The 144,179-nt window shown below is 38.3% G+C and overlaps 4 protein-coding genes and 3 long non-coding RNA genes across 9 annotated transcripts in view; 2 read left to right on the forward strand and 5 right to left on the reverse strand.

Moving 5' to 3' along the window:
• Positions 1–1,269: 1,269 nt before the first annotated feature.
• Positions 1,270–12,227, reverse strand: LOC136854439 (GATA zinc finger domain-containing protein 14-like). The gene is made up of 4 exons (XM_067130731.1): positions 12,209–12,227; positions 10,927–11,944; positions 1,970–2,443; positions 1,270–1,494 (listed from the first exon to the last, which is right to left on the reverse strand). The coding sequence occupies exons 1-4, from the start codon at positions 12,225–12,227 to the stop codon at positions 1,353–1,355; spliced, it is 1,653 nt and encodes a 550-aa protein (XP_066986832.1). The 3' UTR covers positions 1,270–1,352.
• A 10,239-nt stretch (positions 12,228–22,466) lies between these two features.
• On the reverse strand, positions 22,467–24,177 carry LOC136854440 (dr1-associated corepressor homolog). Its single transcript, XM_067130732.1, has 2 exons — positions 23,135–24,177; positions 22,467–22,663 (listed from the first exon to the last, which is right to left on the reverse strand). The coding sequence occupies exons 1-2, from the start codon at positions 24,175–24,177 to the stop codon at positions 22,522–22,524; spliced, it is 1,185 nt and encodes a 394-aa protein (XP_066986833.1). The 3' UTR covers positions 22,467–22,521.
• A 2,779-nt stretch (positions 24,178–26,956) lies between these two features.
• Positions 26,957–28,975, reverse strand: LOC136854416 (dr1-associated corepressor homolog). Its single transcript, XM_067130715.1, has 3 exons — positions 28,931–28,975; positions 27,653–28,667; positions 26,957–27,181 (listed from the first exon to the last, which is right to left on the reverse strand). The coding sequence occupies exons 1-3, from the start codon at positions 28,947–28,949 to the stop codon at positions 27,040–27,042; spliced, it is 1,176 nt and encodes a 391-aa protein (XP_066986816.1). The 5' UTR covers positions 28,950–28,975; the 3' UTR covers positions 26,957–27,039.
• A 3,848-nt stretch (positions 28,976–32,823) lies between these two features.
• On the reverse strand, positions 32,824–35,505 carry LOC136854417 (dr1-associated corepressor homolog). Its single transcript, XM_067130716.1, has 3 exons — positions 35,460–35,505; positions 33,864–34,881; positions 32,824–33,081 (listed from the first exon to the last, which is right to left on the reverse strand). Exons 1-3 carry the CDS (start codon positions 35,476–35,478, stop codon positions 32,940–32,942), a joined length of 1,179 nt encoding a protein of 392 aa, XP_066986817.1. The 5' UTR covers positions 35,479–35,505; the 3' UTR covers positions 32,824–32,939.
• Positions 35,506–37,634: 2,129 nt separating this feature from the next.
• Positions 37,635–68,033, forward strand: LOC136854682 (uncharacterized). The gene is made up of 8 exons (XR_010857766.1): positions 37,635–38,187; positions 45,069–45,190; positions 45,610–45,788; positions 46,665–46,895; positions 48,189–48,409; positions 48,730–48,966; positions 53,684–53,840; positions 67,500–68,033. It is a non-coding gene; the product is annotated as an uncharacterized lncRNA (long non-coding RNA).
• A 12,284-nt stretch (positions 68,034–80,317) lies between these two features.
• On the forward strand, positions 80,318–94,468 carry LOC136854683 (uncharacterized). 2 transcript variants are annotated; one of them, XR_010857767.1, is made up of 6 exons: positions 80,318–80,482; positions 85,756–85,860; positions 86,565–86,706; positions 86,849–88,931; positions 91,344–91,433; positions 92,070–94,468. It is a non-coding gene; the product is annotated as an uncharacterized lncRNA (long non-coding RNA). The 2 variants fall into 2 exon arrangements; XR_010857768.1 differs by lacking the exons at positions 91,344–91,433; positions 92,070–94,468 and having other exon boundaries at positions 80,332–80,482; positions 86,552–86,706; positions 86,849–87,152.
• A 19,272-nt stretch (positions 94,469–113,740) lies between these two features.
• Positions 113,741–144,179, reverse strand: part of LOC136854684 (uncharacterized) — a 36,552-nt gene continuing 6,113 nt past the window's right edge. Inside the window, exons 2-5 of one of the 2 annotated variants that reach the window (XR_010857770.1) lie at positions 143,695–143,811; positions 118,996–119,155; positions 118,316–118,382; positions 113,741–116,145 (exon numbers count right to left, since the gene is read on the reverse strand). This is a non-coding gene — a long non-coding RNA (uncharacterized lncRNA). The remainder of the gene's footprint in view (positions 116,146–118,315; positions 118,383–118,995; positions 119,156–143,694; positions 143,812–144,179) is intronic. The other variant, XR_010857769.1, reaches the window with a different exon arrangement.

Raw genomic sequence — 144,179 nt, forward strand, 5'->3', positions numbered from 1 at the left:
GTATTGACAAGAAGAATTCTCGGTCACCTGTTTTTGCCTGATTTTAAGTGTTTTGGCCTGCTCCCCTCCCTCCACCGTTTTTCGCCTTGAAAATTAGATCTGAATAAGTGGCTGTTTTGAGAACTGGCAAACAGCACCCCATAAGTCTGTTTGCTGTTCTTCTCAAGTCACACAATTTGGCAAGGAAAATTCTCGTCAGAGAAGGAAGGAAGAAAGGAAGGAAGGATTGATATTTTAGCTAAGGAATCCAGTGATTCTTTGACGTTCCAGTCCTTCCCCACCTTGCTTTTATATAGCTACTCTACTACAGGAGCAGGGAAAACTGGTAAACGCCAGCCTTGAGTAACAGGATACCTTAACAACATTGTAAAAAGTAGTGGTCAACTCTCCAAGGACGAAATTGCGTATGCTTTTGAGTTCCTTTCGTTGCAGCGTAAGCTTTCGTAAGGCTGTGGCCACAGGGGCAAATATACCCGATGCCCAACACACGGGGTTTTCTGTCTATTTCAGTGAAATATTATTTTGTTATATCCAAGAATTTTGTATATACTTCCTTTTACTTCTACAGTAATTTAATATTACTATACAGAGCAATATCGTTTAAATTTCTGATAGGATATTATATAGTACTTACAAGGTCAGGCTTTGTAAAACGCAAAGGATGCATTTATTAACAGAAAATATTTTATAACTTGTGAAATATTTGTAAGAACCCCAAAATTATTTTTTGCAAAAATTTACCCTTATGAAAAATTGACAGGATTCAACTTCACTATGATTTTAACCCTTATATAATAATAATAATAATAATAATAATAATAATAATAATAATAATAATAATAATAATAATAATAGTAATTCAAAACATCAATCTTTCTTGCAGTAATATGTACTGTGATACCCATGTTAAAATGAGCATGGTAAAGTCATGCATTATTACTTCATTGTGGAATTTGCCATACAGTCATGTTCTTTCTATATGGTCATGGTAATGAGTACAATAAGAGATTGGATTTCATCTCTCATTATTTCCATTATATTATTAAATAACATTCATCATGCCCATTACATTATCACTAATATTTTCTGTTGATTGTATATCTGTGTCAATTTCTACTCGTAAGAAATAATAAAATTCATATAACTATCTTTTCATGGGTCATTTACTAAGGACAGTAAAACAGACTGGATTTTATCTCTCATTCTTTTTATTATATTATTAAATAACATCCATCATGATTATTACATTACCACTAGCATTTTCGACTATTTGTATATTCGCGTCCAGCATCGATTCGCAGGACACAATCAAATCAAGTTAAAGTTAACATCAGGATTTACGGAAAAGACTCTTAAAAAGACTTCTCCTCAGGACGCCCAAACTGTTCGTTTCTGAAGTAGAAGTTCTGGGCCTCCTGGCAAGGGATGGCTTCGTACTCTGCCTTGCAGGTCAACTCATTCTGGTCGAAGATGGTGCCCTCGCCACACATGAAGCTTCGGAAGAAGAAGAAGAAATAATAATAATGCATTAGCTGATTGCATCTTGATCTGTGGGTCACTTGAACTTCACCCTTAAGCTTCAATATTACAATTCAGTGTTAAAAATATTATTCTGTATTTCTGAAGGTTTGTGTAAAATCAAACATAGATTAACGTAAGATTTCAATATGTTCATTAAACTGATTAAATTAATTTCGACGGATTATATTACAATCTGTTTTACTACAGGGAGTACTTAAGAACTTGCTAATAAGAACACTAATCGTCAAACAAAAGCTATACTACAGTAACAGTGTTGAGTCTTTCTTTGAACTGAACATCTGGTTTACTATAATTAAACAAAATAAACATATAATTGTTCCTATTGATTAAAAGACTCAGTATGCATATGTGACTCTGCTTGAAAAGGGAAGGAGTTTTGCACTACACTGTTAAGGGCATTTCAAATAAGAGTGTAAAGGGTTCTCACCTGTACTGATAAGTCTGGACCTGTCCTTCAGAGAAGAGATAAGGATTGCAGACGTGGAAGACACGGCAGGAGTTCTGCTCGTCAGCGTAATAGCCATAAGGTCTGTCAGCACAGCTGAAGGAAGTGGAGATGCTTCCGAGGATGGCACTGGCGCCAGAGGGAAGGTTCAGGGGTTCGAAAACACCGTCGAATTCTCCATTAAATTCACTGGAAGAGGATCCTGATCTGAAGAGAGCACTGGACTGAGACTGACTTCCACTGGAGAATTTGTTGTTGGCGTTTGAACGGAAGTTGCCTTCAGAGTTTCTTTGGTTCAGGTTAGACTGCTGGATTTGGTTAAATGTGTTCTGCTGGTTCCTGTTAGCCTGGAAAGAGATTCCAGATGTCTGCTGCTGTCCAGAGGTACTCTGGAAACGAGTAGATGGAGTTAACTGAACATTTTCCAGCAATGTGATTCTGTTCCTGGAGTTATCTCTGTCGAAAGAGGTCTGGAACTGGTTCTGAGAATTCTGTTGGTTAAATGAATCCTGAATTGGTTCTGGGGAAGTTGTTCGTTATACTAGTAGACTGGAATTTGTTATTCCTATTTTGCTGGAAATCATTAGAGGAAAATGTGTTCTGTTGATTTTGCTGGAACTGATTCTGGTTTCTGGTTTCTGGAATGAAGTGAATCTGTTTTGTTGATTCCTTGAATGATGTGGTTCCAGACTGGAACTGATTATTGTTCTGAAGGACTGAGATGAGCCGAAGTTCCTGTCACTGCCAAAAGAGGTAGACTGGAAATTCTGGAAGTTATTATTTTGATTCTGGAAAGTTCTTGTTACCAGAATTGAGAAAGATCTCTGCTGATCGAAGCTGTTGCTATTGTCAATAGAGGAACGAGAAGCGAAAGATCTTCCTTGCTGGAAGAATCCAGGACCAGCGAGTCTGACGGCTGTGTTGCTGAATTCACGTCCCTGGTTGAACTGTTGTGCTGTTGCAAGAGCAACTGCAAGTACTGTTCCAGTGTACAAGAAAGGAGAAGCATTTTAAATTCACTAAAGATCAGAAATATAATTCTACTTTTATATTATTTAATTTAGAGTAAATATACTTAAATATATATGAGTGCATTAAAGAAAAGTTATACTATTTTCCTATATACCATAATAATGGTCAGATATAAGTACATATATATGAATGCATGTTCTCATACAAAAAATAAAGTACTAGTCCCTAAAATAACTTGATACTTGATATGAAAAATACTGATTTATACTCACATAGAACAGCCACCTTCATGATTGATATTTTAGCTAGGGAATCCAGTGCTTCTTTGACGTTCCAATCCTTCCCTACCTTGCTTTTATATAGCTACTCGACTACAGGAGCAGGGAAAACTGGTAAACGCCAGCCTTGAGTAACAGGATACCTTAACAACATTGTAAAAAGCAGTGATCAACTCTTCAAGGACGAAATGGCGTATGCTTTCGAGTTCCATTCGTTGCAACGTAAGCCTTCGCAAGGCTGTGGGCACAGGGGCAAATATGCCCGATGCCCAACACTGGGGTTTTTTTATTTATTTCAGTGAAATGTTATTTTGTTATATCCAAGAATTTTGTATATACTTCCTTTTACTTCTAGAGCAATTTAATATTACTGTATTACACAGAACAATATCGTTTAAATTTCTGATAGGAAATTATATAGTACTTACAAGGGCAGCCTTTGTAAATCGCAAAGGATGCATTTATTAACAGAGAAGATTTTATAACTTGAGGTATATTTATAAAAATTCCAAAGCTATTTTTTTTTTTTTTTTTTTGCAGAAATTCAACTTCATGAAGTTTTAACCCTTAGAATGATAATAATAATGAGAATCTCTGAATAATAATAATAATAATAGTAATAATGAGAATATCTGATAATAATAATAATAATAATAACAATAAAATAATAATAAATAATAATAATAATAACAATAATAATAATAATGAAATAATAATAATAATAATAATAATAATAATAATAATAATAATAATAATAATAATGAGAATCTCTGAATAATAATAATAATAATAATAATAATAATAATAATAATAATAATAATAATAATAATAATAATAATAATAATAATCTCTGTATATCTAAATGCAATGTGTATCCATCATTCATGTTTGTGGGTGTAACAAGAATACTCTATTGGAAATAAGCTTAATGCTTGCACAACTCTACGTCCAGCCCGTGGTCAGCTGTCTTCACTGCGATGTCTTCACTGTATAGGCGTCGTACATTTGCAAATACGACTGAATGAACGCAACTTAACACGCAAAGCAATGCGTAACCCAATACGCCATTGAGGAAGAGGAGAGACCAGTCACAGAAAACGGGATTCGAATGGCGGGCGGGTTGTTCACAACCAAGTGTCATTTATCTTGTATGCATCCCCGAAGGATTGTTGACTAAACCGCTGCTACTGCAATTCGAGAAGTGCTTCGAGCCTTCCAGAGTGAAAGATGATATTCTTTAACTTGATGTTGTGACGGAATTACACCAACGAAGGGAAGTAGCAAGCATTGAAAACATCGTCTTATCATGTTACTGTCATTTACGTTCGATGGAGTAAGAACTGAGTTAACGGGAGTCATTATAGTTACAGAATGTTATTTGTGCTATTGTGAAGTTATTTGCAAATTTTAAATCGTGATAATTAAATTATTTTTCAGTTTTTTGTCCCGAAATTTTACTTTTATTCTTGTTTATAAAGCGTTGTTTACAGTCTTTCAGAAGCCTGGTCTATCACTTTTGATTTATTCCAAGCAGTCACAGATAAACCTATAAGTGGACGGTGTTTGTCTGACATATGAGGTTCTATTTTCCTTATTCTACTTCGTCAAGCTGGTTGAAAAAAAAAATGCTCCTTTCTAGCTTTTTTTTAGAACCTAACCTAAAGACTCGTATTAGATTACAGAATTATTATTATTATTATTATTAATTATTATTATTTTTTTTTTTTTTTTTTTTTTTAATTTGTTTGATGAGAACACCGTTCAGGTTTTCGAAAGTCTTTGATTTTTCAGTAATATATTTACTATATAATTGTGATTTTTATTATCAGATTGTTTTTGGGGAAATTGTGAATCCAATTATTATAATTATTATTTATTATTTCAGAAGATGAACCCTATTCATATAGAACAAGCCCACCACAGGTGCCACTGCCTTGAAATCCAAGCCTCTAAAGAATATTATGGTATTCATTCGAAAGACGTAACAGGAGGTAATGGGAAACACAAGAGATCGGTTTTTAGAAAAAAGAAAAGATAAATTAATAAATTAATAGACAAACGGATAAAAATATGAATAAATTATCAAACTAGATAGATAGAAAGATAGATGGATAGACAGACAGATAGACTTTAGCCACAAACTTCAAGACAAACCAGAACTTTGGGTACAAAGACTGATGGAGACTGCAAGTTAAGAAGGTCAAACAGTAAAAATAATTCTTTATTTTCCTGAAGTTAATATGAAACGAATATTTCAAAACATCCATCTTATCTTTCTTGCAGTAATATGTACTGTGGTACCCATTTCAAAATAAACATGGTAAAGTCATGAATTATTACTTCATTGTGGAATTTGCCTATACTTTTTTTTTGTGTGGGGGGGGAATTCTACAGTCATGTTCTTTCTATATGGTCATGGTAATGAGTACAATAAGAGTTTGGATTTCATTTATCATTATTTCCATTATATTATTAAATAACATTCATCATGCTCATTACATTATCACTAATATTTTCTGTTGATTGTATATCTGTGTCAATTTCCACTCGTAAGAAATAATAAAATTCGTGTAATTGTCTTTTCATGGGTCATTTACTAAGGACAGTAAAACAGACTGGATTTTATCTCTCATTCTTTTTATTATATTATTAAATAACATCCATAATGATTATTATATTACCACTAGCATTTTCGACTATTTGTATATTCGCGTCCAGCATCGATTCGCAAGACACAATCAAATCAAGTCAAAGTTAACATCAGGATTTACGGAAAAGACTCTTAAAAAGACTTCTCCTCAGGACGTCCAAACTGTTCGTTTCTGAAGTAGAAGTTCTGGGCCTCCTGACAAGGGGTGGCTTCGTACTCTGCCTTGCAGGTCAACTCGTTCTGGTCGAAGATGGTGCCCTCGCCACACATGAAGCTTCGGAAAAGAAGAAGAAATAATAATAATGCATTAGCTGATTGCATCTTGAGCTGTGGGTCACTTTGAACTTCACCCTTAAGCTTCAATATTACAATTCAGTGTTAAAAATATTATTCTGTATTTCTGAAGGTTTTGTAAAATCAAACATAGATTAACGTAAGATTTCAATATGTTCATTAAACTGATTAAATTAATTTTGACGGATTATATTACAATCTGTTTTCTACAGGAGTTTAAGAACATGCTAATAAGAACACTAATCGTCAAACAAAAGCTATACTACAGTAACAGTGTTGAGTCTTTCTTTGAACTGAACATCTGGTTTACTATAATTAAACAAAATAAACATATAATTGTTCCTATTGATTAAAAGACTCAGTATGCATATGTGACTCTGCTTGAAAAGGGAAGGAGTTACACTACACTGTTAAGGGCATTTCAAATAAGAGTGTAAAGGGTTCTCACCTGTACTGATAAGTCTCCACCTGTCCTTCAGAGAAGGATTTGATTGCAGACGTGGAAGACACGGCAGGAGTTCTGCTCGGTTTAAGAACCGATAAGGTCTGTCAGCACAGCTGAAGGAAGGGAGATGCTTGCTCCAGGATGGCACTGGCACCAGAAGGAAGGTTGAAGGGTTCGAAAACACCGTCAATTCTCAATAAATTCACTGGAAGAGGAACTGATCAACAAAGCACTGGACTGGACTGACTTCCACTGGAGAAAATGGTTACAACGGTGAGTTGCCTTCAAAGTTTCTTTGCCCCAAGATGATTTGGTTAAAGTTCTGCTGGTTCCTGTTAGGCCTGGAATGAGATTCCAGATGTCTGCTGCTGTCCAGAGTACTCTGTAAAGAAAAGTTCGAACATTTTCCAAAATGTGATTCTGTTCCTGAAGTTACTGTCGAAAGAGGTCTGGAACTGGTTCTTATAATTTATTGGTTAAATGAACCCTGGAATTGGTTCTGGGAAGTTGTTCGTAATCTAGTAGACTGAAATTGGTTATTCCTCCGCCAGCAAGAGAATCATTAGAGAAAATGTGTTCTGTTCATTTTCTGGAACTGACGATTCTGGAACTGATTCTGGTTTCTGGAATCCAATGAAGTGAATCTGTTTTGTTGATTCCCGATGATGTCTGTCAGACTGGATTATTGTTCTGGAAGGACTGAGATGAGGGTTCCATCACTGAAAAGAGGTAGACAGGAAATTCTAGTTATTATTTCCATTCTGCGACAGTTGTTATACAAAATATGGAGAAAGAATCTGCTGATCGAGCTGTTGCTGTTGTCAAAGAGGAACGAGAGGCGAAAGATCATTCCTTGAGAAAAACCAACCATGAGTCGACGCAGGTTGCATGAATTCACGTCCCTGGTTGAACTTTGTGATGTTGCAGAACAACTGCCAAACTGTTCCAGTGTAAATACCTGAAAACATTTTAAATTCACTAAAGATGAAATAGATTCCCTTTTATATTATTTAATTTCGAGAAATATACTTAACTACGACAGAGTGCATTAAAGAAAAGTTACACTATTCATCCGCAGCCCATAAGTCAGATATAAGTACATGTATGATGAATGCATGTTCTGACAAACGATAACGGCTAGGCCCTAAAATAACGCTTGAATGAAAAAATGATTTCCCACATAGAACGAAGATCTGTCATGATTGATATTTTAGCTAAGAAAGTGCTTCTTTGGCGTTCGCAATCCTTCCCACCTTCTTTTATATTCGCCATCCATGACAAACTGCTAAACGCCCCTTGTAGTAACAGGATACCTTAACAACATTGTAAAAATCTGCCAGTCAACTCTTCAAGGACGAAATGGAGTATGACAGAAGAGTTCCATTCGTTGAAACGTAAGCCTTCGCGGCTGTGGGCACAGGGGCAAAATTGATGCCCACCACTGTTAGAATTTATTAAAGTGAAATGTTATTTTGTTATATCCAAGAATTTTGTATATAATTTTAGGCTAGAGCAATTTAATATTACTGCATTACACAGAACAATAGTTTAAATTTCTGATAGGAAATTAAAAAGTCTTACAAGGGCAGCCTTTGTAAATGCAAAGGATGCATTTATTAACAGAGAATATTTTATAACTAGAATATTTATAAAAATTCCAAAGCTATTTTTGCAGAAATTTATTATTATTATGAAAAATTGATTAGAATTCAACTTAGTTTTAATTATTATAGAATAATAATAATAATGAGAACTCTGAATATAATAATAATAATAATAATAATAGTAACAGGTGAAATTGACTTGAAATAATAATAATAGTAACAAAAGAATATTGACAAATAATAATAATAGTAAAATGATATATAACAAATAATAATAATAATAATAATAATAAGAATCGGAATAATAAAAAAGAAAATAATAATAATAATAAATTAATAACAAATAATAAAAATAATAATCTCTGTATATCTAAATCAATGTGTATCCATTATTCATGTTTGTGGATGCAACAAGATAGATTGGAAATAAGATAATGTTAGGACAAATTCTCAAGCCCAAACCGTGGCCAGCTGTCTTCATAGCGAAGACTGTGGAGGCGTCGCAATTTACAAAAGACTGAATGAACGCAACTTAACACGCAAAATAATGCGTAATTTACGCCATTGAAGAAGAGGAGAGACCAGTCACAGAAAATTTCGAAAACATCCATCGGGTTATCGCTTTCAAGTGTCATTTATCTTGTGCATCCCCATTGTTGATAAACATGGTAAAGCAATTCGAGAATTACTTTATTGAAAGATGATATTCTTTGCTTGATGTTGTTTTTTTTTTACACCAACGGAGGGAAGTAGCAAGTCATTGAAAACATCGTCGTATATGTTCATGGTATTTACGTTCTGATGCAGTAAGAATTGAGTTAATCTAGTCATTATTTACAGAATGTTATTTGTGCTACGTTTGTGAAGTTATTGGGAATTTTTTAGATCGTGATAATTAAATTATTTTTTCATTTTTGTCCCAGAAATTTTACTTTTATTCTTGTTTATTTTGTTTTTATGTCTTTCAGAAGCCTGGTCTATCACTTTTGATTTATTCCAAGCAGTCGGATAAACCTATAAGTAGGGCATGTCTGACATATGAGGTTCTATTTCCTTATTCTACTTAGTCAGGCTGGTTGAAAAAAAAGGTGCTCCTTTCTAACTTTTTTAGAACCTAACGTTGACTCGTATTTGATTACAGATTTATTATTATTATTATTATTATTAAGTGGAGCACGATTATTATTAGGTTATTATTATTATTATTGATTCAGAAGATGAACACGAGCTATTCATATGATGACAGCCACAGGTGCCACTGCCTTCCATCGGGGTTTAAAGAATATTATGGTTTTGTTCATTTGAAAGCTAACAGGGGTGTCTTGGTGAAACAACGAGATGGTTTTTTTAGAAAAAGAAAGATAAATTAATAAATTAATAGACAAACGGATAAAAATATGAATTTTTCAAACTAGATAGATAGAAAGATTTATTTTTAGACAGACAGATTTTTTTAGCCACAAACTTCAAGACAAACCTTTTTGGGTACAAAACTTGGATTTTGTTAAGAAGGTCAAACAGTAAAAATAATTCTTTATTTTCCTGGTTAATATGAAACGAATATTTCAAAACATCCATCTTCTTTCTTGCAGTAATATGTACTGTGGTACCCATTTCAAAATAAACATTGTAAAGTCATGAATTATTACTTCATTGTGGAATTTGTTTTAGTTTTTTTTTCCTCCTTTCTACAGTCATGTTCTTTCTATATGGTCATGGTCCTGAGTACAAAAGAGTTTGGATTTCATTTCTCATTATTTCCATTATATTATTAAATAACATTCAATATGCCCATTACATTATCACTAATATTTTCTATTGATTGTATATCTGTGTCAATTTCCACTCGTAAGAAATAATAAAATTCATATAACTATCTTTTCATGGGTCATTTACTAAGGACAGTAAAACAGACTGGATTTTATCTCTCATTCTTTTTATTATATTATTAAATAACATCCATAATGATTATTATAATACCACTAGTATTTTCGACTATTTGTATATTCGCGTCCAGCATCGATTCGCAGGACATCAATCAAATCAAGTCAAAGTTAACATCAGGATTTACGGAAAAGACTCTAAAAAGACTTCTCCTCAGGACGCCCAAACTGTTCGTTTCTGAAGTAGAAGTTCTGGGCCTCCCTGGCAAGGGGTGGCTTCGTACTCTGCCTTGCAGGTCAACTCGTTCTGGTCGAAGATGGTGCCCTCGCCACACATGAAGCTTCGGAAGAAGAAGAAGAAATAATAATAATGCATTAGCTGATTGCATCTTGATCTGTGGGTCACTTGAACTTCACCCTTAAGCTTCGGTATTACAATTCAGTGTTAAAAATATTATTCTATATTTCTGAAGGTTTGTGTAAAATCAAACATAGATTAACTTACGATTTCAATATGTTCATTAAACTGATTAAAATAATTTCGACGAATTATATTACAATCTGTTTTATTGCAGGCAGTATTAAGAGCTTGCTAATAAGAACACTAAACGTCAAACAAAATCTAAACTACAGTAACACTGCTGAGTCTTTCTTTGAGCTGGACATCTGGTTTACTATATTTAAACAAAAGGTACACATAATTGCTCCTATTGATTAAAAGACTCAGTATGCATGTGACTCTGCTTGAAAAGGGAAGGAGTTTTACGCGGCACTGTTAAGGGCATTTCAAATAAGAGTGTAAAGGGTTCTCACCTGTACTGATAAGTCTGAACCTGTCCATCAGAGAAGAGATAAGGATTGCAGACGTGGAAGACACGGCAGGAGTTCTGCTTGTCAGCGTAATAGCCATAAGGTCTGTCAGCACAGCTGAAGGAAGTGGAGATGCTTCCGAGGATGGCACTGGCTCCAGAGGGAAGGTTCAGGGGTTCGAAAACACCGTCGAATTCTCCATTAAATTCACTGGAAGAGGATCCTGATCTAAAGAGAGCACTGGACTGAGACTGACTTCCACTGGAGAATCTGTTGTTGGCGTTTGAACGGAAGTTACCTTCAAAGTTTCGTTGGTTCAGGTTAGACTGCTGGATTTGGTTAAATGTGTTCTGCTGGTTCCTGTTAGCCTGGAAAGAGATTCCAGATGTCTGCTGCTGTCCAGAGTTACTCTGGAAACGAGTAGATGGAGTTAACTGAACATTTTCCAGCAATGTGATTCTGTTCCTGGAGTTATCTCTGTCGAAAGAGGTCTGGAACTGGTTCTGAGAATTCTGTTGGTTAAATGAATCCTGGAATTGGTTCTGGGGGAAGTTGTACGTAACACTAGTAGACTGGAATTGGTTATTCCTATTTTGCTGGAAATCATTGGAGGAAAATATGTTCTGTTGATTTTGCTGGAATTGACGATTCTGGAACTGATTCTGGTTTCTGGAATCCGATGAAGTGAATTTGTTTTGTTGATTCCCTTGGAATGTTGTGGTTTCAGACTGGAACTGATTATTGTTCTGGAAGGACTGTGATGAGCCGAAGTTCCTGTCACTGCCAAAAGAGGTAGACTGGAAATTCTGGAAGTTATTATTTTGATTCTGGAAATTGTTGTTGCCAGAAGTGGAGAAAGATCTTTTCTGCTGATCGAAACTGTTGCTGTTGTCAAAAGAGGAACGAGAAGCGAAAGATCCTCCTTGCTGGAAGAATCCAGGACCAGCGAGTCTGACGGCTGTGTTGCTGAATTCACGTCTTTGGTTGAACTGTTGTGCTGTTGCAAGAGCAACTGCAAGTACTGTTCCAGTGTACAAGAAAGAAGAAGCATTTTAAATTCACTAAAGTTCAGAAATATAATTCTATTTCTATATTCTTTAATTTAGAGTAAATATACTTATATACTCGTATGAGTGCATTAAAGAATAGTTATACTATTTTCTTACACCATAATATAGATCCGATATAAGTACACATATATGAATGCATGTTCTCATACAAAAAGTAAATTACCAGTCCCTAAAATAATTTGATACTAATATAAATAATACTGATTTATACTTACATAGAACAGCCACCTTCATGATTGATATTTTAGCTAAGGAATCCAGTGTTTCTTTGAATTCCAATCCTTCCCCACCTTGCTTTTATATATCTACTCTACTACAGGAGCAGGGAAAACTGGTAAACGCCAGCCTTGAGTAACAGGACACCTTAACAACATTGTAAAAAGCAGTGGGTAACTCTTCAAGGACAAAATGGCGTATGCTTTCGAGTTCCATTCGTTGCAACGTAAGCCTTTGTAAGTCTGTGGGCACAGGGGCAAATATACCCGATGCCCACCACTGGGGATTTTTTTTATTTCAGTGAAATGTTATTTTGTTATATCCAGAATTTTGTATATACTTCCTTTTACTTCTAGAGCAATTTAATATTATTATACAGAACAATATCGATTAAATTTCTGATAGGAAATTATATACTACTTACAAGGTCAGGCTTTGTAAAAATGCATTTATTAAAAGGATTTTATAATGCATTTATTAACAGAGATTTTTTTTGCAGAAATTTAACCTGTGAAAAATTTATAAAAATCACCGAAGTTTTAATATTTTTTGAATAATAAGAAATTAATAGTAACAATGAAAATAAAAATTAATAATAGATTCAAATATCTGACTAATGGTTTTAATAATAATAATAAGAATAATAATAATAATAATGAGAATCTAATAATATAATAATAATAATAATAATAATAATAATTATAATAATAATCTCTGTATATCTAAATGCGATGTGTATCCATTATTCATGTTTGTGGGTGTAACAAGAATACTCTATTGGAAATAAGCTTAATGTTTGGACAATTCTACGCCCAGCCCGTGGCCAGCTGACTTCACTGCGATGTCTTCACTGTATAGGCGTCGTTCATTGACAAATACGACTGAATGAACGTAACTTAACACGCAAAGCAATGCGTAACCCAATACGCCATTGAGGAAGAGGAGAGACCAGTCACAGAAAACGGATTTCGAAGGGCGGGCGGGTTGTTCGCAACCAAGTGTCATTTATCTTGTAAGCATCCCCGAAGGATTGTTGACTAAACCGCTGCTACTGCAGTTCGAGAAGTGCTTCGAGCCTTCCAGAGTGAAAGATGATATTCTTTAACTTGATGTTGTGACGGAATTACACCAACGGAGGGGAGTAGCAAGCAATGAAAACATCGTCGTATCATGTTACTGTCATTTACGTTCGATGGAGTAAGAACTGAGTTAATGGGAGTCATTATAGTTACATAATGTTATTTGTGCTATTGTGAAGTTATTTGCAAATTTTAGATCGTGATAATTAAATTATTTTTCAGTTTTTTGTCCGAAATTTTACTTTTATTCTTGTTTATAAAGCGTTGTTTACAGTCTTTCAGAAGCCTGGTCTATCACTTTTGATTTATTCCAAGCAGTCATAGATAAACCTATAAGTGGGCGGTGTATGTCTGACATATGAGGTTCTATTTTCCTTATTCTACTTGGTCAAGCTGGTTGAAAAAAAAAAATGCTCCTTTCTAGCTTTTTTTAGAACCTAAAGACTCGTATTAGATTACTGAATTATTATTATTATTATTATTATTATTATTATTATTATTATTATTATTATTATTATTATTATTATTATTCAGAAGACGAACCCTATTCATATGGAACAAGCCCACCACAGGTGCCACTGCCTTGAAATCCAAGCCTCTAAAGATTATTATGGTGTTCATTAGAAAGAAGTAACAGGAGGTAATGGAAATTACAGCAAGAAGAGATCAGTTATGAGAGAAAAGAAAAGATAAATTAATAAATTAATAGACAAACGGATAAAAATATGAATAAATTATCAAACTAGATAGATAGAAAGATAGATGGATAGACAGACAGATAGACTTTTAGCCACAAACTTCAAGACAACCCAGAACTTTGGGTACAAAGACTGATGGAGACTGCAAGTTAAGAAGGTCAAACAGTAAAAATAATTCTTTATTTTCCTGAAGTTAATATGAAATGAATATTTCAAAAACATCTTATCTTTCTTGTAGTAATATGTACTGTGGTACCCATTTCAAAATAAACATGGTAAAAGTCATGAATTATTACTTCATTGTGGAATTTGCCTATAGTTTTTTTTTTTTTTTTTTAGGGGGGAATTCTACAGTCATGTTCTTTCTATATGGTCATGGTAATGAGTACAATAAGAGATTGGATTTCATCTCTCATTATTTCCATTATATTATTAAATAACATTCAATATGCCCATTACATTATCACTAATATTTTCTATTGATTGTATATCTGTCAATTTCCACTCGTGAGAAATAATAAAATTCATATAATTATCTTTCCATGTGGTCATTTACTAAGGACAGTAAAACAGACTGGATTTTATCTCTCATTCTTTTTATTATATTATTAAATAACATCCATCATGATTATTACATTACCACTAGCATTTTCGACTATTTATATATTCGCGTCCAGCATCGATTCGCAAGACATCATCAAATCAAGTCAAAATTAACATCAGGATTTCACGGAAAAGACTCTTAAAAAGACTTCTCCTCAGGACGCCCAAACTGTTCGTTTCTGAAGTAGAAGTTCTGGGCCTCCTGGCAAGGGGTGGCTTCGTACTCTGCCTTGCAGGTCAACTCGTTCTGGTCGAAGATGGTGCCCTCGCCACACATGAAGCTTCGGAAGAAGAAGAAGAAATAATAATAATGCATTAGCTGATTGCATCTTAATCTGTGGGTCACTTGAACTTCACCCTTAAGCTTCAGTATTACAATTCAGTGTTAAAAATATTATTCTGTATTTCTGAAGGTTTGTGTAAAATCAAACATAAATTAACGTAAGATTTCAATATGTTCATTAAACTGATTAAATTAATTTTGACGGATTATATTACAATCTGTTTTACTACAGGAGTACTTAAGAACTTGCTAATAAGAACACTAATCGTCAAACAAAAGCTATACTACAGTAACACTGCTGAGTCTTTCTTTGAACTGAACATCTGGTTTACTATAATTAAACAAAATAAACATATAATTGTTCCTATTGATTAAAAGACTCAGTATGCATATGTGACTCTGCTTGAAAAGGGAAGGAGTTTTACACTACACTGTTAAGGGCATTTCAAATAAGAGTGTAAAGGGTTCTCACCTGTACTGATAAGTCTGAACCTGTCCTTCAGAGAAGAGATAAGGATTGCAGACGTGGAAGACACGGCAGGAGTTCTGCTCGTCAGCGTAATAGCCATAAGGTCTGTCAGCACAGCTGAAGGAAGTGGAGATGCTTCCGAGGATGGCACTGGCTCCAGAGGGAAGGTTCAGGGGTTCGAAAACACCGTCGAATTCTCCATTAAATTCACTGGAAGAGGATCCTGATCTAAAGAGAGCACTGGACTGAGACTGACTTCCACTGGAGAATCTGTTGTTGGCGTTTGAACGGAAGTTGCCTTCAAAGTTTCTTTGGTTCAGGTTAGACTGCTGGATTTGGTTAAATGTGTTCTGCTGGTTCCTGTTAGCCTGGAAAGAGATTCCAGATGTCTGTTGCTGTCCAGAGGTACTCTGAAACGAGTAGATGGAGTTAACTGAACATTTTCCAGCAATGTGATTCTGTTCCTGGAGTTATCTCTGTCGAAAGAGGTCTGAACTGGTTCTGAGAATTCTGTTGGTTAAATGAATCCTGGAATTGGTTCTGGGGAAGTTGTTCGTAATACTAGTAGACTGGAATTGGTTATTCCTATTTTGCTGGAAATCATTAGAGGAAAATGTGTTCTGTTGATTTTGCTGGAACTGACGATTCTGGAACTGATTCTGGTTTCTGGAATCCAATGAAGTGAATCTGTTTTGTTGATTCCCTTGAATGATGTGGTTCCAGACTGGAACTGATTATTGTTCTGGAAGGACTGAGATGAGCCGAAGTTCCTGTCACTGCCAAAAGAGGTAGACTGGAAATTCTGGAAGTTATTATTTTGATTCTGGAAATTGTTGTTGCCAGAATTGGAGAAAGATCTCTGCTGATCGAAGCTGTTGCTGTTGTCAAAAGAGGAACGAGAAGCGAAAGATCCTCCTTGCTGGAAGAATCCAGGACCAGCAAGTCTGACGGCTGTGTTGCTGAATTCACGTCTTTGGTTGAACTGTTGTGCTGTTGCAAGAGCAACTGCAAGTACTGTTCCAGTGTACAAGAAAGGAGAATCATTTTAAATTCACTAAAGATCAGAAATATAATTCTACTTTTATATTATTTAATTTAGAGTAAATATACTTAAATATATATGAGTGCATTAAAGAAAAGTTATACTATTTTCCTATTCCATAATAATGGTCAGATATAAGTACATGTATATGAATGCATGTTCTCATACAAAAAATAAAGTACTAGTCCCTAAAATAACTTGATACTTGATATGAAAAATACTGATTTATACTCACATAGAACAGCCACCTTCATGATTGATATTTTAGCTAAGGAATCCAGTGATTCTTTGACGTTCCAATCCTTCCCCACCTTGCTTTTATATAGCTACTCTACTACAGGAGCAGGGAAAACTGGTAAACGCCAGCCTTGAGTAACAGGATACCTTAACAACATTGTAAAAAGTAGTGATCAACTCTTCAAGGACGAAATGGCGTATGCTTTCGAGTTCCATTCGTTGCAACGTAAGCCTTCGCAAGGCTGTGGGCACAGGGGCAAATATGCCCGATGCCCACCACTGGGTTTTTTTTTTATTTATTTCAGTGAAATGTTATTTTGTTATATCCAAGAATTTTGTATATACTTCCTTTTACTTCTAGAGCAATTTAATATTACTGTATTACACAGAACAATATCGTTTAAATTTCTGATAGGAAATTATATAGTACTTACAAGGTCAGCCTTTGTAAATCGCAAAGGATGCATTTATTAACAGAGAAGATTTTATAACTTGAGGTATATTTATAAAAATTCCAAAGCTATTTTTTTTTTTGCAGAAATTTACCCTTATGAAAAATTGACATAGAATTCAACTTCACCGAAGTTTTAACCCTTAGAATAATAATAATAATGAGAATCTCTGAATAATAATAATAATAGTAACAATGAGAATATCTGACAAATAATAATAATAGTAACAATGAGAATATCTGACAAATAATAATAATAATAATAATGATAATAATAATGTTATACTAATATTAATAATGAGAATCTCTGAATAATAATAATAATAATAATAATAATAATAATAATAATAATAATAATAATAATAATCTCTGTATATCTAAATGCAATGTTTATCCATTATTCATGTTTGTGGGTGCAACAAGAATACTCTATTGGAAATAAGCTTAATGTTTGGACAATTCTACGCCCAGCCCGTGGCCAGCTGTCTTCATAGCGATGTCTTCACTGTATAGGCGTCGTACATTTACAAACACGACTGAATGAACGCAACTTAACACGCAAAGCAGTGCGTAACCCAATACGCCATTGAGGAAGAGGAGAGACCAGTCACAGAAAACGGGATTCGAAGGGCGGGCGGGTTGTTCGCAACCAAGTGTCATTTATCTTGTAAGCATCCCCGAAGGATTGTTGACTAAACCGCTGCTACTGCAATTCGAGAAGTGCTTCGAGCCTTCCAGAGTGAAAGATGATATTCTTTAACTTGATGTTGTGACGGAATTACACCAACGGAGGGAAGTAGCAAGCATTGAAAACATCGTCGTATCATGTTACTGTTATTTACGTTCGATGCAGTAAGAACTGAGTTAATGGGAGTCATTATAGTTACAGAATGTTATTTGTGCTATTGTGAAGTTATTTGCAAATTTTAGATCGTGATAATTAAATTATTTTTCAGTTTTTTGTCCCGAAATTTTACTTTTATTCTTGTTTATAAAGCGTTGTTTACAGTCTTTCAGAAGCCTGGTCTATCACTTTTGATTTATTCCAAGCAGTCACAGATAAACCTATAAGTGGACGGTGTTTGTCTGACATATGAGGTTCTATTTTCCTTATTCTACTTAGTCAGGCTGGTTGAAAAAAAAATGCCCTTTCTAACTTTTTTAGAACTAAAGACTCGAATTAGATTTAATTAAAGAATTATTATTATTAGATTATTATTATTATTATTATTATTATTATTATTATTATTTTTATTATTATTATTATTATTATTCAGAAGATGAACCCTATTCATATGGAACAAGCCCACCACAGGTGCCACTGCCTTGAAATCCAAGCCTCTAAAGATTATTATGGTGTTCATTAGAAAGAAGTAACAGGAGGTAATGGGAAACACAACAAGAGATCGGTTTTTAGAAAAAAGAAAAGATAAATTAATAAATTAATAGACAAACGGATAAAAATATGAATAAATTATCAAACTAGATAGATAGAAAGATAGATGGATAGACAGACAGATAGACTTTAGCCACAAACTTCAAGACAAACCAGAACTTTGGGTACAAAGACTGATGGAGACTGCAAGTTAAGAAGGTCAGACAGTAAAAATAATTCTTTATTTTCCTGAAGTTAATATGAAACGAATATTTCAAAACATCAGTCTTTCTTGCAGGAATGTGTAGCCTACTGTAATACCCATTTCAAAATAAACATGGTAAAGTCATGAATTATTACTTCATTGTGGAATTTGCATATAGTTTTTTTTTTTTTTTGGGGGGGAAAATTCTAGTCATGTTCTTTCTATATGGTCATGGTAGTGAGTACAATAAGGGATTGGATTTCATCTCTCATTATTTCCATTATATTATTGGGGCAGATAAGAGTAATTTTTAGAAGAATCGTGTAAATGATGATACAAGCATCAAATTTGTAAGAAATAATAAAATTCATAATTGTTCTTTTCAAGGGATGCTGATCAAGTCAGACTGGATTTGATTCATTCTTTTTATGAAATTCCAAAATGGCGGATATTTTTCAAGATGGCCTATTTGTAAAAAGCATCGATTCGCAAGACATCATCAAATCAAGTCAAAGTTGACATTTTGATTAGAAATATTTGTAGTTGTTCAGGACGTATGATCAAACTGTGTCTGATTCCTATGGTTTTAAGCCTGCTGATGCATATTTTCTAGTTTATAACAGGTTAAGGCACTGTATTAAAGGAGTGATTGTCTTCGGAAGAAGAAGAAGAAAGAATAATGGGCACTGCCAAGGCACATTAAAATATGACATCAGGTTTGCTGTGAAACTCAGCATGGGGTTCATTGTCAGCTAAACTAGGAAATTCATGTTGGCATCATACTGCAACAACCTACTAGTATCCCAAATGCTGCCTAATCAACCCAAAAATCAGTTAGGCAGCCGCACCTGAATGGACAGGTTTGCCAGCGTGGGAGAGCCAAACCAAAGATAACAGGGTTTTAGTTATCTGGATGGTGTACAGATTGCACAAGACTTATGACACTGGATGAACAATCGGACTAGGTGTATGGCACAGTGCAAGAACCTAGTTGTATCCCATACACGAAAGCGTCTATTGTATATTACAGGAGATAAGAGGCCTATTATACTATTACATGTACGGGGTGGCAAAAGGATAAACCCTCGACCCTGAACGTCATCTTAGTCATGGATGCGAACTCTGCTGGACAATCATGGAAAACAGACTGGACCAGGCGTTGCCTATGTCAGGAGGTTAAGAAAGAAGATCTAAAATCTCCCCAGGCCAATCCTGCCAGAAGAGGGGATGATGGATATACGAACCAGGCAAAGAATATTCCTGAACATTTTCACTCAATGCGCTAACAATGAAGCTAGACCCTGCAAGACTGGAACTGACGAAGGTTCTGTGATAGAGGAAACATTGAGAAAAAATAAGTTGTTCAATATCAGTGAGAGTTGCAGGCTTCTGTTCAACAACACAAAGTTACATTGAGCTGAAAAAGAGGAACTAGTGGTGAAGGCAGTAGAAGTGAAAGATGATTCCCTTGAAAGCTCCAAGAAACTAAAACAAAAGAATTATTGTTCTGGAAAACTGAAGGAGGCGAACTTAGAGAAGTAGTGACGATGCATGTGAATAGGAGAATAAATGAATGTGCCAAAACACTCAGTGATACAAAACTTTTGTTGCCAAACTAATGACTATACCAATAAAAGACATCATCCCAAAGGTGGAATCCTATGGTGCTCGGTACAATGGGTGGGCATAGTCTTTGATGTATACAAGAATTTAAGTCTGAAATCAGAGATCGAAGTCAAAAAGGGGGAAAGGAATCAGAAGAAGAGTGACAGGAACAAGCAAGACATTAAGGAAACTGGCAAATTTTCCTTCATAATGACCCCAGCAACAAGACTGAACTGTTTCACAAAAATTCCTGGCCGAAAAGATGTGTTGAAGAGAAATGACAAGCACAGTCATCATCACAAAAGGAGAGGATGCCATTTTAGCAACACAGTGAAGTTCTCCTTCCCGATGTTTTTGTGTCCTCATGTTGTCAGGAAGAAGCTGACAGTCGAATATTTGTTCAACATTGTAGGTATGCAACGACTGACGGGAGCAAGTCTATAATCATCAAGGCTAATGACACAGATGTGCTAGTCATAGCAATATCGGTACTGCCATCCTTCCAGTTTTTTTTAGGTCTTCAGGAAATGTTATTTTGGAATTTTGTATTTGGCCAAGGAGCCCATATGCAATGGATTCCAGTCCATGAGGTAGTTTCTGATAGGAAATTGGGCTTGAGAAAGCTTTGTAAAGAAGGGGTCATTTATTTTCACGCATTCACTGGATGTGACATTGTGTCTGCCTTCCGTGGAAAAAGGGAAGAAATCTGCATGGCAGACTTGGAATATTTGATGATATTACTGAAACATTCATCAGTCTCAGCCAGCATCCAACATTGATTCGTGATCTTGACATGCAGAGGCTGGAAAGATTCGTTGTCCTCATGTACAACAGATCAAGCGCAGTCACTGGTGTGGATAATAATAAGACTAGATCTGTTAATAATAATAAGCAGAGGCCTGTATACAACTCAATTCCACCAACACAGACAGCCCTCAGAGAACATGCAAAGCGTGCAGCCTACCAGGCTGGGATCATCTGGGTCCAAGAAGCCCACTGTAATCCACACATGAGCAGTCCAGCTGAATGGGGTGGACACACAAAGGAGAAGCATGGCAGATACATTGGACAACACTACCACTGATTGCAGCAAGCTGTCAAGAATTGACAAAGTGCTCCTGTAAGAAGGTTTGCAAAGGAAGATTCAAGTGCTCTCAGGCAGAGCTTCCCTGCACATCACCTCTGCAGCTGCATATGTGAACAGTAGCATAATTGAGAAACAGCAGCACTGTATGCATAACTGTCATTTTTGAAAATGTACTAGTTCGGACAAAACTTATGTAAAGAAAGACAAACATCTTGGTGGTCATCTTGAGAAATATGTCCCAGAGTTTTTTTTAAACAGGAAAATATAGTTCAGCAGGCTTCAAAACATAGGAATCACACTTAGATCATGCAAATCAGACAACTACAAATATTTCTAACAAAACATCTATTTTTCAGATGGTTATTTTGGCTGGTTAATCTTGAAAATGGCCGCCATCTTGGATTTACAATTGGCCAATTGGGCAGATTTGATTAGTATACCTTGGAGGACACTTGTGCCAGATTTGATGCTTGTATCATCATTTGCACGATTTTTCTGTTATCTGCCCCACTGTAGCAGGGACAAAACTTATGTAAAGAAAGACAAACATCTTGGTGGTCATCTTGAGAAATATGTGTCAGAGTAAATTTTTAAACAGGAAAATAAAGTTCAAACAGACTTCAAAACATAGGAATCCACGCTTTAGATCGTGCTTTGGTACAAAATCAGACAACTATAAATATTTCTAAGAAAAAACATCTACTTTGGGTGGTTATTTTGTGGCCATCTTCAAAATGGCCGCCATCTTGAATTTTCAATTGGCCAATCGGGCAGATTTGATTAGTATACCTTGAGGACACTTGTGCCAAATTTGATGCTTGTATCATCATTTGCACGATTTTTCTGTTATCTGCCTCACTAATATTATTAAAAATAACATTCATCATGCCCATTACATTATCACTAATATTTTCTGTTACTTGTATATCTGTGTCAATTTCACTCGTAAGAAATAATAAAATTCATATAACTATCTTTTCATGGGCCATTTACTAAGGCCAGTAAAACAGACTGGATTTTATCTCACATTCTTTTTATTATATTATTAAATAACATCCATCATGATTATTACATTACCACTAGCATTTTCGACTATTTATATATTCGCATCCAGCATCGATTCGCAAGACATCATCAAATCAAGTCAAAATTAACATCAGGATTTGCGGAAAAGACTCTTAAAAAGACTTCTCCTCAGGACGCCCAAACTGTTCGTTTCTGAAGTAGAAGTTCTGAGCCTCCTGGCAAGGGGTGGCTTCGTACTCTGCTTTGCAGGTCAACTCGTTCTGGTCGAAGATGGTGCCCTCGCCACACATGAAGCTTCGGAAGAAGAAGAAATAATAATAATGCATTAGCTGATTGCATCTTGATCTGTGGGTCACTTGAACTTCACCCTTAAGCTTCAGTATTACAATTCAGTGTTAAAAAATATTATTCTATATTTCTGAAGGTTTGTGTAAAATCAAACATAGATTAACTTACGATTTCAATATGTTCATTAAACTGATTAAATTAATTTCGACGAATTATATTACGATCTGTTTTACTGCAGGCAGTACTTAAGAGCTTGCTAATAAGAACACTAAACGTCAAACAAAATCTAAACTACAGTAACACTGCTGAGTCTTTCTTTGAGCTGAACATCTGGTTTACTGTATTTAAACAACCGGTACACATAATTGCTCCTATTGATTAAAAGACTCAGTATCCATGTGACTCTGCTTGAAAAGGGAAGGAGTTTTACACTGCACTGTTAAGGGCATTTCAAATAAAAGTGTAAAGGGTTCTCACCTGTACTGATAAGTCTGAACCTGTCCATCAGAGAAGAGATAAGGATTGCAGACGTGGAAGACACGGCAGGAGTTCTGCTCGTCAGCGTAATAGCCATAAGGTCTGTCAGCACAGCTGAAGGAAGTGGAGATGCTTCCGTGGATGGCACTGGCTCCAGATGGAAGGTTCAGGGGTTCGAAAACACCGTCGAATTCTCCATTAAATTCACTGGAAGAGGATCCTGATCTAAAGAGAGCACTGGACTGAGACTGACTTCCACTGGAGAATCTGTTGTTGGCGTTTGAACGGAAGTTGCTTTCAGAGTTTCTTTGGTTCAGGTTAGACTGCTGGATTTGATTAAATGTGCTCTGCTGGTTCCTGTTAACCTGGAAAGAGATTCCAGATGTCTGCTGCTGTCCAGAGGTACTCTGGAAACGAGTAGATGGAGTTAATTGAACATTTTCCAGCAATGTGATTCTATTCCTGGAGTTATCTCTGTCGAAAGAGGTCTGGAACTGGTTCTGAGAATTCTGTTGGTTAAATGAATCCTGGAATTGGTTCTGAGGGAAGTTGTTCGTAATACTAGTAGACTGGAATTGGTTATTCCTATTTTGCTGGAAATCATTGGAGGAATATGTGTTCTGTTGATTTTGCTGGAACTGACGATTCTGGAACTGATTCTGGTTTCTGGAATCCAATGAAGTGAATCTGTTTTGTTGATTCCTTGAATGATGTGGTTCCAGACTGGAACTGATTATTGTTCTGGAAGGACTGAGATGAGCCGAAGTTCCTGTCACTGCCAAAAGAGGTAGACAGGAAATTCTGGAAGTTATTATTTTGATTCTGGAAGTTGTTGTTGCCAGAAGTGGAGAAAGATCTCTGCTGATCGAAGCTGTTGCTGTTGTCAAAAGAGGAGCGAGAAGCGAAAGATCCTCCTTGCTGGAAGAATCCAGGACCAGCGAGTCTGACGGCTGTGTTACTGAATTCACGTCTTTGGTTGAACTGTTGTGCTGTTGCAAGAGTAACTGCAAGTACTGTTCCAGTGTACAAGAAAGAAGAATCATTTTAAAGTCACTAAAGATCAGAAATATAATTCTACTTTTATATTATTCAATTTAGAGTAAATATACTTAAATATATATGAGTGCATTAAAGAAAAGTTATACTATTTTCCTATACCATAATAATGGTCAGATATAAGTACATATATATGAATGCATGTTCTCATACAAAAGATAAAGTACTAGTCCCTAAAATAACTTGATACTTGATATGAAAAATACTGATTTATACTCACATAGAACAGCCACCTTCATAATTGATATTTTAGCTAAGGAACCCAGTGCTTCTTTGACGTTCCAATCCTTCCCCACCTTGCTTTTATATATCTACTCTACTACAGGAGCAGGGAAAACTGGTAAACGCCAGCCTTGAGTAACAGGATACCTTAACAACATTGTAAAAAGTAGTGGTCAACTCTCCAAGGACGAAATGGCGTATGCTTTCGAGTTCCATTCGTTGCAACGTAAGCCTTCGCAAGGCTGTGGGCACAGTGGCAAATATACCCGATGCCCACCACTGGGGTTTTTTCATTTATTTCAGTGAAATGTTATTTTGTTATATCCAAGAATTTTGTATATACTTCCTTTTACTTCTAGAGCAATTTAATATTACTGTTTTACACAGAACAATATAGTTTAAATTTCTGATAGGAAATTATATAGTACTTACAAGGGCAGCCTTTGTAAATCACAAAGGATGCATTTATTAACAGAGAAGATTTTATAACTTGAGGTATATTTATAAAAATTCCAAAGCTATTTTTTTTTTGCAGAAATTTACCCTTATGAAAAATTGACATAGAATTCAACTTCACCGAAGTTTTAACCCTTAGAATAATAATAATAATGAGAATCTCTGAATAATAATAATAATAGTAACAATGAGAATATCTGACAAATAATAATAATAGTAACAATGAGAATATCTGACAAATAATAATAATAATAATAATAATAATAATAATATTAATAATGATAATAATAATATTAATAATGAGAATCTCTGAATAATAATAATAATAATAATAATAATAATAATAATAATAATCTCTGTATATCTAAATGCAATGTGTATCCATTATTCATGTTTGTGGGTGCAACAAGAATACTCTATTGGAAATAAGCTTAATGTTTGGACAATTCTACGCCCAGCCCGTGGCCAGCTGTCTTCATAGCGATGTCTTCACTGTATAGGCGTCGTACATTTACAAACACGGCTGAATGAACGCAACTTAACACGCAAAGCAGTGCGTAACCCAATACGCCATTGGGGAAGAGGAGAGACCAGTCACAGAAAACGGGATTCGAAGGGCGGGCGGGTTGTTCGCAACCAAGTGTCATTTATCTTGTAAGCATCCCCGAAGGATTGTTGACTAAACCGCTGCTACTGCAATTCGAGAAGTGCTTCGAGCCATCCAGAGTGAAAGATGATATTCTTTAACTTGATGTTGTGGCGGAATTACACCAACGGAGGGAAGTAGCAAGCATTGAAAACATCGTCGTATCATGTACTGTTATTTACTTTCGATGGAGTAAGAACTGAGTTAATGGGAGTCATTATAGTTACAGAATGTTATTTGTGCTATTGTGAAGTTATTTGCAAATTTTAGGTCGTGATAATTAAATTATTTTTCAGTTTTTTGTCCCGAAATTTTACTTTTATTCTTGTTTATAAAGCGTTGTTTACAGTCTTTCAGAAGCCTTGTCTATCACTTTTGATTTATTCCAAGCAGTCACAGATAAACCTATAAGTGGACGGTGTTTGTCTGACATATGAGGTTCTATTTTTCTTATTCTACTTAGTCAGGCTGGTTAAAAAAAAAAATGCTCCTTTCTAACTTTTTTTTAGAACCTAACCTAAAGACTCGTATTAGATTACAGAATTATTATTATTATTATTATTATTATTATTATTATTATTATTATTATTATTATTATTATTATTATTATTATTATTATTATTATTATTCAGAAGATGAACCCTATTCATATGAAACAAGCCCACCACAGGTGCCATTGACTTGAAATCCAAGCCTCTAAAGAATATTATGGTGTTCATTAGAAAGAGGTAACAGGAGGTAATGGGAAATACAAGAGATCGGTTTTTAGAAAAAGAAAAGATAAATTAATAAATTAATAGACAAACGGATAAAAATATGAATAAATTATCAAACTAGATAGATAGAAAGATAGATGGATAGACAGACAGATAGACTTTAGCCACAAACTTCAAGACAACCCAGAACTTTGGGTACAAAGACTGATGGAGACTGCAAGTTAAGAAGGTCAAACAGTAAAAATAATTCTTTATTTTCCTGAAGTTAATATGAAATGAATATTTCAAAACATCAGTCTTTCTTGCAGTAATATGTACTGTGGCACCCATTTCAAAATAAACATGGTAAAGTCATGAATTATTACTTCATTGTGGAATTTGCCTAGAGTTTTTTTTTTTTGGGGGGGGGGAGATTCTACAGTCATGTTCTTTCTATATGGTCATGGTAATGAGTACAATAAGAGATTGGATTTCATCTCTCATTATTTCCATTATATTATTAAATAACATTCAATATGCCCATTACATTATCACTAATATTTTCTGTTGATTGTATATCTGTGTCAATTTCCACTCGTAAGAAATAATCAAATTCATATAATTATCTTTTCATGGGTCATTTACTAAGGACAGTAAAACAGACTGGGTTTTATCTCTCATTCTTTTTATTATATTATTAAATAAGATGCATCATGATTATTACATTACCACTAGCATTTTCGACTATATGTATATTCGCGTCCAGCATCGATTCGCAAGACACAATCAAATCAAGTCAAAGTTAACATCAGGATTCACGGAAAAGACTCTTAAAAAGACTTCTCCTCAGGACGCCCAAACTGTTCGTTTCTGAAGTAGAAGTTCTGGGCCTCCTGGCAAGGGGTGGCTTCGTACTCTGCCTTGCAGGTCAACTCGTTCTGGTCGAAGATGGTGCCCTCGCCACACATGAAGCTTCGGAAGAAGAAGAAGAAATAATAATAATGCATTAGCTGATTGCATCTTAATCTGTGGGTCACTTGAACTTCACCCTTAAGCTTCAGTATTACAATTCAGTGTTAAAAATATTATTCTGTATTTCTGAAGGTTTGTAAAATCAAACATAAATTAACGTAAGATTTCAATATGTTCATTAAACTGATTAAATTAATTTTGACGGATTATATTACAATCTGTTTTACTACAGGGAGTACTTAAGAACTTGCTAATAAGAACACTAATCGTCAAACAAAAGCTATACTACAGTAACACTGCTGAGTCTTTCTTTGAACTGAACATCTGGTTTACTATAATTAAACAAAATAAACATATAATTGTTCCTATTGATTAAAAGACTCAGTATGCATATGTGACTGCTTGAAAAGGGAAGGAGTTTTACACTACACTGTTAAGGGCATTTCAAATAAGAGTGTAAAGGGTTCTCACCTGTACTGATAAGTCTGAACCTGTCCTTCAGAGAAGAGATAAGGATTGCAGACGTGGAAGACACGGCAGGAGTTCTGCTCGTCAGCGTAATAGCCATAAGGTCTGTCAGCACAGCTGAAGGAAGTGGAGATGCTTCCGAGGATGGCACTGGCTCCAGAGGGAAGGTTCAGGGGTTCGAAAACACCGTCGAATTCTCCATTAAATTCACTGGAAGAGGATCCTGATCTGAAGAGAGCACTGGACTGAGACTGACTTCCACTGGAGAATCTGTTGTTGGCGTTTGAACGGAAGTTGCCTTCAAAGTTTCTTTGGTTCAGGTTAGACTGCTGGATTTGGTTAAATGTGTTCTGCTGGTTCCTGTTAGCCTGGAAAGAGATTCCAGATGTCTGCTGCTGTCCAGAGGTACTCTGGAAACGAGTAGATGGAGTTAACTGAACATTTTCCAGCAATGTGATTCTGTTCCTGGAGTTATCTCTGTCGAAAGAGGTCTGGAACTGGTTCTGAGAATTCTGTTGGTTAAATGAATCCTGGAATTGGTTCTGGGGGAAGTTGTTCGTAATACTAGTAGACTGGAATTGGTTATTCCTATTTTGCTGGAAATCATTAGAGGAAAATGTGTTCTGTTGATTTTGCTGGAACTGACGATTCTGGAACTGATTCTGGTTTCTGGAATCCAATGAAGTGAATCTGTTTTGTTGATTCCCTTGGAATGATGTGGTTCCAGACTGGAACTGATTATTGTTCTGGAAGGACTGAGATGAGCCGAAGTTCCTGTCACTGCCAAAAGAGGTAGACAGGAAATTCTGGAAGTTATTATTTTGATTCTGGAAGTTGTTGTTGCCAGAAGTGGAGAAAGATCTCTGCTGATCGAAGCTGTTGCTGTTGTCAAAAGAGGAACGAGAAGCGAAAGATCCTCCTTGCTGGAAGAATCCAGGACCAGCGAGTCTGACGGCTGTGTTGCTGAATTCACGTCCCTGGTTGAACTGTTGTGCTGTTGCAAGAGCAACTGCAAGTACTGTTCCAGTGTACAAGAAAGGAGAATCATTTTAAATTCACTAAAGATCAGAAATATAATTCTACTTTTATATTATTTAATTTAGAGTAAATATACTTAAATATAGATGAGTGCATTAAAGAAAAGTTATACTATTTTCGTATTCCATAATAATGGTCAGATATAAGTACATGTATATGAATGCTTGTTCTCATACAAAAAATAAAGTACTAGTCCCTAAAATAACTTGATACTTGATATGAAAAATACTGATTTATACTCACATAGAACAGCCACCTTCATGATTGATATTTTAGCTAAGGAATCCAGTGCTTCTTTGACGTTCCAATCCTTCCCCACCTTGCTTTTATATAGCTACTCGACTACAGGAGCAGGGAAAACTGGTAAACGCCAGCCTTGAGTAACAGGATACCTTAACAACATTGTAAAAAGTAGTGATCAACTCTTCAAGGACGAAATGGCGTATGCTTTCGAGTTCCATTCGTTGCAACGTAAGCCTTCGCAAGGCTGTGGGCACAGGGGCAAATATGCCCGATGCCCACCACTGGGGATTTTTTGGTTATTTCAGTGAAATGTTATTTTGTGATATCCAAAAATTTTGTATATACTTCCTTTTACTTCCAGAGTAATTTAATATTATTATACAGAACAATATCGATTAAATTTCTGATAGGAAATTCTATACTACTTACAAGGTCAGGCTTTGTAAAACGCAAAGAATGCATTTATTAACAGAGAATATTTCATAACCTGTGGGATTTATAAAAATCCCAAAGTTATATTTTTTTGCAGAAATTTACCCTTATGAAAAATTGACATAAGATTCAACTTCACTGTGGTTTTAACCCTTAGAATAATAATAATATTGAGAATCTCTGAATAATAATACTAATAATGAGAATCTGTATAATCTAAATGCGATGTATCCATTATTCATGTTTGTGGGTGTAAACAAGAATATTCATGTTTTTGGAAATAAGCTATTAATGTTTGGACAACTCTACGCCCAGCCCCGTGGCCAGCTGCCTTCACTGCGATGTCTTCACTGTATAGGCGTCGTTCATTTACAAATACGACTGAATGAACGCAACTTAACACGCAAAGCAATGCGTAACCCAATACGCCATTGAGGAAGAGGAGAGACCAGTCACAGAAAACGGGATTCGAAGGGCGGGCGGGTTGTTCGCAACCAAGTGTCATTTATCTTGTAAGCATCCCCGAAGGATTGTTGACTAAACCGCTGCTACTGCAATTCGAGAAATGCTTCGAGCCTTCCAGAGTGAAAGATGATGTTCTTTAACTTGATGTTGTGACGGAATTACACCAACGGAGGGAAGTAGCAAGCATTGAAAACATCGTCGTATCATGTTACTGTTATTTACGTTCGATGGAGTAAGAACTGAGTTAATGGGAGTCATTATAGTTACAGAATGGTATTTGTGCTATTGTGAAGTTATTTGCAAATTTTAGATCGTGATAATTAAATTATTTTTCAGTTTTTCGTCCAGAAATTTTACTTTTATTCTTGTTTATAAAAAGTTGTTTAGTCTTTCAGAAGCCTGGTCTATCACTTTTGATTTATTCCAAGCAATCATAGATAAACCTATAAGTGGACGGTGTTTGTCTGACATATGAGGTTCTATTTTCCTTATTCTACTTAGTCAGGCTGGTTGAAAAAAAAAGGTGCTCCTTTCTAACTTTTTTTTAGAACTTAACCTAAAGATTCGTATTAGATTACAGAATTATTATTATTATTATTATTATTATTATTATTATTATTATTATTGTTGTTGTTGTTGTTGCTGTTATTATTATTATTATTATTATTATTATTATTATTATTATTATTATTATTATTATTATTATTATTCAGAAGATGAACCCTATTCATATGGAACAAGCCCACCACAGGTGCCACTGCCTTGAAATCCAAGCCTCTAAAGAATATTATGGTGTTCATTAGAAAGAAGTCACAGGAGGTAATGGGAAATACAGCAAGAAGAGATCAGTTATGAGAGAAAAGAAAAGATAAATTAATAAATTAATAGACAAACGGATAAAAATATGAATAAATTATCAAACTAGATAGATAGAAAGATAGATGGGTAGACAGACAGATAGACTTAAGCCGCAAACTTCAAGACAAACCAGAACTTTCGGTACAAAGACTGATGGAGACTGCAAGTTAAGAAGGTCAGCCAGTAAAAATAATTCTTTATTTTCCTGAAGTTAATATGAAACGAATATTTCAAAACATCAATCTTTCTTGCAGTAATGTGTAGCCTACTGTAATACCCATTTCAAAATAAACATGGTAAAGTCATGAATTATTACTTCATTGTGGAATTTGCATATAGTTTTATTTTATTTTTTTTTTTTTTAAATTCTACAGTCATGTTCTTTCTATATGGTCATGTTCTTTCAATAAGAGATTGGATTTCATCTCTCATTATTTCCATTATATAGTGGGGCAGATAAGAGTAATTTTTTAGAAGAATCGTGTAAATGATGATACAAGCATCAAATTTGGCACAATTGTTCTCCAAGGGATGCTGATCAAGTCTGCCCGATTGGCCAATTGAAAATCCAAAATGGCGGATATTTTTCAAGATGGCCGCCAAAATAACCACCCAAAGTTGATGTTTTGCTTAGAAATATTTGTAGTTGTTCGAATTGTATGATCTAAGTGTGGATTCCTATGTTTTTAAGCCTGCTGATGCATATTTTCTAGTTTATAACAGGTTAAGGCACTGTATTAAAGGAGTGATTGTCAGGCACTACCAAGGCACATAGGTGACATCACTGCTGTGAAACTCAGCATGGGGTTCATTGTCAGCTAAGTAGGAAATTCATGTTGGCATCATACTGCAACAACCTACTAGTAGCCCAAATGCTGCCTAATCAACCCCAAATCAGTTAGGCAGCCGCACCTGAATGGACAGGACGTGCCAGCTTGGGAGAGCCAAACCAAGGATAACAGGGTTTTAGTTATCTGGATGGTGTGCAGATCGCACAAGACTTATGACACTGGAATCATCTGGGTCCAAGAAGCCCACTGTAATCCACACATGAGCAGTCCAGCTGAATGGGGGTGGACACAGAAAGGAGAAGCATGGCAGATACATTGGACAACTCTACCACTGATTGCAGCAAGCTGTCAAGAATTGACAAAGTGCTCCTTTAAGAAGGTTTGCAAAGGAAGATTCAAGTGCTCTCAGGCAGAGCTTCCCTGCACATCACTCTGCAGCTGCATATGTGAACAGTAGCATAATTGAGAAACAGCAGCACGGTATGCATAACTTTGAAAATGTACTAGCTCGGACAAAACTTATGTAAAGAAAGACAAACATCTTGGTGGTCATCTTGAGAAATATGTCCCAGAGTGCTTTTTAAACAGGAAAATATAGTTCAGCAGGCTTCAAAACATAGGAATCCACACTTAGATCATGCAAATCAGACAACTACAAATATTTCTAAGCAAAACATCTACTTCAGGTGGTTATTTTGGCGGCCGTCTTGAAAATGGCCGCCATCTTGGATTTACAATTGGCCAATTGGGCAGATTTGATTAGTATACCTTGGAGGACACTTGCGGCAAATTTGACTTGTTCATCATTTGCCAAATTTAACTAGATGCCTTGTAGCATCATCATTTGACAAACATCTTGGTGGATTTTTCTGTCAGAGTGCTTTTTAAACAGGAAAATATAGTTCAGCAGGCTTCAAAACATAGGAATCCACGCTTAGATCGTGCAAATCAGACAACTATAAATATTTCTAAGCAAAACATCTACTTTGGGTGGTTATTTTGGTGGCCATCTTGGAAATGGCCGCCATCTTGGATTTTCAATTGGCCAATTGGGCAGATTTGATTAGTATACCTTGGAGGACACTTGTGCCAAATTTGATGCTTGTATCATCATTTGCACGATTTTTCTGTTATCTGCCCCACTAATATTATTAAAAATAACATTCATCATGCCCATTACATTATCACTAATATTTTCTGTTACTTGTATATCTGTGTCAATTTCCACTCGTAAGAAATAATAAAATTCATATAACTATCTTTTCATGAGTCATTTACTAAGGACAGTAAAACAGACTGGATTTTATCTCTCATTCTTTTTATTATATTATTAAATAACATCCATCATGATTATTACATTACCACTAGTATTTTCGACTATCTATATATTCTCGTCCGGCATCGATTCGCAAGACATCATCAAATCAGGTCAAAATTAACATCAGGATTTACGGAAAAGACTCTTAAAAAGACTTTTCCTCAGGACGCCCAAACTGTTCATTTCTGAAGTAGAAGTTCTGAGCCTCCTGGCAAGGGGTGGCTTCGTACTCTGCCTTGCAGGTCAACTCGTTCTGGTCGAAGATGGTGCCCTCGCCACACATGAAGCTTCGGGGAAGAAGAAGAAATAATAATGCATTAGCTGATTGCATCTTGATCTATGGGTCATTTGAACTTCACCCTTAATAGCTTCAGTATTACAATTCAGTGTTAAAAAATATAATTCTATAGCTCTGAGGGTTTGTGTAAAATCAAACATAGATTAACTTAAGATTTCAATATGTTCATTAAACTGATTAAATTAGTTTCGATGATACATATTGCAATCTGTCTTCACTACAGGTAGTACTTAAGAGCATGCTAATAAGAAAATTAAACATAATCAAAGGCTAAACTACAGTAACATTGCTGAGTCTTTCTTTAAAATAAACATCTAGTTTACTATATTTAAACCAGTGGCGTAACTGACATTCCACCGGCTGGGGGGCCTAGGTGGGGCAAAGATATTTTTTGGGGAGGCCAAAAAAAAATACCACAAAACCAGTGTACCAGTTCTGTAATTAGTAAAATATACTATTCTCGAATGAAGGAAAATAATAGTATTAGTAATTAGTAAACCTAATTAATCAGTTTTCAATTAACTTTCAACTTTTATTGTGTGCAAATGTATCAGATATTGTAAGGGTTAAAGTTTACCCACAATGGGAATTTCAATGGGGGGGGCGGGGGCCAAGCATCTGTCTGAAGGGGCCTGGGCGGCCCCTAGCACCCCCATAGCGACGCCAGTGATTTAAACACTCAGTATGCATATGTGGCCCTGCTTCAAAAGGGAAGGTGTTCTACAATACACTGTTAAGGGCATTTCAAATAAGAGTGTAAGGGGTTCTTACCTGTACTGATAAGTCTGGACTTGTCCATCAGAGAAGAGATAAGGATTGCAGACGTGGAAGACACGGCAGGAGTTCTGCTCGTCAGCGTAGTAGCCATAGGGTCTGTCAGCACAGCTGAAGGAAGTGGAGATGCTGCCAAGAATGGCACTGGCTCCAGAGGGAAGGTTCAAGGGTTCAAAAACACCGTCGAATTCTCCATTAAATTCACTGGAAGAGGAACCGGATCGGAACTGAGCACTGGACTGGGACAGACTTCCTGTGGAGAATCTGTTATTGTTGTTAGAACGGAAGTTGCCTTCAAAGTTTCTTTGGTTAAAGTTAGACTGCTGGAATTGGTTAAATGTGTTCTGCTGGTTCCTGTTAGCCTGGACAGAGAGTCCAGAAGACTGCTGTTCAGAGGTACTCTGGAAACGAGTAGATGGAGTTAACTGAACATTTTCCAGCAATGTGATTCTGTTCCTGGAGTTATCCCTGTCAAAAGAGGTCTGGAACTGGTTCTGAGAATTTTGCTGGTTGAAAGTATCTTGGAATCGGTTCTGGGGGAAATTATTGGAGATACTGGAAGACTGGAATTGGTTATTCCTATTTTGCTGGAAATCATTGGAGGAAAATGTGTTCTGTTGATTTTGCTGGAATTGACGATTCTGGAACTGATTCTGGTTTCTGGAATCGAGTGAAGTGAACCTGTTCTGTTGATTCCTCTGGAATGATGTTGCTCCAGACTGGAACTGGTTATTGTTCTGGAATGACTGAGATGAGCCAAAGTTCCTGTCACTGCCAAAAGAGGTAGACTGGAAGTTCTGGAAGTTATTGTTCTGATTCTGGAAGTTGTTGTTGCCAGAAGTGGAGAAAGATCTTCCCTGCTGATCGAAGTTGTTGCTGTTGTCAAAAGAGGAACGAGAAGCGAAAGATCCTCCTTGCTGGAAGAATCCAGGACCAGCGAGTCTGACGGCTGTGTTGCTGAATTCACGTCTCTGGTTGTTGAACTGCTGAGCAGTTGCAAGAGCAACTGCTAACACTGTTCCAGTGTACAAGAAAAAGAGAAGCACTCTGAATTCGATGAAGATAAGTAATACTATTCTTATATACTTTTATTTTGATCAGATATAGTATATACATATGAATTCTAAATTCACAAAAGATAAGTATTATCATTCCTATATACTTTAGTTTTGATCAGATGTAACTACTTATTGTATATATAAATTCTAAATTCACAAAAGATAAGTAATATCATTTCTATATTCTTTAATTTTGATCAGATACATCTACATAAATATGAATTCTAAATTCACAAAAGATAAGTAAAATTTATTTCTATATACTTTAATTTTGATCAGATATAAGTATATATATATGAATTCCAAGTTCACAAAAGACAAGTAATACTATTATTAGATACTCTAACTTTCATCAAAGTACATATGTTATGAATTCTAAATTCACAAAAGATAAGTAATATTCTTCCTATATACTTTAATTTTGATCAGTTACACTCAAATATATATCAATGCAATGGTCTCATACAAAAATCTTCTTTATCAGTCTTTGAAAAATCACTCGATACTAAATAGAATTAAAATCATATATACTTACATAGAACAGCCACCTTCATGTTTGATGTTTAAGCTGAGGAATCAAGTTATTCTATGATGTCCCAGTCATTCCCTACCCTGCTTTTATATAGCTGGTCTACTAAAGAATCAAGAATAACTGGTAATCACCAACCTTGAGTAACTGGATATATTAACAACAATCAAAAGGGAAATTTGAATATTTCAGTACTTCAAGGACTCAGTGATATATGAACTTTTAGACGCTTGTTTTATTCCAAATTGTTCCTCCTTTGCATTTTGCCTTGCGAAACGATTCGTCCTTGAAAAAAAAGATGGTGCCTTCAGTCTCTCTCTCTCTCTCTCTCTCTCTCTCTCTCTCTCTCTCTCTCTCTCTCTCTCTCTCTCTCTCTCTCTCTCTCCCCCCGTTTCATAGTAATATTTTCCAGCTATTTCTCAACTAGATTTTCTCTCTTTTATCACATGAAGCTTCATCAGGACCTCTCTCTCTCTCTCTCTCTCTCTCTCTCTCTCTCTCTCTCTCTCTCTCTCTCTCTCTCTCTCTCTCTCGGTATTCTTAGTTATATTTTCCAGCTATTTCTTAACAACAATTTTCCATTTTATCACGTGAAGCTTGATCAGGACTTCTCTCTCTCTCTCTCTCTCTCTCTCTCTCTCTCTCTCTCTCTCTCCAGGTATTTGTAATTATATTTTCCAGAAATTTTTTAGCTACATTTTTCTCTCTTTTAGCACATAAAGCTTCATTACAACCTCTCTCTCTCTCTCTCTCTCTCTCTCTCTCTCTCTCTCTCTCTCTCTCTCTCTCTCTCTCTCTCTCTCTCTCTCTCTCTCTCTCTCTCTAGGCATTCGTAATTATATTTTCCAGCTATCTCTTAACTATATTTGCAAATATTTCAGTATTTCAAGACCCAGTGATGTACAGCTTTTCTCTCTCTCTCTCTCTCTCTCTCTCCCTCTCTAATAAAACAGTTTAAATAGAATATCTGTTTAAGCACATTCATTATTCAGCAGGGAATAATGACAACATGCACCTCTAATACTGCGTGGAAAAAGGCGTGTGAAATATAAAATGACTTTTCTAAGAGATGCTGCATAGTTATTATTCAGAAATTATATCAGTTTGAAAAATCAATTAAACATCATATTATTTCTGTACAATTCAGCTAAATAGAGTGTGTAATTTGGACTATAAATAGAAAGTATAAATGTATATTAAGAATTTCTGTGGATAAATTCTGGTTACAAAAGCGAGCTGCAGCAACTTATACATAACTGATGACAATATTTTCGTAATGAAACAGCACAGCAAGTAAGTAATTAATTTTGATGTGAAATAAGGCCTCTTCCTGCCACTAAAGGAACATGAACAATTAACTATTATCACTAAAGCCTACACTTGACAGTGGTGAAAGTAGGCTTATATAATTATATGATAGTAATAGATCAATAGGGAAATAAGATAACATATTGGATTCTGAAAAAAAAAGAGTATCTGAAAGAGTTAAACAGTAACTTAAGAATCTGAAAAAAAAGAGTATCTGAAAGAGTTAAACAGTAACTTAAGAATAAGTGAATTTGTTAAAATAAAACAGTTCAAAGGAATAAGCGTTTGGGACGAAAAAAAAGGCACGGCTAAGAGATATAAATGCCGAATTTTAATGAAAAAATAAGAGAAGAGACTTGGTATGGTAACACTGAAAAAAGCTATGCTAATCAGTAGACCTAAATTAGGTACACTGGAACTAAATATAGAATCTATATAGATGTTTTGCGTGGAGAAATGGCTGAAAACACAGAACATTTCTTACTTTATGAATAAGGTTAAGGGGAATTAGTACCTAAAATAACATCATACCACTTACAGATCTATAGAAAGAAGAGATTGAAAATAGGAAGGAATTTATAGAAAAATATACGGTATTACAGAGACAATTAAAGTGAACAACACAACCAAAGGAGAAATAGAACGAGCAAAAGAGAAATTGTAAGTAGGAAGAAATTTATAAAAAAAAAAAAAACATTTGGTACTATATAAACAATAGACTTTTTAAAAAAACACATAAGCAATGGAGAAATAGAGCGCACAAGGGAGCCGCTTCAAAGATAAATTTCTTTAACTATTACTAATAATACGACCACGATCACCTGTTGATTTAAAATTTAGTCGAGAATCAGTGTTTAACTTAGAACAGATGCATAGTGCAACTTATAGTTATTTGAGTAATTCATTTATTAAGTAATAAAATAAGACTTCGTAACAAATTGTTATATCTCACGGGAAATCGGATGCTCCGGATATATGGTGAAATGAACTCATCTTTAGTCATCTAAAAGAGATTTTTGACGTGTGATTAACATGACAACATAGAATAAATATATTTTAGTTACTGAAAAAAGGATTTTGTTTTTCAAATACGAAATTCTATTGAGAACTTGGCGAAAGAATTATGGGAAACCGAAAGAAAATCGTCTTTATAGGATTTCAACTTTTAATAATGTTTGACGTACGATTGGCATGACGACGTAGAACAAATATAATCAAATTATTGGAAAGAATTTAATTTTTTTCAATTAAGAAATTCTACTAGGAATTTAACAAAGAATTGTGGAAAATCGAATTTGTTTGGGCAAATTATTGGAACTCTGAGAAGGAAGAAGGTCTTGTTTACATTATGGTTGACCTGCTTTACGAGGACGGTAGTATGTCCGAAAACTTCCTTCTTATTTCATCATTCAGCTTCGAGATTAAGGTAAGACGCTCCCAATATGTCGCTGATTTGTTGAAGTATTATTTACAGTTATTTATTTAAGGGAAATGAAGAATAAAAGCCTTGAAACAAACATTAACAAGGTGCCCTTAAAGTGAGGTTCTGCATGGCCAGCATACAACCCCCAAAAGTCTTCAGCTTAGGCCTACAATAATTACCTTTGGTAATGAAGCCTACCGTATGTGGAAGCCCTTTACAAAGGCCTCTGCGACTTGGAGTGCCGAAATGGTGTCCGGTTGGCAGTGGTGACAGTTAAAATAGAGCAAAAGAGAGTAAAGGCCTTTGAACTAACAATTAATTTGCCCTAGGCTAGCAGGCCTATTGGCATGGGTTGTACCCTGGGCATAAATTATCACCTTAGGAGAGAACCCGCAGGGGTTAGTGCCGTCAGTGCACCTCATGTTGTGCACTGTAGGCATTACTTAAGGGTTTCTGCAGCATCAAATTTTGGAGATAGATATTCAGTAGATGTGGTTGAGGTCACATAGTCTAGGTCAAGGCTATCTCAAACTTGCGAACCTTTTCATAGCCTAAGTTATATCAAGACCGGTAGAACTATATAGTAGCTCTGTGTCGGCGATTGCCTTCAAACTTTACTTTTTCTACAATTTTTTGGTTGCTAATTGTGAATTTACCTTTAATTTTTGGCGCTCGAGTGTAATTAACCTGTAATTAACCCGTGAAGTCCATCCAACAAGGGGTTTCCTTACGCGATCTTCACAAGACAGAGCATGGGTACGTCTGTTTCGATGGTTCATATCCCGTCCGGCAAGTGCAATAACTCGTTAACATACGGGTACCCAAGCCCCCTGGGCCAGTACTAAACACGGCGAAGGGACATTCCATTTGGCTGACGGTAAACAGTTGCACCACCAGTATCTGAACCCCTAAAAGTGTAGAAAAAACCAGTCGAAAAGGTAAAAACAGGCATGGAGCTAATATATAGAATTACCTCGAGACCTATGTGAGAGTCACTTAAGCCATTGTGACGGACAGTGTTCGTTTCCAGTCCGAACATCCCAACTCGATTTTTTATTATGGAGCACCTAAAGTTTAGTTGGCCAAGGCTATCGTCTGCCAGTTTTCTAGTCGAAACCCACCACCAGTGGCAGTAGGTTCCGACTAGAAAACTGGCAGACGAATACAAACAAGATGGCGCCAGGACGGAAGCTACTTTTACCATCATTTCTATAACATAAACAGACCTAACCTTTCCTAAAGTGCCAGGTCCTGACCTAACCGGATGTTACCTACCTAACCTAACATAGGGCGGCATGCCCTAACCTGGCCGCGGGGCCCTCACCCCACCTGGACATCCCCAGAAAGCCAGTTAACTTAAATAAACCTAACCTTTCCTATTATGCCAGGTCCTGACCTAACCAGATCTGACCTACCTAACCTCTCATAGGACGACGTGCCCTGACCTGGCCGGGGGGCAAAGCCCCCCAGAAAGCCAGTAAAAAGTATAATTGTAAATTGAAAAAACCACACTTAAACTTACTCGAATTCGGAATCATTGGAGAATTCGGGCAACTCGATTCTTCTCTTTTGGGCTGGTACGGTTGATGCCGTCTTTGCACTGGCCACAGACACCACTGAAATCACCCAAAAGGCCACTTTTCATCAAAAACACAAGCAATGACCTCTCGTCATTGCATAAAACTACTAAATCCAGTATCGTCACCAGATTGGCAGCGGCAAATTGCAAATGTGCAGGATGCAACGCGGACGGCATCTTGGCAACCTGGGAAAGACTGGGTCAGGTATCGAGGCATGTGGGGTTGCAGAACTACTTGGTTGAGTGATTGTGGCCCGGGCAGAAGGTGTTACACGGCCTGGCCAACTAAACGATAAACAACCCTTTATTGTATTTCTCGAATCTTCATAAAAAATGTCACAATAAAAATAATATATATGTAAATAATTAGGGATTTTTTCAAAGTTTCAATAGTGCAAAATGCACTTTGGAGGGACATTTGATCTCCCAGGGGCTAGTACTGAACAGCAAAATACATTTGATCCCCCAGGGGCAAGTACGGAACACGGCAAAATACATTTGATCCCACAGGGGCTAGTACTGAACACAGAAAAATACATTTGACCCCCCAGGGAATAGTACTGAACATGACAAAATAAATGTGACCCCCTTAGGGCTGGTGCTAACCACTGCAAAATACATTTGATCTCCCAGGGGCTAGTACTGAATATGGCAAAATACATTTGATCCCCAGGGGCTGGTGCTAAACACAGCAAAATACATTTAACCCCCCAGGGGTTAGTACTAAACATGGCAAAATACATTTGACCCCCCAGGGGCTAGTACTGAACACAGCAAAATACGTTTGATCCCCATGGGCTAGTACTAAACATGGTGAAACTAGATGAATCACTGTTTAGTACTAGCCATCATGTGGAATTGGAGTTCGGACTGGAAACAAACCTTTGCCCTAGTGGCTGGTTAAAAAAAAAAAAAAAAAAAAAAAACTAAGGCATTAGGCTAGCTGTAGAACCCTTTACTTAGGATCAAAGTAGATGAATGGTTCAAGCCTTCCGACCTATAGGCATACATTCTTAAAGTGTTCAGTTTTGTGATCATATCTATTTCTTGCATATTTTTCTTATTTTCATGAATATTTTTTCAACTGTTGTAAATGCAGATCGCCATGAGTTGCACGTGTCGGAAGTTGACTCCCATCTGTATCTGTAAGAAACTTAGTGACTATTACAAATAATCACAGGCCTATTTCCGATGGAATGAATTTTGGTAAAAGTTCGTTCCCAGTCCGAACTCCAATTCCACATGAGGGCTAGTACTAAACACAGCGAAACAGCGATTCATCTAAACTGTTTTGCCGTGTTTAGTACTAGCCCCCGGGCGGGGGGACCAAATGTATTTCGCCAAGTTTAGTACTAGCCTCTGAGGGATCAAATGTCCCTAAGTGCATTTTGCAAAATTGAACCCTAGAAAAAATCCTCAATTATTTACATATATTTTAATTTTTATTGTGATAAATACTTGTTTGCAAGAATTATGTATACAGAATATTTTTCTGTTTTTTTTTTTTTTTTTTTTTTTTTTTTTAAGATTCAAAAGATATAAAAAATCAAGTAGGGATGTTCGGACTGGAACGGAACATTATCCTAAATTTTTTCCACATTTAATGGGACAGCTTGACTTAGGGCCTGAGTAAAACTGAAGACTACTCTCATATGGTAAATACTTGTAGACCTAGCCTATAAATTTACATGCAAAATAGGCGCCATGTTTAGTACCAGCTCCTTGGGGATGAATTTGAAACCAAACACAAAATACAGGAATTAATATTCAGAGTTGGAAGACAGGGGTAGGTAGGTAGTAGGGGGTTAGTGCCATCAGTGCACCTCATGCTGTGCACTGTAGGCATCGCTTATGGTTCCTTGCAGCATGCCTTCGGCCGCAAGCTGCAACCCCTTGCATTTCTTTTACTGTACCTCCTTTCATATTCTCTTTCTTCCATCGTACTTTCCACCCTCTCCAAACAATTGATTCATAGTGCAACTGCAGGGTTTGCCTCCTGTTACAACTTTCACCCCTTTTACTGTCAATTTCCATTTAAGCGCTGAATGGCCTCATAGGTCCCAGTGTTTGGCCTGTGGCCTAAATTCTATATTCAATTCAACTCAATTCAATTAGGCCAGGCCATGTGCTCGATGTTTAATATTAGTTGGGGGCAGTCCATCTGTGTCAAGAATACAGGATGACAGCACAACATTGCAAAATTACATTTAATGAAAGCTCATTCATATGTGTTTTGCCATTTTACTCTTGTTTTGGGGTGTCTGGCTTTTACCTTCCAATTGTACGCTAGTTGAGGCACAGTTGCAATACAATGGGTCATCACAGAAATTCAATAAATTCATCATTGTTGCAATATTTTAATTCCTGGCTACAAATAAAAAAATGGGTAGGTTTCTTTCAGTTTTGACTGCTTTTTTTTTTATTTTAAGCAATTGTTACTGTCATCATTCACTGGCCTCGACAGGAAATATAAACAAACAAAAGACAAAAATAAACAAAAGGCAGTACCTATTCCAGTTGGTGACTGGCGGGAACCAGGCCACAGTAGTAGTCCTCAGATTTACTAGGCCAAGGCCAGTAGCAGGTTTTGTGACATTCTGAGGTTAGATTAATCATCTGGTTCTTTAACATATGTTCATTTTGAGCTGAATTTAGAACTGTTTGTTTGGTAGGCTGCTTATGTTGTCATTTAAATCATGACAAATACTATGAAAGTTGAAATTAAAATCTATTGCAAGTTCACTGTTACTGAGGTATTTACTGTTAATTATTATTACCCACTCTGACTTATCCAAGGTTCTTTGTTTCTGTTTCAGTGTACATGCTCTCATTGGATATTTTGTCCCAATGCATTGTGGGTCAGATTAGCTAGCATATTTTGAATGTCTTTTGTTACTTTCATTTGGAAATGTAAGTCAAGTATACCTTAGTTTAATCAGACCACTGAGGTGATTAACAGCTCTCCTAGGGCTGGCCAGAAGGATTAGATTTATTTTATGTGACTAAGAACCAACTGGTTACCTAGCAACGGGACCTACAGCTTATTGTGGAATCCGAACCACATTATGACGAGAAATTAATTTCTATCACCAGAAATAAATTCCTCTAATTCTTCATTGGCCGATCAGAGATATAGATGGTTGGACAAAGCTGAAACGTGATTGCTTCTTTTGCTCTTTAAGTTTCACCAAAATGGGTGTTTGGATTTCAGGCTTTGCTCAGAAAATCCAGGTTCCGTCCTTAGTAACGGCTCCTTTAGTGCAGATGTAGGTAATTCTACAGAAGAGCTCTGCATGAAGATATCATTTATTATGGAGATTGTTAGACTTAATATAAGAAAGGGTGTCAGTGATCCAGTAAAGTTGAGATATATAATTTGATGAATTTTCCATCTTTCATTCATGTGTTTACATGGAAAAGCTCCGCAGGACACCATGTTTATTACCAGCCCCTCAGGGATGAACATAAACACATAAAAGACATTAAATTTCTCACATTATTTCGGTGCATTTCTCAAAATATCTCGCCTTTACGGCATCATATACACCTTTTTCTGTATTTCTAAGTAACAAATGTCATTAATAAACTATATCTCTGTGCAGAGTTCTGTAGAATTACTCGGCTTTGTAACTCATGTTCCCTGTACGGTATCATTTTTTTGTAATAACAGAATTTCATGCAAAATTTTTTATCACATTTGGAACAATTTTGTCATTCATATCAGTATCAAATTCGTAGTTTCAGAGATGCAGGACTCCCCATACGTACATTACTGCAATTATGGGGTAATACAGGGATGTATTCTAACATCCCAGTGATATTTCCACAAGTTTTGATTCTGATTCTGATGACTGGAAGGTTTATTAAATGTTTTCAAAATAATGCCATGCACTAGGTTATACTAGGTTGGGAGATCTGGGGAGGCAAAGCCCTTAACCCTACCCATTAGGTGAGGACCCAGTGTCGTAGGTTAGCTTAGGTCACCACCCTGTTCTTTATTTTATTTGCAGTGTCCTAGGTTAGGTTAATTGGGATGGTACCCAACAGGGCCAGGTAAGGGTTAGGTGCCCTAGGGTTAGGTTAGATTACTGCCCTGTTGTTTATTTTAATTCACAGTTCTTCGAGTTAGGTTAGATTAGAATAGGCTCTGGTACTTCATTTGTTTTGTGCTTTCCATCCCCTAAAATCTCGGCTTCCCCACTGGTCTCCCATGATTTTAAGGTATAAGGGGGAGCAGAATTTTTATAACAATTGTTCAAGTTTTGTCATTGATTCTTGTTAATTTCCATCGTTTATTTGGAATGTAGCACTGAATTTTATTTAGGAATTTGGTGGGGTACTTTTATGAATATTGGTCATATCTCAGTGAGCAGACTGTTATATTATAATATATAGTCAGTCCTGGTTATGTGAAGTACAGCCTTGCATGAATTACTCATACTCTTAGGCCTGTTGTCTTGCAGTGTAAACATGGCATGTCAACTGCTAGGCTGAACTTGGTTTTGTAATGTGTAAGTGAATTGTTAACTTTTTTTCTGCAGTCATTCAATCCTGGTTATTGCATCAAAACCTTCTACAGCAAAATGCAAATACTAAAATGACTCGGTGTTGCTTGAATATGCTAGTTGAGAGACCAGCATTGTGGAGAACTCATTAACACCATTCTCTGGTGGCAATCCATTCAGGTATTGGCCACACCCAACGTTAACTTCACGGATCAGTTCAGGGTTGGCGAACTTACCACGATCGTCATTTTGCGGTCTTGTCCCTTGTTGCTCACGCTAGATTTGCTTTTAAAGATTGCATGTTTCATTGTTGTGCTGGGCTTAGCACAGTAATGTTTTCTATAATGGCGATAGAATTAAAAGTATTAATGGTTAGGTGTTTTCACTGGAAGTATCGTGCCCACATAGTTAACCCTATTTGGTTGGCTGTAATCATCAGGTTGCTAAGGTTTTGAAGAATTAGAGGAAATTTATTTCTGGTGATAGAAATTCATTTCTCGTCATAATATCGTTCGGAGTCCACAATAAGCTGTAGGTCCCGTTGCTAGGTAACCAGTAGGTTCTTAGCCACATAAAATAAATCTAATCCTTCGGGCCAGCCCTAGGAGAGCTGTTAATCAGCTCAGTGGTCTGGTTAGACTAAGATATACTTACTTTGCTAATGTTTTGGAGCAATTTAGCATATCTTGTAGAACGTTTTGTTTGGTAATAATTTAGGGCTGTTAGGACATGCAATTATTATTTACTTTTAGCATTTGATATATAACTTTCTCAGAATTATCCCTCTATTCTTCTTCCAGGGGTTGAAACCTAGTGTCGCAGATGAAGCCCAAGATGTCTCCCAAAATTATCACTCACAACCTGAGATTCTTCGTTCAGGGGGTGAGTGAAGTGAATCTCCTCACTTCAAAAGGAATTTTAGGTAAGCAATTATTGCTCGTTTACCCTCCAAGACCTGCTTTTCGTTATGAAGTGAGGTAAAGAGGTCTGAATCTAAGGAACTTGAGAAATGTTGAAACAGGTACATTTTATCTATGTACAATCAAAGTGTGGTTTCAAATTGTGCATACTATTAAAGTCTTGAGAAATATTTGGCAAACACTTAAGTAATTTATTAACTCAATCAGATACTGTGCTGAAGTTGTAAGAGAAGTAATTGATTATTGTAGCATGATGTCCATATTGAGTTTGAATGGGGATGGTTGATTTGGAATAGGAGGGAACCGAGCATTAATGAAGTGATGGAGTAGTATTTTATCTGTTAGTGTGAGCTGTCACTGGGACATACTGTAGTCCTGAGAACTGATTTTGACCTGATTATAATTTTTTTTTTTTTTTTAGTTACAAGATGAAAGAATTCAAGTAGAGGTCTTTTTGACAGCTAACCAGGACTGGTGCACCTGATCTGGAAAAAAATCATCTCAGATACTGTAACTGAAAGACTCTCTTAATGGAATATGCAGGCAAGAATATTTCCAGATGCTGAGAAATTTTGAAGTACTGTACTAGGAACTGATAAGGTATGATGTGCTGGTTCTTTGTAGTGTCCCTTTGGCTCCTAGCTGCAACCCCTTTGATTCATTTTACTGTACCTCTGTTCATATTCTCTTTCTTCCATCTTACTTTCCACCCTCTCATAACGATTGTTTCAAAAGGGTAACTGCAAGGTTTTTCTCCTGTTATAGCTTTAAAACCTCATTTACCCTTTCAGCAGAGTAACCTCATAGGTCCGAGCACTTTGCCTTTGGCATGAATTTTATCCCCATTTTCATCTCTCGAGTGACATTGATTTTCAGGAAATGTCTTTTTTGGTTCATTGTAGAAACAACTTGAAAGTTTTAATTCGAGTGTGTAAATGGATTAACTTTATGAAATGCATTCATGAGTACTGTATATTTCTGTATTCCCAGTGCTGTTGGTATGAAGTCCATATCTTAAGCTTTCAAGCCTGACTCCAGAGTGAGTGTGTTTGTGTGTGTGTGTGTGTCTATCTGTGTGTGAAGATTCCTCTTTGCAATGGCTAGCGGGTAACACTGCATGCACATTGGTAGTGTAAACTATTTTACAAATCTTTTTGCTGCTGTAATATGTTGTGGCGTGTTATATTGTATATTGATATTTCTCATGCTATTTTATATTGGAGTGTAGTCACCTACTTGTGAATGAGACCTCTAGCTAAGTCTGCATAGGCATTATCATCAATTTAAACCCAGTGATATCTTAGGATTTCCAGACCATTTTAGTTTCCCCTTTTAAAAGCAAAAGTAATTTAAAGTCTGTCTTCACAGGGCTGCATTGAATTATTATTATGATTATTATTATTATTATTATGATTATTATTATTATTATTGTTATTATTATTATTATTATTATTATTATTATTATTATTTCGGTAGATGAAACCTATTTACATGGAACAAGCACACAGTGGCCATTGACTTGAAATTCAAGCTTCCAAAGAATGTTGGTTTCTCCTTCCCACCACCAACCCCACAGTGCGGCAGTAACTAATCATGATACAGAGCCAGTGATTTTTTCATTGGCCAGGGGGAGGCGTGAACTCGCGACTTCTGAGCAGCATGTCATGACACTGGCGACCATACCAGCGGACCAGCTAATGTGAACTGGTATGAATAAGTAGTAGTTTTGTATGTGCTTGTTTTTAAGGAGTTGCCTTTGTTGATTTTCAGAGTAAATTGGTTGTCTTTATTTTGTGTTTATTTGAGGAGATCTCTGAGGTTAGGGATCTCTGGTTTCATTTGTGTACTGTTGCTTGCTAATCCTCTCCATGTTCATGATGTTGTAAGGTGTTGAGGGTTTTTTTTGCATGCTACTTATGGTGCAACTGGTTTGGGATTCCAGAAAAACTGTGAGACTATTTTGAAGGGTATACAGTACTGTATAGCCTCAGTTGTTGTGTAATGACTGCTATCGGTATTACAAGTTATAAATTTTTGAAGTTTGTGGCTGTGGTAAGCGCACAAATAATGCATTCATTGACATCTATTCAGTGGTAAACTCGGTGGCTGTGTTGATCGTTTTGCTCAAAAGGATGTTGAAGATGACTTGTACTCCCCTTGGAAGTTTGGTGTTGACTGTAGGCATTCTACTGGTTCAGAAGGGTTAGGAACCTTCAAGGTACAGCATAAAAGATGTGGATTGACAAAGAATGGATGTGTTGCAAGAAGTTAGATTGAATTATCCGGTCAGTTTGTAATCTGGAAGATGTACCCAAGTGAAGAACTGAAGAGTGTGCCGGGAGGCTGCAAGTAGATTTGGTGTGAGATGGGCCTGTTCCCTGTATGTCCTTCTGAGTATGCTTGTCAAATATATATATCCTAATATGAACTGTTCTGCAAGAAAAGTTTGACTGGAGCCTTTATAAAAAATGAAGGCCTCATATCTGGCCGCCTGTGTGGTCCTTGCTTTATCCAGCATTTCTTTGGAATAGAGAAGGAGTATGTACAGGATATGTAATCACCTGGTACCCTAGTGTTGGCTTTTGGGTTTTCTGAAGGATGCATCAGGACTCCAAAAAGAGTGTTTTCCAAACATCAGGGGTTGACGAACTTACCATGATCTTCAGTTTGTGGTCTTGTGCCTTGTTGCTCACACTAGACTTATTTTTTAAAGGTTGTATGTTTCATTGTTGTGCTGGGCTTAGTACAGTAATGTTTTCTGTAATGGTGATAGAATTAAAAGTATTAATGGTTTTGTGTTTTCACTCGAAGTATTGTGCCCTCATAGTTACCCCTATTTGGTTGGCTGTAAGCATCAGGTTGCTTAGGTTTTAGAGCAATTTAGCATATCTTGTAGAACATTTTGTTTGGTAATAATCTAAGGCTGGAAGGACATGCATTCATTATTCACTTTTAGTATTTGATAAATAACTTTTTCAGAATTATCTCTTTTTCTTCCAGGGGTTGAAGCCTAGTGCTGCAGATGAAGCCAACGATGCCTCCCAAAATTACCACTTACAGCCCAAGTTACTTCATTCAGAGGGTGAATGAAGCTAATCTCCTCACTTTAAAAGGAATTTTAAGTAAGCAATTATTGCTCATTCACCCTCTAAGACCTACTTTTCGTTATGAAGTGAAGCAAAGAGGTCTGAATCTAAGAAACCAGAGACATGTTGAAACAGGTACCTTTTATCTATGTACAATCAAAGTATGGTTTCAAATTGTGCATGTTATTAAAGTCTTGAGAAATATTTAGCAAAAACTTTAGTAATTTATGAACTCGAGCAAATACTGTGCTGAAGATGTAAGAGAAGTAATTAAATGCTGTAGCATGATATCCATCTTGAGTTTGAATGGGAATGGTTGATTTGGAATAGGAGGGAACAGAGTACTAATGAAATGATGGAGTAGTATTTTACTTGTTAGTGTGAGCTGTCATTAGGACATACTTTAGTGTTGAGAACTGATTTTGACCCAATTATAATTTTTTTTTTTTTTTCAGTTACAAGATGAAAGAATTCAAGTAGATGTCTCTTTGACAGCTAACCAGGACTGGTGTACCTGATCTGGAAAAAAATCATCTCAGATATTGTGACTGAAAGGGACTCTTAATGGAATATTCAGGCAAGGGCATTTCTGTAACATGTAAAGAAAGGACCATGTGGCCAACACCTTCATTTCGCCCCAACCGCCTTCAAATGCTGAGAAATTTTGAAGTACTGCACTAGGAACTGATAAAGTATGATTTGCTGGTTCTTTGCAGTGTCCCTTTGGCTCCTAGCTGCAACCCCTTTGATTCCTTTTACTGTACCTCAGTTTATATTCTCTTTCATCCATCTTACTTTCCACCCTCTCCTAACAATGCTTCAAAAGGGCAGCTGTGAGATTTTCCTCCTGTTAAAGCTTTAAAATCTCATTTACCCTTTCAGCAGGGTAACCTCATAGGTCCCAGCACTGCCTTTGGCATGAATTTTATATTATAATTCATGACTCAGCATTATCCCCATTTTCATCTCTGGAGTAACATTGATTTTCAGGAAATGTCTTTGGTTCACCATAGAAACAACTTGAAAGTTAATTCGAGTGTGTTAATGGATTACCTGTATCAAATGCATTCATGAGTACTGTATATTTTTGTATTCCCAGTGCTGTTGGTATGAAGTCCATATCAGGTTTTCAAGCCTGACTCCAGAGTGAGTGTGTATCTGTGTGTGAAGATTCCTCTTTGCAATGGCTAGTGGGGAACACTGCATGCACATTGATAGTGTAAACTACAAATCTTTTTGTTGCTGTAATATGTTGTGACATGTGTTATATTGTATATTGATGTTGTGGTATTTTATGCTCTAAAGGTGTCTTTGTCTGCATTTTATATTGGAGCCTAGTCACCTACTTGTGAATGAGACCTCTAGCTAAGTCTGCATAGGCATGATCATCCATTTAAACCCAGTGAGATCTTAGGATTTCCAGATCATTTTAGTTTCCCCTTGTAATAGCAAAAGTAATTTAAAGTCTGTCTTCACAGGGCTGCATTGAATTATTATTATTATTATTATTATTATTATTATCATTTTGGAAGATGAAACCTATTCTTAAGGAACAAGCACACAGGGGCCATTGACTTGAAAGTCAAGCTTCCAAAGAATGTTGGTTTCTCCCTCCCACCGCAGACCCCACAGTGTGGCAGTAACTGATCATGATACAGAGCCAGTGATTTTTTCATTGGCCTGGGGGAGGCGCGAACTCGCGACATCTGAGTTGCATGTCACGACACTGGCGATCATACCAGTTAATATGAACTGGTATGAATAAGTAGTAGTTTTGTTTGTGCTTGTTTTTGAGGAGTTGCCTTTGTTGATTTTCAGAGTAAATTGGTTGTGTTTATTTGAGGAGATCTCTGAGGTTAGGGATCTCTGGTTTCATTTGTGTACTGTTGCTTGCTAATCCTCTTCGTGTTCATGATGTTGTAAGGTGTTGAGGGTTTTTCGCATGCTATTTATACTGCAATTGGTTCGGAATTCCAGAAAAAGCATGAGATATTTACTGTTGAAGGGTATACAGTACTGTATAGCCTTTGCTTGTTGTATAATGACTGCTATCAGTATTACCAGTTATAAATTTATGAAGTTCATGACTGTGGTAAGCACACAAATAATGCATTCATTGACATCTATTCAGTGGTAAACTAGGTAGCTGTGTTGATCGTTTTGCTCAAAAGATGTTGAAGATGACTTGTATTCCCCTTGGAAGTTTTGGTTTTGACTGTAGGCATTTTATTGGTTTGGAAGGGTTAGGAACCTTCCAGGTACAGCATGAAAGATGTGGATTGACAAAGAATGGATGTGTTGCAAGAAGTTAGATGGAATCATCTGGTCAGTTTGTAATTTGGAAGGTGTTCCCAAATGAAGAACTGAAGAGTGTGCTGGGAGGCTGCAAATAGATTTGGTGTGAGATGGGCCTGTTCCTGTCAAATATATATATCCTACTATGAACTGTTCTGCAAGAAAAATTTGACATGAGCCTTTGTAAAAAATGAAGGCCTCATTTCTGGCCTCCTGTGTGGTCCTTGCTTTATCCAGCATTTCTTTGGCAAAGAGAAGGAATATGGCTTTTGGGTTTTCTGAAGGATGCATCATGATTCCCAAAAGAGTGTTTTCCAAATGACCAACACCTGTGGCAAGGTAAGTTGGTCAGTATGGGAGACGGGAAGAGTATATTGTAAAGTTACTCCCGCTGATGTTTGTTAGCATGATACTGAAACCGAATCTCTGCTTAATTAATTTTATCTGTGGATGTAATGTCTGCTCTTCAGTCTGTAACTTATTCCTTGGCTTATCAGGATTGGGTATATCCAAAGTCAAGGAAGTGTTCTGTTTGTTCAAAATGTGAATTGTTGAGTTGGGGTCAAACCTGTTTTTGTTCTTCAGGGCAGAGGTTGCCTCCCAGAAGAACAAGAGAGAGAATAGCACCCAGTGTTTTTCTTTTATTACAAGTAGCTTCTGTTTTTCTTTCCCCAGGTTCTTAGACATGTTTTCTATTCTTTTGAATGCTTGTGAGGAACCAAGGTTAAAATTTGGGCCATTCAGTTTCCTTGGCCTTTTGGTGAACTCTGAATGACCTATTTATGTACAAACAAGTAAGTGGTACGGTATAAACCTGGGATGATATGATGGTTCCAAGATTTTGCTATCCCAGAACTCTGTGTTTATCACATGTGGAACCTTTGCAGGTCGCTAACTAGATGGGCAGAGATGATGGAGGCTGATGCTTATCATCAGGGCAATGTTTACATCCTGACCAAATAGTTTGGGAGGAGTAGAGTAGGTTGATACCTCTGTAGAGTTGTTCAGGAACAAAATACTTGCCTAGCAACAGAAAGTAGTAGTGCATAGAAGCCCATACTGCATATTTTTCCCCCAGTGGCAGTGTATGTTTAGAGGTAAGATGTGAATGTTAGTTTTGAAGTGTCTGCAAACATTCTTGCTTTGCTTGTTAATCCCTTGAACTGAGATGCTCTCTAATCTTTGTCCTGATAAGAGTATCTGTGAGTAAACTGGGCCGTGAAGCTGTCACATTGATGCATTCAAGCAAAGTGGTGCAGTAGTTTCCAGTGGGTGATTTTATAAGGTCATTCTTAATGAGATGGTCATGCAGGATTTGCTTTAAGAAGGCCCTCATGTCTTCATGATGTACTGTCGCTTTTACCAAATTAGAACTCATGTCAAAGTTATAAGTTTTCTCACCTGTCATTTTAAAGGTATCAACCACTCATTAAGGTATAAGCTTTTTTATACATATTCTTACGAGTGTTGGTTGCAGTTGCAATTCTTACCTTGTTGGGGATGCTTCTGACTGGGGACCAACACGTCATAATACAAAATAAGTGTCTAAATGAGATTTCAATTATGGGAAGGTCTCAGGAGAGAAATTCCGGGTCTGAATTAATTACATGTATTTACAAGAATCAAAAGAGTAAATTACAAGGAGCCGTATGCACTGGGCTCTTGGCACTTCAGGTTAACATCAGGCAATTTACAGAATAAAGAGTGCCACTCAATACAGATTTAAATTACGATTAGTTAACACTCAAGGAGGACTTGGTTGATGGACGTGAGGCACAGTGGATACAGGTGACTCTGTAGTGAATATCACACCCTTTCTGTAACGCATGAGAAAGGAGTAAAATCAATGGGTAATCCTACACACAGTCGGTTATTACAAAGGGAATTGTTGAAGGCTGAGAAGTTTTAACATCACGAAATTTCAGTTAATTTTTCTTAACATTGATGAACAGTTTCTGCCAAGTACTGGATAACTGAACAAACACTTCACTGCACAGCACAGTAAACCCTCCGTATTCGCAGGGGATGCATACACACAATCACACACAACCCCCCCCTCCCCCTGCTCGAATAGCTAAAATCCGTATACTTAAAGCCCCTCTAAAATCACTTAGAACTGCCTATTTTGATAGTTTAAACACAAAAAAAAACTAAAAATGCTTATACCTGAGTATTTTAATAGTTTTATCACAAAAAGGGCATTTAGTCATGAAGATGATTTAAAATACAGTAATTAGTGAATATTTCTCAGAGAAAAATACCACGATTGGGCAAATTTTCTGCGAATAATGGGCAGATATGTTCCATAGAGTGAGACTGCGAATACGGAGGGTTTACTATACAATCAATGGGTAATCCTACACACAGTCAATTATTACAAGGGAATTACTAAAGGCTCAAGGCGTTGACATCACGGAACTTCAGCTAATTATTCTTAACACTGATGAACGATTTCTGCCAAGATGAGAGGTCTAGTACAGTGCAAGGGGAATTGGAAAATGAAGGACTCTCAGTCGAGTGGGACATCTATACAGGGCACATTAAGGTTGTACTCAGGTTGGCAAGCGATGTATCAGACGAAGGGTGAGCCTCAGCTCGAGGGTAAGGTTAGCTTGGTGGCTTGGTGCCAACTCAGTCGCCAGTCTGCTCTCAACTCAACTGGCCTTGTTGTTCTGGGGTCGTTCTGATCAGTCCTCGGATTTCTGCCGGTGTTCATAGCCCCAAGCAATTCAGGTATCCGGAGTATCTAGGGCAAATTCCGTTAAATTCCGCTGCTGGCCATTCACGTGGCCAGCGAGAAGGAAGGTTTCTGCACGGGAAAAGTTTCTTGGCCAGTGAAAGTCCTAAAACAGATTAAGTTGAGCGCTTTGAAAGGCTTAGCGAGAGAATATACTGACCCTGACGAATTTAATGGGCAAAATTCAATTACCAGGAAGTGTCTTAAGGGCACTCCCTGTTTCTGGGTGTTATTTTCCCCTAATTTTAGCTTGACAGGTTGCCAAGAAGTGGATACTCCTAGCATTAATTATAAAATATAACTGCATCAGAAGACAACTTTAGACATGCTTTGTACTAAAAAACATTTGTTATTCTAATTCAGATTTTATTTTGCAGAATGTGTCAGTTTTTGTGCATAACAGCTGTTGAAGATTTTAGCTCCACAAGCTATGGTCTGAGAATCAAAGGGGTCTGGTTAGTGTGAATCTAAAGCCAGATCTTCATTCCAGTGCACTGAAGGGGGACAGATGAGCAAAGTCAGATGCAGGATCAGGTAGGAAAGCAATTTTTGTTCATGAAACTTACCTGTCAGATATATATATAGCTGTATTCAAGTCCGACAGAATTTTCAAAACTCACGGCACACGCAGTGGGACCAGGTGGTTAGTACCCATTCCCGCCGCTGGGAGGCGGGTATCAGGAACCATTCCCGTTTTCTATTCAGATTTTCTCTGTCGCCGGTACTGTCAACATCTGTTTTCAGTACCTCCGTCTTTGGATTTCGTTAACTTGTTATTTTTCACTGAAAAGTATTCGATTTGACTTTTGGTTTTATCACGGCTGCATCATGAATGGATTGTGAATTGGCATACGCTTTTGTGGACTGTTTTTTGGATTTGATTTTGATTGCTCATTGAATGATGTCTAGATCTAGTTCTGCTAGCTTCAGAGTATGTTGTGCGAATGAGTGTAAGGTGAGGCTACCGAAGACTTCGGTAAATCCTCACTCTGTATGCATGAGGTGAATATTAAATGATCGCTGCAAAGGAGTGTGAGACTTGCCGGATGCAAGCTGGAAGGTGTTTGTTGCCTATATCCGCCAGTTGGAGCGTGATAGGACTCTGGAGGTCTCCTCCAGGAGTGCTAGTAGAGTAAGGATATTTATTCCTCTCCTGAAAACCCGAGCTTCTCGGGGAAAGCAATTAGATCCAAATTTAAGACAACAATTTGGAGCGGAAGGTGATACGCCTAATTTATTTTTGTCAAGTACTTGACGGCAGTACTTTATACTAAAATTGAACGTTATAAATTATAAACACCATCCGTGCTCTGGAATCGAAAGTGATTTCTTTTAAAGTGCAGTCAAAGTGTTGTGATCCCCTAGTGCAGTGGAGGGGGCGTCAGATCGCCGTATAATGCCTCTAGGCCTGGACCTCTGTCGGACTCCCAGGACTTTGGGAGTGGGCAAGTGAAAGCCTCAAGAGGGTTCACGCAGGACCCCCACCGATCTGGCGTCCCTTCGGCAGTACCTGTTGACGTTTTTCCCAGGCTGCCTGGCAGGATCGAAGCGTGCACGATCCTGAAGGACTGCTTCGTCCTCTCAGATCGGCCCCATAACGCTTCTAGGCCTGGACCTCTGTCGGACTCCCAGGACTCAGGAATGGACATGTCGAAAGCCGCAAGAGGGTTTCTGGGGCTTCCACCGATCTGGCTCCCTCCAGGCAGGATCTGTTGCGTTCTCAGGCTGCTGCAAAGGATCGATCGCTCGTGCACGTATCCTGAAGGTTTGCTTCGCCCGTCCTCCAAGAGGCGTCCTCCCTGCAAGGGGTGGAATGAATCTCGGAAGGACTCTCAAAGAATTTAGAGAAGATTTTCAGAGAAGAGGACGCCCACGCCTCTTTCTCAAGCGAATTTTTCGTCTTCTTTGAGTGTTTCGACGCTTTCCATCGCTGCAGCGTGACGCCCGCAAGCAGCTATCCTGGACGCTTCTGTAGCTGCTCGTCAGAAACCCTCTCGCTGCTCGACGCACGACTCGGGAAACGCCGACAGGGCGCTCATCAGGGCGTCTCTTTGGTTGCTCGTCGTGACTCTTCAGAGCAATCAAAGACCGCCGCTGGATCGCCATCGTGGCTGATCGGTTGCAGCCTGACGCTCAGCAAGCAGCTATCCTGGACGCTTCTGTAACTGCTCGTCAGGACGCCTCTTGCTGCCGTGCAGACGCCGCTCGGCTGGACGCCGTCAGGACGCTCATCAGGACGCCTCTTTGGTTGTTCAACGTGGCGCTTCAGAGCAATCAAAGACTGCGCGGGAATCAAGCTCCCTTCTGGCGTCTTTTGCACCGCAGGTCTTCGTTCTCCCAAGGACTTGGGAGACTCTAGTTTATCTTCCTCTTCACGGTCTACCAGGTGTTAGCCGGTCTTCTCAGGACTTGTTTACGACAAGTTCAAACCCTCGGCTCCTCTCTCTCCTCCTTCGCAGTTAACAAGGCCGTCCAAGACTTTCTGAGAGCGTCCGGGTTTGTTAAGATGACTTCGTCTCTGGCGACGAAGAAGGCCTTCAAGAAGGTTAACACCTGGATTGAGGAAAGAAAGACCCAAGGCAAGACTTCTTTTACCCTGCCTCCGTCCAAGCTTTGCGACAAGGCAGGTTTGTGGTACTAGACCAGAGAGGACGTCGGCACAAGTGTTCCTTCGTCGTCCCAGGGGTCTTTGCTACCTTGGGCGACGCGCCTAGAAGGTCCTTCCTATCTGCATCCAAAGTGTCGTGGACTTTGTCGGAGACGGATCTCCATTTGAAGGGACTTTTTCGTCCCATGGAAGTCTTTTATTTCCTGGACTGGTGTTTGGGGACTCTAGACGTTAAGATTAGTTCCTTCTCTATCAGCCTGAGGAGCTGTCCAGCGTCTTGATCTGCTTGGACAGGGCCGTCAGGAGATGACTCGGAGGAACTGGCTTCCCTTTTTACGGGCCTCTTGAAGAAGAGGGCCTTGTACTGTAACTTTACTCTAAGTCAGTTTCTCCGTCTTCTGAGGGCAGAATTGCTGTTCGCCCGTTGTCAAGCCATCTCCCCCCTGTCTTTGATCAAGGATCTGCCAGCTTGAAGGAGAAAGCCACTCAAGATCTCTTGGCCCAATCGTCAAACACCGGCAGTCCCTTTTGTCGTTGTTAGGTCAGACTTCCAGGAAACAGAAGCCCTTTCATAGAGGAGCTTCTTCCTATAGATCCTCTCCCGAGGAAGAGGCCTTTCCAGAGGTATCTCAGGGCCCTGCCTAAACCTAGGGGCAAGAAGTGACCTGCAGCGCCTCCAGACGCCTGTAGGAGCCAGGCTTCTTTCGTTTATGGAGCCTGGAGAGCAAGAGCCTGGTCCCTCCTAATTATCGAGAGAGGATGCAAGATCCCTTTCTCGACACGCCACATCTGTGCACGTCGCCCAGGGATTTGTCGCCCTACTACCATCAAGAGAAGCAACAGCCCCTTTTCGAGTTATTAGTGCAAATGCTCGAGAAAAAAGCTGTGGAGCTAGTCCTGAGCTGGACTCCCCCAGGATTCTTCTGCCGACTGTTCCTAGTTCCGAAGCAGTCGGAAGGATGGAGATCAGTCCTAGATGTCAGCGGACTGAACCGCTTCATGGCGAAGGAAGTTCACGATGGAGACGTCCTAGTCTGTTCTAGGAGCATTTAGACCAGGAGATTGGTTGTCTCGCTGAACCTTGGGTCACCTTCTTTCACGCCCCCATACATCCCCAGTCGAGGAAGTTCCTGAGGTTTGTATCGGGGACTATTGTTCCAATTCAGAGCTCTTTGCTTTGGGATAAGCACAGCCCCTATAATCTTCACGATCATCATGAAGAATGTGGCGAGATGGCTTCACTTAGCGGGCATAAGAATCTCGCTTATTTACCTGAACGATTGGCTCTTTCGGCCTCTTCACAGTCAAAATGTCTGGAGGACCTGAAATCGACTTTGAAGTTGTGAAGTCCCTAGGACTTTTAGTAAACGTAGACAAGTCCCATCTGATCCCGACGCAGTCCATAGTGTTCTGGGGATTCAGATGGATTCAGTGGCTTTTCAAGCTTTTCCGTCCCAGGAAAGGCAGCGATGCTTTGGAAAAGTCCCATCCTACCTGGGGAAGGAAACATGCCCGGTGAGGGAATGGTTGAGTTTGCTGGGGACCATTTCCTCGCTGGAGAAGTTGGTTTCCCTGGGAAGACTGCATCTCAGACCCCTCCTGTTTTTCCTGGCGGAAAACTAGATAAACTAGGAGGATCTAAAGGAGTCCCTGAGGATCTCTCCCGTAGTCAAGGATCTCCTGAGGTGGTGGCTCGTCCTCATAGTTGGCAGAAGAGGTTTTCTCTACACCTTCAGAGCCCGATCTAGTGTTGTTTTCCGGCGCAGCGTCCAAGGAGGGATGAGGAGCAACACTGGGGGAAGGAAGTGTCAGGCACCTGGAGAGGGTAACAGGTGTCCTGGCACATCAATCTCAAAGAGTTTAGGGCGATTCTGCTGGCCATGCTTTTCTTGAGAGCCAAGCTTCAGGTCGAGTGGATACAGGTAAACTCAGACAACACCACAGCCCTGGCATACATCAAGAAACAGGGAGGAACTCACTCTCGGTCCCTGTTTGTACTGGCGTAGGATTTCCTGCTTTGGGCGCATGCTTGGGTATCACGATCCTTAAGAGGTTCGTGGCAGGAGTGGAGAATGTCCACGAGGACCTTCTCAGTCGGCAGCTTCATCTTCCGCCGACCGAGTGGACCCTTCATGAGGAGGTGTGTCAGGAGCTGTGGAGATTATGAGGAAGTCCCTTGGTGGATCTCTTCACGACATCCAGGACAAGGAGGCTTCCTCTATACTGCTCTCCCGTACTAGATCCAGGAGCAGTAGCGGTAGATGCCCTCTCTGGGATTGGAAGGGATTGGATCTTACGCCTTTCCTCCCTTCAAGATTCTGGGGAGGTCATCAGGGAAGTTCGCAGCGTCCGGAAGGGACGCCAATGATGTTGATCGCCCCTTTTGGCCTGCTAACGGCAGGGTGGGTTCACAGAGGTCATGACCTTCCTGGTGGACTTCCCAAGAGCGCTTCCCCTTAGAACCGATCTGCTCAGACAGCCCCACTTGAAAGGTACCACAAAACCTCCCGCTCTGAGCCTGACTGCGTTCAGACTATCACGAAACTGGCGAGCGAGGGTTTTTCATGAGCAGTGGCAAGGGCTATCGCCGGCGCCAGGAGACCCTCCTCCAATTTGGTGTACCAATCTTAGTGGGCCAATTTCAGGAAAGGGTGCAGAAGCAAGGGGATTTTCTCAACCTCGATCTCTGTGCCTTGGAATAGCAGACTTCCTTCTTCATCTTGGGGAGAAGGAAAAGCTGGCAGTCTCGACAATTAAGGGCGTTGAAATGTGCTCGGCAGTCTTCAGACAGAGTTTTAGACTTGACCGACAATAAGGATCTTCACGATCTCTTGAGGTCCTTTGAGACTTCTAAGGTACCTCATCCGTGGGACGCCTTCCTAGAACCTGGATATCGTCCTAGAATTTTTGAAGTCGGTTACATAAGAGCCTCTTCATTGATCGCCTTTGAGGAAAATGTGACAAGGAAGGCTTTTTCCTAACTGCTCTGGCGACAACGAAGAGAGTTAGTGAAGTTCAAGCCATCAACAAGCACATAGACTTTAGGGCAAAAGGCCCTTTTGCTCCCTTAGCCCTATGTTTCGTGAAGAACGAGAACCCTTCTACCCCTTGGCCCAAGAGTTTTGAGATCAAGGATATAGCAGAAATTCTTGGGCAAGAATAAGAGAGAGTCCTGTGCCCTGTCAGGGCTCTCAATTTCTTCTTAGATAGGACGAAGGAGGGCGAGACCCGCCGGACAATTTGTGGTGTTCTGTCAAAGGCCGGACTTTCCGATGTCCAAGAATGCTCTGACATTCTTTTACAAAAAGGGCAACGTTCAGGAGGCTCATTCTACCTGCCAAGACAGCGACATGAGACTCCTGAAAGTCAAGGCTCACTTAGTGAGAGCTATCGCGACCTCGGTGGCTTTCAGAAGAACATGTCCCTCAGCGATCTTCTGGGTACCACCTTCTAAGCGATTCGGTGTTATTACATTTCATTTCTTGCGGGGCGTGAAGGCGACATCACGAAAACTGCTATTCGCTAGGACCATACGTTTCCGCATGCTTGGGGGCAGAGAGCAATACTCATCCTATCCTTTAGAGGTTGGAAGTATTTTTAATCTAGATTTTGTGTTTTTATGGTTATTGGGTTACCACTGGAGGTGGTCGTCCCAGTCTTTAGCTTATACTAAGTTTTATTATTTAGATGGCTCGGTCAGGTGGTTGGTTTTGCTCCTTTGCCCTCAAGTATGGTCATATGATCTGGGGTCCCATTGTGGTCACGCCCCGTGGACAGATCATCTAGAACTCACCAGCTTATAGGTCACTACCTTGCTGGAGACTCTAGTAAAGCAGAAGCAGGCTTGGGTGACAGTATCACGAAGTCAGTTATGCTAACAGGTAAGGAACCAAGGCGTCAAGTTTCTACATATTTTGTTTCCTAAATCCTATTCTGTCTCTTCCCACCTCCATTGGTGGGATTCAGCTATATATATATCTGACAGGTAAGTTTCATGAACAAAATGATATTTTAATAATAAAATAAAGTTTGTTCATACTTACCTGGCAGATATATATAATCATAGTGCCCACCCTCCTCCCCTCAGGAGACAGTGGCACTAGAAAATCTGAATATAAAACGGAATGGTTCTGATAAGCCTCCCAGCTTTAGAATGGGTACTAACCACCTGGTTATTCTGTGCAGTTTTTTTTGAAATTCTGTCGGACTTCGGAGAATACAGCTATATATATATCTGCCAGGTAAGTATGAACAAACTTTATTTTATTATTAAAATATCATTTTTTCTGTTATTGTTCCCTACCACAGTCACTTTAGGATTGATGGTCATGGCTTTGGAAATGTTTGATGAGAAAAAAATATGTAAAATGTGACTTATGTAGTTCTGTTGGGGCTCTGTCAGGTATCAAATGGAAAACGACCACTCTTTTTCAAAAGAACCCTCTAAATAGGCTTGGTGTTTTCATATATATAATTTTAGGAATCACTTGATTGATTAATTTCCAAATGGTTATCACTTATGAAGTGTCAGTGGTGCTACATCATGTGACTTTGCAGTTCATTTAATTTTCACTCTGTAACCTGCAGTACTTTTCTTATTGTTCAAATGGCCTCTTAATGTAGTTTTTCCTCTCAGGAGGATTACCAGATATTAGGTATACTTTAATGAATTTGAAGCTAATTTGTTAAAATGGTGAAGGTTTCATAGAATAACCTTCACCATTTTAACAAATTAGCTTCAAATTCATTATACCTAATATCTGGTCATCCTCCTAAGAGGAAAAACTGCATTAAGAGGCGATTTAAACAATAAGAAAAGTACTGCAGGTTACAGAGTGAAAATTAAATGAACTGCAAAGTCACATGATGTAGCACCACTGACACTTCACAAGTGATAATAATTTAGAAATTAATCAATCAAGTGTCAGTGGCTTTGATTCCGGCAAGTTTGGATATGAGAACACCAAGCCTATTTAGAGAGTTCTTTTGAAAAAGGGTGTTCGTTTTCCATTCGATACTTGACAGAGCCCCAACAGAGCTACATAAGTTACATTTTACATATTTTTTTTCTCATCAACCATTTCCAAAGCCATGACCATCAATCCTGAAATGACTGTGTAGGGAACAATAACAGAACTTGTGGTATTAATGCTGTTTTAGTGTGCCTCTTAACAACTGTGCTTTTGTTTATTTTCAAGAAAAAATCTTGAAATGACTACAGGACTCGACAGCTTTCATTTGACTGGAGACTTGATGTTCTTGAATGTGGTCTGTATTTGTATTTTTTTTTTAAGAGTATTCACTGAATACTGCCTTTGTGGTTTTCACTAACTTAGAAGCTACTGTTCGTACAAAGCTGAACCTGTGTCCTGTTAGTTGGCAACATTTTTCATGTTACTTGTCTCATATGTTTGCATTTTTGTGCTTCCTCTCCAGATCCAGAAATGACTTTGTAAGCTGAATTTATTTTGGTCTGCTGTAGGGAACTCTTTATTGGCAAAAGTTATGCAAGACTATAGTGCCTGTGTGGTGGGTGTCCCTATGTTGTATCATTTTCCACCTTGTATTATACTCTGCCTGCAGGGATGTGGGAGGCTTGTTTTGTTTATGAATACAAAAAAATCCAGTAAGCAAATCATTCTTCCTCAGTAGCATTTTTATTTTCTTTTTATTTTTTTTCTTTTCCTTGGAAATGTAGAGTGTTTTGAATTTCCATGTTCCAAGAAAGAAAGCAGTCTATTATTTTACTCAGATTCTTCAATTGTTACATGCCTTTGCAGGCAGTGATTGCTGCCTTGCTTGTTATCAATGAGTGATTGTTTCATGGGTGACAGCCATTAGAATGTGGAGAGTAAGGTTTGGATTATGCAACAATAGAAGGATTTTGAATTTTCTCATATTATCTAAGAGTTCAGGCACTGTTTTCCAAAACTTGGTACTGAGTTGCTTTCCTGAGTACTGGTTATCTTTGAAGGAAATATATTTGACAATTTCTCTCATCACTTGGAAATACCTATGTTGAAAACTGATGTAATGTATTGAATTTGTATTAGCACTAGAAACTCAATATGTGTGCTTATTTCTCTATACTGTACATAATACCTAAATTCATGTCAAGAACTTTGTGGCCTATTCACAAATGTTTTGTAGTTGCAGGATATCAGAATAATAATCAGATGTTGAATGTGAGTTCTTGTGGTGCTGAAACTTTGGCTGTGATACATCCTTTGAAATGCCCTTTGGAGTTTCAGGGAAGAATAATGATTATGACAATTTTTTTGTGAATTATGACTGACAGTCATCACTGATCACATTGTTAGGCTGTAGATATAGTTGAAAAGCTTTTTCATAAACAACAGGTGATTAATGGATCAAGGATAAGTTTGAGAATTTGGACAGGTAGCTATGTAGGAAGAGACCCAAGAGAACATGTGAGTAAAAGCACATTTCCCCAAAAGACTGACTACAGTGTGCTACATCATGTCCACTGAAAGCATTAAATACTCCTTGTGGATTGAGTCTTGTGGAAGAATGCTTGGTAATTGTCTTGATCTCTCTGGAGGGATGGAGGATTCTGGGGAAGTGGATAGGTCCTCCAGGATTCTGTTTCCCCTTTTTCGTAGATCCTTTGTGTTCCCACCTTGTTCCAGAAGTATTCTGTGACTGTCCTCTTGCCAGTTAGGATGCTGCTGTTGGTAATGGGTTGTTCAGTCACATTATGGTTGTGCTGTTGTGTACCCAGAAGCTGCAAGAGCCATTGTGTTGATGTCTAACCGGACTTTTAACCCTTTTTATGGAATTGTACTATCCTGGCTGAGTTGGGGGTGATTCTGGTGTTGATGGTGCCATGGACATTAGTGAATGTTCAGTGACTTTTTTTCTCTCTCCCACTGCCAAGTTTTGGAACACTTCTCCTAGTAATGTGTTCCTACGTAGCAGCTGTACAGGTGCTTCAGCTGACTTGACTATGGGGCCCATAGGATTTGCTCCTTCACTTTCTCTGGAAGGGTTGGGGAGGGTCGTCTTTGGTTATAGGTTTCGTAAACCATTGTCAAGTTTCTCAACTTGTGGTTAATGGTGGGAAGTTGAAGAAAACCCACTGATTTATAAAAATACACTAGATTCACTTAAATGATGCATCCATATTAGTATATGCACAGAAATAAACAATTACTATTTTTAACGATTTAAATACTTTGGAGTAACTTTTCTAAAGTGTTCTTAATTCTCCATATCTGTTTTGTGCTCATTTTTAATTTCTTATTTTCCTCACTTTTAATTTTTTCGTTTTGAAATCTGCCACAAACAAAAGACAGTCTGTTGAAAGGTTTGCCGCTTTCACTGATACAATCAGTTAGAATTATTTTGAATTCTGCTAACCAAGCATTTTATGTTCAAGGTACTTGAGTCTATTAATTGAATTACTTTACTGCTAGTTCCAGATATTATTTATAATCGTAGGAAAGTGTTTTGAAGTTGTATTGGTCATCTATAATTTTGGTAATATGTAATTTATCCAAAGTAGATTTCTATGTCAATCTAATGCACTACTTGGTAAACATTATCTCCAGTAAGGAAATGTTGGTTCTGCCAAGTCTTCTTGTACCCAGACTACTTGGTTTACTAAGTCAAGCTTGTTATTAGTTTATTGTTTAAAGTTACTTTATACCTTTATCCTATAGATATCGAGCATTTCTGCCTTACTATAAAAGTTTGGGTTGCATACAGTATTTATGGAACTGAGTTAGTTGAGATCATTATATTATTACAGTATTAATATTGAAATATCCTCTCCATAGCTTTTATTTTAGCTTAATGAAAAATTTCCACAAACAAGGTAAATTACTTGTGATCTGTCAAAAATATTGATGTAATATAACCCCAAAAATATTTATGTAATATAAGTTGTAAGGCAAAGGTTTACGACTAAATTAGGTTATAAATCTGGAAAGTACTTTGTGAAAATTGTAAAATTACTTTGATCTTCTGTAGTCAGTAGTGAAAGACCAGATTTGATTTCAGACCAAGGTCTTATACAAATTTGAAGTTTTAAGTATGTAACTTACCCAGTAGTTACATTGCTATTGTTTCAAACCGAACGGCAGCTAGAATTAAAATTTTGCGCCAGCAAAACAAAAAACAATATGGCGGCTAGGAGATACCCCTTCTGCCCACTGGTGGAGGAGTGAGGAACTACTTTAACACAAAACTTCAGTCGTTTCTGCCGGCTTATGCTGTTCACACGTTTGCAGCAGCTGCTAGAATTCACGACATAATTCTATAAATAGAACAGAAGTAGGGGGCTGTCATTGGCTAGCAGATCTCCATGGCAACCAGCCAGCCAATCCGGTTGTAGCTGTAGTCTGTCTGAGAAAGAACTTTTGCTCAGAGAAGCTGACGACATAAGTGCGTATGTTTTGAATACAAAACGTAGTTTTTAATAGTGTATGTATTTTACTGGTTACATGAAGGATAGAATGAATTCTTCTTATTCTTCTTCTTTTTAACGAAATTTTTTCCCCATTTTGTATGGGGTAAGCACCATGCCTTCTTTTGAAGGACTTTGATTTGGCCTTGATGAGAGAATCATCAGCACCAAACATATGTTTTCTTTTGGCTTCAGAAGATATTTACCAAAGCTGCATTGACATAGCTTTAAAACAAAATTCTTCTCTTTAATCTCCCAAAAGATAGAACTACGCTGCTTATCATATCATTTGCCACGTAAACACAGATAGAATTATAGCTGCTTAGAGAAACTGACAATTCTCTCTCTCTCATGTCATTTGCCACGTAAACACAAGTATTGTTCAGCAGCTCAGATTTTGTCAAGGTCTTTTCTTTTCTAAAAAACATAGAAAACATTGTACTGTAGCTACTAGTCAGGCAGCAGATAGGTAATCCTATTAAGCTTAACGATACTTCAAATGAAGATCGCACCACATCCGAGTTAAATCGCTACAAGTTAAAAACATTTCAATTCAGTCACGGTATAAATACAGATACTGCGACAAGCAGAGGAACAGTATCTTAAATCTTGGTCGTAACATTACGTATTTTAATCTATTGACCCTCCTTGGTGAGTGTCTTATCCGATGGCTGGCTCAATGAGGGTCTACTGTACCGCTACCATTAAGGTCGACTCTCCGAGCGGCCATCGAAGAATTAGAGGAATTTATTTCTGGTGATAGAAATCCATTTCTTGTCATAATATGGTTCGGATTCCACAATAAGCTGTAGGTCCTGTTGTTAGGTAACCAGTTGGTTCTTAGCCACGTAAAATAGGTCTAATCCTTCGGACCAGCCCAAGGAGAACTGTTAACCAGCTCAGTGGTCTGGTTAAACTAAGATATACTTAATTTCTACCATTAAGGGGTACAAGGCTGTTGGGCTCGGTGTTTCGATACCATGCTATAGATTAGTCTGGTGACAAAGATTTGTCAGACTTAATTAAGTCCTTCGATAAGGAGAGGACAGAAGGACCAAGATTAATAGGCTGGAACTTGGACGTGGTTCTGAAGTGGCTTAGGAATGATAGATTCGATCCTCTCAGTACAGTGTCTTTGAGGGAGGTGACGAGAAAGATGCTAATTTTAATAGCCTTAGCTACAGCGAAAAGGATAAGTGAAGTGCGTGCCTTAATTAAAAAAGTAGGTTTTGCAAATGGAAACACTATCTGTTCCTTTAATATGAGTTTTATGGCCAAGAATGAAACCCCATCCAGGCCTTGATTACAGTAGTTCGAGATTTGTAATCTGACAGATCTAGTTGACAGAGAAGAGGAGAAACTCGGCGCTGAATAATCCCGATGGGGTTCGGCACTTGGTCTTCAAGACCTAAATTTCTTAATCAAATCAAAAGGGAGACTTTATGCCCGTTAGAGCTCTCAAGTTCTATATTCAAGACCAAGTCTATTAGAGGTAACTTGGACCATCTCTGGTGCTCTGTTAAGAATCCTTCCTGACCCCTCAAAAAAAAAAAAAAAAACGCGTTGAGCTTTCTGTATTTGGAATGTAGTAGTGGAGGCTCATGACAATTTGGATGGTGCAAGTGCAGTGTTTTGAAAGTTAAAACGCATAAAGTATGAGCGGTTGAGACCTCTCTGGCCTTCAAATGAATTTGTCTCTTTCTTCTATTGTACTTGCGACCTTTGGAGGGTAGGTTAGTGTTAAGCCTCGCATTATCTACGAGATATGGAGACAACATACGATATTGCAGTATCCAAGGTCCTTTCTTAGTGGCTGGCACGGTGATTGGAAGTGCATCTTTCCTTAGTGTCCCCTTCTTGATGCAGGATTTAGATTCTGCTGGGAGAGGAGTGCATGCTGCTGTGCATTTGGGAGTACCTCTCAGTGACTAGTTCTTTTCAGGGGTTTAATCTTGGTGATGGGTAGTGGTGATACCCATCGATTGGTTTTATATTTTTTGGTTGGTACTGCGCCCTGAGCAGGGGCATTTGTTTGGTCATCCTTGTGTCCTGAACCCTTCTAGGTCACAAGGATAATTTACTTGCTAGAGACGTCCATGGCTCCCCTCGCGCGTCTTGCAGTTAAGAAGAGCTCCATATTTAAGAGGCAGAATCAGTATGGATTGCTCACTTAACAGGCAAGGAACTTATAACACTTCTTTTACCCAATAAAGAAGATTAACACAAATTTAATATAGTTCTATCTATTCATGGTCCCACCTCCTTTAGTGTGGGAATCAGCAATGTAACTACTGGGTAAGTTACATACTTCAAAATATACATTTTCATAATAAAATAAAGTTTTAAGTATACTTATGCCAGTAGTTACATGATCAAAGCCCTCCCTCCTCCCCTCATGAATGTAGGGCATAAATGACTGAAGTTTTGTGTTAAAGTAGTTCCTCACTCCTCCACCAGTGGGCAAAAGGGGTATCTCCTAGCCGCCATATTGTTTTTTGTTTTGCTGGTGCAAAATTTGAATTCTAGCTGCTGTTCAGTTCGAAACAATAGCAATGTAACTACTGGGTAAGTATACTTAAAACTTTATTTTATTATGAAAATGTCATATTTGTGATATACACAAATTTGGTTTTTGAATTTCATGATTGGTTGGTGATGTATCATTATTATTAAAGGCAGTCCCCATTTATTGGAGGTGGTTCCATTCTAGACGGTATAATGATAACCAAAAATCACGATAACCGAAAACCGGTGTTAACAGCGCTTATCATTGCCAATAACTGGGGATCAGCACCAATAAGCGGAGATTAGTGCATATTGGCACCAAAAATCCAGTTGTCATCGCTAGACAAGCGCCGTAAAACCAGATCACCAGTAACCAAGGCCACCAGTAACTGGGGATTGCCTGCATATCATTTTGATTTTGCTCAGTTAACTTAAAGGTTAGTCTTAAGAGTTCATGTTTTATTGTCTGAACATGCTTAAAAGTAGGGAACTACTTGATCAGGTTTGCAGTTCATTCTAGTGGAAATTTAAAATAGTTGTAGAAGTAGATCATTCTAGTGGAGATTTAAAATAGTTGTAGAAGTAGATACTGCCTTTAGAACCCTAGAAAACATTATGAAGTTGGGATACTAACTTTAGTTTTTTCTTTCAGAGTTACAAAACAAGAGACAATGGCAGAATTAAAACCATCTGCCACGGTCATCCCAGTTTCAGGAAATTCCACCAAGGAATGGGCAATGCTACAACTCCCTTTTGGAAGGAAAAAGCTCCCTTTAGATATAGCTACGCAGTAGTTTGGGACCCCTATGAGAAGACTGTTAGAGGGGACGGCCTCGTGAGAATTTTATGGTAGGCTCCAACTCTGCAGTTATAACCTCTATCACCTTGCTGGAAGTTGCTACCAAAAGGCTTCCAGAAGATGCCAGGATAATAGAAACTCAAGATCTTCCACAACATATTTGACAAGTTTATCACTGGACATCCTGACAACGAAGCAGTATCACGTTAAATTTTCCTGTTTCAGAAGTTCAAGTGAAGAAGCAATGCATTACTACCTAATAATATTATTCTTGCATTTTAACACATTTTTATCTATTTATTATTTTATTAATTTTTTTTTTCTTTTTTCATAAGTGGGATCTCTTCTTTTTTATTTCCCTTTACTTCCTCTTACTACTTCCTAATGAACACGATATTCTTTGGAATATGAATTTCAACTCAATAGTTGGCTTGTTCCATAATAATCTGTTGAATGCTAATAATTCTGCTAGTTAAAGGATGATGTAGGAATTCAGGTACAGTTTTGGTTAAGCATTTGTCGGGAAAAAATGAGATACCTAGTTTATTTTTTCTGTGATGACCCATTATAGATGTGATAACTGATGAACCCCTTATTTGCATACAAAGTACTGTTCCTTGTCATACATAATTTCCAATAACTCTAAATTTTGCATGGTTTGAAGTTTAAATGTTGCACGTAGTGTTTCAACTTGTATCGTAAATTTTCCACTTATTACTGCATGGCCTCAGCTGCGGGAACTTGGATCTCTTCCTGTGTTGCTTTCTAACTTCTCTATCTTGCCTTGTTCCAATATTCACCTCGTTCAGGAACAAGCCCTTGAGTTGAGCCTTGTTCAAGGCTGAAAATCTGATTTTGAAATTTGTGGGGTGACTTTAGTTCATTGCCTCTGATTGTTGAAAGTCTTCACCCTGATTATGTATGGTGTGAAAAGGGAGATTTTTAGATGCCTAAGGATAAAATGAATAACAAGACATATAAATGCATACTTGTATCATATTGTAATTCTAAACAAGCGAAAAAGGAGTTTTGTATGTAACTGTTATTTAGCAAACTTAGACATGGTTTATGGGTATTAAACATTAGGTCTTGATTAGGAATTTTGGAAATCTGAGGCTTTACCAGCAGGGAGATACAGTATTTATAAGCTCTTGAATTTTTTTCCTAGACCGTAATGTAGAAATGGGAAGGATGACAGCAAACTCTATCCCATCTGAATTGTCTTTTCAATTTAAGGGTTGATGTAATCATTAAGATTGGTGAATGTAAAACCTGTTGAGTTCCTGATCATTTCCTTAAATGAGCCATTTGTGGTTATATATTATTTATTTGTGTTGGGATGCATGCCAGTTGATTGGAAAACTCCATTCTTATTACCCTATAAGGTATGTATTTTTGCAACAGGATTGTCCAATGTTCTCCATACTTTCAATATTATTGTAAATTCCCCTCCTCCACATCCTTTCTCTTGCCAATTCTAGGAGTGCTATAGAAGAACTTGAAAACTAATGATCACAAGCTTTGGTTGTCCCACTAGTTGGATACTTTGATTCATCTCAGCTTTTATTTTCCCTAGTGCTAAACCTTCCATCCCCAACTAAGTAGTTGGCACTTCCTTTCCTGCCCCTCTCATAGTCCTGTCCCCTCTAAAGGAACTGATGCCTCAAGCTATTTTATATAGCATAGCATTTGTAGGTCACATCTTTGTATGAAGTAAGTTTGACATTTTAGGAATGCATCCCCTCTCTCTGGCTACCCACTGCAGTTGGTTGCTTAATCATGTATGGTCTTGTAAGAAATGGCAGTAAATGTGAGAACGTGAATAAAAGCATAATATGATGAGGTTTACTTGCCAGGGAGGAACCAGTTAATGGAAAGAGGGTGCTTAAAGGTGCTAGAAAATATACTCTTATGTCACTGACTTTTCTGGTGGTTATGCAAATGAACTACTGTAGCAGCTTACCCACTTGACCCATATGTACTGGAATATGAAATTTATGTCCCTGTTTTTCACAGTATTTTATTCATTTCAGTATTTGGATGTGCTTTTTTTTTATTTTATGCTTTTATTTCATTGTATTTTGATCTTATTGTACAGTTAACTTCTCTGGCTCTACTTGGTTTAAGGTTTGTGCCTTTGGGTGGACTTTTCTCATTCTGTTTTGTTTTTCTCATTTATATTAACTCTTGTTATACTGAATATTTTGAATATAATAATCCTCATATTTTCTTTGATGGTGTTTTTCCAGTCCCTTTTGAAGTCTGTTCATTCCTTAAAGTTACTGTTTTCTGTAATGGTTACTTTTTATTTTAGCTCATTTTCATACAGACCCACACCCATTTTGCAGGTAATGTGCTTTGTATCAGTCAATTGCCTGTGGTGTTCTGTTTACAAGGCTTGACTCATAGTACTGTATTAAACATCAGTCTTGCTCAGCTTGTAAGACAGATGTATCTTGACTTTGGCAGTACGTTATTTTGTCAAATCTGTAGTTACTGTGTTTTAGCTTTTTTCGTATATTTTTTTGTGCTTAGACGTCAAATATGTAAGGTAATATCAGGCTTATTTTTCCCCTTGACGTTCAGTCTCAAAGACTTGGTACCAAATGGCCAAAACTTGAGCCAATTTGTTTCATTTAGATATTTTGTGAAGATATTTCAAAGGTTTTTTAAGATCGTTTTAATTTAGATATATTTTTCATAAGTTGGTTGTTGTCTAGAAAGAATAATTATGACAATTATTTTCAAGGCAATTTTGTAGTTTCCTATGCAGCATTAAGGTTATGTAAAATTTTTCAATTGCAAGTAATTTTGCAGTGTTATGGTTGTGTAAAATTTTTCATTTTCAAATATTTTTCAATTTTTGTATAGATATAAGCACATGCTTTTAACATTTGAGATGACAGGTATTTGATAGATAGGTGTAATTTTTGTGAACAATTTTTCAATTTTAAGTAATTTTGCAGTTTTTTTCTTTGGGAAAGAACACTTGCTGGGAATATTTGAGGTAACAGATTTTTGACAAGCAGAAGTGCCCAGGTTAGAAACACATGACATTGGCTTCTGTACTTTTAACTTTTGGTGTTTTCACAGGAATGGACTTTGTAACTGTAAAACCAGGTTGTGGATTATAATATAAATAACACTAAAAAGGGCAAAACTATGCACATATTTATCATATCTTTCAAAGAAATATATGTCCAACACAGAAATGTACCATCAACATGCCATGGAACACATAAGACGGAAGGGTAATCCTTCATAATCTACACAGATGGATCCAAAAATGAAGGTGGAGTGGGCTCATCAGCCTATTCAAGTAACAAAACTATCCAAATAGGCCTTTTCTAATATCATCAGTATTTACAGCAGAATTAGCAGCCATACATTGGCTCTCAAGATTATAACAAAAAAGGAATTCCTTCAGCACTCATATTGTAACGACTCAAGAAGTGCAATTGAAGCAATAGGATCATTTAAATCAAATAATCACCTTGTCCAAAATATACAACGGGAAATACATCAGTTAATTACAAACGGCCTTCAAATTCAAATTTGTTGGATCCCAGCCCTGTATTTTGAGGGTATGCAGATAAAGCTGCAAAATTGGCTTATACAATCCCCCAACTACTATGAAAGCACCCATATCAGACTGGCTAGCATCAGTTAAACCCTTAATTTATAGGGATTGGCAAAATGATTGGACAAATATACCCCACAAAACAAACTAAAACAAATTAAGAACAGTTAAAAAATGGCATTCTTCTACCCAAAAAGCAAAGAATCAATGAGGTTATTTTAACAAGACTCAGAATAGGACACTCCAGACTCACACATGGTCATCTGATGTCAACTCCGCACACAAACCCAATAACTTGTGAAAGATGTAACATCAGTAACAATCAAACACATCTTGATTGACTGTCCCAGATGGCATCATGAAAGAAAGACTTATTTACAAAATAAATCAATAAAGGATATTCTAGCAGAAGGTAATAACTTTTCAATTAATAATATCATTCTCTTCTTAAACAAAATTAAATTGATAAGTAAAATGTAATCTTCCCCCTTTTTTTTCTCTATTTTTTTTCTCGATTGTTTTTCTAATCCCCCTTTTTTTTTATTATTTATTTATTTAGTTAACTACTTAATTTTTTTATGTACTCTTTCCCCATTCTTTTCCCATGAGAAGAACCCTAAAAGAGTTCAGAGGTCTGGTTAAACAAATCATTTATAACTAACTAACAGTTTCAAGACATTCAGGTCTTTTCCTCTGTGTAGATAAATTTTGCACTCCGAGGATAGATGTTGTCTTGGAACTGTGAGTTGTACTATAATCCTCAGATGGGTTTTGGATGTTGTCAGTATCAGTACAGCCTAGTACATTACATCTGCGTACTTTGTAACCTGAGAAGACAAGACTTTTCTGTAAGTACAATTTTTAGGCTGTAACCATTATGTAGACTGTATTTTCTATGCTGTAATTATTTTGGCATATGCTTTCATCTTGAAATGTGGGATTCAGCGGTAATCATCATGTATTGTGATGTATGAAATATCCATTTGCAGGTAACATCTTTCTATGAAATAGGCAACCCCCTGCAGTTGGTTGCTTAATGTGAGAATGTGAGTAGGTTTGCTGTATAGTGAGGATCCAGCTAAAAAGTGCCAGAAAATGTACTCCTAATGTCATTGACATTTGTTGTTGTTTAAACCACTAATACATACACGTACTTTTGTGCTGTTTCTATAAAATTTCTGCCCTTGTTTTTCCTCACTATTTTTTCATTTTTACTTTCATTTCATTGTATGTCATTCATGTTATACAGTTACCTCTCTTTCACTACTTGGTCCAAGATTTGTACCTTTGGGTGACTTGATTTCAGTTTCCTTTGCTATTTTTATTCTACTTGTTTTTCTCATTTGCGTTAATGATGTTACATTTTTTTCATATAAAAGATAAACATTCTCATAGTTTCTAATTCCTTTGGAGGTCTTTTCATTCCTAAAAATCACTTTGTTTTCTGTAAAGATCACCTTATTTTAACTCAATTTCGTACAGACCCACATCCATTTTGTGGGTGATGTCTTATGTAGCAATCATTTGTCTAAATGTCAGTCTGTTGTTTTGCTTGTAAGATAGATGCATATTGACTTTGGCACTGTCATTTTGTGAAATTTGTTATTACTGTGTTTTAGCTTTTTTTCTTATATTCTTTTGTGCTCAGATGTCAAATGTGTAAGGTAATATCAAGCTTTTATTTTTCCCTTTAACATTTCATCACAAAGACTTGTTACCTAATGGCCAAAACTTTAACTATTTTATTTGTACTTGGATACAAATAAAATATTTCAAGGTTGTTTTAAGTTAGTGTTAATTTAGATATGTTTTTACCTAAGTTCTTGGTGTTCTCTAAGAAGATTAATTATGACAAGTTTTCTCAAGGTAATTTTCCAGTTTTGTTTATTGGCCCAAAGTTATGTCAAATAGTTCAATTGCAAATGATTTTGCATTTTTTGTTGTGTAAAATTTTTCAGTTTCAAATGTTTTTGTATAGATAAAAACACATACTTTTAATATTTGAGACAACAGATATTTGACAGATAGTCGTAAGTTTGTGTAAAAATTTTTCATTTAGTAATTTTGGAATTTTTTCTTTAAAAAGAGCAATTGCCGTTAGTATTTGAATTGATGTAGGTATAATATTTGAATTAACATAGATATTTGATGCAGTATAAGTGCCCATGTTAGAAAGACACAACACTGGCTTCCGTACTTTTAACTTTTTGGTGTTTTCACAAGGATGTACTTTTTAATTCTAAAAAAGTTTGGGGATTATAGTATAAATCACAGCTTCAAGACATACAGTCTTTTCCCTCTGAAAAATCAAAATTATTTACTCCATGTTATAATCCTCAACTGTGGTTTTAATATCATTACAGCTCTATACATTACATCATTGTACGTTGCAACCTGAGAAGACTTTTCTGTATGTACTCTTTTCAGCTTATAACCAATATGTCAACTGTATGTACTGTGCTGCCATTATTTATTGTAACATGCTGACATCATGCAGTTTTGCAAATGCTTTCATCATGAAATTTTAGATCAGCTGTAATCATCATGTATTATGTATGAAATATTCTTTATTGTACTCTGTAAGAAATGTAAATCAACAGAAAGACCAATAAAAAACAAAACGTAACAACTTGCTTGTATTTCCATCAATAGAAATCTGAAAATATTACAAAGTAAAATTTGTTTACAGTTTTTGACCAACACTTTACTGTTCCCATCCAAGATAGGGGTTGACCTTATAATGATTTTGTTGTCAACTGCAGACCAGAGTTGACAAACAGTCCCAGATTTAATGAAATATATTTTCAAAGTTCTTAAAGATTATTATCATTCTTCCTCACTGGCTCTATTTTGAACAAATTCTTTAATTCACTTTATTGACCAATGAAAGATCTATATATTCCATCACTGATGAAAAGTTCAGGGACTGTTTAAAAGGAACAAATGTCTTTGTACTTTATTATACATTTCTAACTTGGGTACATATGTAATCGGCAGTCGTTATTGAGTATAGGCAATTCTTTTAAATGATAAGGTCATAATTGCAATTAAAGTGACGTTATAAAAGACTTGATAGAGGATCTTAAAGTTATTCTTCTTAATCAGGAAGTGTTTTCTTTTTTGTTAAATAATGGTCAATCATTCGGGATCCACTGTCAGTCCTGGAGTCTTAAGCAGTTGAAATGTCTGGTGGTAAATATGAAGAAAATGGAGTATAATACATTTGTTGACCCAATTCCAAGCACTGTGCTCTCTCTCTAGCTCTCTCTCTCTCTCTCTCTCTCTCTCTCTCTCTCTCTCTCTCTCTCTCTCTTATATGGAGAGCACCTTTGCCAACCTTTGTACTGGAAGGACTTCTGAGAGCTAAACCCTGGACAGTATACAGAATAGATTTGTATATTAGGGCATCTTATATAGGGGAATATATCCTCATATATATATATATATATATATATATATATATATATATATATATATATAGAATAAATTATATATATAATATATATATATCCAGTTCTGCAGCCTAGCAGGAGACCTGCCTCCCTCCAGGGTAGCAGCCGCAGAGGAGGTACAGTACTTCCCCTTACAAGGGTGCCCTTAAGGGAAGGTTTCCCCAAGGTGTCTTTGGTCTCCTCACCAGCCTGACAGGAAGCCTGCCTACCTCCAGAGAAGCAGCCTCTGAGGAAGATCTTCCCCAGTCAAGGGTGCCTTCAAGGGAAGGCATCCTTTGGGCTCCTTGGTCTCATCCTTGTGGTTCAGGTCCCTAATATATATATATAGCCTTGTGGTTCATGGTATATGTATCCTAATATATAATATATATATATATATATATATATATATATATATATATATCGATGTACTCCACAATGAAAACGAAGGAGATAAAGTTCTTAATTTGTCCCAACAGTTTCGCCTTCCATCAGGCCTCTTCCGGGGAACTTTATTGACTAATCAGTTTAAGAAAAACATATACCGGACATATGTTTACATTTGACTTCAAGACTTACAACATAAACAAGTAAGAATGGTTAACGGTGCTTACAACTGTTACAGGATAATATAGAATATAATATGTCTAGTAAATAGTTCGTCCAACAGAAAAGATTAACAGTCTAATGAGGCAAAACAGGTAATTAAGTGAATACCTAAGTCAATATATTACATAAATTGTACTGGTTTTTCATGATATGTAGAAAGAACGGGTCTGTCTGGAATAAGAAGCCTGACATTGTAAATATCTTCAAGAATTTTGTACAAAACGAAAAATTAGTAAAATATAATTCCAACGAAAATATTTTGAGCTTAGACAAAGGCATAGTTTATGGGGCTTACATCAAGCAAACCAATTTTAATTATTTTCCTAAGAGATTCAATGTAGCTCTGAAATCTTTAAAAATGATGATAATCTACATATCACCAAAGCCGACAAAGCAAGTGTTATTGTCATTCTTGATAAAGAAATATGTTTAAATAAGATGAATGATTTGTTAAGTGATGCCAGTACATATGAACCTTTGTTATCTAACCCATTAAAGAGAGTTAATAGTGAATTTCACAGACAAATGAAAGTAATTTTTGGAAAAAATCAGGATATGATTGGCAGGTTTCGTTCATACAATGCAAGTCTACCCTATTTGTACGGTAACGTAAAGACCCATAAACCCAATTATCCTATGAGACCTATAATCAGTACAGTAGGTAGTGTCACATTATGCTTTGTCTAAATTCCTTGTCTCATTGTTACAGCCGTTAGTTGGCACAATTTCCAAGTCCCATATCATAAATTCTGTGGATTTTGTTAATAAACTGCAAAAATGTAAGCTTACGGACGATGAAATTATGGTTAGTTTCGATGTAACTAGCTTGTTCACTTGTGTACCCGTTAATGATGTTCTGGATTTTTGAAATGTGAGCTAGATAAATGTTTTTATTTTACCAGTTAGTGTTATTTTACAGTTAATTAGACTTTGCGTAGTCGATACTTGCTCTGAGATTGGACAGACAAAACCGGCACAATAGTTTTCTTTTCAGAAAAATAAAAAGGAATATAATGTATTTCTTTCAATAAACGGCGAATGGCGGGTTAATCATTTTGTTATTATGAAAAGGAAGTAATGGACATATTTTTTTTTTTTTTTTTTGCAATATTTAAGAATGCCGAGCATGATTGACATGAGGTCAATCATTTGTTGTAGCCCAAGAATTAAACTACATAAGCGCTTCGTCCCTGGCAGGATTCGAGCCATTGCCTGGTGAGGACGAAGAGGGTAATGATGATAAATTTGATGATGAAATGGTAAATATAAATCTGAAGTTCAGAACCAGATCAAAATTGATAAACTTTAGACAACTTTGTGGGGCCATCTCCGTACAAGTGAACGGCGAGATTTTTTAAAAAAATAATTGGACTTACAACATTATCAAAATACATTATTATTATTATTATTATTATTATTATTATTATTATTATTATTATTATTATTATTATTATTATTACCACCGCTCGCTCCCCCATCGTCATCATCATCCAAGTTACCACCTACGCAGTTCTGTTGTTACTGAGTTTCAGTTGGTCGATAGCGTAATTTGTGAATGTAATTGGATTTACAACATCATCAAAATACAGGATTATTATTATTATTATTATTATTATTATTATTATTATCACCACCGCCCCCTCCCCCGCACCGTCATCCAAGTGACGACCTACGCAAATCTGTAGTTACAGAGTTTCAGTTGGCCGACAATAGAGTAAAATCAACCTCCTTTCTGTGAAGAATATATATTGTTTAAAATTCTCCAAAATCCCTTCCAAATTTATATCGATTCGATAATCTAAAGCATAAAGAAAACCGTTACATCAAAAACCGATAAAATAAGCGAAAACATACGAAGCAATTTGACAATTCACTTCTGCGGTCAAAGTTAAGAATCGTCTTCGTTAGATCTTTCAATAAGGTCGTCGCTCCCGTGGAAGACAGTGGGATTGTCACCCTTATGCGCTGTGGGTTCGGTGAGGTGTTTTGTCAAGATGGGGAACTGGTTAATTTATGCAGGTGTCCAAAGGTCACAAGCATTCCATTCTCATTAACGAAAGGAGTGGACGTTGATATTATATATATATATATATATATATATATATATATATATATATATATATATATATATATATATATATATATATATATATATATATATATGTATATATATATATATATGTGTGTGTTTGTATATCTATATACAAACACTTTCTGAGCTTTTATTTTTCCCTGTTCTTTCATAAATAAAATATTTCCAGTTCGTTCATCCAATTTTCCTCTATTTAATGTTGTCAACATTCCTTTAATCAATGATTTCCCAGTTAAAGATAATTCATATAAATTCACGCAGCCTATATAAAACTGTATTTAAGAATATTACGACAGATAAATTCTACGGTATTTTGATATATTCTTGTGATAAAACTGTTAAAAGTGTTGTCGAAAGGCATAATATAATTTGAGGAGAAAATTGACTACAGGATACTGCGTTTTTCAAAGCAGAGCCTTCGTTTTCTTTAAGTCCCTTAAGTTTCACTCAAAAGAAAACATATCTTGTTCCGACACGATATACAAACCGTCGGTCCTTTACATTTGGAAAGTACCACAGCTCCCTAAAGGAAAAAGAAAACATATCTATTTTAACACTAATTATATCATTTTGCGTTGCCGTGCATTTAGCCCTCGTATACGGGCTGTTTGCGATTGCATAGTATCCTGATAGCCTCCAACGCTGCATGATGCGAAGGGCTTCTTTGATATTCCTGTCTCTTGTGTCCTATACTTTACTTTCCACAACCCTCCACTTCTCTCCAGCCTCACTTCTCGAAAATCTCATCCACATACTATTCTTCCCATGTCCTTTGCACGACCCTTGGGAGAATACTACTGACACTATCACATACTATTCTTCCCATGTCCTTTGCACGACCCTTGGGAGAATACTACTGACACTATCACATACTATTCTTCCCATGTCCTTTGCACGACCCTTGGGAGAATACTACTGACACTATCACATACTATTCTTCCCATGTCCTTTGCACGACCCTTGGGAGAATACTACTGACACTATCACATACTATTCTTCCCATGTCCTTTGCACGACCCTTGGGAGAATACTACTGACACTATCACATACTATTCTTCCCATGTCCTTTGCATGACCTTTTGAAGAATACTACTGACACTATCACATACTATTCTTCCCATGTCCTTTGCACGACCGTTGAAGAATAAGACACTATCACATACTATTCTTCCCATGTCCTTTGCACCTTTGGGAGAATACTACTGACACTATCACATACTATTCTTCCCATGTCCTTTGCACGACCCTTGGAAGAATACTACTGACACTATCACATACTATTCTTCCCATGTCCTTTGCACGACCCTTGGGAAGAATACTACTGACACTATCACATACTATTCTTCCCATGTCCTTTGCACGACCCTTTGGGAGAATACTACTGACACTATCACATACTATTCTTCCCATGTCCTTTGCACGACCCTTGGAAGAATACTACTGACACTATCACATACTATTCTTCCCATGTCCTTTGCACGACCCTTGGAAGAATACTACTGACACTATCACATACTATTCTTCCCATGTCCTTTGCACGACCCTTGGGAGAATACTACTGACACTATCACATACTATTCTTCCCATGTCCTTTGCACGACCCTTGGAAGAATACTACTGACACTATCACATACTATTCTTCCCATGTCCTTTGCACGACCCTTGGGAGAATACTACTGACACTATCACATACTATTCTTCCCATGTCCTTTGCATGACCCTTGGAAGAATACTACTGACACTATCACATACTATTCTTCCCATGTCCTTTGCACGACCGTTGGAAGAATACTACTGACACTATCACATACTATTCTTCCCATGTCCTTTGCACGACCTTTGGAAGAATACTACTGACACTATCACATACTAGTCTTCCCATGTCCTTTGCACGACCGTTGGAAGAATACTACTGACACTATCACATACTATTCTTCCCATGTCCTTTGCACGACCCTTGGAAGAATACTACTGACACTATCACATACTATTCTTCCCATGTCCTTTGACACTATCACATACGACCTTTGGAAGAATACTACTGACACTATCACATACTATTCTTCCCATGTCCTTTGCACGACCCCTAAGAATTCTATCACATTATTCTTCCCATGTCCTTTCCACGACCCTTGGGAAGAATACTACTGATGCACTATCACATACTATTCTTCCCATGTCCTTTGCACGACCCTGGAAGAATACTCTTCCTATCGACCATCTATTCTTCCTATGTCCTTTCCACGACCCTTAGAAGAATACCACTGATGCCATCACATACTATTCTTCCCATGTCCTTTGCACGACCCTATTCTTCCTATGTCCTTTCCACGACCCTTAGAAGAATACCACTGATGCCATCACATACTATTCTTCCCATGTCCTTTGCACGACCGTTGGAAGAATACTATTGATGCTATCACCTACTATTCTTCTAAATAGTGTGCAAAGGATATGTCCAAACCATCACTATCTCCCCTTCTTCATCATCTGATATTTTCGTTGAGTTTTAGACAATTTTCAACAATAATTATATGTACGTCTAGATGGAAAACTTTATACTTCCCAAAACCCATTTCAGTTAATTATTACAGTTTTTACTCAACTTTGCAGTTATCTCAGGGTTAATGGTTTCGTGTAATTGATATTTTTAATATGATTATGATATTATCTTCCTTACTTGCGAACGTTGTTTTAAAACAAGTGACATGTCTTAAATAGGCGTTTTGATGGAGCTGTTTATATTTACGTTATTAGTGAAATATTTTATTGTCTTTAAAGGGGGTATTTACATTTATCTCGTACAATCACTATAATTAATGTAGGATCGAGGTGTGTCGGTTTATGTATCCAATATATAATTGTTAATTGATGGTATTCATCAATATTTTGACCACGAAAACGGGGTCTCGTTTTACCAGCCAATGGGAAATCGTTTACGAAGACGCTTTGTCAAAAACCAAAGCTTTCGGCCAATGAAAGGGGAAGATACAAACGTCAGCTACGTTAGAGGCCTCTGATTGGCCAAAAGCAATTCCTATAGGAAGCCTCAGTGTAGTTCTAAACACGAAGTTGGAAAGGTGTCTACATAAACAAGTGCTTACGAAATGAAAAATGGCCTACGGTAAGAATAAGGTGTTTCTAGTTAGTTTTTCTGGCATTCTTAGTAGATATTCTTGAATTTCTAGACGTAGGAGATTCCATTAACCATTGGAAATCTTAAGAATGTTATGGAAAGGAGTACTGTGGTCGCAAAATTTTGGGAAAAACCCTAGAAAATAAATTTCTGAGTCGCTTGCCGCAGACTGTGAAGTCCTTTAAGCTGAAAACCGGGCGTTTGCGACTCAGAAATTTATTTTCTAGGTTTTTTCCCAAAATTCTGCCTCTATTTAACGAAGGTATGGTCCGGGGTCCATGCCAGACCTTTTATTGTAATGGTGGTCAGGTATAGAATGTCGATTTTCCAGGTTTTTTTTTTCAAAATTCTGAGACTGTTGACGGTAAGAACGGTTCAGTGTCCATAACAGACCTTTTATTGCAAGGGTGGTCAGGTATAGAAGGTCGACTTTCCAGGTTTTTTCCCAAAAATTCTGAAACTGTTGACGGTAAGAACGATTCAGGGTCCATAACAGAGCTTTTATTGGGTATTTCTAAGTAATAGATACACCGCGGGTATTTAGCGAGAAATGGCAGTTTCTTATAGTATTTTGGTTGCTTATTTACAATTCAACGTTATTTTTTGGCGGTCGGCTGTAATTAACCTGTAATTGTCCCCTGAAGTCCATCCAACAAGGGGTTTCCTAACGCGATCTTCACAAGACAGAGCACAGCTACGTCTGTTTCGAACGGTTCATATCCCGTCCGGCAAGTGCAGTACCTTGGAAACTGGTTTTTTCAACTTTTAGGGCTTCTGATACCGGCGGTGCATTTGTTGGTTGTCGGCCAAATGGAATGCCCCTTCGCCGTGTTTAGTACTGGCCCGGGGGGTGTGGGGTTACCCATACGTTAACGAGTTATTGCACTTGCCAGACGGGATATGAACCGTTCGAAACAGACGTACCGGTTCAAAGGTAAATTATAAGTTAATTACAGCCGACCGCCAAAAATTAACGTTAAATTGTTAATAAGCATCCAAAATACTATAAAATTAACTCTACCTTTTATTGCAAGGGTTGTCGGGTATAGGAGGTCGTTAAATTGTTTTAATTCACATTTCCGATATAAAATTACATTTTCCATCCAAAATACTATCAAGAATCTGACCTTTATTTCTTCCGCAAATGATTAGATTTTGAGATACATGGCGGCCATGGGTACGCTCTCAGTTTCGGGTGTACCTTATGCACATTTTAAATGATTGTTGCAAGCTCGTATGTTTAGCTTGCCACAGGGGTTACAGGGAACGAAATTTTACCCCTAACGTCTAGTTACAGTTTTATTGCAATGGGTTAACCACTTCACTTACCTTAAATAGATTGTACTAAATGTTCACGAAGAAAGGTATTCACAACCTGTGGAGTTCCATTGTAATGTCCATGGAAACGACCAATAGCCTCAAAGTAAGACAGAGGTCGAATTTTCCAGCTTATTCCAAAATCGCAGTTAATTGGATATTCTTGAAACAAAGCAACCAATCAGGTTTCAATTTGTACCGTACTTATAATTCATAACGAAAAACAAAAGACGATTAGGCATTTTTACCCACAATACATTGACAAAAACAAAAATGACTCAGCAGATGGGCATAAAGAACGGTTAACAACAAGGTTCCATTAACAAAGATCCCGTTTTAATTTGCGGAAGAGGGTTGTCGTATGAATCATGACAAAAATATATGATAGCAAGTAAAAATATTAGAGGTCGATTTAAGAACGGTTCAGGTTCCATAACAGACCTTTTATTGCAAGGGTTATTTTTCGATTTTCCATGTTTTTCCCAAAAATCCTGAGACTGTTGATGGTAAGAACGGTTCAGGTTGCATAACAAATCTTTTATTGCAAGGGTGGTCAGGTATAGGTCGATTTTCCAGGTTTTTCCCCAAAATCCTGAGACTGTTGACGGTAAGAACGGTTCAGGGTCCATAACAGAGCATTTATTGCAAGGGTGGTCAGGTATTTGAAGGTCGATTTCCCAGGTTTTTTCCTCAAAATTCTGAGACTGTTGACGGTAAGAACGGTTCAGGGTCCATAACAGAGCTTTTATTACAAGGATGGTCAGGTATAGAAGGTCGATTTTCCAGGTTTTTTCCCCAAAATCCTGAGACTGTTGACGGTAAGAACGGTTCAGGGTCCATAACAGAGCTTTTATTGCAAGGGTGGTCAGGTATAGAAGGTCGATTTCCCAGGTTTTTTTTCAAAATCCTGAGACTGTTGATGGTAAGAACGGTTCAGGGTCCATAACAGACCTTTTATTGTAATGGTGGTCAGGTATAGAAGGTCGAGTTTCCAGGTTTTTTCCCCAAAATTCTGAGACTGTTGACGGTAAGAACAGTCCAGGATCCATAACAGACCTTTTATTGCAAGGGTGGTCAGGTATAGAAGGTCGATTTTCCGGTTTTTCCCCAAAATCCTGAGACTGCTGACGGTAAGAACGGTTCAGGGTCCATAACAGAGCTTTTATTGCAAGGGTTGTCGAGTATAGGAGGTCGATTTTCCAGGTTTTTTCCCAAAAATCCTGAGACTGTTGATGGTAAGAATGGTTCAGGGTCCATAACAGACCTTTTATTGTAAGGGTGGTCAGGTATAGAAGGTCGATTTTCCAGGTTTTTCCCCAAAATCCTGAGACTGTTGACGGTAAGAACGGTCCAGGGTCCATAACAGAGCTTTTATTGCAAGGGTGGTCAGGTATAGAAGGTCGATTTCCCAGGTTTTTTCCCCAGAATTCTGAGACTGTTGACGGTAAGAATGGTCCAGGGTCCATAACAGAGCTTTTATTACAAGGGTGGTCAGGTATAGAAGGTCGATTTTCCAGGTTTTTTACCCAAAATCCTGAGACTGTTGATGGTAAGAACGGTTCAGGGTCCATAACAGAGCTTTTGGTAATTCTATATAATAGCTTCACACCTGTTTTTACCTTTTCAACTGGTTTTTTCTACACTTTTATGGGTTCTGATACTGGCAGTGCATCTTTTTGTTGCCGGCCAAATGGAATGTCCCTTCGCCGTGTTTAGTACTGGCCCAGGGGAGGGGGGTGAGGTTTGGTATCCATACGTTAACAAGTCATTGCACTTGCCGGACGGGATATGAACCATTCGAAACAGACGCACCCGTGCTCTGTCTTGTGAAGATCGCGTATGGAAACCCCTTGTTGGATGGACTTCGGGGATTAATTACAGGTTAATTACCCTCGAGCGCCAAAAATGAGAGGTAAATTCATAATTAGCAACCAAAAAACTGTAGAAAAAGTCAAGTTATAGTGCCGTCGGCGACGCGGAGCTACCCTATAGTTCTACCGAGCTTTTATTGCAAGGGTGGTCAGGTATAGAAGGTCAATTTTCCAGGTTTTTTCCCCAAAATTCTGAGACTGTTGACGGTAAGAACGGTTCAGGGTCCATAACAGACCTTTTATTGCAAGGGTGGTCAGGTGTAGAAGGTCAAAAATTTATTTAGATGTATTTATGTTCCCAAATCAGTAACACTGACTATAGGCTACGTACCTAGTGAGCAAATATACCAAGGTAAAATTATACTTTACACCCGGACTGCCTCTCAGACAACACACGATATTTTTCTTGCTTGTTTTGGTGGTTTTTGCATGTTTCATCCCATTATTGTTTTCGGAAATCCTCAGTTTTCGCCTTTTTTTAAAGTCAAAGGTCATTGTTCGGAAGTCTCCAGCCAACATAAAAAAATTTTTTTCCTGTTTTCCTGTTTTGTTGTTTTCTGATGTTATGATCTTCGGCAAAACTATCGTTTTCCGAATGTGAGTGACGCTACTTTTTCAACGGTCATTTTTTGAACATTGCTTTCAGTTTGGCCGTGGCGGAAAGGCGCTTTGCGCTTTATCTGCACTTTGAAAGATTCTTGGCAAGTTCGTATGATCTGGCAGGCGGTAATGTTGTGCTGCGCGCACTAGCCACAGGGGTTACAGAAAACAAGCAATGTGAGGAAGGTAGTAACAGAAAACAAGGTTATATAGCTCTATCGTATATTGGTAACTTTTCAACATTTATCAATATCATCTCCGAAACTATTAATTAGCTAATGGAAAGATGGGGATGTTTTAAACTCCTCTCATTGCGTACTAACTAAGTGGGTTTCATAGTTGGGTTGCAGACCAATTTTCCCAATTAAATCATCAAATTATTCTCTAAGATAATGGATAATTACCTGCAGAATAAACATCATACATTCTCAGCATACCTGACTGACTTTTCGTTAAAGCAATTCATTATCCTCACTGTACCGATTGCCATCAAAAATTCCTTAAAACGAGGGGCTTAGATCAAAAGTGAGGGAAACTGCCTTCATTTAAACTAGTTTTTTCCCCTCAATGTTACGATTGCCTAACTAAGGTAATACCTTCAAATGTCAGAGAATGGTTAAATAAATGTTTTGTCAATAATGAAGGCATTTTATTTTTATTTAAGCCATTGCACTGTATTATATTTTATTACATTAAATAACCGTTGCACTGTATATTTTATTACATTAAATAAACGTTGCTCTGTATTATACTTTTATTACATTAACCGTTGCACTGTATTATATTTTATTACATTAACCGTTGCACTGTATTATATTTTATTACATTCTGTTGCATTGCATTATATTTTATTACATTAACCGTTGCACTGTATTATATTTGTTTACATTAAATAACTGTTGCACTGTGTTATATTTTATGACATTAAATAACCGTTGCACTGTATTATACTTTATGACATTAAATAACCGTTGCATTATATTTTTTTATTAAGTATCGTAATTAAATGTTGCTCAACTGACACATTTTATTTAGAAATGTATTTCAAAAGTCACTTATAAAGGAAATGACAGATTATTCTACTAAAATAAGTCAGTGTGCCCAGGTTCTGAGTCAACTGCCTTTCAAGATCGTCTTCACTATCAGAATTGATAACAATAATTACTGTCAGTTACACTGGACATTACTGAATGGCATTTAGGTATTTTTAATGTTTTGTACCACGACACCAGTAAGGTGTCACGAAGAGAGAAATTAATAACCAGTGCTGAAGCACATATGCAAAATGACTCGGTTCTTGACTGCAGTACAACAGACTACAATTAGTGTTTTTCATTGCCCAATAGGTATATAAAGCTTTAAGGAATTATATAGTCCAGTTTCTTTGTAATTGGAGATTTAATCATTTGTAATTATTATTTGTATCGAACCATTTTTTCCAGTAAGTAATTAATATAGATTTTTTTTTTACAGACAAGGTTTAGAGTCGAGTCGTTTCAATACATCCATCAAGGCTGTTCGATACAACTCTCAGCCCTTCAATAGATCTGTCAAGTTATTAAGTTACGGAATAAAACGGTACGAAAAAACCAATGACGTCACAGCATGTAACAAGGCATTTCTCTACCCTTCCAAAGAGAAAAATCCAGATACAGAATTTAATAGACCAGCTTCACCTAATCCCTAGACTGAAACTAAGAAATGTCACTCAAAAAAGCGAAACTGTTTTCGATGTCTATTATTGCGAAAGGATTGTTTTGAGATAACCAGTGTTAGTGGGCCTTTTATCTCTGGAGTAAAGATTGCCGTCAGTAAATATTAAGGAACCTTCCATTTGATGCTTGTTATTGTTTTTTGAAGTGAATCAGTATTGCGAAATCAGTAAAAAACTTAGATTTGCGAGATTACTTAGTAAAACAAGTAAGAAAAGTTAATTTACGATTTTTTTGTACTTTTTTTTTTTTAGTAAATCAGTATTGCAAAATACTTAAGTAAATTGATTATAACCTTGGAAATTTAGATTTGCGAACCATTAAAAGTAAATAAAAGTATAGTAAATAAGCAATTTACGATTGTTGCAAAACGTATTAAATATTTGAATCATGTATACTTCCTTCTAGTTGTAAGGGAGAATTTTTGTATACTGTATATCAGATGAGTGTCTATAAATTACACGTAAATGCGACATTTTTTATAAAATTGTAAATGTTTGAAGGAATAGGTTCAACTGTTTAAATTATTTGTGTGGAAACGAACTGGGCTGTACCAGATCGCCTTTATAGATGTATCGAAACGACTTTTGTTTGCAACAAAAGACTTCGAGGAGGAACCAGGAACCACTCGAACAAGAAACTAGGACAATTGACGTCGATGCAGAACTTCATTCGACATTCATGATAAGGCAGGAATGGACGATTGATATTGGTAAGTTTATTTTTATTTGCGTAGTGTCAGGAGGTACGTAGGTGAATTATATTTTGCTGACCTTATGAAGGGAAAATTCAGAATTCATTTCAGAGTCAAGTTAGTAGCTTTCTATAGAGAGTTTTTGTTTTTTCCGTTGCAGGTTCATTGCTATGTTACTTCCTGAGGGAAAGGAAAGAAAGTTAAAATGATTGAAATGTACAAAGTAGCAGACGATTTACCACAAGTGGAATTTATCAAAATCTAGAGATACTTCAAGCTTAAAAAAATTTGGGGGTAGACAGTAACCAAAATTCTTCTGCAGAAAAGGAACAAAAAACAGACAGATTTTGACAGCTAATAACTCAGTTATGAAGACTGTAAAGGTCAGATAAAAGAAAATTATTTAAGGAAAGATGTCATGGAACATTGTAATCACATACAAATGAGGAACATGGAGGTCAAGTGTGCCAAGTAAAAACTGACCACCAGATGCTAACAGAGTATTCTTTTCTCTCTGTTGTGAGTAGGCCCAGTTCCTCCTGCCTTTGGGTTTGCTAGATTGCAAGCAGGAACACGGGGAACTTCTCCAATCCATTCGTGCATGTCATTAATTGCATGATGAGTCAGCTGGCTACTTTATAGGTTTGAGCATCCTTCTCAAATCGTGTACTCATCGAGGTTAAAGTGGCGGCCCTTTGGTGCACCACAACACAAGAATGGGCACATGGCTTACCTGTGCTGGAGGTACACCCAACACAATGGGCAAGCCCCATCTAGACTCATTCTTAAGAAGCCACAAACCTAATGCCAAAGACCTCCACTTCCTTTCTCACTGTGTACACCACCTCCCCTGCCCCACCCCACCCCACCCCCCCCACCCCTGACCAACTAGTACAGTAAATATCCCATTATAGGTAATGGCTCAAGACTTGTAAGGCATCCACCATCACTGGGTGGTGAAGGCAAGCTAGTAGTTTGAGACTACTATTGGGTAGTCAAGCTTTTCAAAGGCGTAGGGACCCCGAATGCAAAAAGTGGAGTTCTCAGGCATCCTAAAACACTAGCCACAAATGGACTTAAAACAGCCAGGCAAGTATGGATGTAACACCCTGAGCAATCAATTCATGAGGCACAAACTGACTTCCTAAGGGACACCACGCCTCTACCAAGAGCGTTACCTTAGGGGATTATGAGCCCTTTCCACCCTAGGATGACAACAGCAATTGGTATGGATCTAGTGTAGATCTCACCACCTGTGGGTCGAACTCCTATGCAGGGCTACACCAGTGTAAGAAGCAATGCATCCCTGCGCAGTGCAGCAGTAAGACCCTTGTGGCATTGGTAAATTAGCAGAGCTGGTAAGCCATTATTCTTCTAGGAAGCTGATGGCTTGGGAAATAACTAACTTGCCAGTTACTCGCGCCATTTACCCACACATTGTCCACGACTGGAGGTTTGCTAAGCTGCTATATATCCATAACTAAGGTGTGCCAAGCTACAGATGCCTAGGCCATGACAGGTATCACGTAATACAGCAGTATGAATGTAATAAGTGTCAGAAAGATCACAGGTAGAGAGACTATAATTGCACCTGAAGCTGTATTTCTTATCGTTGACCAGTTGCCACAGGAAAAATAATGAAGTTCAAGAAAACAAGAGCATGTAGAATACGCTTTTTTTAAGTCACCCAATGAGAACCATACTGTCAGGAGGACATACCTAAACACTTGAACCTCTTTCATACTAATGGAAACCTGTTTTAAGTGACATTATAAAAAATTGACGAAATGTTACCATCTACCATGAACTGAATCACGTGCCAAGGACAGAAATGAATAGGTGGTGTTGGAGTATTTTACCGTCTGAAGCAACTGGACAAATTAAAGTACGAGATGTTAAATGCGAAAGAAATTTTTTCGAGTCCACCATTAATTAGCTGCTTGCAAGTATATCTACACAAAGGATCACGGAGGAGTAAGGATTATTGGAACCAGGTTGCAAGCAAGATAGGCCTATTAGAAAAGTTAGTTTGAGCCACTAGACTATTTAGCAGGTAGCTGCAATAATTAAGGAGATATGAAAACAAGAAGGTGCCAAGGAGAGTTGCGACGCATGAGAAGTAGCTTTTCAAGAAACACACGGAAGCTGGCTCGAGGACCCGCCTGACAAACAATATGAGGGCTAATAGGATGGTGGAGAAACAACTACTTGGTTAAGCCCCCTCAAAATCTGGATTATCACGGGTGAGTCTTCAAGTACTTAGCAATACGAAATTCTGTTGTAGCTTTTTAGGAGACCATTCAGGTAGGGTATAACACTTCGATTATTCTTTGTTCTACGAATATGAATGCAATAGTAGAGAATTAGAAAACTGAAGTAAACAATGAGTGGTAGTACTAAAGGATTCAAGAATTGAGAGGTGACACCTACAGTACAGCATAAGCAAAGTTCATGGGATTTTTGAAAGAGCCAAAATGAGTAACGGCACACCAGTTGCTGTAATGAAGAGCCACTGTGTTTATGAAGTGGTTAGGCATTCCCAGTGGTAGGTGTTTTCAGTGATTTTGAAAAGGAAAGACAATGTTTTCCCCACTTAAAGGGCCTCAGTTTCTGTACATAATCACATAATTTCTGACGATACAGCAATGAATTGCTGAAAATACATTCCATTTGATTCGTGAGAACTTATGAAAGTGGGGAGGGGGATCTGATCTTGTATAAGATGCAGAGAATGACTAAAATGAATCTCTTGTTGAAGGAACTGCCGTGGAAAAGTACGTTTACACAGCTTGCATAGCTATTCCAGTATGAAATTACAGTCAACTCTCAGGTCTGGGTACTTGTAAAAGCCACTCTGACTTCAAAGAACACAGATGTAAAAATCCATTAACGATACATTAATCTAGATGGTACTACAGCTAGCCTTTGCAAGTGAGACTACTGAATATGATGGAGTCAAGTACGAACTGGTGTATAGTAAGTCACCTTGCAGCTGTTTTGTAGAATTTTGTAGAACTCCAAGAAGCCTCTTCGATCATCTGAAAGTTGGTGATGTTTCTGACAACGTGATGTATTGGGAATAATTTGCTCAAAAGCTTGTTTTAAAATTTGCATCGTAGACCGATTTTTTCGACTTGATTTTCTTAGCTTGCAATTCTCCTCTATCTTTATACTGTACCTCCGTTCATATTCTCTTTTTTTCCATCTTACTTTCCTCAACCATCTCTTAACAAGTGATTCATAGTGCAACTGCGATGTTTCCTCCTGTTACACCTTTCGAACCTTTTACTGTCGATTTCCGTTTCAGCGCTGAATGACCTCATAGGTCCCAGTGCTTGGCCTTTGTCCTAAATTCTGTATTCAATTCACGATGTCACTGGTTCCTGGCTCCTAAGCGCTCACTCCACAAACATAGTTGCGGGCACACTACACGATTCTCATGAGGTGCGAAGCTTTATTCCCTTGAATACAATTTTATATATTTGTAACCCCCCTTGGAAACAGATATAATATTCCTTGTAGGAATATACACACCGATTTTGCGATCTAACTCCAGAAGGCAATGGGGTTTTGACCCAGTTCTCTCTCTCTCTCTCTTCGGCTTTCCCCTCACTCATTCTCTCTCTCTCTCTCTCTCTCTCTCTGTCGACGTCACAAGGATTTCTCTTTTCACGCATTCCACATTAAAGAAATGTGAAATCTTTCCTACAAAAATAGATTTATTATTTAAAGCAACCCAACAAGTAATGAATAAACAAAGCAAATATTAAAATGCATCATAAATGAAATTTCTGACTAAAAAGTCTCATCACGGCTAATTGTAAATCCAAAAATTTCACGATACCACATAAAAATTATATACATTGCAAAGGTTTTGCAAATGTATTCTCTATGATCACACCAACATGATAACATCATGTTCTCTCACTATGTTCTCTCCACACCAGGACATCTGTCAGGAATTAAGCACAATTAATACTCTCCCAAAAATATGCAAGTGCAAAACATAATAATGAAAAGTCTAAAATGAGTATATTCTGGAAAAAATAGAACACAATAAAATAGAATATTTATCCACTTCCCACAGTTAAAAATGTCTTGAAACATGGTAAAAACGTGTTCACACTTCACACAGATAAACGAAGAGTCTGAACTGTACCTTATTCTGCCAATTCTAAGAGATTGCAACACTCAAAGATAATGTCTTTTAAGCTCCGCTAATGAACGATCGAACTAATTTTGGAATTAGACACAATCTAGATTTCTAGCGCGTACGAACTCATGGCACATACCAACTCGGTCATATGACAGAGCCAAATGTATTCATTTTGGTGAGTTGGATTTGCTGAATACAACGATTCTGCAATTGACGGCTTTGCCCCAGTTCCATCTTACAGCTAACTCCCTTTTCACAGAATCTAACACAGTAATATTAAAGCGGCCGTATTTTCTGAAATATATTTTTTTACTTTACATTACATATAGCATTTAATGGTTTTTCATTTAATTCAGCACCCTACCCCGAAAACTAACAGAATTTACTTAATATTTCGAATTTACTTTTATTACTCCTCCCCTTTAATTTACTATTTCTTTTTAACTGATGCCGTCGCTTTCTAGGTTGGTGACGTCAGACATGTTTCTCGTTCTTCCAGGTGATCTGCTTCATGTGTGTTTTTCGAAGGAAGCAGTGGACGAATTTTTGTAAACATCATCCGAAGCAGTTGTTGTAGAACCTAACAAAGGTAAGTTTAACAAACATGGAATGAGGGGTCCCCTTTAAAAATGCATTATTTTGGATTGGATAGAAACTATAGATTTTAGAGGTGTTGGTTTTACAGAATCTGAAATTAACTTCAACTTGTTTAAAACGGGGAATTAGAAAAAGATGAAGTTTGTGGATTGTCAGTGCCAGTATCTTCTGGAGTTCTTGAACGATTTAAAACAAATCATGTGTGCTCAAAAATTTTACCAGTTTTATGCAAAAATCTTGAAATTATCTTAACAAATGTTATAGCCAGGTCCAAACTATAATAATAATAATAATAATAATAATAATAATAATAATAATAATAATAATAATAATAATAATAATAATAATAACTGATAAAGATACGCGACTACTTATTGTAATTTTCCAGTTGGAACTGCTTGAGAAGCCTCGGTCACTTTCAGTGAAATTTGAGGTGGCCTTGATAAAAGACTGTAGACATTCAATACTGATCTGGAAGGCCCTGTCCCATCTGTCCCCTCTTCGTAAAATGGTGCCAAGGCATAGGATGTCTTGGGTCTAGTTATAACGAAATACCTTTTATCTTAATACTTTGCAAGACAAAAGATTTCAGCGTGACATGACGTCATTAACTTCCTCATATTTTCAGGAAAGTGCCTGCAGCTTGCAAAAGAATAAATGGGACGATTTTGCAGTGCAGACGCAAGCTTTACCTTGGAATTCTCAAGCATCTTCGATGAAGGGAGGAGGTTGAATTCAAGAGGAGGCTACAGTTTTATTTACTAAATTTGTGTCAAGAGCTAGATATGGCTATTCACAAGAGTTACTTGTTACTGATCACAGCAATGGAGTAGAAAAATTAGTCCCATTGACATACTCGTTGCTGTTGGAAAGAGCCATGAGTTGGTAGAGATTACAGTCTCATCTCCTGTGACTATTAAGAATAGGATTAGGTTAGATTTATTGCGCAAGTGCCATCTATGTGTTTAACCAGGAGTTATGCCCTGGTAGAGAGGGATTTGTACAATCTTATCTCCCTTGACTTTGAAAGGTAGGACACAGGTTCATCTATGCGTCTTGTAATTTGTAAATAGGAACTGTAGGAGTGTCTGTTATTTGAGTAAAGGGGAGATATTAGATAGTCAAGTAGTAAAGGGAAGATATTAGAGAGTCAAATACTAAAGGGAAGATATTAGATAGTCAAGTAGTGAAGGGAGGATATTAGATAGTCAAGTACTAAAGGGAAGATAATAGATAGTCAAGTACTAAAGGAAGATATTAGATAGTCAAGTACTAAAGGGAAGATATTAGATAGTCAAATACTAAAGGGAAGATATTAGCTAGTCAAGTAGTAAAGGGAAGAGATTAGATTATCAAGTAGTAAAGGGAAGATATTAGCTAGTCAAGTAGTAAAGGGAAGATATTAAACAGTCAAGCAGTAAAGGGAAGATATTAGCTAGTCAAGTAGTAAAGGGAAGATATTAGCTAGTCAAGTAGTAAAGGGAAGATATTAAGCAGTCAAGTAGTAAAGGGAAGATATTAGATAGTCAAATAGTAAAGGGAAGTTAGCTAGTCAAGTAGTAAAGGGAAGATATTAGATTATCAAGTAGTAAAGGGAAGATATTAGCTAGTCAAGTAGTAAAGGGAAGATATTAAACAGTCAAGCAGTAAAGGGAAGATATTAGCTAGTCAAGTAGTAAAGGGAAGATATTAAGCAGTCAAGTAGTAAAGGGAAGATATTAGATAGTCAAGTAGTAAAGGGAAGATATTAGATAGTCAAGTAGTAAAGGGAAGATATTAAGCAGTCAAGTAATAAAGGGAAGATATTAGATAGTCAAGTAGTAAAGGGAAGATATTAAACAGTCAAGCAGTAAAGGGAAGATATTAGATAGTCAAGTAGTAAAGGGAAGATATTAAACAGTCAAGCAGTAAAGGGAAGATATTAGATAGTCAAGTAGTAAAGGGAAGATATTAAACAGTCAAGCAGTAAAGGGAAGATATTAGCTAGTCAAGTAGTAAAGAGAAGATATTAAGCAGTCAAGTAGTAAAGGGAAGATATTAGCTAGTCAAGCAGTAAAGGGAAGATATTAGCTAGTCAAGTAGTAAAGGGAAGATATTAAGCAGTCAAATAGTAAAGGGAAGATATTAGCTAGTCAAGTAATAAAGGGACGATATTAAACAGTCAAGCAGTAAAGGGAAGATATTAGCTAGTCAAGTAGTAAAGGGAAGATATTAAACAGTCAAGCAGTAAAGGGAAGATATTAGCTAGTCAAGTAGTAAAGGGAAGATATTAAGCAGTCAAGTAGTAAAGGGAAGATATTAGATAGTCAAGTAGTAAAGGGAAGATATTAGATAGTCAAATACTAAAGGGAAAATATTAGATAGTCAAATACTAAAGGGAAGATATTAGCTAGTCAAGTAGTAAAGGGAAGATATTAAACAGTCAAGTAGTAAAGGGAAGATATTAGGTAGTCAAGTAATAAAGGGAAGATATTAAACAGTCAAGTAATAAAGGGGAGATATTAGATAGAATCTCAAGTACATCAGTGTATTGACATATGGAGATTTTTAGGTTAAGGTACTTTTTTTTTACACATTTCCCGTTGAATTCCAATAACTTCAGATCAAGATTCAGTTAACTGTTGATTGTTAAAACCTTGACTTTAGAATTTGAATAATGGGAAAATTGTTGTAATAGCAAATTGTATTGATTTTTATTGTATGTACAGGGACTTCTGTATTTCAGCTCAGTTCTCACAAAGTCTCTTGAAACTGATTTAGCTATGAGATAAATTAGTTATTTTGAAATGAGTTAGACTCTAGTGGCCCCAAAAAATAATTCCACGGAATTTTAATAACATTTTTGTCTCTTCTTGGTTACACCATATAGCTAATGTCAAGTAGGTTTGAGAATTTTTTATCTGAGCAGAAAAAATTAAGAGATTTTACTGAATAAGTATGAATGGGTTAGAAAATTATAAAATCTACTGGTTACTTTGTACCAGATATGTATGCAATTGCAATAACCACAATGCCCTCTTAACTTCTCGAATTCTTCACGCTTTTTGAATAGGTTTAGTCATTACAAAGCCTTAGATCCCAATACATAAATATGAAGTCATTCTGATGTCCGTAAGAGGATTAGAACCCGCATCCAGAGTATCAAAACGAGGTTGAGTTGCCGACCTGACCACGAGAAGGATAAAAGTTTGTTATAACATACATATACATATATATACAAGTCAAATTAAGATACATTCATTAGAGCTGGAATAGACCCCGGTGTCTTGTTGTAAGGCTGCAGTGGTACTCTCTCTCTCTCTCTCTCTCTCTCTCTCTCTCTCTCTCTCTCTCTCTCTCTCTCTCTCTCTCTCTCTCTCTCCCTTGAAAGAAATTTGGTCAGAATCTTCAACAATTTCAGTTTTTCCAGTTGATAATTTTTTAAAAAGTTTGAAATATATCAGTTACTTAATATTCTAAGTAAATAATCACTAAAAACTAATCCTGTTAGAGTTAAGTATGTTAACTCTGAGGTCTGGTGATTATTATTATTATTATTATTATTATTATTATTATTATTATTATTATTATTATTATTATTATTATTATTATTATTATTCGGAAGATTAACTCTATTCATCCCATACAACCTCACAGGGGCCATTGACTTAAATGTAAGCTTCCAAAAATGTGTTCTTCAAGAAGCTAAACTGGTTTTATGATGATGATAAATTTTGCCGAAGTGATCCTGTCTGAAGCTTTGTTTTTATTTAACACTTTTTTTTTGCATTTCTGAAGCCGACCTGTGCTCTTCTTTCTTGGCTGAAGCCACTACGTGTCTCTAAGAAGCTTCATTCCACACTGCAACCATTGCACAAGCCTTCCTGCACACTGCACAAGGCTTCCTACATACTTGCCAAGCTTTCCTACGCACTTCACAAGCCTTCCTACGCACTGCACAAGCCTTCCTACACGCTGCACAAGCCTCCCCTACACACTGCACAAGCCTTCCTACACACTGCATTAAACCTTCCTACACATTGCACAAGCCTTCCTTCGCAGTTCACAAGCCTTCCTACGCACTTCACAAGCCTTCCCACACACTGCGCAAGCCATCCTGTACACTGCACAAGCCTTCCTACACACTGCATTAAGCCTTCCTACACACTGCATTAAGCCTTCCTACACACTGCACAAGCCTTTCTACGCACTTCACAAGCCTTCCTACGCACTTCACAAGACTTCCTACACACTGCACAAGCCATCCTGTACACTGCACAAACCTTCCTACACACTGCATTAAGCCTTCCTAAACACTGCACAAGCCTTCCTACGCACTTCACAAGCCTTCCTACGCACTTCACAAGCCTTCTCACACACTGCACAAGCCATCCTGTACACTGCACAAGCCTTCCTACACACTGCACAAGACTTCCTACGCACTCCACAAGCCTTCCTAAGCACTTCACAAGACTTTCTACACACTGCACAAGCCATCCTGTACACTGCACAAGCCTTCCTACACACTGCAAAGCCATCCTGTACACTGCACAAGCCTTCCTACACACTGCACAAGCCATCCTGTACACTGCACAAGCCTTCCTACACACTGCACAAGCTTTCCTACACACTGCACAAGCCTTCCTACACACTGCACAAGCCTTCCTACACACTGCCCAAGCCTTCCTACACTCTGCACAAGCTTTCCTGCACACTGCACAAACTTTCCTATACACTGCACAAGCCTTCCTATACACTGCACAAGCCTTCCGACACACTGCACAAGCCTTCCTACACACTGCCCAAGCTTTACTGCACACATGAAGCCTTCCTACATGCTGCACAAGCCTTCCTACTACTGCACAAGCCTTCCTACTACTGCACAAGCCTTCCTACTACTGCACAAGCCTTCCTACACACTGCACAAGCCTTCCTACACACTACATGAAGCCTTCCTACACGCTGCACAAGCCTTCCTACACACTGCACAAGCCTTCTTACTACTGCACAAGCCTTCCTACACACTGCACAAGCCTTCCTACAAAGTGCACAAGCTTTCCTACACACTGCATGAAGCCTTCCTACACACTGCACAAGCCTTCCTACACACTGCACAAGCTTTCCTATGCACTACACGAGCTTTCCTACGCACTACACGAAGCATTCCTACATGCTGCACAAGCCTTCCTACACACTGCACAAGCCTTCCTACTACTGCACAAGCCTTCCTACACACTGCAAAAGCCTTGCTAAACACTGCATTAAGCCTTCCTACACACTGCACAAGCCTTCCTACACACTGCACAAGCCTTCCTACACAAAGCATTAAGCCTTCCTACACACTGCACAAGCCTTCCTACACACTGCACAAGCCTGACTACATGCTGCACAAGCCTTCCTACACAAGCCTCCCTAGACACTGCACAAGCCTTTCTACACACTGCACAAGCCTGTTTACACGCTGCACAAGCCTTCCTACTACTGCACAAGCATCAGAGCACACCAAGCACATTTTGCTAGAGAAGTCATGTACACTAAATCCTTTGGTGAAACTCCCACCCAACACTTTATACTGTTAATGGACTTTCAACAAAGATGCAATGCATTGCTACCCTACAACCATTCACCCTACATTTTACTCATATTATTACTTATTAATTTATTCATTTATCTTTTTTTAATGACTCATCTTTTTGTAGTTCCTCTTCTGTTACTTCTCTCAAGCGACAACCATAATCTTTGGAAGCTTGAATTTCAAGTCATTAGCGCCTGTAGGTTTTTTTCCATACGGATAGGGGTTTACCTAATGAATAATGATGATGATGATGATGATTGCTGTTAACGGTCCATAATCACACATTTGGATCTAAGGTTGTCAGGGTATGAAACAGTTGTTAATCTTTTAGTTGCAAAGTTTTGTGTGTGTGTGTGTGTGTGTGTTCGTCAATAGATATTTAAGCGAATTCTCAAGTTTTCGTGTCGTAATTTTGAGCAGTAAATGTTTTGTGTCATGATCAAAGGTACAAGTTTCATCTTTAAATCAGTTTTTGAGAAGGCAGGCTTTTTTATTTCAGTGCTGGGGACAGAGTGAGAACTAGAGCAATGTCTGTAAGCATTTGTCTTTAAAAACCTGAACAGTTGGAAGAAAACTATGAATTATTGCTCACTATTAAAGGACGTAAGTTGAAGTACAGAAGTCCTCATATATATATATATATATATATATATATATATATATATATATATATATATATATATATATATATATATAATATATATATATATATATATAATAAATGTATATACTGTATAGACAGAAACTGGAAATGATCAAAATAAAGGACTCCTTGGGGTCAGCATTGCAATGCCCCGGAGGAGGCAATGCCCCAGCAGGAGGTATACAGCCAGTCGGTTACCAACTTTGAAGTCGACCCAAAGGGCTGTTTTCTGAGCTGACAGCTGATTGTTGAGGTGGGAAGAGCTTTAAACACTTCCCTTGTGGTGCCTCAGATGTGTTCCAGTTTTCTGTGCCACAAATGAAAATGTTAAACCATTCAAATGTCAAAGGAGAACTTATGTACTGGAAGTCCAAGGAGGTAGTAGTAGTAGTGTTACCACTAAGACAAGCCTAGACCTATTCCCTCACGTTGCTGTAATTGTACATGAGCAAATGCTTGTTTAGCATGTAGAGTCTTGATATGGTGTATTTAGCCCTTAGACGTTTACCATCAGAATTTGGTATTATGTGTAATGGCCCAAAAAATCTCTAGTTTATTTTTCTATGGATAAATTGCAAGAAAATCTATGGTTTTGAAACATTTTGACATTCCGTTGTATGTTTTCTTTAAGATTTCAGGTTGGGTTTTCTCCAACGTCTTGTTACAGAATCTGAGTCTTGTAATACAAGGCTCAGAAAACAAGAAACATGAAGCAAAAGATTTGTGGTTATGATTTGTATATTTTTGAGTCTTTGTCATTGTACTGATGGCTTTGTACCTGTCAGAATTCACTCCTTAGAGATGTCTATCAATTTGCTTGTAAATATTTGAGGATAAGGTTTTTTATCTGTCCTCAGAGATAGTTACGTATAAAATTGAATTTGTTTTTCTTACGGATTTACTGACTAAAATTGCTTCGTATGATTAGACATAAAAGTATCCTATATGCATAACTGTAAATGCTTCGGATATTTTCCAGGGAAAGCTCCCATCATGTAAATTTGGGGATGTAATGAGATTATTCTAACTTGTAGAGCATCATTTGCCAAGATTGGGGAATTTATTTGGTAAAATTTGTCACTTTTCCTGATGTTCGATTTGATTGAATGTATTACATGCTCAACTTTTTAAAATTGATTTACGTGGACATATTTTGCAATATTTTCAAGTATGCAAAATAGTTTATACCCTGTCAGAGGTCTCAAAAGATATAATAAAGTTTCAAAACATTTAATAAAGTCAAAAGTTGCCTTCCAAAATCTAAAGTAAGTTTATTACAACATTTGAAAAGTTCAAAGTTATCCTTTTGTTCAAGTTATGACAAAACCTTTAATTGCGTTTCGGGCACATGCCGTCTTTGCAAAAGGGGGTACCAGCTTGGGGCTCAAACGCCTTCTCGTTCTTGGGCCAGGCATTTCATTCGTGTACTTGAAATAAAGAAGGGATAAATACCACGTGGCGATTTTAGAAGTCTGTGTGAGAAACTTGCAAAGTCCATCACATCGTAGGGGATTAGACAAATCTAGGTGCGTGTTCATGTACTACTCCGATTACAAGAGATGAATTTTTTATGATAACATGACTTTCCATGTTATTAACTGGATGAAGAAGCTATCCCTGTTTTATATTTACCTTTCCAACGGAAAGGTATTCCAATGGAAAGCTGCTAAGATTTAGATGCTATGGAGAATCTGATTGCCATTTCCTTACAGAGTTTACAGAAACCTTTACTTCAGTTTTTGAAGGGTTTAAGTTAGTTTCATGTTTGTCAATTGACTTCAGGTGTTCACAGGTTTCCTCTGAAGATAATGAGAGCGTTGTATTGGATTACTGAGCTTTGTATTGGCTCCTTAGAATTGGAAATGCATGTCCCTGATGTGGGGTGCTTGAGTTTTGGTGGTACTGCTTTGGATGATAACTTGTCTGATGTATAACTTCCTCCAAAATTGCCTTGTCAGGACCTAACTGTATGTGACAATGTCAACTGGCTTGACAGTTGATGATATACTTGATCTGGCAACTCGATTTTTGAAATTGGTCACAACGAAAGTAAAGAAATTTGTGTACAGGTTTTTTAAGGTTTCACATTCTGGAGTTTATTATGAAGGTTGAAGTTGACAATAATATAGGAAAATTGTGGTATGTGTTTTAATCAAGTCCTTGCTCGTGATACTTTTAAATTCCGGGTGTTATTTGACGATAGTTGTGTTAATGAGGTACTCTAGGCTGAAGTTTGGTTTTTATAGGATATTGTTAATAAGGACTTAGGTTTTCGCAAGCATTAATGGTAAGAGGTGTGATTTTGGCTTGTGGTTTTAAAATTTTGGTTCACACGAAAGCTTGATACTCTGTTAATCTGTGAAACTTGGTTTGAGAAAGTCTGTTAATCAGTGAAACTTGGTCTGAGAAAGTCTGTTAGTATGTGGAACTTAGTCTGAGAAAGTCTGTTAGTCTGTGAAACTTAGTCTGAGAATGTCTGTTAATCTGTGAATCTTACTCTGAGAAAGTCTGTTAAACAGTGAAACTTATTTTGAGAAAGTCTGTTAATCTGTGAAAATTATTCTGAGAGGGTCTGTTAATCAGTGAAACTTAGTCTGAGAGGGTCTGTTAATCTGATGAAACTTAGTCCAAGAAAGTCTTAATCTGTGAGACTTGTCTGAGAAAGTCTGTTAATCAGAATCTTATTCTGAGAAATTCTGTTAATCAGTGAAACTTAGTCTGAGAAAATCTGTTAATCTGTGAAACTTTGCCTGAGAAAGTCTGTTAAATTGTGAAACTTAGTCTGAGAAAGTCTGTTGATCTGTTTATTCTGAAACTTATTCTGAGAAAGTCTGTTAGTCTGTGAAACTTAGTCTGAGAAAGTCTGTTAATCTGTGAAACTTAGTCTGAGAAAGTCTTGATTCTTCAGGATAGTTTTCTTTCAGAGTCTGTTTTTTTTTTTTATTTAAAGTAATTTGGTATTTTACATGTTTTTTATTTAGAATGTCTGTGTTAATTTTATTTTCATGTAGTCTGTTTGTCTGGAGTTGTTTTGCCTTCAGGAAGTCTATCAACTTGGTTTTGCCCTCACGAAGTCTGTTAGTCTGCTGTTGTTTTGTTTTCAGGCAGTCTGTTAGTTTGGGGTTGTTTTGCCTTCAGGGAGTCTGTTAGTCTGGGATTGTTTTGCTTTCAGGAAGTCTGTTAGTCTGGGATTGTTTTGCTCTCAGGAAGTCTGTTAGTCTGGGTGGTTTTGCCTTGAAGTTTGTCAACTTGATGGTTTTGCCCTCACGAAGTCTGCCAGTATGGGGTTGTTTTGCCTTCAGGAAGTCTGTTAGTTTGGGTTGTTTTGCCTTCAGGAAGTCTGTTAGTCCGGGGTGGTTGTGCCTTCGGAAAGTCTGTTAGTCTAGGTTTGTTTTTCCTTAGTCACTGGGGGGGTTGTTTTGCCTTCAGGAAGTCTGTTAGTCTGGGGTGGTTTTGCTTTCAGGAAGTCTGTCAATGAGGTTTTTTTCCTTCAGGAAGGTTGTTAATCTGGGGTTGTTTTGCCTTCAGGAAGCCTGTTAGTCTGGGGTTGTTTTGCTTTCAGGAAGTCTGTCAATGTAGGATTTTTCCTTCAGGAAGGCTGTTAATCTGGGGTTGTTTTAACTTCAGGAAGTCTGTCAATTTGATGGTTTTGCCCTCACGAAGTCTGTTAGTCCTGGGTTGTTTTGCCTGCAGGAAGCCTTGTTAGTCTGGGGTGGTTTTGCCTTCAGGGAGTCTGTTAGTCTGGGGTTGTTTTGCCTTCAGGAAGTTTGTTAGTCTGGGGTTGTTTTGCCTTCAGGAAGTTTGTTAGTCTGGGGTTGTTTTGCCTTCAAGAAGTCTGTCAGTTTGGGGTGGTTTTGCCCTCACGAAGTCTGTTAGTCTGGGGTTGTTTTGCCTTCAGGAAGTCTGTTAGTATGGGGTTGTTTTTCTTTCAGGAAGTCTGTTAGTCTGGGGTTGTTTTCTTTCAGGAAGTCTGTTAGTCTGGGGTTGCTTTTCTTTCAGGAAGTCTGTTAGTCTGGGGTTGCTTTTCTTTCAGGAAGTCTGTTAGTCTGGGGTTGCTTTTCTTTCGGGAAGTCTGTTAGTCTGGGGTTGTTTTGACTTCGGGAAGTCTCTTCGATCTGGGAAGGTTTTGCCCTCAGGAAGTCTGTTAGTCTGGGGTTGTTTTGCCTTCAGGAAGTCTGTTAGTCTGGGGTTGTTTTGCCTTCAGGAAGTCTGTTAGTCTGGGGTTGTTTTGCCTTCAGGAAGCCTGTCAACTTCATGGTTTTGCCCTCACGAAGTGTGTTGGCACTGATTTGGCTTTCAGGAGGTCTGTCAATTTAAAGGTTTTGCCCTCACGAAGTCTGTTGTCTGGGGTTGTTTTGCCTTCAGGAAGTCTGTTAGTCTGGGGTTGTTTTGCCTTCAGGAAGTCTGTTACTCTGGGGTTGTTTTGCCTTCAAGAAGTCTGTTAGTCTGGGGTTGTTTTGCCTTCAGAAGTCTGTTATTTTGGATTTTGCCCTCAAAAAGTCTGTTGGCACTGATTTGGCTTTCAGGATGGTCTGTCAATTTTGGTTTTTAAGAAGTCTGTTAGTCTGGGGTTGTTTTGCCTTCAAGAAGTCTAGTCAGGGTGGTTTTGCCTTCAGGAAGTCTGTTAGTCTGGGGTGGTTTTGCCTTCAGGAAGTCTCTTAGTCTGGGGTGGTTTTGCCTTCAGGAAGCCTGCCAACCTCATGGTTTTGCCCTCACGAAGTGTTTTGGCACAGATTTGGCTTTCAAGACGTCTGGTTTTGTTTGTGCTTGAAAGCCTGTTAGTTTGTGGATGTAGAATTTTACTGGTAGTCTTTTAGTTATTATATTTGCTAGAAACTGTCAGTTTTTAACTTTCTTCTGGCCTTAGAAGTCTGTTAGTCTGCATCCATTTTGAGAAAGAGTCTGTTATTTTGGATATTTTAACTAAAAAGTCTGTTTGCAAATGTTTCTGTATTTTTGGCTGTTAAGTAACTTATCCTGTGATTTTTACAAGGAAAGTCTGCTGACGTGATTTTTCTTCTAAGAATTCTAATAGTTTGGGATTAGAATGTCTATTAGTCTGGGAGTTATCCATAGAATACATAAGTTAATGGCTTAAAATACTTCTTAGGATGAATGAGTTGTTGGCTTAAAATGCTGCTTAGGATTCGTGAGTTACTGGCTTAAAATGCTTTCTAGGATTCATGTTAGTTGGCTTAAAATGTTTCTTAGGATTCATGAGTTACTGGCTTAAAATGCTTTTTAGGATTCATGTATTATTGGCCTAAAATGCTTCTTGAGATTCATAAGTTATTGGCTTAAAATGCCTCTTAGGATTCATGAGTTATTGGCTTAAAATGCCTCTTAGGATTCATGAGTTATTGGTTTAAAATGCCTCTTAGGATTCATGAGTTATTGGCTTAAAATGCTTCTTAGGGTTCATGAGTTATTGGCTTAAAAATGCTTCTTAGGATTCATGAGTTATTGGTTTAAAATGCTTCTTAGGATTCATGAGTTATTGGCTTAAAATGCTTCTTAGGATTCATGAGTTATTGGCTTAAAATGCTTCTTAAGATTCATGAGTTATTGGCTTAAAATGCTTTCTAGAATTCATAAGTTACTGGCTTAAAATGCTTTCTAGGATTCATGAGTTATTGGCTTAAAATGCTTCTTAGGATTCATGAGTTATTGGCTTAAACTACTACTTAGGATGAATGAGTTATTGCCTTAAAATGCTTCTTAGGATTCATGAGTTATTGGCTTAAAATGCTTTCTAGGATTCAGGTGTTATTGGCTTAAGATGCTCCGTAGGATTCATGAATTATTGGCTTAAAATCCTTCTTAGGATTCGTGAGTTATTGGCTTAAAATGCTCTCTAGGATTCATGAGTTGTTGGTTAAAATGCTTCCTAGGATTCATGAGTTACTGGCTTAAAATGCTTTCTAGGATTCATGAGGAGTTGGCTTAAAATGCTTCCTAGGATTCATGAGTTATTGACTTAAAATGCTTCTTAGGATTCATGAGTTATTGGCTTAAAATGCTTCTTAGGATTATGGGTTGCTAGCTTAAAATGCTTCTTAGGATTCATGAGTTATTGTCTTAAAATGCTCCTTAGGATTCATGAGTTTTTGGTTTAAAATGCTCCTTAGGATTCATGGGTTATTGGCTTAAAATGCTCCTTCGGATTCATGAGTTATTGGCTTAAAATGCTTCTTAGGATTCATGAGTTATTGGCTTAAAATACGTCTTAGGATTCTTAAAATGCTTTCTAGGATTCATGAGTTATTAGAATAAAATGCTTCTGGGATTCATGAGTTATTTGCCTAAAGTGTTTCTTGGGATTTATGAGTCATTGGCTTAAAATGCTTCTCAGGATTAATGAGTTGTTCAGGTGATCAGTACAAAACTTCCTTTCAAAGGCATGTAAAAACTCGAATCCGAGTAATTTGAAAAGACAACCTAACTGCAAAACATCCTAAGGAATGTTCTAATCGAGTACTGGGCATTCCTCCCTAATTACCCGGCTATGGGATGGATTTTTGCAAGATGTATCACACACAACCTAAACTGGCCTGGTGGTCCACGTGTACGGTGAAGGTTGACGTCAGTCCGACCTGCTGTCCTGCTGGGGGAGGAAGAACGGGGCAGGAGGACATTAGCTTTGCACGTCTCTGACCATTTACCTGACTCAATCATTTACATTGAATGGTGTCATTAGGCCTATAAGACGAACTGGTGGTTTGTTTTGGGAGGGGGGTTGCCTCAAGGCACACTTGTTAACCCGAAGGGGTTTGTGTCACTTGTCTGCTTTTGTGGGGACTGTGTGTGTCTTAGTGTAATTAATTGCTTTTGTTGTAACAAAAGACTGGAGGATGACTTGTAATATAAAAAATAAAGTTAATTAGTTTTTTCCTGGGTTTATTTGTGAAATTCCTGTAATTTTCTTGCCCAGAGAGACATCTGAGAATATGAATGGATATGCCATACTTTGAAATTAAAGCTTGTAGACAAAAATATCATGTAAACTAAAAAAAAAAAAATCACTAAATTAAGAAATTTAGTTCATAATAACAAAGCAGTTTGATGCAAGTCATGTTAACAGGCCAAACCCAAAAAGTGCATTTGAAATAACTTTATAGGCTAGAGTCAGAAAATTTTGAATTAAAAATGTAAAGTAAGCAGCAAACGTGTGATTTTGAAGATAGATTGAAACTAATCAGCAAAAAATGCTGTAAAAAAATATATGAAAACTGTGTGTACATTTCCCCTGAAAAAATTGCCTCTCCAATCGTGGAACTTGGTGTTTTACAAGTTAGGTTATAATTAAACGCATTGTATCATCAAATTTACATGGAAAAGGCAGTCAGGCAAACGTATATGAAAGAGAATGAAGTCAGTTTTAAATGTAAATATAACTGAAAATGAGGGTAAGATAGTCGGATAATTTACAGCTCTCAAAGTCAAGAATTCTGTCAGGTACAAAGTCAATGTCAGATGGCTAATACTCTCGAGATATATCTATCTTAGTTTACCGTCTTTTGCTTACTGTTCCCCTGTTTTCTAAGAGGTTTAAATCATACAACAAACCCACTCTCTTACAAGACGTCGTGAGAAAAACTGTTTAGAGAATCTCAACGAAAACGGAAAGCAGAATGACAAAGTGTGTTTACACTGTAGATTCCATTACAAGTTATCCATAGAGGAACTGGACTCTAGAAAAATTTTTGGGTGGGCCATTATGCCTCGGGACGAAATTCTGGTGGTTTAAGGCCACAGGTTTTCACGCCATGTTTCAATAGACACTACAGGTCAAACAAGCATTTGCCCAAGTACTAAACTACGGTCGTGAGAGTGAACGTAAGCCTAGGTTTGTCTCAGTGGTAACTTGACCACACCCATCTTGGATTTCCTGTACATAAAAGTTCTTCTTTGACATTTGAATGGTTTAACACGATCATTTGTGGCGCAGAAAATGGGAACACATCTGAGGCAGCACAAGGGAGGTGTTTAAAGCTCTGCCCCTCTCAGCAATCGGCTGTCAGCTTAGAAAACAGCCCTTTGGGTCGACTTCAAAGTTGGTAACCGACTGGCTGTATACCTCCTGCTGGGGGCATTCCCTCCTTCGAGGCATTGCAATGTTGGCTTCAAGGGAAAAAAAAATTTTGAATTTTTTATTATCATGAATCATCTCTCCCAAACATGAAGTTAGTTGGTGGATTGGAACAAAACAGCATTTAATACCTTCCGTTTTTATTTCCTCTGTATTGTACATTGTTGATACAAATTGCTAAACCATCACCTATGACGTCATGTGGAAAAGCTTACCATACAAGTTTGCTTTACTTCTGCATGATGACGTCACCATTACCTGTGAAATTTTACTTTATGACGTCACGTCGTACAGGCAAAAATTTGGTACTTACGTCAATGACGTCACCGTTGATTGGTAGTTACATCACAACCTATAACGTTATTATAGAACGTCACAACCTTAATACATTCATGGCGTCACTTTCATAGTCACCATATTACAGCATCATTGACGTCACACCTTACAAAAGCTTACGTCATCAATAAGACCTTTTGGACGGTAGTTACGTAACAACCTATTACGTCATTCAGTAGTGTTGAACGTCTTTAAAACTTACGTCACCAATGAAGTCAAATTTTGTTATGTCACAACAACATTCATCAATGACGTCACTTTTAAATTTAATGACGTCACAGCTTTACAAGAACGCCTTCTGTGAATGTTACGTCACAGCTTTACAAGAACGCCTTTTGTGAATGTTAGTTACGTCACAACCACATCTTCATCAGGATTCCAAATGGTCCTTTTCCTATATACATTACCAAATTTTATATAGTATCTCTGAACGATCTTTTCTCTGCATTCGTAAGTTTCAAATGATTACTCATAGACCATTTCTCACGAGTATACGTAAGTTTCGGGTCATGTTTTGAGAGGCATTACTTGGGCAGCGTCTCGGTGCTCAAACCGGCACTCTTGAACCTTTCGCTTTGGCCTTAATAAAAACATTTTTTCTATACGCTACTTATCTCTCAGTATACGAGCACTTTCATTTCATCATACCTTTTAGGTACTGGTTCAATTCAAGTTTAATCAACCTTTTCTGTAGGATCATTTTGTTCCAATTTTAAACCCCTCACATGCCGTTTCTAAAAGAGTCATCTGTGATTTTTTTATGGCTTATTTTACCTCTTTGTACCTGGTGTTGAAAGAGAGAGAGAGAGAGAGAGAGAGAGAGAGAGAGAGAGAGAGAGAGAGAGAGAGAGAGAGAAATGTTACAGCAGTAGAATGAATTTGAATTTTCATTAGAAATATAGGATAGAGAGAGATAAAAATTTAATAACACTAGAATGAATTTTCACGAGAGATAGAGAATTTTATAACACTAGAATGAATTACATAGAGAGAGAGAGAGAGAGAGTGTCTGTGTGAAACATCTTAATTTAGAATAAAAACTCTTTTATACATAAAAACCAAATTATTTCACAAAGGCCTTATTGTTCATTCATGCAGAGAGACCAAGTTCTGAATCCCAACGTGAAAGGGTAGGACATAAGTCAGAGCTTACTAAGTTTCAAAACTGAAAGTTGCTTACACACCATGCAACAGAAGGCCACTTTTATAAGTAGACACACCTTCTCCGGTAGCTTTCAGATTCAGTCTTCTGCAAGAATCCCACCTGCAAAAGATTCACCGTAACACTAAATCCTGAAGGGTACAACTTGCCAACCTCAAACAAATGAACGAAGATTGGGTAATCTCATGCTTGATTCAGCCGACTGCTAAGGCTAAATAAACCTGGTTAATTCAACCCTGCCTGGCATCATTTCCTACACTACCTTCCACTAACTACCAGAGTACCTGCTTGCCTCCAAGGAAACTCTGACGAAATTCCGAGAAACAAACGATTAAGGGTTGTTCTTATGTTAAATTTTTGGATGAACCAACTGAAAGTAAACAAGGGCACCAAATAATACACGCAAGCGGTTATAGGAGTTAGTGGTTGCCTACAAGAATGTATTTCCAGTCTGCTGGCGACAGATGCAACAGAAAAACTTTAAAAGAATGATGATGGAATGGCGAAAACAAGAGTAATTCGGATGATAAACATACGATTACCTACGTCAGTGGAGTTAATAGCATATTAAACTACTTTCTCACATAAAAAAAGGGCCAAGCGATAGGCATATGTGAGTGAAGTTACTAACAGATGCATAAGTGATACAATCATCATCATGTAAAAAAAATATGGGAAACAAAGAAGTGGATCGAACTCATTTTGAGAAGACCTGGAAATGGAAACAAAGAAGTGGATCGAACTCATTTTGAGAAGACCTGGAAATGGAACAGTCACAGAGATTAATAACGAGCCAAAATCAGCTGAAAAAGAATCTGGGAACAGAACCGGTTTAGTCATTGCTAACATCATCTTATATACACTGAAATGTTACACTTACGATGAAGGCCACGGTACCAGGCGGGCCATATCTCTTTAAGACAGAAAAATAATAAGCATGACACACACACGTACTTCAAGGGGAGTGGACAGAAAGGACAACAAACATGAATAAACAACGGCAAGTAAATGCGGTGGATTGAAGAATCACAAAAACTAGCACAACGGATGATAAAGTTGTTACAAAAACAAATGGTGTCGAGAGAGATATTTAGGGAATTAAACTAAGCCCCCCCACAAAAAAAAACCCAAACCCAAAAATGCAGTGAGCAGAAAAGTCGTGACCCGAAAATCTATACCCGAAGTTAGGACATCACAAATGACAAAATGATTCACAAAAACGTCTGGCCACATTGGAAATACAATGCTTGATAAAGGATTCACTTAGTTATAACATCTTGCAGGATGCAAAAATGATAAACAGGGAAGAACTTGACCAAGGGGCTTCAGGGAATGTGAGCTTATGGAAGGGCGTATATCAGATAAACACATCTGGACTCCAACTGGCAATATGAAAGAAGAATAACTTGATAAACCACGCATAACAGAAATGATGATGAAACTCCAACAAAATACCTGGAAAAATGAAGTCACAGTAAAGGTACCATGCCGTAGATGCTACATATGCTGTTGACAAAATCCCAGAAGTCATCAGAATGAAACAAAATTATTTTTTATGAATTCTGGCAAAGGAACTGGGGCAAAATCAAAGGTGTGGTCAAAACACTGAAATGGTCCCTAGAGGGGCACGTCCACTTGTTAGTTAATGGCTGCTCCCGAGACAGTGAGAGTAGATGGTTATGGGATCCTGCTTTAGGCAAATGATCTGACCATAAGACAGACTCAGAGTGAGAGAAACAAAAGAGAATTCAGTTATGGCAAACATGTTTGGAAAGGAGAACGGTTCACAGAAACTGTGAATGAGTACGAGTGGTGATGAAAAGACAGATTACCAAAGACAGGTGATGAAAGGGTATAAAGCGACGAGACGAGTATAATAAAATGTTAGGAAATCGTGGATGCGGTAAGTATCACCACTAAAATCTGCGTTCGTAAGAAAAAACGACAGATTGGAACAGTTTGATTAACTTGAGCGATAAAAATACAATATGTAGCCATACCAAGAGCAGAGGGAGAATATGGTTTGGAGGAATTAAAGAGAGCAAAATGCGTGAAAAGGTTTACATATTGATTAATCGAACTGAAGCTATCAACAACTGGAAAATTTATGAATGATACAATGCCAAAAGCGCAGCAGAAAAGAAAGGACTCTTAACTGGTGCCAAACGTTGACACAACAGTTGAAAAACTTAGACACAAATATTAACAGTCGAGCAGAGGTCACTAACTCTTCTGGGAAGGTTCTGTAAAGGAAGAGAGGATACAGCAATGTCAGAAGTTAAGGAGTTTAAGCAAAACCTGAATTCAAAAGAGAGAGGGAATGTCTTGACACAAAAGGAAACGAATATCAGACTTGGAGAACAGTACTGCTGGGTGAGCTACGAGTTTCGCAAGAAAGTTCAGACATTACAGATTTAGTCATACAAAATTTCGATGGTGAAGTTTATTGGGTCATAAATGGCGTTAGTACAACAATATCTAAAGCGCCATTATCAAAGAATCATTGGATGAAGCTAGTCAAGTGTACGGTCAAACCTGTTATTCATGAGACGATAGAATGAAATTAAGGAAGCAGGTGCCAAAGAATATTCGTGGATGGATGGATGAAATGGATGTGGTAATCAAAATGTGTAAAAATGGAAATTATGGGAGATTAAAGTGAAAAGTCCGAAGACGAGCTAGCAGAGTTAAGACAACAGCAACATGAGATCACAGAAGGCCATACATACTCAAAATTAACCAGCCCAACCGTTCGCCTCCCCCCCCCACAAAAAAAAAAATTAAGGCCTAAAATGGTGTGCATACTACTGGAAAACAGTAAATGCTGATGTAAAAACCTAGTAAATGCAAGGTCGAAATTGCAAAATAAAGGAAGCAGATTTGGCTACACACATGAAAACCAACTGTTCATGGTAAGGAGGAAAACTGGTTAGGCAGGAGGGCTATTGCCAGTCTACTAAGTGGAAAATAACCACCAGGACAGTGGAAATTTTTACACAATATTGACTCGGCAATTCATGAATGACTTAGAATGCCTCACCGATAATAGAGACCTCCATTATGGTTTAAACACTGAAAACAATGCACTGTACATTGCAGGACAACTCTGCAATCAGAAGTTATATGAACCTTGGATTGGATTTACGAAAATTTGGCTTTAAAGCCAAGTGCTTCCATTCATTCAGGGCCTGAGGGAGTGAAAGGAGGAAGTTGGACTGGTTGGAGAGCAAGACTGAAGACAGGAGTGGGAACGGATGTCAAGCAAAGGGTAAAATGTGGGTGCATCTAAGGGATAAAAGGACGCTGCTCATATGAGATTTGACACAAATGATAATTTCATTTCCAAGAAGCCACTTTATGTACATAATTTAGACAAAATGAAAGTCAGGGAAAAGTAGGTATGGCAGGTTTAAAAAGGGAGACTTTGTGTACATTGTAGCCACACATGATGGCATACAATAATTACAAGACCACAGATGGGTATAGTGAACGGCTAAAACAGGACTGATAAAAAAAATAAAGCAGAAGTAGATGGCATATGTTACAGAGAACATCAAAGATTTTTGGACGATATTCCAAGATATCAGGGTGACGTAAGGCAAACAGAGAGAAAGCCAAGAGTGAAGGTTACAAGAAGGTATAAACCACCAAGCTGTACAATGCAGAAGTACGACTCCTGAGAAATAGCTAATATTCTAGCATAATCTAAAAGCTGAGGTCGAGCCTTACCGCCTTTCAATGTGGATTATGAATTTATCATTTAGTAGTTTAACAAGGCCATCGAGAGACTACGAAATGATTATCATGGGATGCCAAGTGTACTTAAATACACAGAAAGGTCAAGACTTCTAATCTGGATATGTCTAAAGGTTAGAGATGGATGACCTGACGGCAAAATTAATGGAATAACATGTGAAAAGAAGGGAAATCCTGAAAGAGATGGTCGGGATGTAGATACGAGTTAGTACCACTTCTGGGAGGATTCAGCAGACACAAGACTTTCAAAAGGACACATCAGGTTTGATCTCTTCACCAGTAAAAAAATAACTGCACAATATAGGTCATGAAAAACTACAGAGCTAGAAATGATCAACACTTGGTACAAAATTAAACACACCACTGTTAATATAATTGCACGAGACTGCATATTTTTACAACTATCAACCAAACAACCAAATACAAGCATGTAAACAATATATAACAAACTTTCGAAGACTCATTTCTCATGTTCAAATAATTGCTTTATATGACTTGTAACTTATGCATCCTAAGGGCAGAATGACTACGCTAAATATTGCTAAGAAAATCCCAGACTTTCATGGGAGCTAAGGACAACTCTTCAGTTGGGATGCTATTCACCTTTACTGCAACCCCACCCTATTTAAAACAATAGAAGCTGGAGCAATCTTGCACCAAGGGACCTTCACATAAATCAAATGTTTTGATGTATTTGTATGAAGTACAAACAATGGCCTCAAGGAAGGTGACGGGCAAAAGGTGATCTTCAATAAAGATCATGACACCATTGGATGTGAATAACTGATGCAATAGGCTAGGTAAGAAGCAAGAAGAAGAGAGCGAGGTAGAGGGTTTCGCAGATATAGATGAAATTAAAATATACCTTCTGGGGAGTAGGCAAGCTCATAAAAGACTCACAAATACTAATTGGCATTTATATCTCATGCTGAGGTTTAGACACATTTGCATGACCTTCTTACATGTTTGGCAACAAGACTTCAAGCAGAACCGATGAGGAACAGAAAAGAAAAATGTAAAATAACTGACTGCTAAAAAAAAAAAATTCCAAGAACAAAAGAGAGGCAACCAACAAGAACACCCGAGGTTGAAAATATACTGCGGATATGAGAGACAAAACGATTGAACTCTGAACTACCAGACTATTCACTGGGAGTTAACCAACCAAAACACAAGTGGGGATAAAGTGGGAACAAAAATGGAAGATAAGAGCAAAAACACACAACGCTGTACATCGTAGTTTGACAGACAAGTGAGGACACTGTAGGGGGTAAAGCAGTCGTTCTTAAGCCCAGGGTCGCGACCCAGAGTTGGGTCCCCAAGGGTTACAACTTTATGGGTTTATTTCTCCAATACTCTTATTATAATTTATTATTATTATTAGAGTAAACATTGTACTAAGAATACACAATTCATTAATATCTAAGCAGAACGTTACAGACATATATCATTTGAGGTCAAAAACCTTCCCAACATACACACCTGCCTTTTAAATTTAACGGCCGTTGAATGGCAGAGGCGGAGGAAATATCAATTATATAATTATATAAGAAAATGGGTCACCATGGTTAATTTGGACAAGATTTTGGGTCACAGCCAACGTTAAGAACTACTGGGGTAAAGGAATAGGAGTCACACCACCTTCGCAAGACATCTCTCCCACTTCTGTATGACGAGATTTTCTCCACGATTAGTCTGCCCTTATACTACATAAATGGCTTGTACCATCTACATACATCATCATCCACGAACTTGATCTCTGCTTGAAAATGACAATAAAGGCTTTTCTTCAGATAACAGGTTTGTTCTGAGAGAGAGAGAGAGAGAGAGAGAGAGAGAGAGAGAGAGAGAGAGAGAGAGAGAGAGAGAGAGCACATCATCTATAACATTACCAAAAAATAAAACACAAGAAATTTTATTTAAAAAAAAAAGGTCAAATGCAGCACTTTCACAATTTTTACAAACAACCCATAATATTTCAGTCACATAACCTTAAGTGTAATAAAAAAAATAAAAATCTGAATAATTTTAAACATTTTCTTGATACAGGTATTACCATATATATGTAAGGTAAACTTTTATCATGTCCACACAGGACATCCAGCATCACAGTCACTCAAGTGTGATTTTAACAATTTCTTTCAGCTGGGAGAGAGAGAGAGAGAGAGAGAGAGAGAGAGAGAGAGAGAGAGAGAGAGAGAGAGAGAGAGAGAGAGAGAGAGAAATCAGGTACTATAACTACTACTACAGTCGACCCCCACTTATTCATGGTTCCGGATTTGCGGACTAACCGATTCACGGAAAATTCGCCTATTCGCGGTATTTTTCACCGAGAAATATTCACTAATTACTATATTTTCATGACTAAATGCACTTTTTGTGATAAAACTATTAAAATAGTCGGGTATAAGCATTTTTAGAAGTTTTTTTTTTGCGTTATGAGCTATCAAAATAGGCAGTTATAAGCATTTTTTGAGGGGTTTTAAGTATCTGCAGATTTTACCTATTTGCGAGTGCCAGGGGTCGACTATATTACTAAAATGCAGTTTATAGGGAATACTGAGTGACAATCTCCCTCTCAAGGCCCATCTAAAGATGTTTCCAGTGACAGGTGAAAAACATATGAGAATTATTTGCATGAATCTCTCAGCATAAGGAGAGAGAGAGGTCCTGTACTATAAGGCACATCCAAAGACTGTTTAAATGAATAAGACAGAGAAACAGGGGCATAAATTTCATATGAAACAGTGCAAGAAAGAAAATGTTTTGTTAGTTTATTTGCATAACGACAAGCAGTAAAAAATGGTAAAAAGGTCTTCATCTACTACTACAGGAATCCAATGTGCCCAAATGGGATTGCATACAAGTAGGTTCCCTTACTTACTGCCATATACAGACACTTCTCTACTGTACTCACGAACTTTCAAATTATGAACTTCCGGAGATACGAACAACCGATTGCAAATTAAAAATGTAATTTACTGTATTATCATAATTTGTTTAACGTATTTAATGTAGGCTATATAGGTTTTTATATTATTCGTATTAATAAAGTACTCTATAAAATGCTGTACAGTACTAGTATCGTGTTTTAGAATGAAAAAACAAGTAATCTGCATGTATTGACTAAGTATATCAAGTTGGACTTATGAACAAATCAAGATATGAATAGCCGTTCGGAATGTAACCCGTTTGTAAGTAGAGGAGCATCTGTATATGCAGATCTCCCCTCAAATGCATCCTAGACACAGTCTCGAAATTTAAAATGGGAATCAGCCATCAAAGTTTATACAATAGTCCGAGCTTCCTCATCCTGTATGCCGGTTTCAAGAAGGTAAAATAGTTGAAGAAACTATGACAGCTAGACAGGACGAGACCAAATGGATTGGATGTAGAGCAAATAGTAACAAAGAAGCACAGCTAGGGACCAAAGGACCTGCAGCAGAGAGCCTTTATCTCTATCTTTTATGGGCTGCATAAGCCCTTCTGCAAACGGTACCCACTTAACTGTACAGTTTCTGAAAGAAATTCAACATCAAGAAGGAAAAATACATAACAGTACAAGAAATCTAAAACCTGATAACAGGGGAAAGAAAGAGTCAGTGAACCAAAAATTCTCCAAGTAAAACTGGTGCTGTATTTTTTCTGCCACGTTTTGAACAAGTTTCAACTGAGACAACTTAGTGCCATTATATAAGACTTAGTAATGAAACAGAGGAAAATGTAAGCCTTACGTTACCTTATGTATATGGCACCTAAGCACAAAAAATCATCAGAAAAAGGGCCTAAAAAAAACTAAGAAAACTGCCCAAATGAATTAGTGAAAAAAAGGGGCATAGATTCCACATGAAACAGCACGAACTGGTAACTGTCTTGTGGAAGTTTATTTGCATGACAACAACATGTGGTAAAAAAAGGGTAAAAAGGGTGTTAATCTATTACAGCGCAATCTAATTGCCCAAATTAGATTGCCTTAAGTAGGTTCCTTTACTTCTCGCCATATACTACCAGCCACTAAAGGATGTCCTGAATGTTTGTCAACTTGGCTGAAGGATAAATGTCCACTGAGTTGACTCACAAGCAAAGAGTCATTCCTAAGACTTTGTTTTGGATGTGCTTAGGCCTAGTTTAAGTCATAAAATATGCTCAATGAAATCCAGGAGACTGTGGATTTTAATTCAGGTTTCACCTCAAATGCATCCTAGGCAATGTCTTGGAATTAACAATAAGAATCAACCATCAATGTTAATAGCATCCCATAGAAACCAGTAGCCTAAAGACTTGGGAGACAAGACCTAGGCCTAAATAGGCTACATAAGCTACAAGATTAAGGACAAAGCACCCAGCTAGGAAGTTACCTACTCAGTTAAAGATGCAAAAAGAAAAAGACGAACACTCATAAAACTGAAGGCACTACATCAAAAGAAGTTGACATAAAAGAGCAACTTATTCAATAAAAACTAACATACAAATGAGAACTGATTTATAAGACTGATTACAATTAATATATCTAATTTCAACGAAAATGAGTATAAAGTTAAGTAGACCACCCTCTTCAAATTATACACTTACAGAATTAAATCAATAGCTTCAATGTTTATTATTACTAATATGAATAGCTGAACCAAGCCAATGAGTTGACATTAACTCTCACTATATTAGACCTCACTTAATGTGTTGCAACTCCTTCAAAATATAATAACTGGATTAATGGAAAATGAATATACTTGATACACACTGTTGGACTGAAAGTTGGAGAACCACTATGGATACGTTTGATTTAGAGAGCCGAATGCAAGACAAAACTAAACTCGGCATATTGAAACTTTTTAAACGAGTGCAAAATTTACTACAAATCCTTTCCATTCTGCTAAGATATGAAATTTTAAACTTGGGTCCTAAGCCAAACTGAATAAAACAGTTGCCAAATAACCATGGGATGAATTTTGTACTTCTGTTACATCTAGTACAACCTTTATGCTATACACATTCTTATGTTCAACTCCACAGCAAATAACATTAGAAGTAGTCCCTGCAGTTGTTCCTAGTCTGGAGAGTTTTCAGAGGAAACTGTATCCACTTGATTAAAGTTGAAAAACTTCAGTCTTGAAAATAAAAGCATCTCGAGACATTTTTGTCCAGCTGTTTCCTCATGGATGGAGATCTGTAATACAAAAATAAAAAGCTTTCAAAATGTTCAACACCTTCCCTGAGTGCATCCAAATCTCAAAGCTGAAGTTTAATTAAGCATAGATTTCTCTTTAAAACTATTCTTCACACTAGGCAACCATTCACATGGAAATAGAAAGGCCATTGACTTTATCATGCAAACTTGCAAAGAAAGAATGTCATTATTTGAACAAAAGAGAGCAATTTTGATTACATTTAGAACCCAAATCAATAAAAAGATAATGTACACAAAAACAGCAATTAACTCTTAATTTAATTTTTTTTCAATAAGTGATCTATTCTTTCTGTATTTCCCCTATTATATCTTTCTACTGAACACCATATTCTTTGGAAGCCTGAATTTCAAGTCAATGGCACCTGTGGACTTGTTCCATGTGAATACGGTTCATCTTCTGAATAATAATAATAATAGTAGTAGTAGTAGTAGTAGTAGTAGTAGTAGTAGTAGTAGTAGTAGTAGTAGTAATGAAAGATATGGCAATGGTACACACAACTCTTAACAAAACAACATCTCAAACAAACAAGAGTGAAAACCAGTCAGCAATTTTACAGAAACATGAACAGAAGAAAGTGCTGGTCAGTGCATTATACCAGCACCTCAACAGAAACAGGACTCTGATACTTTGCAGAGCAAGTAAATACAAGGCTGATGGCACTGCAGAAATTCAGTTATTAAACTGTTCCAAAACAATTCTCTCATCCTAAAAATGTCACAGATATACTGTGCACTATCTCAAAAGAGTTTTCAAGAATTGAGTTTGTCCGTCAAAAAACATCAACAAGAAATTTTGGAGAGACGGAGAAATCTTTTATTGCCATATTTGTATGAAAAGTGGCAAACAAATGTAGCATAAATTGATACTAATTCAAGAGACCTTTCAAGACAAAAAATCATAAAATGAAACTTGTAGCTATTAACATTTGTTTTTGGACACTGCACAACAAGAAAAGTCTGTGGGTGCTGTAACCATAATTACACTAACTAAGCCTAAAACAAACCTTGATTTTTCAGCTATCTTACACCTTAGGTGCCAAGGTTGTGCAATGATCCAACTGTATTTTAATGTGCTTTAGAGGAGACTGATTTTTAACCGAAAATTTTGTTTAAAAATGTACTAAAGGCACTTTCATTTAATTACTGCTATACATTCAAAACATTAAAGATTACTTGCCTGATTTTATCCCCCCAACCCCGCCCCCTGCCCCACCGGGTTATCTAAAAATACCTAATTCCAGTTGCTTAGTGACCACAAAGACTAAACTTTGAAAGATTAGAGAATATCAGTCTCTGAACCATGGCTTCCCTGTCTTCTCATCAAATAAGCTGGCTTATAATAGCATATTCAAAGAAAAGGTCTCTTATTTCTTACTTATTTGATTCGATAACTACAGTTTTATTTACTGTCATTCGTTAACAATTATATCTAAAAAATTTTGTGTAAAGCAGTTAGATGAAATTCTATCCTGCTTTCGGTGTTCTGGGATCTGCTTTATTGTCAGGTTCATAATTCCATAAACCCTGACATTTAAAATAGTGGGTTTTCGTGATGTTAAATGACCACTAACTGAAATGGTTATATCTGATTATTATTATTATTAGTATTATTATTTCGGTAAATGAAACCTATTCATGTGGAACAAGCACACTGTGGCCACTGGCTTGAAATTCAAGCTTCCAAAGGATGTTGGTTTCAACCTCCCACTGCAGACCCCACACTGCTGCAGTAACTGATCATGATGCAGAGCCAGAGATTTTTCATCGCCTTGGGGGAGGCGAGAACTTGCGACATCTGAGTGGCATGCCACTACGCTAGCCACCATACCAGCTAGATTTGGTTACAGTAACTGCATACTGCATATTCTATTTTGGAGATAGCTGAACTAATTCGGATTAAATTACAGCAGTTTAACAGGCTAAATATATTGCTTTATGAGGGTGGACATTTAGACCACAAAACATTGCGAAAAAGACAGTGTTTGAATTACTGCCCTAAAATTACAAAGATATCTGCCAACCTGCCTTTTATATATGATTCAGCTTACTTTTCACTTTTCTAGAAATTATACAATTTGGGAATCCATGTGATATGTTACAATCAACTAGAGAAGATTGAAAACAACAGTGTTTAGTCAAGAAAGCTTACCTCAAAGAAGGCCTGTGTCTAGGTGTCCACCCAAGATCGAGTGTACCAATGACATGTAAGAGGTCATCTGCGAATAGTAAACAGAATACCATAAACTGCACTGTTCAAGTTACTGCAGTAACTAGTAAAATACAATGCCCGGATGTAAAATGCCTCTCAGTGATACTCATGATCAATTGTTTTTATAGCAATTCAAGCCCAAGTATTTTGAATTACCAACTGTCACTTTACATGCCACAAAAAGATATCCTTGCAAACCAGAGCAGTGGTATGGTGATTTCATACCTTTTTCTAGGAAAAAATGCTAACAAAAAGCAAATGGAAGGTAGGTTATGATTCCAAAGTTCAAGGAACAGACAGTTGACAAGCTATGTAACCATAGGCTAGAAAGAGTACAACCTTTTTTTATTTCAGACATACTCTTGCAATACTTTAAATCATTTCCCAGTGTTTGCAGAATCTCATAACACTTGGAGACATTGGGGAATTCCTAAACTCCTATGCGACAAATAAAACGCCAACCACTTACTGCATAAATATTAAAATTTTCTTTATGACATGCGGCAAATTGATTTTACATGATCCAATGCTGTTTAAGGTATCACTTTGAAGCTGAAAACTTGCAAAAATGGAAAACAACCAAAATAAAAATTGAAAAATGAAGTTTTATATATACTTACCAAGTAATAAAAATGCTTTAGCTTCCCTTGCACGGCAGCTTAATTAAAAACTTCGCGGGTAATGCTTCAACGTTTAGCGCAGGTGATCGGTTCCACCCACCAACAGGAATCTCATGAACTAATAGCAAACGAGCTCATTCTGTTTCTGCCATACGTCCATCTGAGGGTAGGAGGGAGGGCTCTGACCATTTAATTACTTGGTAAGTATATATAAAACTTTATTATATAAAAAATTTATTTTTATATATGTAACTTATCAAAGGCAAAATAAGGAAGTTACTTCAAGTTTAATCCATGCAAAAATGGCAGAAAAAACATTAAGAATGAGGACTGCTCCAAGCTATGATAATTTTAGACAACACTTTTAGATGGCAATAGGTCTTCATAATTACGGGAATTGCTGTAAATTCAACTCAAAAACAGACCCCAAAATAGTTTTTACAAAATGTGTAGCTGGTCTTCAAAACCTCCCAGTTGCACAAAGAAACAATTGTTAGGTGATGGTGGATTAGGAGATGGTGGAAAGTAAGATGGAAGAGAGAACTGACGTACATCAAAAGGAATGAAAAGATTTCCGGCTAGGGGTTCAAGGGATACGCAAAGAAACTCAAGTAACGCCCACAATGCACCAAGTGAGGTGCACTGACAGCAGTGTAAAGTCCCCGCTCGACACGTTCTCTGTGGAGAACATCCTGTTTTCTGTGGTGCCTTTCCACGACCTAAGGTTGATTGGAATATATATTTATCATCATAATTGTAAACTGTGGATGTGTTGTCTTTCTAAGCAATCATGTATTATGTACAAGTAACAAGTTATTTATATCGTATGTCAGACATTGGTGATCACTATGTTCTCTGTATGAACCTGTCCTGTTTTCTAAGGAATTAGTTTTGTAAGAGCCCGACGCTGTCTCTTCCAAACACGTGTGTGTTCGTGTTCGTCAATCGTCATCCATCGAAGTGGACAGGACAAAGCAAGCGTCTCGGTTTCTTTCTCTACAGGAACGCTGTTTCAACCATACAATATTTCCGTCTGTTTCTCCCTAAGCATTGTCGTCTTGATGTATGTACAATCACCACTACTTGCACTGCCATGCAGGCATTCTAATCATGTACTCATAATGTTCCAACGAATCTTCTGTATCAAACTGTGTGTGTTTCTGTTTGTGAAGACGCCAAACGTCTCTCCATTTCACATATATTATGCTACTGCCATGTATCCATTAATCTGTCTCGAATCTCATGCAATTGGCCATATGTAGAATTTCCTGGCCTTTCCACTGATGTATGTTTCATCAGTGTATGTTAATCATGTCTCTTGATATCGCCATCTGTTTGTCTACCGACAAACACAGATGTCTAAACCTTTTATCTCTGTTTTACCTGTCTGTGTGTAGACGCTACATTACCGCTCGCACGCGTCAATAACATCTTGGAAGATTCTGTACATTTATCTCGGTAAGGAACTACCAATAAACCAGTTAACACCCAGCCAGTATGTCACTCAATCCCAAGTCCTTACAGTTTAACCTCAGGTCACCTGTAAATCTTTGTACCAGCGGTCTCTGCGAACTACGCAGACGTCCGCATCCCGCTTTATAAGCAGCTAGTTTTCATCAGTAAATCAGCAGTACAGTACTTGTCTTCCTGCTCATTATTCCGCACCTCTCTCACAGTGGTGACCCCTGGAGTGGTTCTTGGAAGCCATTAACAGACCCAAATGGAGACTAAGTCTTGGCCCAATGAACCTAATCCACGCCCCTAACGGACTAACTATGGAGCTCTAACAAAGCGTCGGGCGTTACCGACCCTCGTCGGCAGGTTGCCAGCGTCATTAGCGGACCCACATGACACGCTCCCCCAGCGTGTATTGGCGTGAGTGTTCCCACACACTCCAAGTGAGAGCGCGAAAAGAGCATGGACGGAGACATTCCCAACCACGTACAAATTACCCCGAACCTCTCGGAGGCAGACACCTCCCTCTCTCAACCCCATCCCACGTGCACCTCCACACCGGTACCGTCGCCCCATGCGATGGCCCCCCTGACGGACCAACCAAAGACGGCCCTTAAACATAAGGCTGCCGCCATTCACCAGGGAGAACGCAGCGTTTTGGTTCTACAGGGTTGAGGGGCAATTCAGAATAGCAGGCCTGACTGACGAGGTGTTGAAAGTGGACATCACCATTAACACCCTCCCGGAGGAGATTTATGAGATTTATAAGAAGATCGCCCCTTGGTTGATGACGACGTCGGTCCCCACCACCTTCCAAGAACTGAAATCCACTCTCATCGAGACCTGCTCCCTGCCGGTCTCCAAGAGAGCTGCCCATGCCCTCGACCTAGCCCTCAACTCCCGGCAGGAGGGAAACCTCTTGGAAGTGTGGCACACCCTCCAGGACCACCTCCTCCTCCTTGAGACTGGCAGCAGCGGCAGGCGCAAGGAAATCAGTCTGTCGAGGGAGATCTTCCTGGGCAGCTAGGTCTGCCGGAAGTCCGTGGGCAAATCACGGACACGCACACCCCTGCCGGTTGAGAACCTAATCAGGTTGGCGCAGCAGCTGACAGACCCCACGAATTCAGCCAAGCGTGCGACCACGCCCGTACACTCCGCCAACTGACTCCTGCCAGAGGACCCCACCACGGAGCCCGTCAACTCCATTGAGCAGAAAAGGTTGTCCCACCAGCAGAAGAGGGAAGGAACGGGGCTATGCTACCTACTTCCACCAGAGGTTCGGAAGAGCCGCCTGGAGGTGCAAAGCCCCCTGCCCTTTCTTCCCTTCAAAAAACGGAGGTGGCGGTGGCCAATGCCAAAGGCTGCCGTGGCAGCAACAACAAAAATCCCCAGGGGCCCCTTACCAGTAGGATTCTAACGTCCGCGACGTGATCTCCAGCAGAATGATGTTGGTCAACACTGGTGCGCGTCCGGTGTTTCCACCTTCAGGGGAGGACCTCAGACGACCGCCGGACCCGACTACATGCTTGACGGCCACACACGGGTACCCCATCCTTTCCTACGTCACCAAGCTCCTGTCGATCTCCATCCTTGGCCAGAGGTACAGCTGGGAGTTCATCATCGTGGACGTCAGGACTCCACTCTTGGGGGCGGATGTCCTCACCCACTTCAGTCTGACAGTCAACGTCGGCCGCAAACGCCCGCTGGACACTCAGTCCTGCCAGTCCCTGTCCTTGTCGCCAGGCCCCAGGGAGCCCGCCATCTGTTCCATCATGCCCCACCAGTATGGTTCCCTCCTGAAGGAGTTCCCGGAGGTCTTCAAACCCGAGCTCCGCCAGATGCCGGGCACTCCTGCCAAACACGGGATATACCGCCATATCAAGACGAAGGGGCCCCCCAACGCACGCGAAGTTCCGGCGGCTTCCCCCACAGTGCCCTCAGGAGGCCAAAAAGACCTTTGCAGAGATGGAAAGGATGGGCATATGCAAAAAGTTTCCCAGCCCATGGGCTTTCCCTCTTCACATGGTGCAGAAAGCAGACGGCACCTGGAGGCCCTGTGGAGACTACAGGCGGCTGAACCTGGCAACAGAACCAGACCACTACCCCCTGCCAAACATGCAGGACCTGACGGCCACTTTCCACGGGGCCAGGATATTCTCCAAAATGGACCTACTAAAATGATATTTTCATAATAAAATAAATTTTTGAACATACTTACCTGGTAGTTATATATATAGCTTAAGTCCCTGACGTCACGGCAGAATTTCAAAACTGGCTGCAATCACCAATCGGTAGTCAGGTGAACCACCTGTGCCCTCTACCCAGGTACCTGGAACCATTCCAACTATTCCTCAGATCTTCCATGCCCCTAGTCTCTAGAGGGGAGGAGGGTGGGAAACTTGTTCTTTCCCAGTGTTGCTCCCCAATCTGAACTGACATATGCCGGAGAACAACACCAGGTCTGGGTTCCTCTGATGTAGAGAAAAGGCCCTCCTGAGCTTGACGGGTCGTTCCACCACTCTAAATACAGCCTTATTGGTTCCGAAATGGGGATGCACTTGGTCTCCAGTTCTATTTCCTTGTCCCCGTTCTGATTTAGATGAAACTGTAACGGGCAAAGAATCAATCTTCCAGAGGAAAACAAACTGTTCTAGCGAGGAAAGGGTCCTCAGCAGACTCATCCATTCCCTCGCCGAGCATGTCTGTCTCTTTAGAAAGTCCTAAAACTTTCTTAAGGCTTGTCCCGTTCTTGCAACAGAAGGAAAAGCCCGAAAATCCTGACTCTGAATCTTCATCCTAAGGTACAGAACCTCTTGGGATGAGATCAGCTGAGATTTCTCTCTGTTTATCAGTAGACCTAATTCTTCGTATACCTGAATCATGGTCTGAAGATCCTCCAGGCAGCGTGTGTGGAAAGGAGCTCTGAGGAGCCAGTCGTCTAAGTACAAGGAGATTCCAATGTCTCTCGTGTGAAGAAAAAACCTGCCACATTGGCAATCATCCTTGTGAAAATCTGTGCTAGACGCTTGATGCCAGTGCATCTTGCGTCCTGAGCTACCTCCACGTCTTGGCTTCTAATATCTTGACGCTTGACGTCCTGACGTCCAATGCCTTGACGCTTGACGTCTTGGCGTCCCGTTCCTTGACGCTTGTCGTCATGGTGTTTCACTCCTAGATGCTTGACGCCAGTGCATCCCGCGTCTAGAGTTTCATTTTCACTACGTTCAGCGTCTTGAACCTCTGGACGTCTAGAAGCTTTAGTTGGACGTCTGTTATCCTTCTTCTCTCTACCTGGTTGTCACGCTTGCACCAGAGAAGACAAAGTCTGCTGCATATTTTGCAGTAAAGCTATCTGCGGGGCTTCCTGCTGTTGGGGACAGGCTGGGGAAGCCTCAAGTATGGGAATTATTTCCTCCTCATCGTCAATAATGGATCGTGGAGAGGGTTCAGCAGACGAGTACCAATCCAAAGGAGGAAGAGGAGGATATTGGAAGGCAGCACAGCGTCCACCACGCTCTTGTTGCCTGGTATCCTGACTAAGCAGGACTTTCTACATTTTTCTCTTAGTAGGAGAGCTACCCTTGGAGCTGGAAGGAAGAGCTCTGGGTTGCTCCCGTGGCATACAACCTGGAGCCTGTGAAGTCTTATCATGACGTCCCTCAATAGGGGGTAACTTCCTCTTGAGAGGTCTCGACTCCGACGCCAGACGGCAGCCCCGTCTGCTTAGGCCGAAACAGAGAGCCCGAAACTGGAAAAACTTTTCCCGTGGACGAACCTCAGAAATTTCTTGAAGTTCTGGTGCAAGGGGATGTGACAGCACGCATCCTGGAGGTCCAGTGAGGCCATCCAGTCGTGCTGTCTGACCGCTGCTAGAACCGATTTATCGTTTCCATAGCAAACTTTGTTTTCTGCACAAGGAAGTTGAGTGCACTCACGTCTAACACCGGTCTCCAACCCCCCCAGCATTTGGGGACCAAGAATAACCGATTGTAGAATCCTGGGGATTTCGGATCTTGAACTCTCTCTATGGCTTCCTTTTGCAACATCATAGACACTTGTTGCTGTAGAGCCTTTGCCTTGTTCTGTCGTTGCATTTGGCAGAAAGGTCTATTGGTCTTGCTGCTAGAGGGGGTCTCTCAGGAAAAGGATCTTGTACCCTCTTAGAAGCCCTTTGTTGGCCGAACTGGTTGAGCTTCAGACTGTCATTCGTAGTGCCGGAGTTCAATTCCCCGTGGCCAGCTGATGAAGAGTTAGAGGAATTTATTTCTGGTGAAAGAAATTCATTTCTCGCTATAATGTGGTTCGGATTCCACAATAAGCTGTAGGTCCTGCTGCTAAGTCACCAAATGGTTCTTAATCACGTAAAATAAGTCTAATCCTTCGGGCCAGCCCTAGAGAGCTGTTAATCAGCTCAGTGGTCTGGTAAAACTAAGGTATTTTTTGAACGGACGTGACCCCATTAGCCAGGAAAGAGCAAAGATGGGCCCTCTTCTTCAGTATTCCCGCTGAGAAAAGCGCAGCTAATTCGTTGGAACCATCTCCGAGTCCTTTATCCATACACGACATCAGATATATGAGTTCTTCGATGTCAGTCGTGTTGAATAATTCCATCTTCCCTCCTAAATTATTATTATTATTAAAATAGTTTAACCAGACCACTGCGCTGACCATCAGCTCTCATAGGGCTGGCCCAAAGGATTAGGATGGAATGACAAGTCTAGGCTAGAAGCCTAGCACTGGGACCCTAATAGGTCACTTCTCAATGATGATAAACGAAAATGAAAATGAAATTAAAAGCTGTAAAAGGCATACGCTTTCATACTGGAACACACTCACACAATAAATACATTTAAACTCATGCTTCCATACATACTCACTAAAAAGGTATATTAAAATTTAAAATAAATTAAGTAAAATCATAAAATTTACTTGTTTTAAAATTCATTATACTGATTGATTGTTTTTTTCTTATATTTTTCCAATTAATTTGCAGCTTCTCATGAACATTAAAATGGGCGCTATTGAGAACGTTGAAGATTGACAAAATTTCTTCTATCGGTCTATTTCCAAAATTTGATAATCGCTGCACGTTATATTTTGGACATTCACACAGTATATGCTTAACTGTTATCAGCACATTGCAATCTGGGCATTTGGGAAGAGGGCCACATGGACTGTTCATTAAATGTCCATGTGTCAAACGAGTATGGCCTATTCGAAGACGTGTCAGAATTACTTGTGCTTGTCTCTCTCTCTGATATGACGAATTCCATTTTCCAACACTGGATTTTATCTGTTTTAATTTATTATTTTCAGGTTCTTCGTTCCATATATTTTGCCATTTTTTTACAAGGACTGTTTTTATATATTTTGAATAGTCACTGATAGGGATGTCTACATTTGTTCTTGTCAAGTGGACCGCTTCTTTAGCTGCTTTATCAGCCTCTTCATTTCCCCTTAATCCCTACATGGGCAGGGATCCAACATATTTCAATATTTTTCCTTATTATACAATTTATGGATTGAGAACTTTATATGTTGTACAATATTATTTTTGGGATTATAGCTTTGAATAGCTTCTATAGCACTTCTGGAGTCGCTATAAATTACAAAATTATTATATGAGACTTCTCTAATTATTTTTATGGCCGATACTATTGCACATAACTCAGCTGTATATACAGAGGCTTTGTCTGGGAAAGAGAACTGATACGTTTTGTTTTGGGATACCGCAGCATATCCCACTCCGTATTGTGATTTAGATCCGTCAGTGTATATTATGTAATGTGGACCTTTTCGGATTATATGCTCTACTGCATGTTGTCTTTGGTATTCTGGAGTATATGAATGATTTTTTTGATAAATATTTCAAGTGTGTACAAATTCTCATTTTATTCATTGTCCAAGGAGGAGGCAATTTTAACATTACAGGCAATTGTATATACATATTTAGTGACTCAAACAATCTTCTAGCCCTAATTGGGAAAGAAGGTGGACGATTGTTTATAAACACATCTCTTAATCCAAATAATTTTTTGGTTGGAGAATCATTTGTCTGAATTCTCAGAGCACTCTTCATCGTTACTAGCTCTCTATGGAGAGACAGAGGTAGTTCACCACATTCAACTTGTAAAGATGATGTTGGTGATGATCGAAAAGCTCCTGAACGTATTCTAAGACCCTCATTATGAATTGGGTCTACCGTTTTCAGCGTTGCGTCTGATGCCGAGCCATATATTTCACTTCCATAATCAACGATAGACAGCACTGTTGCTTTATACAATAAAGTAAGGGTATGTCTATCGGCTCCCAAGTAGTGTTCGACAGTTTTTTAATTAGGTTTAATGCTCTTTTACATTTTGATTTCATGTATGTTATGTGGGCTTTCCAGTTCATGTGAGTATCAAATACTAATCCTAAAAATTTTGCTGTTTGGCCAATTGGTATACTATGGTTTCTGATTTTTAAGTCTATTTCTTCTCCTTTTTTCCATTTTTTGTTTTTATAAAACATGATTGCTTGGGTTTTATCTATGGAAAATTTAAAGCCTACAGATAAAGCCCATTCATCTATTTTTACTATGCTTTTATTAATGATTCGTTCTGCATGTTTTATTCGAGATGCTGAATAATATATGACAAAATCATCCATATACAAGTTACTTTTAATACCAGTAGGTAGATTTTTACTGATATCATTAATTGTTAACGTAAACAGTGTGCCACTAAGGACGCTTCCCTGTGGAACACCATTTTCTAGAGGAAATGTTCTAGACAGAACATCATCAATTCTCACCTGAAAACTGCGATTTGTCAAAAGGTTTTGTATAAACCTAGGTAAATGTCCACAGATGTTGTTGTTTTGTAAAGTTTTTAATATAGCATACCTCCATGTAGTGTCATATGCTTTTTCAATGTAAAAAAAGACAGCTACAGTAATTTGTTTTCGTTCAAAACCTCGGCGTATATGGTCTTCTAAGTTACAGAGAGAATCTAATGTAGATCTGTTACACTGTGACCCAAACTGAGTGGGAGTTAAAATTTTATTTTTCTCGTATGTGCCATGTTAGTCGAGCATTTACCATTTTCTCTAGTAATTTGCACAAACAACTTGTTAAAGAAATAGGTCTGTAATTGCTTACATTACTGGGATCTTTTCCAGGTTTGGGGATTGGAATAATTATGGCTTTGCGCCATTCATCAGGAAATAAATTTCTAAGCCATAAGTGGTTATAAAATTCTAACAAGTATGTCTTTGCCAAAGGTGCTAAATGGCATATCATTTCAAAACAAATATTGTCCCCTCCAGGGCAGATTTATTGCTGTTCAACAGAGCAAATTCTAGCTCTTCCATACTAAATTTTCTATTATAATATATATCTTCTACTGTTTCAAAATTTATTATTAATTTTATATTATTTTTCTTTTTTTGTGCGGAAATGCTCATCTAAATTTTTGTTGCTACTTACTTTTGCTAAATTTTCACCTATTACATTACTAATTTCTTTAGGATCAAGTATTCTTTTCCCATCTTTTATTATGGCATGTCTAGGTGGTTTGACATGGGTACCATTTATTTTCCTGAATTTTTCCCATATTTTTTGTATGGGAGTATTTTTAGAGAGATCTGATACATATTTTTTCCATGAAATGATTCTTCCTTGAATTTCTCTTTTAAACTTTGCAGATATTTTATTATAAAGAGGTTTTAATGTATCAATTTCTAATAATAATATAGTTAGTTTTTGTAAGGTTCCTACTAATATCGGCAAAGTTTTGTTTAATTTACTGAATTTTCTATTCAAATTATTTAGTCGTCTTCCAATCTGGTGTTTTAGTTTTATTAATTCTGTTAGTTTTTCAGACCACCATGGGATGGATGGATGGATGGATGTATGATATTTAGGGCAAAAGCCCAGGCACTGGGGCCAACAAGGCCATTCAGCGCCGTAATGGAAAGAAAATAAATTATGTTAAAGTTATGAATTCATGAAGGAAATGATTAATAAATAAAATGAAGTGATGTGACCAATAAATAAGGGTATGAAGTTTAATGAATGATGCTATATAAAAAAAAAAAAAAAAAAAAATTAATGTCATTAAAATTCTACGTGATGTAATAAATTAAATAAAATTAAATATCGTTAAAAATTTTAATACACTTTAAAAGAGATGATAGCAGAAATATCTGCTTCATCTCCCAAAATATCAGACAGGATTTACCCCTGAAAATATCTCTCTCTTTGGTTAAAATATCTGGGGCAGACCACCAGAATGTGCTCCACTGTTAGTGTCTCGTCACAGTAAGCACACTCTGGAGGGCTGCTTCCTTCTAAAATAAACTGATGGGTTAGACGAGTGTGCCCAATCCTTAATCTCGTTAAAATAACCTCTGTTCGTCTGTCAAGCTGGAATGACGAAGACCACGGTAGTACATTATCCCTAATATTTCTATATTTTTATTATTGGCAAGAAGGGAGAAGTCCATCTTTCTTGCCATTTGTTTAAAACATAAGATCTAATGGGACCTTTTAGATCTGTATGAGGCACTTTTCTAAAAGAAGTTTCTGATAAAATACTAGCAGCTTTCGCTTCCCTATCTGCCATCTCATTTCCACAACCCCACATGAGAAGGGACCCAACAGAAAGAGACTGATTTACGTCGACAATATATACGAAAAAGCCACTCCTGAACTTTTTCAATTAATGGATGAAAGCTATTGAATTTTTTTAATAGCTTCTAAGGTGCTTCTAGAGTCTGAGTATATGACAAAATTAGAGTCACTACTTTTGAAAACTAAATCTAGGGCAGACACTACGGCTGTTAATTCGGCAGTAAATATTGATGCAGAGTCAGGTAATTTAGCTGTGTACGCTGTATCACCAAGGATAACAGCAACCAACACCACTATCTGACTTAGATCCATCTGTATAAATTTTTGTAAAATTAGTATGGGTAACATCGTGCTCCAAGAATTTTCCCCTAATCTCTTCTACAGTGCAGTCCTTTTTGTTAAACAGTTTTTACATATTGATGCTTCTGGGATAAGCCATGGAGGATTTACAGGATATTCTACTTCCAGGACTTTCTGGGATTTAAGGTGATTATTCCTAACATCCTCATTCAGTCGAATTTGGAATGGTTTAGAAGCTCTTGTACCAGAAAAACTTCGAGAGTCTGTTTCCTTTAGTGCTTGAAAGGAGGGATTTTTGGGAGCACTTTTCATTCTAGCCATGTATCAACCCCTAGCTCTTGCCTTCTTAGATCAAGGGGTAAATGATCTGTGTCGACATAAATGCTTTCAACAGGCGAAGTTCTAAAAGCCCTGAGCATATTCTCAACCCCATGTTGTGTACAACATCCAGTTCCTTTAGCTTGGTTTTACAGGCTGAGGAATAAATCTGACAGCCATAGTCTAACTTAGATCGACACAGAGAGTCATATAGCCTCAGAAGGGATTTTTATCAGCCCCCAACTAAATCCACAAACAACCTTTAAAATATTCATAGATTGTTTAACATTAAACTTTAGGGCATTTATGTGGCTAGCCCATGTTAATTTATGGTCAATAGTCATCCCCAGAAATTTAACTTCACTTTTCATAAGGAAGGATGGACCCTTTTAAACTAAGTGTGGAACCTCTTCCACACGCCGGCACCTGGTGAATCTTACTGCAACTGTTTTGGAAGAGGAGAATTTGAAACCATTCTCATCAGCCCACTTAGTAATAGCATTAATAGACCTTTGCAAATGTTTACATACGGACAAGGAATCATATCCTGTGCAGTATATTGCAAGGTCATCGACAAAAAGCGAGCATTTAACAGGGGCGAGATTTTTTTCAATCACGCTATTTATTGCCACTGAAAAAAGTGTTACACTTAAAACGCTTTCCTTGGGGAAACCCTTCCTCCTGCATAAAAGGTTGGGAGAAGGAGTTTCCCACTCTTACCTTAAAAAGTCTGTCTGATAAAAAGGAATATATAAACCTGACCATTCTTCCACATATGCCCATCTTGTGCAATTGTTTCATGATGCCAATTCTCCAGGTAGTGTCATATGCTTTCTCCAAGTCAAAAAATATGCCAATGGTCTGACACTTTTTGGCGAATCCTTGCTGGATTTGATTGGTCAGCCTCAGCAAAGGATCAAGGGTGGAGCGGTTTTTTCTGAAACCAAATTGAAATGGCGATAGTAATCCTTTGGTCTCCAGGTGCCAAACCAGTCTAGTATTTATCATTTTCTCCATCAGCTTACATACACAGCTGGTAAGAGCTATTGGTCTATAGCTGGTGGCTTGGGAAGCATCTTTATTAGGCTTTTTAACGGGGACAATTATGGATATTTTCCAGTCCTTGGGTAAAATTCCAGTTTCCCATATTTTGTTTATAATCTTCAGTAAATATTTTTTGGCATCATCTGGGAGGTGTTTCAGCATTTCATATATGATTGTATCCTCACCTGGAGCTGTGGATTCACTTGAGGAGAGCGCCTCACGAAAGTTCTCTTTAGGAAAATTTGTAGTTGTATGGTTCAGATTTTCCTGAATCAAACTTCAGACACATTTCAGAATTCCTAATTCTTTGAAATTCTGAGAATAATTGTTAGGGCTGGAAACTTTAGAAAAGTGTTTTCCTAGCTCATTGGCAACTTCAGTGGGCTCTGTGATTAGAGTGTCATTTATTTTTAACGAGGGCAATGGTGACGCTACAAATTTTCCACTCAGTTTCCTTATTTTGCGCCACACCACTCTTAGTGGGGTCTTGGAGTTTATTCCATTAATATAGTAAAGCCAACATTCTCTTTTGGCTTTCTTATAAAAACGTTGCTTGGCTAAAGCACGTTTGTAGATTAATTTAGACTGAGGGGAGCCACTAGTTTTGTAACGTCTGTAGCATTTCCTAGTCACTTTTCTCAGAATACCACATGTCTTATTCCACCAGGGAACTGCAGGTCTACGAGGTTTGCCTTTTGTTTTGGAATCGAGCTTTCAGCACTCTTCAAAGTAGATTCAATAAAGTAATCATAGGCATCTAGATGAGAATGAAAGGACTCAAACTCCCTATCTAGATTGACACTTTTACTAAATTTATCCCAGTCTGCGTCCTCTACCTTCCACTTAGGTAAAACTTCAGATGGAGCATTCAGAGCATATTTCAAATGGATCGGGTAGTGATCACTTCCATTTAAATCTTCATTAACAGACCAATTAAAATCAAGGTGGATACTAGTTGAAGAAATACTAAGGTCCAGTGCAGAGAAATGATTATCGATGAATGTTGTGGAAAGTCATTGACCCATTATTATACAGGGTAACATCATTCCTGTCAATAAGGTCTTCGATTAATTTCCCTTTACTATCTAAAAACCGACTTCCCCAAAGGGGGTTGTGGGCATTAAAATCACCTAGCAGAAGTAAAGGAGCTGGAAGTTGGTCAATTAACGACTGAATATCTCCAATGTTAAAATCAAGGTCTGGTGGAAGGTATAAGGAGCAGATTGTTATCCTCTTTCCAAAATGACTGAAATAACGATAGCTTGTAGTGTTGTATTTAATTGTATTGTGGAGTGCTGTAGAGATTTATTAATAATAATTGCAGCACCTCCATGGCACGATCACCAATTGGGGGATATGATTTAAATATTGAATAATTTAGTCCAGGATTATAAACAGAGTTGCCTAACATTGTTTCTGTAGGCATATAATCCCTGGATTAACTTCATGCATTAAAACTTTAAGGTCTTCTGTACGGGCTCTGAGACCTTTACAGTTCCACTGAAGAATGTCGAGCAAGAATGCTAAGGTGGTAAAATGTGCTACTTCCCACTCCTTGGGGAAGTACTGTTCCTAGGGTGGAGGAAATTCTCCTTTATAAGAGATTGTTTTTTAATCCCTTTTCATCTGAATTGGTGTTCAGGGTCTTTGGTTGATCTTCATATTTTTTATTATGAACCTGATGTTCAGAATTATTGGTGTGGTTCTGTGCACCACTAATCCTATTTGTCTTAGGGCGGCAAGACTGAATTGAGCCTGGATGTTTTTGTTCTGAAACTACTTTGAACCACCTTTCTAGGAGGAGAGATGTCTTCCAAAACACTGAACCCATTTGATGTTTTTATTATAAAATTATCATTATTTGGGGAACTATTTTTTGTGCGTTTCTTGGTAGTTGCAACCGTAGTTTTATTATTATTTTTGTTTGTGGCTGTGGCGATTGATGGCTCTGAACTAGCTCTATCTAATTGGGATTGTTCCTTTAGCTTATTTTGGTTTGAAGTATTTTCAGAATATTTTCCTGAATTATTGGCCGATTTTGGCACCTTTATTTTTGGAGATGAATCGACAGCTGTGGATGTGGTGGAAGATAAATTTTCTGTGCTTTTTGAAGTACAATTTTTGCTACTGGACTTCAAAGCACTTGCCGACGAAAGTTTCTCACCAGTTTGAGATTTTCATTATTATTTATGGTTCGAGAAATACCAGGTTTGTGATATCTTCCATCAGACACAGTTATTGGTGGCCTTACATTGTTGGAAGTTTTCATCAAATTTTATTACAGAAGCATACGTAGTGTTGGCACTTTGTTTGCCCCCATTACCGGCGCTTTGCTTCACTAATGCTAATATGTTCATTATCTGCCACTGCCAACACGTCTTGTTCAAATTTATGGGGACAAGCCCTAGAGTTTGTGTGTGATCACCCTTGCAAAGAAAACAGTATCGGGCTGCTTTGCAATCATCAAAATTATCGTGCTCTGCAGAGCACACAGGACATCTTTATTGTTATCGCAAGAGTTTTGAATGTGGCCATATTCAAAGCATTTACGACACTGTTTTGGACTTCTTTTATATTTTTTAACCTGCATCCTCTCATGGCCAACAATGATGGTATCAGGTAGGTAACTGGAGGAGAAGGTTAAAGGATAGCTGCATCACCACCCAGTTTTTTTACATGAGATACACAAGGAGGGCATCGATGGAGAATCTCCTCCTCTTTAAAAACATGCAGATCTTTTGAGTAAACTTACCCTTTCAGTGTATTAAAGAATCTGTGAGATGAAATAGATTCAATATTTCCACTTTCAGGAGGTTTAAATTTAGCTAACAGAACTGCTTGAGTCTCATTTCCGGCTTTTATTAGAAGATTCTTTCCATACCTTTTCAAATTTCCAATGGGAATGGAACCAACCTTGTTCTCAATGCAGTCAGCAGCTTTTATCAGATTTTCCCTTCTCCTCCTTGTAGATAGCAACATGCCAAAGAGGGGGAGGAAGAGCTCTGGTACATGGGACTGGTCCATGTTCTTCAGCCTTTGGAACAAAGTCAAATGGCTCATCATTCAAGTTTTTCACTGAAAACACTTTTGTGCTGACAACTGAGTCATTTAGAATGTGGCCATGGAGTTTCTTCTGAGCCTCACTAGCTTCCAAGGGAGAAGAAAATTTGATAAAAGCACAAAATGACTGCTTTCTTCTTTTCTAGAACTAATTTAATTCTTTCCACTTTGCCGAATTGCTTCACTACACTGTATAAACATTCGTAATCTAATGATAGGTTTACATTAGTGCAATAAAGGACCCTATTATTTGAATCAAATCCACCAGATTTATTAACACTCCCTGGTGTCTCAGTGTTTGGTTCTGTCCAACAGCCAAGCCGTATCCATGTTCATGCCAGAAGTCGTTGCCAGTGCCGTTAAGTCATCGGATCCAGGGGAGGGAGAACTAGAAGCCAAATCCATAAGTTTAAACCAGTCCATGCAAAGGTCCAAAAAGTGCACACCCGACACCCAAGAGCCCCCACACAGACCCCGACAGCATATCAAAAGGACAAACTGGGCAGCTCCACTGCTCAGCTTCCCACCCCAACACACTCCCAAAGCCCACGAAGAGACCCCCAAGCTGCCAAGCATGCACACACATCAGACCACCACACACAAACTGGTTCATCCACCCACCCAAAACTGCTTGGTCATATCAAGAAAGTATCGTAGATCAGTCAGGTATTGAGCATTCTCCACCAATGGCACAAGTGAGAGTTGACTCCCAACAGTCCACCCCATACCCTACCCTTTCAGGATAGCACCAGCACGCTTGCAGTGGCCCAGGTATAAGCCAATCCGCCTGCTGGGAGTTCTGCCCCACTAATGGGGACTGACTCCCCACTCCAAAACCAGTACTCGTGGGCTTCGGACAAAAGCCAGGAGTCCCACCTCCAAAAACCAGCCCCTGGATTCCGATGGGCTGATCCCCAGAGATGGTTCCGCCCTCAAGATAGCAGTGGAAAATCCCATCACCATCTCTCTAGGTCCAAACTATCTCGGGTGGCGACTCCAACCACCACAACTCCCACAATTAGCTTCAGAATGCTAACCCCTTCCAAAAACGATCCCTTCTCAGACTCACCTAAGCAGTAAAATTTTCACGAATGTGGAAATGTCCACGCCATTTAAACCAAAAACTATGTAGGATGATTCGTCAGGACCGGGCCCAAAGGCCAGGGTCCCTTAGCCCTCACCTCGTCATCAAGTCCTACTGAGGGGAGACCACCATGGGACTTTGTGTTTTGTTGGATGAGATTTGGATTTTGGTCATTGCTTTATCAGCAGCATTTGTAATGAAATCAACAAGAAATTTATTAGTTTCATTATGGTCTTTCAAATACTCAAATGGTGGGATATTCCTGGTGTGGAATTCATATTGTTCCCAATCTGCTTTATAAATGTTATATCGAGGGGCATGTTTGGTGAGGTTATTTTGTAATAAAGAAATTAATAAAGAAAATGATCACTTGTATGCAAGTCATTTCAAAGTATTCCAGTCGAATCTGTCTACTATGTTTGTTGTACATAGAGTTAGGTCGATTGAGGAATATGTTCCATGTGTTTTAGAAAATATGTGCTGATTTTGTTATCATTTATACAGCACATGTCATATGAATCTATGAATTTGCTCTATTTTATTTCCTGCTCTATTTGATTCTGTACAATTACAGTCCCACATTGGGTTGTGGGCATTAAAATCACCTACTATTAACGTTGGTTCCTTAGTATTATTAAGTAACTCTTTGAGTTTGTCAACGTCATAATTTTTATTAGGTTGATTGTACAAATTATGAATTACATAATTATTCTAATACTCGTATTCTAATACTCGACGTTTGCAAATCAGTAAAGTTTACAGGTACTTTGTCATAACATACTTTATGTACATATATAGCAGTTCCTAAATTCCCTTCTTCCTCTCTAGATGAAGATGCTAAGGTATATTTACCTATCGTTAATATTGTTTTGTTGACATGTTGCAAACATAATATCATTGGTTCATATTCTTTTAATAACCGCTGTATTTCTCCTAGGTGTAATCTGGTCTGTAGACCATTTACGTTCCATTGTATAATATAACTATTGAAAATATTTTTATAGCGGAAAATTGGGTTTTACTCTCTTTTTTTGCATTATCAATTTGGAATTTTTCTAATAATTTACTTGGTGACATTCATCTGTTTTTCCTTATAATAGACTAAGTGCTCAATGCACATGCACCCTTTTCATGGTTACTCAAATCTGTGTTTTCTTTTTCTATATTTCATAAAATTTCTTATAATGTTTGTTAAACCATCTTTTGTTATGCTTTTGTTGTTATTGCATAATTCAATGAAACAATCATTACATCCACAAGTATTATCATGTGTATTTCTCTTTTCATTTGCTCTTGTACCAATTACTGGAGGAGGAGTAATCTCTTCTCCTTGACATAATCATTATCATCTATGGTATGATTCTCTTTCACTTCTTCAGTCTTCTCGACATTTGCCTTCATAGGTTCTATTATTATTTTAGGAGATAAAGGTATATTCTTAGTTTGTTTTTGTTTTTGTTCCTTTTTCATCTCCTTTATCTTTGGTTTAACTGATGTTTCTCTAATAATAGTTGGTTTCTTCGTTTTTGGGTGGTGTTCTCTCCAAAGGCCTTTTTTTATCTTTAATTTCCAGTCTATCTTTACCCTCTTCTGTTACTTTAGTAGCAGCATCTTCCTGTGTGTCTATTTGCATAATATTTCAAATGAATTGATAAAATATTATCCATCTCATTTGTACCTGTTTCTTTATTCTCTATTTTATTTTTCATTTCTAAATTATTAATTTTTTCTTGAGACTTACTTGTCTGTGCTCTGTTATTTCTATCTGTTTCCGTTTTTGCTTCATTTTTTGCTCTTGTTATTGAGGAATATGAATGTTTCTTAGATGGATCTTGCATTCCTCTCACTTTTAATTCCAATTTAGCCTCTCTGATAGACATCCCTGTTCGTTCTTGTAACATTTTCAGTTCTGTATTGTATATGTAGTACACACACTCCTTGGACCTAGCATGATGATCCTGTCCACAGTTTACACATTTTGGTTCTCTACATTTCCATTGTGTGGCATGTCTGTCAGATCCACAATAACACATACAGGTTCATTTCTACAGTTTTTCTTTGTGTGTCCATACTTACTACAATTCTGACATTGTAGACGGTTTGGGAACATAAGGCCTCAGTTCTCTATTTTGGCCCAAAATGTTTATTTTTGAGGTAACTCTTGGCCCTCAAATTTTATTTTTGCAATTCTTAAAGCCTTATTATTTTGTTTACTTGGTATTGTATATACCTCACACTCTTGGATTTTGGTATATCTCATTTTAAGAGAGTCCAACAGTATATTTTTGTCAACCTGGTTTGTCATTATTTTCAGGAAGTACAATAGTACCCTGAATGCTATTCATAGTGTCATGCTTTTTTACTTGTACATTTATATTGTCAACACTTTTTATTGATAGATAGTCCTCAGACTGGTTTTTTGTTGTGGCTTCTATAAGCCACGTCTTCATTTTTATTTGTCTAAACGACATTTCTGTCGTTGAGTGTCTTTTTAATAAGAAGTTTTCTAACTTTAGGGCTGAGATTTGCTGTTCTGTTTCCATCAATTAGAAACCTTGACCAACTTCCACTCCCAAAGAGAGAGTCGAAGTGAGTCAAGGTTGGGTCAAGACGATATTTACTTTTTTTTTATTTAATGAGTACTGGAGTATAGGGTTCCAGTGTGATTACATTTGCATTCTTGTTTGTTTTTTCCAAAGAAAGGTTGTTACAGGAGGTTCCAGTGGTCGTCATCTGTGCCAAGTCACTACCATCAATGGGCCCAGGGGTACTATTTTTAATAGGAATCTTTAATTTCACTTACCATAAAGATTTGAGGGAAAAAAAAAAAATTAAACCTGAAAACCTTAAAAGATATCATCAGCCTTTCATGGAGTTCATTCCTCCACTAATGGCACAAGTGAGAACTGACTCCCAAATGTGCATCCCTACCCTACCCAAAGGGGATGGCACAACATGATTAGAGTGGCTCAAGTGTAAGCCAACCCGCATTTGATAGGACTGAGAGCATTACTAGAATACAATCATCCCCATTTTAATCACATTATGGGCAAACCGGACAGAATGCCGAGAGTCCTATTCCCAGAACTAGACCCCCCCTGGAATCCGTGGTCCAGTAAATGTATAAAGAGAATAGTTCTGCCTGAAAACTCAGGTCCGAACATTAAATGGGCAGTTGATGGTCCTGCCACGGTTCTCACTATTTAGCTTCGGATATATACCCAATCCCAGCTATGATACCTTTTCCTATTTACCAGGTCCAAGAAATTTGTACGAAAGTGAAAATATCCACGCCATTTAAATCGAAAGGCAAACCAGGTGATCCATCAGGGCCCGGCTCTTATTCTTTGTAATCTTCCCTCCTAAAGCTCCCAGGGTCCAGTCCAGTAATTAAAGACCTCAAAGGCCTTAAAAATTCCTTTGAGGGGTGGTCCAACTCTGATGTTGACCAACAAAACTTCATTTTCCCCATGGCCATATTTGGACAAGAAGAGTCAACAAGATTCGAGAAGTCTCCCTGGGAAGAGGCAGGTATTCATCAGGCCGAACGATTCTCTAGTTTGATACTAAACGCTAGACCTTGAAGCTAGTTTGGTTGGAGGAAAAGCAAAGGCTGTCTTTCATTGTTTCTTTCTTCTGAAAGCATCCACTCCTTCATAACTTTAAGCGCTCTCTTGGACGAGCCGGACAAAACCACTCAAGTAAATTTTGCCCTCTTAGACCCTTTCCAAGAGTAAATTTCTGAAGGCGGGAACGAGGAGCAGTCGGGATAAATTTCTCTGGAAAACTTCTGAAGATAGCTTCATAAGTCTTTTCAAGCCTGATGAAACTGATGGCCTTTTATATTGTCTTATACCCGAAATCTCTGCAAGTGAGAGATCCACAGGAGAATGCATGGATCATCATTTCTTTTTCCGATTGTCCGAAGACCGAAATAGCGACACCTCCCCTTTCAAAATATTATCATGACACTCGGCGCCCTGGCGTCCAGTCTCTTGACGCCTTGGCGACCTCCATGACAGACTTAAAGCAAAACGTCTTAGGGCGTCCAGTCTCATGAAAACGCTGACGTCCTGGCGTCCAGGGTCGACAGTTTTGACGTCCTGGTGTCCAGCTTCTCACGCCTGACGTCCTGGCGCCCAGATATACGACGCCCGACGCCCTGGCGTCCAGATCGACGCCAGTCCCCCTGGCGTCCAAGAACTCGATGCCCAACGTCCTGGCGACTAGCCTCTCGACGCTGATGTCCTGGCGTCCAGTTTCTGACGCCTGACGTCCTGGCGTCCAGCTCGACGCCCAACCGCCCTGGCGCCCAGCTTGAACGCGTGGCATGCCTGGCGCCCAGGACCTCCTCCTGGCATCCTCCCCAGACTTCTAACGCTCGGCTGTCCCGCCAAACCAGAGGTTACTTGAGAACTGGCAGCTACTGTGAGACATCGGTCAAAAAGCTTCCTCAGGTTGACGTTTGCTGATGCATCTGAACTGTGAGAGCTTTTTTTTTTTTTTTTTTTTTTTTGTAGGGTCCGCCTGGACACTGACGCCAGTGCATCCCGTCCAGAGGACCCCACCATTGGAGCCTGTCAACGCCGCCTGACGAGAAAGAGTACAACATTACCCCACCTTCAGAAGAGGGAGGCGGGCGTCCTGGGAAGTGTCAACAGGTACGCCGAGGAGACTGCTCGGAGCAAAGCCTCTCCCTTCTTCCCTTCACATTCCTTCTCACAGGGGTTGGAGAGCTTGGAAGAGGTCTCGGACTAGAGCACGACAGGACCAACCGGTCGCACCCTCCACTGCACTTGCACTAACAACACATTAACACTTCTGTCTTCAGAGGATTTTACCTGTTGGCTAAGGGCCTGGAATGGCAGCCATCATATCTTTAAGTGTTGGGTCCTTACCTGTTTCACCGGGGGTTCAGAGACTACCATTGCGGAGAAGGATCAATAGGGTAGTTCCCGAGGGAAAAGAAATAACTATTCCTGGTTATCTCTAGAAGAGTGAGACATAGTACTCTTGGCTCTTCTGAGCCGGTCTTTCAGGGGCTTTCTCACATATAAACAGCCTGATAATAAATCCATTCCCATTCTTCACACATACTGAGTGGGGATCCAAGGAGACTTTAGCCATCTGTTGCATCCCCACACACACATTCTCACACTCGATGAAGAGTCAGACATGTAAGAAATTCCAAAAGCAAATCCAAAAAATGAGCAAAGCCAAAGCCAAAGTGTACTTCACCAAAATAAGTTGCAAAAAAAACACGGGCTACGCAGCGAAATTCCATCGATGTTAAGGCCACAGCGGCAGGGAAGATCTGAGGAATAGTTGGAATGGTTCCAGGTACCTGGGTCAGAGGGCGCACAGGTGGTTCACCTGACTACTGATCGGCGATTGCAGGCAGCCGAGTTTTTGAAATTCTGCCGTACCCGCCAGGGACATTAGGAGCTATATATATAACTACCAGGTAAGTTAGATGTTTAAAATCTTATTTTCAGGTCCCAGTAGCGCCGAAGGACATCCAAAACCGCCATCGTCATGCCCTTCGGGTCCTACGTCTTTGCCTTCTCCACCTTCGGCCTGAGGAGCGCAAGCATGACCTTCCAGAGGTTGATGGACAGCATCCTGGGGGGACCTGGACTTCTGCGTCTGCTACATTGACGATATCCTAATCTCTTCCAGATCGCCGGAGGAACACCTGCGACACATCCAGAAGGTCCTGCAGCACCTGCAGGAGAGTGGCCTGTCGTCAGGTTTATCAAATGCACCTTCGGGCGTCGAAAAGGTGGGAGTTCTGGGCCATGAGATATCTCCGGAGGGGTCCGCCAACGTTGTCGGTCGAAGCCATTGAGAAGTTCCCCACCCCTACCTCCATCAGGGCTGTACAAGAATTCCTCGGATGGTCAACTACTACAGAACATTCATCCCAAGGATTGCTCACACCATGGCCCCTGACGGAGGTCCTGAAGGGACGTCCAAAGACCTCAGTGAAGGCCCCAACCAGCAGAAGGCTTTCCTCCTGACAAAGGCCTCCCTCGCCAAAGCAACATCTTTGGCCCACCAGGACCCCAGTGTTCCTCTCCAGCTGACAACGGATGCCAGCAACGCCGCCCGCGGAGCAGTCCTGAACAGGTCATCAGGGGACCCCAGCTCAGCCAATTGCAGGAGGCTTCTTCAAGTAGGAGGCTAGCACCTTCCGAGTCCCGCAGCATACCAGCACACTTCAACCTGGAGGGAACGCCTTCACAATTTGGACCGACCACCAGCCGCTGGTCCACGCTTCACGGCTGGGCGACGCATGGTCTTCAGGCAGCAGCGGCACCTCGCAGCCATCACGGAGTTCACCTGCACCATCAAATACCTCCCTGGCAGGTTGAACAGCCGACACCTCTCGAGAATCAAGATCGTCCAGTACAGCTCAGGATCGACACAAGGACCTTGCCCGCGAACAGGCTGCTGACCCTAAGACCCCAGCCTACCGCACAGCCATCAGGTCGCTGAAGTGGAAGGATGTGCCCTTCGCTCAGGAGGATCAACATTATTGAGCGATGTCAGTACCGATGCCCCCGCCCCTGGTACCCACCTCCAGACGTCGACTGGTTTTCAACATCATCCACAGCCTATCCCACCCCTCCGAAGGACAACAGCCAGACTGCTAATGGAGAAGTTTGTCTGGCATGGCATATGGAAAGATGCGATGGCCTGGGCAAGACAATGTATGCAGTGTCAGACAAGTAAAGTGGGACAGCACACTGAATCGGCAGAGGGCGAATTCCCCCAGCCAAAGAGACGCTTTGGGCACATCCACATCGACGTAGTAGGACCTCTTTCCCCATCCGGAGCAGCAAGATACCTACTGACAGTCGTCGACCGCTCCACCAGGTGGCCCGAAGCTATGCCAATGGGAGAAGCCACCTCCAGTGCATGCGCGAAGCCCTCCTCTCCAATTGATCAGCCGGTTCGGTGTCCTAGATAACACAGGGGACTCACTTTCATGTCCGAGCTGTGGACCGCCTGGCGTCTAATGGGAATCACTCACCACAGCACCACCGCTTTACAACAACCCGCAGCCAACGGAATGGTGGAAAGGTTCCACAGGTCTCTGAAGGCGTCCTCATGGCTCCTCTTTAAACTGGAAGTACCAGCTGCCCTGGGTCCTCCTCGGTTGAAGACCGCACCCAGAGCCAACGGCGACCCTCTTCAGCAGAAAAAGTCTACAGGGAGAGACTGGTAGTCCCTGGGGGAACTTCTGTCACAGAGAACAGGGATGACATAGGAATGCAGAGGTTCCGAGACAAGGTTGGAAAGTTCACCTCCGGCCAAAAGTCATTCACCGACAGGATGCCCCCTTCATGCCCCCGGCTACCCTCCACCACCCATGTCTTCGTCAGGGATGAGGCCATATGCGGACCCTACAGGGGGCCTTTCCTTGTACTGAAAAGAAACAAGAAGGCATTCCGAATATCCATCGATGGGCGGGAAGACTGGGTGTCAATAGATCGTCTCAAATCCACATTCCTGGAGGGGGGCGACTTAGGCAGACCCTAAGATCTCCTGCAGGATACGGCAGGCCCTCAAACAACCCTGGACACAGGAAGGAGGCAAGGGTATCCCCAGAAAACCCAGAAACCTGACGGAAAGGCACCCCAACAAACCACTGCAGAGGACATTGGGGAAGGTGACCACTCTCTCCAGTTGACATCAAAAAAAGAGAGGGCCCTTCATCGCCCCAGCAGATATCTGGTTTTAATCAGACGTTGCCTGTCTTTGGGAGTACTGTAAAGTCCCACTCAGCACATTCTCTGTGGAGAACATCCCGTTTTCCGAATTGGGGTCTTTCCCACGACCTAAGGTCGATTTGTAAATATATATTTATCATCATATGTCTTTCTAAGCAATCATGTATTATGTACAAGTAACAAAGTTATTTATTGTAAAATGTCAAACATTGTTGATCACAATGTTCTCTGTATGAACCTGTCCTGTTTTTAAGGAATTAGTTTGCCCTCAGGTCACCTGTAAATCTTTGTACCAGAAGGTCTCTGCAACCACATGAGACGTTTGCATCCCATTATAAGCAGCTAGTTTTCATCAATAAATCAGCAGTACTTGTCTTCCTGCTCATTATTTCTGCACCCCTCTCACAGCAGTACCACCCACATGGGCTGACTAGAGTGCAAAAAACACATAAAAATTACACCAAAGTCTCCTATCTTAAAATAATGCACCTGTTTAGAGAAGAACACCAAAAGTTGGCTTTGTATTTTGCCCTCAGCTAAGAAAAGCAAAAGCAGCATGTACAAGAAAGCATGGCCATCATTTAACACCTTGTGGACGGGTAACATACATTTTTATTTAGAACAGTTCTCAAGGATTGGAAGAACTCTCTACATTGTATGTTTGCATTTACTGTACAAAAGTACCGGGACATTTGCTTCCTTGATGAAGGAGATATATAATTTTTTATGTTATTAAGAGTGAGTCTATGCATTTAGATTTAAAGATCTTTTGTGGTTATTGTAAAATAAGCATTGTAAGATATTGTAAAAAAAAAAAAACTTTAGAATAAGATTGCTTAGTGGCAAGATTGTTAGGGTATGGCAATGTATTAAGATTAATGAGGATTTGAAGGCCATCAAAATCTAAAGAACACGAAGAATATAGGATTATTATTCTTCTATATACATGTAAGCTTAGATTCCAAATAGCTGACTGTTTAGACAGGGTTGTGCTGTCACATGGAATTGGACTGTCCGATGTGCATAATTTTCAAATAAATTATTAGTCTAAGGCTTCAGCTGATTGCTGTAGCAATCTAGTTACTTACTGTAGCATCATTGGCAGTAACACGCTCCTTTGAAAGGCTCCACAGGTCCGACAAATTCACAACACGGAGTTATTGGTGAGAAGTACTGCACCATTTCAGAATGCAACTTTCTCATTTCTGAAAGCAAAAATAGTATTAAAATGAAGTTCACCAAACATATTTCACCAAACCAGAAAAAATAATGACACCTAATTCATATACAGGCCCATAAAAGTACAAGTACAAGGTCTCTATATCTGCCTGAATGTCAGTTAGGACAGAATGCCAAGTGGGTGTGAACAGAAATTAAACAAAGACAAATTGAGATTTCAGGAAAAACCTTCCCAGCAAAGAGAGACTATGTTGGATATACCAAACAGGGGTGGGGGTGTCTCTTTCGAAACATTCAACCTAATTCACAAGCATACTTACAGTAGGAGTCTATTTCACATTTCACCTAATTCATAAACATACTTAGTCAATTCACAAATGTAATCACAAATAAT

Source organism: Macrobrachium rosenbergii, chromosome 29 (genome assembly GCF_040412425.1).
Source record: "Macrobrachium rosenbergii isolate ZJJX-2024 chromosome 29, ASM4041242v1, whole genome shotgun sequence".
NCBI classification, from domain to species: Eukaryota; Metazoa; Arthropoda; class Malacostraca; order Decapoda; family Palaemonidae; genus Macrobrachium; species Macrobrachium rosenbergii.

Bases quoted from the DNA above. Each gene is read 5' to 3' on its own strand.
- LOC136854440 (XM_067130732.1), bottom strand. From the start codon at position 24,177: ATGATTCTTCTTTCTTGTACACTGGAACAGTACTTGCAGTTACTCTTG. The intron at 22,664-23,134 runs GTGAGAACCCTT...CTTCTTCCGAAG, and splicing joins GTTCAGACTTATCAGTACAG to CTTCATGTGTGGCGAGGGCA.
- LOC136854439 (XM_067130731.1), bottom strand. The intron at 2,444-10,926 runs GTGAGAACCCTT...CTCTTTCGACAG, and splicing joins GTTCAGACTTATCAGTACAG to AGATAACTCCAGGAACAGAA. The intron at 1,495-1,969 runs GTGAGAACCCTT...CTTCTTCCGAAG, and splicing joins GTCCAGACTTATCAGTACAG to CTTCATGTGTGGCGAGGGCA.
- LOC136854417 (XM_067130716.1), bottom strand. The intron at 33,082-33,863 runs GTAAGAACCCCT...TCTTCCCCGAAG, and splicing joins GTCCAGACTTATCAGTACAG to CTTCATGTGTGGCGAGGGCA.
- LOC136854416 (XM_067130715.1), bottom strand. The intron at 27,182-27,652 runs GTGAGAACCCTT...CTTCTTCCGAAG, and splicing joins GTTCAGACTTATCAGTACAG to CTTCATGTGTGGCGAGGGCA.